Source organism: Lacerta agilis, chromosome 7 (assembly GCF_009819535.1).
Source record: "Lacerta agilis isolate rLacAgi1 chromosome 7, rLacAgi1.pri, whole genome shotgun sequence".
NCBI classification, from domain to species: domain Eukaryota; kingdom Metazoa; phylum Chordata; class Lepidosauria; order Squamata; family Lacertidae; genus Lacerta; species Lacerta agilis.
The window spans coordinates 77,859,744-77,996,680 of NC_046318.1; the positions used below are offsets into that span (position 1 = coordinate 77,859,744).

At 44.1% G+C, this 136,937-nt stretch overlaps 1 protein-coding gene across 1 annotated transcript; it reads left to right on the plus strand.

The window, feature by feature from the left end:
* The first annotated feature begins 12,982 nt into the window (after positions 1-12,982).
* On the plus strand, positions 12,983-120,292 carry KHDRBS3 (KH RNA binding domain containing, signal transduction associated 3). Its single transcript, XM_033155892.1, is given in 10 exon segments — positions 12,983-13,479; positions 13,482-13,526; positions 55,173-55,294; positions 67,939-68,055; positions 75,221-75,367; positions 80,003-80,142; positions 92,676-92,868; positions 96,702-96,784; positions 114,253-114,311; positions 120,087-120,292. Coding segments are annotated over 10 exon segments (1,038 nt in total). The 5' UTR covers positions 12,983-13,439; the 3' UTR covers positions 120,179-120,292.
* The last annotated feature ends 16,645 nt before the right edge of the window (positions 120,293-136,937 follow it).

Below are 136,937 nucleotides of genomic sequence, written 5' to 3' on the forward strand. Positions count from 1 at the left end.
TAGCCACAAAATGCTTTCCCTAAGAAATCTTGCCTCGTGTCTACATTGTTGCCCACCTGCTCCCTGGCTAAGAATTAACAGAGAGCTCAGTCAATACAGCATGAGACTTAACCTCAGGGCCATGTGTTTGAGCCCCACATTGGGCAAAAGATTTTGCATTGCAGGGGGTTGGACTAGATGACCCTCGTGATCCCTTCCAACACTACAATTTTGTCCTTCCAAGGGTGTGTTCTTTTATCCCTGTGGAATGGCTAGTAGGTTTAGCTCCTATATTTTCTGGTTGTTATTTAACTTCTGTGATTTGTATTTTATTGGGTTGGGTTTTATGCTTGTTTGGATTTCTAAGATTCATTGACTGGTCTTCAGCTAACTTCTACTCAAAGTAGAACTCGCTGAAATGAATGGACCTAACTTTTTAATAGTCATAGTCACTGATTTCAGCGGATCCACTAATTAGAGTAAAACTTAGTTGAACACCACCCATTGCCCATTTTTATTGTATGATTGCTATTTTGAAAACTGATTTTTGCACTATGGCAGACGCCTGAGGCCACATTCATTAGAAGGAGTGGGAGAGCCCCCAAACACCAGCTCAAAAACCCTCCCCTGTAAGACCATTAAATTCCACAGTCTAAAACTACCTAACTACACCATATTCTCCCCGTTCCAGCACACCTGAGGTGTCCACATGCTGCTCAGCTTTCATTTGTAGCTATAAAATTATGTTTGTGCTATTTGCGTAATACAAAACAGCTAAATAAATAGAGCCAAAATGGTATTTTTCAGCATTTGCTGGCAATTGTTTCATAATCCACAGCGGAAATTGTTCCTTCTAATACAGTGCATTAGAAAAGTGAATTGAATGACTATAAAATTATGATTCCCTCTCCATCTCAAAGGGAGGTTTCTCAAGTAATAGGAGCAGAAAACTAACATTAAAATGGCATAATGGGACGTGTCATTTATAGAGTCCTTATTGGCTTTACAGTATTGTCGGCATCAGAGTGCATTAGTGTGACACGTTCAAATTGCAGAGGAAGAAAAGCATGGGGGGGGGAGAGGGGGAGAGAGAGGAAGAATGTTAAGTGTTGCATTTTATCATGTGAACAGAACATTTATGGTAAAGCCCCAGACACCAGCTCTGGTAACGAATGCAAAAAGGGAGATGCAGAAAAAACTTGCAGCCAGGGACTCATTTTTATCCTTGGGATTGTTATGCTAATTTTGCAGACTTGCAGCAACAGCAAAGTTGAGATTTAGGAGGAATGCATCAATTACTAACTACTGATGCTATAAAGATATCCTTAGCTCCTTCAGCTAATTTAAAAGGCTCATTTATATCCTATTTTTCAAGCGCTGCACTTCTGCCGACATTACGTGAAAGGTAAACTGTTCAAAAGTCAATACAGAGGATGGCTTTTTTTTTTTTTTTTGCTAGGAAGCCTCAAGCCTGAGAAGTTTCATTTTCTAATTTGTTACTAATGTTAAGGAAAGGTGACTAATGGTTTATCAATAGGGCTAAGGATTTGAGGTATTAACTTCTTTCCCTTACAGTTGCTGCAGGAAATGTCCACTTGGCTGGCGTTCATGAGGCAGAGGGCTTGGAGAGAGTCACAGTCAGTTATGTGATTCTTGGTCTGTATGTTTTATATTCACCTAGCTTTCCAGACTACTTTGCCCTAGAGATCCAGAGAACAGAACAGAATTAAGATAATCACCGTCATCGGCAACTGCCTTAAAATATAACTGTAGGGATGCAATCCTTTCAACGCTTTATTTGGACCAAACTTAAAAGAGAAAGCCAGTTTGGTGTAGTGGTTAGAGCAGCCTTTCTCAACCTTGGGTCCTCAGGTGTTGTTGAACTACAACTCCCATCATCCCTAGCTCCTCACTCAGCCATGAAGCTCACTGGGTGAAACCTTGGGCTAGTCACTACCTCAAGGGGTTCCCGTGGGGATTAAATTACTGGGAGAACCACGTGTAGCACTTTGGGCTCCTTCTAGGAAAATGTGTTACATAAATGCAAACAAACAAACAAATAAATGTACAAGATGGAGCTGTTAAAGTAGTGAAGGGACACATAACTCATGCTTTGCGTACAGAAAAAGCCCTGCTGCAATTTTATTTTTGAGCTATTTATATACCACCTCTATCTTCCAAGGAGCTCAAGGTGGCATACAGGGTTCTCCTCCTCCCCGTTTCATCCTCACAACAGCCCTGCAAGGTAGGTTAGGCTAAGAGATGATGACTGGCCCAGTGAGCTTCGTGGCTGAGTGATGATGGCAAATTGTCTGACTGGCTGTAAAACAGCTATACAGTTTTGTACCTCCAGATGTGTTGGACTACAACAACCATCAGCTATTGCACTTCAATAATACCTAATAATAATAATATGAATGATGGCAATAACAATAAAGCCATTCTTTTTACAATAAAGAAAGCATGTTAAATTGAGCTCCTTTCCCCTTCAAAGGCTCTCATATTAGGGAGAGGACATGGCCAAGGATTTTAAAACAGGAAGGAAGCTCTCCCTAGGCTTGCCATCTCTTGGCCACATCATTTCCACTAACCTTGGAGGACCTCAGATGCAAGAGTGGTTTCTGGGTGGAGATAGATAGTCATTAGCCCAACAGTGCTGGCAAGTGCAGGGGTGAATGGTTCTCAGGGCAGAATCTGTCTGTCCACTTAAGAAAGGTTAAGGTGTGGGAGAGTGTGCCAAAAAAGAAAACACCTATCTTGCCCCCTTTGTCAGGTGACAGCCCTCAGCTCTGCTGTTCCCACTTGGCCCAGGGTGCCATCACCTGCAGATGCTTGGATTCCTGCTGCTTATATTCCGTGATCTGACAGCGCTTTTACTCAGTCTGATCCCATGGTGAGATTTCACAGGCAAGAAGTGGTTTTATTTTCGACGGCGCAGGTAAGACCTGGGAAATGAATATTGCAAGCCCTGAATCCCACGACTCTAAATTTAAAACTTAAATCAGGTCAGGGCTACACAAAGAAGTATCTTATCTCTGCTGCTTACTTTTCATATGAGGACCTGGCTTTTCTTTCTTCTGGCTCCCTTCTGAGCATTAAAGTGCACATTCCCTTGCTCTGACCTTCCTTGCTTTTTCATCTTCACCTTCACTTTTTCAAGTTCCAGAACTACTTCTAGACTTCTTCTTTTTGCAGCACTCCAGCTCTGTGCCCCCTCAGTCTATCTCCTCACTTTGCATGCGGCCAGCCAAGCCGTAAGCAGTAGCTGGAGGCTGCAGCGGCAGCAGGTGATGGCAGAGGAGGCAGGCAGGTAGGTGCAGAGGTGACCATAGCAGCAGGTACGCATGGAGGCAGAGTCGGGTGGGGATGGCATTTTCTGTTTTGCCTGCAGTGGTGAAATGCCCCATGCCAGCCTTGATTAGGAGACTCCTAAAAAAAAAAAAAAGGTAAAGGACCCCTGACAGTTAAGTCCAGTCGCAAACGACTCTGGGGTTGTAGTGCTCATCTCGCTTTACTGGCCTAAAATTTCCAGAGTTCCCTGTGAAGAGGAATCGATTGTTAAATCCCCCTGGAAATTGTAGCTCTGGGAGGGGAATAGTGGGGACTCCTAACAACTCTTCACAAACTACAGCTCCCAGAATTCTTTGGGGGAATCCATAACTCTTTAAAGTGCTACCATAGTGTTTTAAGTCAAGTGTGATCTAGGGACGTGGGTGGCGCTGTGGTCTAAACCACCAAGCCTCTTGGGCTTGCCACTCATAAGGTCGGCAGGTCAAATCCTGATGCTCTTCTGCCCCAGCTTACGCCAACCTAGCAGTTCAAAAGCATACTAGTGCGAGTAGATAAATAGGTACCGCTGTGGCGGGAAGCCATTTTCACGCACTCTGGCACTCGTCACATTGTTCTGTGTGCCAGAAGTTTTTTTTTTCATGCTGGCCACATGACCCAGGAAAGTTGCAGACAAATGCTAGCTCCCTTGGCCTGAAAGTGGAGATGAGCGCTGTACCCCATAGTTGAATTTTACTGGACTTGACCAGTCCAGGGGTCCTTTACTTTTACCTTTAAGTGTGTGTGGCCATTACCAGTGTTAGGGCGCCAACAAGTTGGCGTGCTGAAGTGCAGCAGTCAGTCAGATAAGCCGAGGTCGAACAGTCCGGGTCAGAAGCCAGCTGAAGTCAGGTATCAGTACGGGGTCAGGAGAAGCCGGAAACAGTCCAAGTCAGGAACCAGCCAAGTCAGTCAGGAACAAGCCAGGAGTCAGGAACAGAACGAGCCAGAGCAACCATGCACTCAGCATAGCAGTTGCAGGTGCTAGCGAAGGGAGCAGCCAGCCTTTCTTAAGTAGCTGGCCTGTAACCACGTCTCTTACGAGTTGCAGCTGCCTCTAATTGTTCCCTGCGTCTCTCAGCTCTACGCTCTACAGCTGAGAAGGGAGGAGGGGAAGGGCCCTGCCTGTTTCTCTCCTCACAAGGGCCTGATTCTGGCTCGACTTCCTCCTCCTCCTGTTCTGGTCTTTCCCCCTCTCCATCTGACTCTTCCTCTTCCGAGGAGTGCCACCACCAGTCTTCTCCAGGTACGAACTCCTCCATTTCCCCAGGTTCTTCTGTGGGTGCAGCCTCGCCAGGGGGGGCTTGCCACCACTCCTCCTCATCTGGCTCAACCCTGACAGCCAGCCTCTCTCTGCTCATGGTCTTTCGGCCTTCTTGTCCCTGATACCTAATTGCTTTCCAGCTTGCTTGCATTATGGATTCAGACTCCCTTGGATTTCTTAATTTTTGTAATAAGCCTGGAAACTCCCCCTCCCCGCCTTATTTTTGCAACTCTGCTTCCTAAATTCGGATGAGGGTTCTTGCCGTGCTGTTGGGATTCTTCTGAGAATCGTACTTGGATGCTAGCAGCCTTCAAAGGATCCCCTCCCCCCCCACCAAGTCATAAATAATGTAGAGAAGCCTTTGAGGCTGCCTGTACCCAGTAAAATTGATTGGCAATAAGTACAAAACAGGTAAAAGGAAGCACACAGTGAATACTTAATATGTGGGATTTGTTACAAGGTGCTGTGGTGACAAAAATGGGTTAGACAAATTCGTGTTCAGGATAGGTTTGTCAGCAGCCGCTAACCATGATAGTTAATTGGAACCTCCAGGAGCAACATATCCCTGAGGGTCATAGAATCATAGAGTTGGAAGAGACCACAAGGGCCACCCAGTCCAACCCCCTGCCAAGCAGGAAACACCATCAAAGCATTCCTGACAGATGGCTGTCAAGCCTCTGCTTAAAGACCTCCAAAGAAGGAGACTCCACCACACTCCTTGGTAGCAAATTTCACTGCCGAACAGCTCTCACTGTTAGGAAGTTCTTCCTAATGTTTAGGTGGAATCCTAATGTTTAGGTGGAATCAAATGCCAAACTCCATGTGGCATTTATGTCCTGACTGCTGCTCAGACCATGACAACAGAGCCTTCATTCATGCAGGAAAAGGCTATCAATGGCTCCTAGTCATGGTGACTATGTTCTGCCTTCATGGTAATACTTCTTTGTGCCAGTTGCTGGAAACTGCAGAAGAGGTCCTGTTGGCGGGTTTCCCAGAAGAGTTTGGGCAGCCCACTGTGAGACCAGGATGCTGGACTAGGTGGGCCATTGGCCTGATCCAGCACACTCTTAGAATCATTGAACTGTAGATTTGGAAGGGACCCTATGGATCATCCAGTCCAACCCCCTGCAATGCAGGAATATGCAGCTGTCCCATATGGGGATCGAACCTGCAACTTTGGCAATATCATCAGCACCACGCTCCAACCAACTGAGCTATCTTCTTATGTTCCAGTTTACACACTGGGCCAAGAGGTGTGGATCAATCCATTTCACGTTGGAATTCACAGATACCCAATTCCTTAAGCATCTCTTGTTATAACTCAAAACCAGCAGTTTTTAAATTATGCCGAGAAAACGCAATGGGGAGCTTGGTGCTGGGGCACTGGTGGAATGCCTTCTCCAGCAGCCATTCCAGCAAAGCGGCAGGTTGAGAGTGTTAGGAAGCCCAAGTGCCACCTTTGGTAAAGTGCTTGCCCTGGAGTCCAGGGCAGGAATGTGGGGATCTTAGGCATGGGCAGGAGGAGGAAATGTGGCTATACAGTACTCTCTGTCTGATGCTTTCAAATCTCTTTCATAGGCCATACCCCTCTTCAGCAGCACCCTCTCTCCCTAGGTCACATCTCTTACCATCTCTGCTTTGTCCTCTCCTTAAGTGACCTTGTCCGGCTGGAATGTGTCCTTTGAAACTGATAATGTTTCTTGCTTGCCTGGATGCAAAATAGAGAGGGATGAGTGAGTGAGTGTTTGTAGAAATAAGCCAACTGTGTTGAGGCAAAATCAGCATTTGCTACTCTATTGCCTCTGGCCCTGCCCACCACTGACATGTGCCCGCTCGCCTCCCAAAGTTACCTAGAAGGGGATATAGCTCTTGGGCCAGTGGTGGCCAAACTTGGTCCTCCAGCTGTTTTTGGACTACAACTCCCATCATCCCCAGCTAACAGGACCAGGCTGAGAAAGGCTCCCCAACGTTGCTAGGACCTAGAATTTATGCCTTCATTTACTGCCACCATCAGTTGGTAGGGCAGGAGACTCTTAATCTCAGGGTTGTGGGTTCAAGCCCCACATTGGGCAAAAGATTCTTGCTTTGCAGGGGGTTGGACTAGATGACCCTCAGGGTCCCTTCCAACTGTACAATTCTATGGTTCTAGGTGCTGGTGGGCACTGAAGGGAGCTGTAGTCCAGAACATATGGAGCGTAGCAGGTTAGGGAAGGCTAGCTGGTCATCTCCGTCTTCACTATAACCTATGTCTGCACGGCTTTTCACGAGCTACAAAAAGCTACTGCAAAAGGACGAGAACAGCTGATCCTGAAGCTTCAAATACTTTGCAACAGAAGGCATTACTATTCCAAAGATTGCTGCATATAACATATCTGTGCCCGTGTATTGTTGATAAACCCTCAGATAAATGTTAAAACACATGCTTTTCATAAGCTTTCTTACCGCTTATGGATTACTTTTGGTGTTTATCCTTTGCAGCAGACCACTTAATCTTACCAGAGTACTTTACAATTTAGGCCCTCAGCCTGACCTATTTAAACAACGTTGGATACTGTCAGGAAAGCTGCATGTTTCACGCAGGCAGACAGGTATTTATAACTGCTCAGCAGCAGACAGTGATAGCTATGGCATCATCTACGCCATAGAAACACCATCAATGTCTTTTATAGCAAGAAATGATGAAGAAGTCTGAAAGTGGCTGAGGAACTAAGATGTGATCAGTTAAATGTTCCAATGTATTGCTATATTAATCTAACATCATACACAAATTTGAGCTACAAATGCAGTATAACCATCTACTTAGGAGTTGCAACAAATAGAAACTCAGAAGGGGAAAGGGAAGCCAGCAAACAAGCCTATTTCTTCAGTGTGTAGGTGGAGGGGGGGGGACCCAAGAACTAGGTTAGTGTGTGTAGACACTTGATTACGACTCACGAGTAAGCCCCATTGAGTTCTGTGGTCCTTATTCCTAGCATTGGACAGCTAAATGTAAATCAAAGGATAGAAGGCTACTTCATGTGACCTATTTATTGAACATTTATTCTGATTTGCTTAGTTAAACCTTACACAGAAGTTAGTTGCATCTGGTCATTACTGACCATTGGTTCTGATTTGTTTGCAGGGAGGTCATATGAGAATTCATCCTGTAGTCATCCCAATTTCCTTGTGTGTTCATACATCTTCCTGTTAGTTATTCCTTCCACACTTTTCAATGCATTCCCCTATCACTTTCCAAACTGCAAACAGGCTGCTTCTTTTTTTAAATCAATTTGTTTCTAGGGTGACAGAGGGCTTTGATCCACATTAATTGTGCAAACCTAAATCTCCTGCCTGATATGAATGCCTTCTTTAAACACGCTGACTGTCTGGAGATGCCCTGATTCTCTTGCTGAAGGTTTGTTCTGTGTGGGGCCAATGTGGACTTCAAAAGGAAGGTGTTTTAAGATTGGAGTGTAAGACTCATCTAAATTCTGAAATTTTGGCACCGTGCTTCTTAGCAGTTCCAAACAGATTTGGCACTGTGGGAGTAGAGCTCTGTCAGTCAGTTCTGAATTTTGCTGCCCTCACTCTCTGAAGCACGAGAGTTGAGGAACATGCCAGGAACAGCATGCAATGCTCGATCCTCCAGTCCCAGCATGTGCGTCAGGAAAAGGTGGAGTAACTGGACGATCAAGTCTTAACTCCATCCTCCGCTTCTGTACTTAATGCACAGTAAGGACAGGAATAACCTTTGCGTGCAAGTTTTATCTTTACTAGAAAGGTATGTGCATGGATTTAAAGGAAAAGTCACCACCTGCCTTTGTGTTGAAGAGGATATGCACGTTCTGAGGATTCCTTCCTGTGTTAATAGCAAGGTTCTGATTTTAAACACTCAGAACTTTGATTTTTCCATTTCCCAGCGTAGATTAATTGAGTTGCATGCACTGTGCACACTTGAGACTAAAGCTCAGTTTGTTCAACAAGGACATTACAGATGGCATTGCTGTTATTATACAAGGCGTGTTTGTTCTTGTGCCCTTGGCTGAATATTATTTCCATCTGCTATTTTTTATTTTATTTTTTGGTGTGGTGTGGCATCCCAAAAGATGGCTAACTTGCAGAGAGCTGAGTGTGTTAAAGTATATGTGTTAATTATTTTTGTTAGGTATGATTCAGGGATTAAAATATACCGGTATGTATTTGCCATCTGTTCCTACCACTGCATGATTTATTTTATTTTAAAAGGCATAGATACTCTGTTTTTCTATAGAGAACACTCAAAACAGTTAACTAGTTCGAACAATCAGTCACATAGCACACAACATTATTTAAAATAATCAAAAAATATACATGGTTCGGTCCTAACACTGAAAACAGATTGTGAGGCTGGGCCTGGCTCAGATTGAATCCAATGGTTTTATAGCAACTTACTTTGGGACAGTCAATGGGAGAGAGAGGAGAAAGGGACCTGTTGCTACATTTATAGAGCATGCAGGGAAGCCACTTGTGAGCAGGATTTCAACAGAAGTCTATAGGACATCTCAGCATTTCCACAACCATTTTTTATTTTTATTTTGCAAAAGCTATGTGCTTCAAGGGTATATAAATGTGTTTTCACTTTGGTGATGCTGGTTGATTGAACCCAGAGTTCCAGAATTTTGCTTAACACTTGGTTTACACAGTAACCCTTGACCTGATGTTTGCAAAGGTCTTAATGAGAGTTTGTTAAGAGTTAGCTTTGCAAAACGTTTTTCAGTAGTCTATTGGTTGTTCCAGTTTTGCTAAAGAGATTATAGGAGGCTGGTTTTTCTATGTGAAAGCATACCGACAGGCCCTTTAAAACTTTTTTCCTCCTAGAAGCGTACTTGCATTTTACCTCATGAACAAGTATTTTCTTTCTCATCATCAAGTACAATAGCTGTGTTTACTTTGCAAACGTACTTGAAAGTCAGAATTATCATAAGCAATACATTTTTTTCTTGCTCTGTTCGTAGATCACCCAGAGCACATATATACAATGCAGTGGCTCTGTTTTTGGTTTATAACCATTCACCCAAGTATTTTAACATGCACGAGCATGGTAACAATAATTTAAATATATACATACAGGGAGCAAAGTGACTTCTGAACACCCAGCACATTGCGCTCGTGGAAGTTTCCAGTGCCTTTTCCTTGAGTACCGGTATTTTTCTCCAGCATTAATGCTGTTCCATAGTGTGTAGATATGTCACACAAATTGTTAATTTTTGCAAATCAGGTAAAACTTATAGTGCTTGTATCTGCTCTTACTGACCACTTTATTTAACGTTGTTTACAACTTGCATTGCTGTTCCAGAAATGTTACAAAGACGTTTGTTTTTAGTTTTCTTTCTCTCTTTGGAGCACAGGAAACAGTGATTCATTGATAGAACTCACAAAGGCCAAGGAGAAAGTTATCCAAGGTCTTAAGTAAAAATAGTGCCATAATCTATCAAGTACCGGATGGGTTTGGTGGAAGCAATGGGGTGCAGATTCCATTTTGGCCACCTCAGAGAGTTCAATCTCATTGTAAACTTAAGTACCTGATAACAGCAGCATCTTGTTTCTTAATTGCAATTGTATCTCTCCTTTCCCCAAATGAACCCACTGTGGCCTGTATGGGGTAAGGTTATCTTAAGTCAGTGTTTTTCAACCTTTTTTGGGCAAGGCACACTTGTTTCATGAAAAAAAATCACGAGGCACACCACCATTAGAAAATGTTAAAAATTTTAACATCTGTGCCTATATTGACTATATATAAAGTAATTCTCTTGAATAGGAATCAAATAACAATTTTCCCCACGGCACACCAGGCAACATCTCGCGGCACACTAGTGTGCCGCGGACAGTGGTTGAAAAAGACTGTCTTAGGTTATATTATTTCCAGTGGCGTACTTTTGCTGCATATAAGCAGGACAAACTACTCTTTAGGATCACTTAATTAACAGATGTGTTCTGATGGTCTGTCCCTTAAAAAAGAAAAATATATATTCTGCTTTTGGAGAGTTGATCAAGATCAGAAGTGAGAAACGAGGGAGAGAACAGAAGAAGCCTGGGCTTTTTCCTTTGACACCATTTTCCTATTCAAGTTGCCTCTGAAGTGGCCAATGACCTGGTTCACACATAACATTAAACCTTGGTTTATTAAACTATGGCTTAGCGTTGCGTGTGATATCTGAAGAGCTGTCACATGGAAGAACGAGCAAGCTTGTTTCTCCTGCTGTGTAGGGTAGGGACCTGAACCAACATCTTCAAATTGCAAGAATGGAGATTCTGACTAAACACCAGGAGAAATTTCTGACAGTAAGAGCTGCTTGACTGTGGAACGGTGTCCCTTGGGAGGTTGTGGACTCCTTTTAAGCAGAGGTTGGGTGCTTTAGCTGAGATTCCTGCATTGCAGGCGGTTGGACTAGATGAGTCTTGGGATGCCTTCCAACTCTATGATTTCATGATTCCTCTTGGAACTTTCTCTTCCTACATATTTTACACCTGTAACTTCCATTGAATTTACTAATGTAGACCCAAAATGATTGTCCTCCTCCTTTACTCCTCCTCTACTACGGCTACATGTGGAAAATATAATAAAGAATGGGCTGTGAATGGCATCAGATCTCTTAATCCATGCTCTATAGAGACCTTCAAAGCCCTTAAAGACTTTGGCTTTATATAGGAGTATGTCCACCCCTATCACTGAGTTCCACCTCCAAGGGTCTTCTGCTGGTTCCCTCACTGTGAGAAGTGAGGTTACAGGGCCTTCTCGGTAGTGGCACCCACTCTGTGGAGAGCCCCCCCTTCAGATATCAAGGGGATATTGTGATTTTAAAAAGACATCGGAAGGCAAACCCTGTCCAGGGAAGTTTTTAGTGTGTGATGCTGTATTGTGTTTTTACTATTTTTTTTGGTTGGGAGCCACCAGGAGTGCCTGAAGCAACCCAGCCAGGTGGCAGCATATAAACAACAATTTTTTATAACATATTATCATAGTCATATGGAGAAGGGATGATGCAACTGAGAGACAGAATTTTTTTTGGTCTCCTTTATGTTTCCAGGTCAGCTGGCTTCTAGAACTAAGTTTCCTTTTCCCCTCTTCTCTTCCAATCCATCTTCCTTTGTATCATTTCTTCTTCTTCCAAGCCTGACTGGTTTTTGTGTGTGTGTTACTGCTCTAAAGCTTTTTTTTTTTTTTTTAATCTAAATAAATTTGAGGCAGGGCACTTATTTGGCTTTATCATGAGGTATATGCAATTTTAACCCTTTTCATATGCGTAGCTGATTAAAAACAACAGGTGCCTAGCAAAGACTTTGGTTTTGTTACTTAAATTGGCTTGCATTCATTCTTTTGGTTTAGATTTAATAATTCTTCTTGGGTTTTACTTTATATGGCATTGCATGTCACTAACTAGTGTGATTTATACTGTTTCCATTTATTGCACTTATGGCTTCATTATTGTGATATATTTGTGTGTGTGTATATATATATATATATATATATATATATATATATATATATTATATATATGTGTGTGGTGTGTGTGTGGTGTAGTATTTGGAAGGTGTTTATTGTCCTGAGGTGCTTTGAGCTCGGCTCGGGATGTTGGAAAAAGCAGCATATAAGTATAAAAACAGAATATGCAATAATGTAGTGCATTTTATTATAGTCTTGATGACCTTTATTTTGTATCTTTGCTTCAGGGATGCTTTTCCATAATAAGGAAGGGAAGCACTCTGAAAACATTCCTGTTTAGACAACCTTAGAAAGCTGAGGTGATTTTAACCTGCTTTAGCGTTTTTTGTTTTAAAAGAGACTCAGACTTTCCCCTCAGTTTTACTGTTTTATTTTTCTGTAAACCGCTTCGAGGTTGCTTTAAAAAACAATAATGAAGCGGCGTATAAATTCTGTGAACTAAATAAATGAGGGAGCGAGCGAGCAAGGCGTTTAATGCGCCCTGAAGCGGATTTGAACGGCTCCACCCAATGTCAATTGGCACGAGCGCGCCGCTTCAATGCATGACAGCAGCCACGCGCGCTATGCCCGCCCCTCGCTTCTCTCCGCCCAATCCCCGCAGCGGGAAACGCTCGCACCCAAGCTCCCTTCCCGCCCTTTTGCCGTTGACTTTGGCGCGCGAGTCTCAAACACCAGCGAGGAGCGGGGGGGAGACGCCCCGTTGTCCTCCAAACCGAACGCAGGGGGTTGGGGTGAGGGGGAAAATCAACCAATCGGAGAGCGAGTTACGCTTTCTTTCGTAGACAAGCGCGAATCCTACCCAGTAGGAAACAAAGGTGGGCGGGCGGGCTCGAGCCGCTCCTCCTCCTCCTGGTTCCGAGTTGCCTGAGAGGGAGAGGCAGGGGGGCGTGGCTTCCTGACAGCCGGGGGCGTGGCGTGCAGGGGGCTATTTAAAGAGGACTGCGCCGGCGTTCGAAGGCTCAGTCCGCGGCTCGTAGCCGGTGCGGGCGGCTGCGTCTGGAAAAGGAAGCGGCGCTGCTGCGCTGCTGGTTTGGATAAGCAGGATTTGGTGGGGAAAGCAGAGGCGCGCGTGGCTTTTCCTGGATGCGCCTGGCTTGGAGGGCGTAACAAGTGTCGCTTCCTCCTCGTTTCCTCCCCTTTTTTTCGTATTTTTGCTGCTTTCCCCTTACCTTGCTCCTTAATATTTTTTGTTTCCGTTTTTCTCCGTGCCGAGGCTGCATTGCAAGCGAGGATTTATTTGCTGCGCGGCTGCCGCTGCACCGACGTTCGTGCGCGCGTGTTTTTCTCTCTTTTTTTTCCCTCTGCCTCCTTCCCGCTTTTCCTCCCTCTCCTCTTTTTGTTTTCTTCTGCCTGGCGTGTTAGGCGAGCCCGGGTCCCCCACCTTCCCTCGGGCAGGCGGGGCGGGCCATGGAGGAGAAGTACCTGCCGGAGCTGATGGCGGAGAAGGACTCCTGGATCCGTCTTCACCCCACGCGCTGAGACTGGTTAACCAAGGTGCGGACATAGAAAGCCTGCAACTTGCATTGAGGAGGGTAATGGGGCGTTGCAAAGCAAAACGGGGGTTGGGGTGCCTTGATTTTGGGGGTGCGGGAAAAAAACAAAATGCAAGCTTATTTTCTGGACGGAGCAATGCAAGTCGGGTGCAACGTCCTCTCGGAATTAAATGAGTCGTACGGAAGTAGGATTGCACCACCCTAAACCTTTTGTTTTTGTTGTGTTGCATTACTGTGCGTGAATAATGGGAAGGTAGACAATAGGCACTTGGTAAGAAAGATAGGGGGCGGTGCCAGGGTAACGGCTGCCCACCCTGGAAAGGTGCTGGTTTTGTGTTTGCGGTGTCGTTCCTTGCAAGTGCAGGAGATCCCTTTAAACTGGCTGCCCGCAGACTTTGGGAAGCAACTCCGAAGCGTGAACTAGGTAGGGGCTTCTGGGTAAGTCTGCATTGGATGAGTAGTTCATGAGCTGCAAAGGCAATTGCATCTTTCGGAGTGTGTGTGTAAGCTTGCATTTCTCTAGCGTTAACGTGGCACCCGGGGTGCTCAAAAGTGCTTTTTGTTGGGTGTCCTCTCGGTAATCCTAGCAGCATCTCCTGCAAGGTAGCTCTGTGCTGCTTATCCCTACATATTGCAAAGAGAGAGAGAGAAAGAATGGTTGCAACTATGGCTATGCACCCAATGAGTAACAACTAAAATTGAGATTTGGAATCAGGGTCTTGCACCTGGTTGTCGCTTTCAGCTGGGCTCTTCCTGCTTGTAGAGTTAAGCAAAGTAGGATATTGGCTGTTAGTCCTTTGCATCCAGTGGCGGCATGCCTTCAAACACCAGCTGCTGATGGCAACAAGGGAGTGTAGCCTTCCTTGTAAGCTTCCTGTAGGCACCTGTGAAAGTGGTGCTGGGCTTCCATCTGAGCCTTCTGGGTGATTTGGCAAGGCTGGCTTTGTTATATTTTGAAATGGACGCAGGAAGCATGCTAGAATGGCTTGGGATTTTGTAAAGAGAAAAGCTGCTTGGGTGACTGCTCTCCCAGTGTGAAACAAAAGCGGAGATGGTGTGTTTGGGTTTTGAGTGATAGGCAGCCTCATTCAGGTGCAAGGAGTCCGTATTGCCTGGGATTGGAGGGCTTCTTAAAAAGTACCTGTGGGAAATGGGGGCCATGTCGTGAGGGTCCTTAAGGGACAGCAGCACACCCTCCTGTTGACAAGTGCCCTTTAGCAGAAGTAATGGAGCTGTAGGTTCCTGAAGCGTCTGGGAGTTCTCAGACAAAAGTTCCCTCTGTGGAAACTTCATTTACAGGCTTGACCAGATGGATCTTATCAGACAACTGTTCTTAACAAGCATTTTAGAAATGTGCTACATGAGGGTGATCTTCGGGGAAGCAGCCCTTGGTAAAAAAAATGGATGTTTATTGCTGAAATTTTGTGTTTCTGGGCTCGACATGTATTTACAGGGTGTTGGGCAGGGAATGGATTTTGGAAGTGAGGATGAACGAGCGAGCGCACTATGGGAACAAAAGATTTGTAGGGGTCTCTCAAGGGGCAGGGCAAGCAAGCTTATGTTCCAGAAAGTCCTTTAGGTGGGGGTAGCAGTGGGTAAAAATCTGGTTTCCCCCATCCACACTAGAGAAAATGGGGTTGTGCTCTCTGGGGAGTTGAATGAACATGTGATGCAATAGGATTTTGTGGGGAGCAAACATAACCATAACCTTTTTTCTTCACCCAAAGCTCTTGTGGTTAATTGGTAAGAGGGAGTACAGTGCCATGAAGTTTGGGAGTGGTCATTAGAGTTGTGTTCTAGAAACTGGTGTGCACGGAAACACAATAAGCCTGCAGCAGGGTGATGATACCTTGCCCCCCCCAAAAAAAAACTAGGGCCTGTGCGAGTTGTTCACTCACTTGAATAGGCTGAGATACCAGTGATCCACACACCTTCCCTCTTTGCTAGCATGGGCAGGTGCTTTCATATTTCCTGCCTTTGATCTCACATCTGCTTAGGAGAATTTGTCATGCTGGAAATCAAGTAGCATACTCCAGAGCTTGCCCCCCCCCTTGGTACTGGCTAATTTCCTGGGGGGAGGGAAGCCACTGTGTGCCTGTGACCCTCAAGTGTGTCTCTCCCTCAGTGGACCTGGTCCCAGAGGGATGTTCCTGCTGCCTTGGGTATTTTCCCCTCTCTGGATTGTCCAATTTCTTTGGAGTGGAACCAAACACCCCAACCCTATTTTTCCATAGCATCTCGGAATATGAGGTGCTTTGGCAAACGATGCAGCTGTGAGATTGGTATATTTTTCTATAGTCGGTGTCACCTTTACATTAAAAGGTAATCTGACATCTTGTGGTCAGTAGCTTTTTTCATTTTGGTGAAGAGGGCATCTTCACAGTGTCTTTATGTTTACATTGCAATGTAGCCGAAACAAATTCCAAGTATGTTGGAAAATGTACTTGGCCAATAATAAATTATTCCTATTCCTATTCCTAAATATCACATATTACCGACGTACTTGAACTGCACAACTAAGTATCTCTTTTGACATTTGCTCTTTTGAGGCATCTTGTATATATACCAAGAAAGGGGTTTTATTGACATTAGAAAGGTGGTTTTTTTTGGGGTGGTGGACATGGAAGTGCTTCCGTTTACTAAAGTCTTGGTTCTCTCCCAACCCCCCCCCACTTAAAAAAATAGCAATTTCAGTTGGATGATTTCTTCCTGACCTTGCTGTTTTCATGTTGCTGTTGGGCTGTGTGTGCATGGGAGAAGCATGATGGATGTCTTGATCACCAGCAAAGTGGCCTTCATTAGCTAGGAAGCTGAGAATAGCAGATGGGACTTGCAATAACAATAGGGTTGCCTGCACCTGCCAAAGTTTGAAGTGATGCTTTCCTATTGACATCGTTCTCATATTAAAACTAATCCAGCAAATCCGGCAAGTGGTTCTTGTTTCTGAGCTTCCTAGTTTTAAGACAAGGCTCTAAAAATAGGGAAAGGGCTGTAGCTCAGTGGTAGAACATTGTTGTGCAGGCAGAAGGTCCCAAGTTTCAATCCCATACATCTATAGATAGAGACTCTGGTCTTCAAGAGTGTAGATACTGAGTTAGATGGCCCCACGGATCTGACTTGGTATAAGCAGTTTCTTCTATGTTCCTAAAAGGGTGCTTTATAACAGTTGGAAGGGCGGGGTATAAATAATAAAATTATGTGTAATAAGGCTGAAAAAGGGGCTGTTGAGCATTCCAGACAAACCTTGCGGCCCCTTGAGTCCAATGGGGGATTGCTTGCTAGCATCTTTAGGATGGTTGCAACCTGTAGGACAGGTTAGCATCTCTGAAGTCAAATGATGGGACAATGGCAATATGTTCTGATGGCTCACACAACTTGGGATTTGCATATTTTTCTGACGCCTCTCAGTAGGAACTGTCAGAAGAGAGGTGCTGCTTCATTGCGTGTGATCTGTCTGGGACATGCTTGGACAGACAGACCAGTTATTTAAGGTCCGTAATGATGTGTGGCTAATACCTGGACATAGTTTGCAAAAACTTGGGAAATAGGTCTAGCAGCTGGTGTGATAGCCTCTTCAGAGGTGGCAAGCCACTGATACTCATTGCTGGGGAGCAACAGTTGCCAATGTCGTTTTTGCCATTGTGCCCTACTTGTGGGCTTTCCTGAAGCGTTTAGCTAGCTGGTGTTGTGGAAATGGGAGCTGATTACATATTGTGGGTTGTATCCTGTGCTTGTCTTACTCCAAGTAGGCCCACTGATGAACTTAAGCCATTAATTTTCAGAGCACCTATTCCAAGTAAACTGAGTTGGATACTAGGCTACACTTCATTTTCAATTGGCATTGTTTTGACTTCTTTTGTGATTGCTCCCCTGTGCTCCTTGGGGATGGAGGGAACGGCTGTAGCTCGCTGGTAGAGCATCTGCTTCACGTACAGAAGGTCTCAGGTTTAATCCCCAGCGTCTCCTGGTAGGGCTGGGAAAGACTTCCGTCTGAGATCCTGGAGTCTGAAGAAACAGTTGGTCAATCAGGTAGATAATACTGAGGTTAGATGGTCCGATGGTCTGACCTGGTATAAGGTAGTTTCCTGTGTCCCTGTGAAGGGCAGGATATACATTTAATTAATAAACAATAAACCTTTGCATGGTCTAGTAGGGCTTCTGTGTTAGACTGATGCCAAAATCTGCTCAGTTATGGGATAGTTCATTCTGATGCAGGCTATTAAAACCGCACAAAGCAGTGTATTTGCGTCACACAAGACGTCATATCATTCCCTTCTGCACAGTGCTAGAACCCTTACTCTTCATTGATAACATTTGCTATTTAAATTGAACAGTTGGAGAGTTGAATTGTTGTTGTTCAGTCATCAGATCGTGTCCGACTCTTCATGACCCCATGGACCAGAGCACACCAGGCACGCCTATCCTTCACTGCCTCTCACAGTTTGGCCAAACTCATGTTAGTAGCTTTGAGAACACTGTTGAATATAGTTGAATATAGCACCGTAAAAAGGAAGTAACTGTGTATCTCCCCCCCCCCCCCGACAAACTAATTCAGGTGTAGCTGCTCAGGAAATTAAATCTGCATCTTTTGAAATTACCTTTGCAAGAGTGAGTAACTTGCAGCAGGTATCCTGTCACAACAGGTAACCTGAGTGGTAGGTTAGTACTGTACATTACTACTGCTTCAGTATGACTTGGGCACCAGTAAAAACTGCCGTTTTGGTTCTGCTGGAATCTAACCTTAAAGCAACATTGGGTGGAAAAAAAATGTGATTTTTAACACTGTTAACCTGTCTCTACGCACCTTAGAATTTGAGGTTACCCAGTAAAGTTCACTGCATGTAGCTTCAGGGTGGATAGAAGCAAGGACCCTGCACAACACACACTTTAATTTGTGACACTGCTTTTTTAAAGCAAATGGTGGACTAGGAAGATAACTTAGCAAATCAAGTTTATCAAGTTGCTTGTGATACTAGGTTAACCTCTGACTATTTTTGCCAACAGTGAACCAAAATGGAATGAAGAGTACGTGTTTTTTGAATGCAGGCTTCTGCAACTCAGTTTGCACATTGACTGTAAGACATGCCAATAGAACCTAAAAAGTATGTTGATTCAGTTGTAGGAGCAATAGGAAATTAAGAATGGGAAAGAAAGATTTAGAGCTGGCAATAACTGGTTACCTTTATCTTTTGGGGGATTAATGCAAATCTGAAAAGGTCTTTAAAAAGTGTTGGACAGAATTTCCACATCCAAGCAGCTGAGCCAGAGCCACATGCACTTGCATCTCTATTAATAATATCAGAATGGCACTTCTAATGCCCTCGTTGAGGCATGCAGAGTGTGGAGAGCTCTGTTTGTGCATCTGTCTAGGATTCTGCAAGAGCAGTTTTGCAGTGATGAATCGCTGAAGATTTCCACCTAGTATGTCCTGAGCAAAGCACTGTAGCCACAAATGTACTGTCTCAATTAAAAGGCAGGCTTATGTAACCTTTATAACTGCCTGGCTGCGAGCTGACCCAGTGTACATGTTTCAAATTTAAGAGTGTGAAGCAGCTACTGGGTGAAAAGAAATGACAAGCAACTCCTTGCGTGGCATGTTTTTTCTTCTTTTTGCACAGAAGAGGATGAGCTCTTCCTAAGAACAGCATAGCAGTAACATAAAATGCTTGTTTACATTTACAAGCTGTTGGAATAATTGTTGTACATGTATTGTGTTTTGTTGAGGCTTTCACTCCACTGAAGTATCTCAGTCTTGGAGTGGCAATCAGCTTTGCAGCTCCAGGTTTTTACCAGTATACCCAAGTGGCAGTTGCAACTAGACGTGCATTTTATTTATCCTAGATATTATATCCAATTTTTACATTAAACAGAAGTAACTCAAAACTGTTTGCAAAGTAAACAGGCAGGCAACAACAACAAAAGATAACAATCACACCCATTAAAAACAAGTTAACAGGACCAGCGTGGTTAAGAGCAGTAGACTCGTAATATGGTGAACCGGGTTCGTGTCTCCACTCCTCCACATGTAGCTGCTGGGTGACCTTGGGCTAGTCACACTTCTCTGAAGTCTCTCAGCCCCACTCACCTCACAGAGTGTTTGTTGTGGGGCGAGGAAGGGAAAGGAGATTGTGAGCCTCTTTGAGACTCCCTAGGCTAGTGATAAAGCAGGATATCAAATCCAAACTCCTCCTCCTCCTCCTCCTCCTCCTCCTCCTTCAAAGAAGCAGGACCAAAATAGTACCAATAAAACAAAGAGCCAGAACTAACAGTAGACTAAATTAGCTTATGTAGTAACAGGCTCAAGGCTTGTTTCAGACCAAAATGCATTCAAAAACACTGGTGGCACGTGAAGACGGAGATGGCTTAGCTTTTTGGGGCCACACTGCCACAGTTAAACCCCAGGATAGATTTTAAGGGTTTGGGGAAGTGTAAATCATTGCGCTGGTTACTTAACACTGCATGCGATACAAGCCAGAGCCAGGAGCAGGTGCAACTGGCACAGCAGCCAAGACTGGGCATAAGTTCTCCTGGCCAGATGTGACACCTGGCCATCTGATGACAAGACTGGGCTCAGAATTTCTCTAGCTACAACACTGATCTTTCAAGGGTTGTGTGCAACCCTTTCTGGAACAGACTGACATCCTATACCTGCACCAGTAGGTGAAATGACGAAGAGCACCTTTTGCCTTGTTTTGATAGAATTTCAGTAGGTTAAACCCTCATTCAGCCTATCACTGACTCAGCTTCAGAGCTTCCCTGGAGTGAGATGACAAGGAGATGCAGAAAACCCACAACAACCCATCTGAACGCCATGGGAGGAATGAAGGAGGGAGAGAAGCAGGCGGTGACGAAGAGGCGCTGAGAAGGAAAGGCAGGAGGAAAACGTAGCAGCAGCTGGCGTCACACGCCCCCTTCACAACGCTGCCCTGCTGAGGTGGGCAGGTGGGCGAGGCAACTCCCGCTGCTGACGGTGCCCATCGTGGGACAAGATTGCTCCGTCTCTGAGAAGAAAAGTGCTGCCGTGTGAGGGAGAGGGAAAGAACGCATGCGTGTTGGCAATCCATGTGGTGATTCCTGGACCGTCTGCGGGCCAGATGTAGAAGGCAATTGGGCCTGATCCAGCCCGCGGGCCTTAATTGGCCAACCCGTGCTCAAGCACCGTTCATTGGCATGTGGGCAATCCCAGCGCCAGTCCTTGACATCTTCTAAAAGGATCAGCTGATAGGAAAAACTTCTGCCTGAGACCCTGCCATTTGGGAGGAGGCAGAACTGAACTGTGTAAGACCTGGTGCGAGGCAGCCTGCTTTATGCAATTGTTACGTATTATTATTACTTTGTGTAGTCTTCCATGTGTCTGCCAAGGTGAGCTTTGTATCTTTTAACAGTAAATAACATGTTTAATGATTTATTACGTAGAATTCAAAGAGCAGCAGGTTGGATGAAATATTGATTCATTTCAGTAGCCAGCTTCGGAATGCATTGGTTTGAGGGGTTAAAAGGAAAATTGGGCAGTTTATCTGATGAGGAATATTGAATTAGTTGTTCTGGTGTGTTGTGAATAAACTAGATTGCCCCCCCCCCCCATGAACTCTGTACAATCTTAATGGTTGCATGCACGTATTATGTCAACAAGCAATACAGTGGTACCTCGGGTTACGAACTTAATTCGTTCTGGAGGTCCGTTCTTAACCTGAGGTACCACTTTAGGTAATGGGGCCTTCTGCTGCCACCGCACGATTTTCGTTCTCATCCTGGGGCAAAGTTCTCAACTCGAGGTACTGCTTGCAGGTTAGCAGAGTTTGTAACTCGGAAGTGTTTGTAACCCGAGGTAACACTGTATTTGCTAGAGTAGTCTCTGGGGCATCACAAATGTCTATGCATATCCAGGACTGGCTTTTAGAAGCCTCATCTGCCATAGAGTATACTAGAAAACCCTGTCTCTTCTGTGGTGTATTTAGAAGGTCACTTCTGATAATTCACTGGCTTCTCAACTGCAGGGAGACAAAACAGAATTAAAAGATTCACAGAGTTACATAGTTTAAAGTGCATGCACAAGATCTGGGATTCCAGCATCCCTGTCTCTTCAGAGAAACTACTTTTTGATGCTTAACGGATCTGAAACTTTCCCTGCTAGGGTATAAAGTGAGCCTATTTCAGCCACAATTGGGCATCTGGGTCCTATTGATTTCTTCTTGAATTATACATTTCATTAAACTGCTCCCATTGAAATCAGTGGCACTCAAGAAAACCCAACACCACCTAACTTTAGTGTAGTTGTGTTCCATGTTCACCTCCAGGAGGTGTGAACGATGGTCTTTGTTCCACGCATCACATTAAACAATAGTTTGAAACAGTTTTCAGCACCAAGAAAATGTTTACTTCTCATGGTTTATTAAGAGCAGGGAATTGGTGCCTCTCCAGGTGGTGTTGGACTGCAGTTTCCATTGGCCCCCACCAGTGTGGCTGAAGGTCAAGCATTACAGGAGATCCACAGATTCTCCACCTTTAAGTAAACAAGTCTAGGTTTGGACGATAAAGCAAACCAGATTCTACCTTGTTACACATTGTTGGCAGTACCTGGCGAGGAGCACAGCAGGAACCTTTGAGCCATGTATACCAGTACATTACATGTTCACATTAATCCGTGATTTGTTTTAAACTATAGTTTAACTGGTCCTTTGTTTAAAACCTGGATTGAACAGAAATTCATGCATGTATGCAAAAGATTTTCTGAGGCATTGTTAAACACTTGAAACCTGCTGCTGTTAACTTTTTGTAGAACAGTAGGGGTCCAGCAGGAGATAATGAGAAGAGAATAATACACTTTTAAGTTGGATACCTTGCTTTTCCTTGAAGAAAAAAAGAATCCCTTTCAAAAGAAAAAGGGGAAAAACCACCCTAATTTTATTCAGCTAACTAGCATAGAAATCACAAAAGGTGCAAACACTGGAGTCTTCAGATCTGGCATGCAGTTGCTTTTAAGTAGCAGAAATCAGGGGATTAGTTAAAAGCAAGTATTGTCACGGTGCTGAAGAAGAATGCCTGCCTAGCATTCTGGAAAGTTAACTGCCAAGAACTTGGTGCAAGTTCAGTTTGAAATGGCTGATTTAATTCAGTTTAAAGTATTAAGAATCAGGTTCTCACTAAAATTAGTCTCTGCTTCATTGTTCTAATCCTGTGCACCTAATCCTTGATAGTAACTTAGACTTCCCTCTACATAAATCATGCAACAGCTCTGTGGTACCTGCACACCGTGTCCTGTTACTTTGAATAAGCCTTTTGAACTGCTCTAACTCTATTCCTAATGGTAGAAGAGTAATTCAAGGCAGCTAGGATGGGTTTTTATGCATACATGCTTACTTACAGTGGGTGATTTTGGCAAAGGGGTTTGAAGAATCGCACTGCTTGCTTTCTGCATACATGGCTACAGAAGATATGTGAAGAGTGATTCGATCATATGTTCATGAAGGACATCTGAAGATATTTGCCAAATACTTGGCTGTTTCGTTGGTTTTAGGTCGTGCTTTTGGTTTTCATTACATGGTTTGTTGCACTCTGCTTTAGAGATTTAAACAAAAATTAAGCAGTTTATAATTTTTTTGTGAGTAATAAAGCTGGGAGAAGAAATGGCGTTATCCACTGGATGTGTGGAGAAATTCAAGTGGTGGTAAACGTCAGGCAAAGCTGGTTGGGAAACCTGATGACAAGCAGGTGATGTGCGATTAGAGCTTCTGTCCAGGGAAACAGAAACTACAGGCAACAAGGACAGAGGGGAAGGAACAAGCATCTTTGAGCACAAATGAAGGTTACTAGTTCTTTTTTCATTGTGTGCAACAAGTACATGCCTGTGCAGTCATTTCATGCTATTTGTGTGCTCATCTGTGGCATAAGTGCCCTGCTCTTCTGAGGAGCCCAGATAACCATGAGGCTTCTGAGGTTACGTAGGAATAGAACGGTGCCTTTTGACCATTATTCATAAGTGCAAATAAGCCCGCAGTACCCCTTTTTGTTACGGCTTTATGACATTTTGGGGCTACTTCTGGGTTCGGCGCCATTCGGATGTGCCTAAATTGGTCGTTGCCTGTAAATTGAAATATTTTGCAGTCCTGTCCCAAGTTCACTGGGTCTGTTCATTTAAAACAGGGGTGGCCAACTCCCAAGATACTGCGATCTACTCAGAGTTAAAAACTGGCAGTGATCTACCCCCTTTTTGGGGGTTCAAGTCAAAGTTGTTGGGCTTTTTTTTAGGGAGGAGGAAAGCAAGGCTAAAATCATGAGCTTTTGGGGGGGCAATGTTGAGCTTGGGGGGATCACGAGCTACCTGTTGGACATGCCTGATTTGAAACATGGTTTTGATTTGCTGGTGGAAGGTGATTTTTCCAATCACAAACTTCCTCCTGAGTAAGCCTACTTAGTGTTTTCCTGAGCAAGAGTTGTATCAGTACATATTGGCTGGAGCTAAATAAATATTATATTTCTGAGGAAAAGAATAAATAGTGTCTGATCATTCAGCCCATGTACCTTTTTTGTATTAGTTACATTTGCTTAGACAAGTGGCCCTTGAAAACTAATTAAAATACAGCCATAGATTTGTAATTTAAGTGCCTGAAATATGTCCAGAACTTTCAAGCAGGAAAGTCAGTTTTTTTCCTACAAAGCAAAGTGCCCATATTGTCTTGTTGATATGTCAAATATTCACCATGGTCTACAATAATTGTGTATCATACTTGAATATTTCAACTTGGTTACTGCCTGTGACTTTTCTTTAAAGGAGCATAGAATGTAATTCATTTGTACTAAAGAATTGTGGTGGCAGTCATGAAAAATGAGTATAAAAAACTAACACTTTTGTATTCATTTCATACTTGATTTTAAAACCATTAACACTTAAAAGTGGCATCTTCAAAATTATTAAGCTTTTTAAAATCATTGTTATCCATCATGGCCTTGAACTTGTTTGTGGAATTGCATAACTGTGTTTTTCTGAATTTCTTCCACAATGAACTGGAAGTTTATCAGCTGGCATAGGCTGACTCTCGAGCAGCTTGTGCTGAGGAGAAAGTTGCCAGAGAAGAAAAGTTGTTTTCCTGAAATTCAATCCTCAGATCTGGAATCTATGCACATTTTTTAATAATAGTAATAATAATAATAAATAATAAATAATTTTTATTTCAGAAGTTAGGAAGGAGGCTTAAGTGGGTAGCCTGTTCATTCGGTAAATAGTTCAGAGTAAAGACTGTGCAACATTTTTGGAAAAGCTGGGGAGGAGGGCAGTTGGAACTGGAGGCTTCACACAGTTGGTTATGATGGGTCACATTTATCTGAATCAAGCTTTTGGCGCAGAATGTTTCCCAGAGACAACTTGTTTATCCAGCATTGGCTGGAAGGCTTTTCAGATGAGAATTCCACCCCATAAGTACATTAAAAAAAAAGAGTAAAGTCAGAATCTTCACTTCACTTCCCGAAGTAATGATCTGTTTCAAGGGGTATTAGTTAAATATTAGGAGAACTCTTAACTTCAGCATTGGGGCAAGCCACTATAGGAGAATGTAGTACCTGAACAATGTTTTTGAACATTCTGGTGGTGGTTAGAATTCATTCATTGGTGCACTTGGGGGGTGAGTATGGCAGGAATAGAGACAAAACAGGGCTGTAGAGCAACAAGCAACTCCTGAAAAATAGAGCACCAGAAATAATTCTGCACCTTTTTAGCCCAGCAAGGGAAGGTCTTTGGAAAGGGAATGTGGGCCACTCCATCCTTTGACAGGCTGCTAGACCTTTGATGCCTGGAGCACCCCTCTTGGGGGTTGGGGATACACAGCAGCATTTTGTTGGACAACTGTATTCACTGGACAACTTCGTAGATACATCAGAACCCCTCAACTTTCTATCCATGTACTTCAGAGCATTTCTATAAAGTGGAGTCCTGTCCCTGTTTTATGGATGGAATCATGCCTTTGAGCAGGGGTTAGCAAACTTTGTCAGCAGGGGGCCGGTCCACTGTCCCTCGGACCTTGTGGGGGGCTGGACTATATTTTGAAGAAAAAAAACAAAACAAATTCCTGTGCCCTACAAATAACCCAGTGATGCATTTTAAATAAAAACACATATTCTACTCATGTAAAAACACCAGGCTGGCCCCACAAATAACCCAGAGATGCATTTTAAATAAAAGGACACATTCTACTCATGTAAAAACGTGCTGATTCCTGGACTGTCCGTGGGGCCGGATTTAGAAGGCGATCGGGCCGGATCCGGTCCCCGGGCCTTTGTTTGCCTACCCATGCCTTTGACCATGCAGGCATTTTCCAGAAAAGTAACTAGTATGTGCAGATAGAAAACACTTCAGATTCCTTTGGTAAGCTTAGCTCTGCGTGCTAAAAATCCTAGGTCTTTCTCTCTCTCCCGTGAACAAGCTTTTAATCTTAATCCTGTGAGTCATCTAAGCTTGTCTTCATAGGGAGTCCCTGAATACCTGTCCACATTCATTTATGAATAAATCTAGCTGTCTTGAAATGGAATAACGTGGGCAAGAGACTGTCCCATTAAGAGCTTTATGTAAGGGTAGATTAGTTAGCAGATGTTACAGGCTAAAGTGTAATAGAAAAGTAATACGAATGGACCTGGTTTCCAGATCTCTCTAGAAGTAAATACAGGTACTTGTTTCCTCCCCTGTAGGCTGCAAAAATGCATGGCTGGTGACGGTAAACACCAAAACCACGACTCTAGTAAAGGTGCTCCTTCATGCTCGTGCACCTGTACAACTTAGCTCTGTTTTTTCCCCTTCAAATTTCCTTCATAGAGCTTTTTCTACATGGATTGTCTGCCTAGATATGCCAGAATGTCTGACATAGCACTTTTGTGCAGTGATGAAGTTTTGGGGTTACTCTGACTGGTGACAGTAATATGCATTTACACATGGGTCTATTGCTCTTTACCTTTTTTTTAACCTATTGCATAGAGAGAGGGTGCCTCCTCAATAGGCCATAGTGACAAGAGGCTCTGCGAGGGGACTACCTTTGAAGGTGACCTGGAAACTACAGCTAATCCAGAATGTGGCAGCTAGACTGGTGACTGGGAGTGGTTGCTTGGGACCATATAACACCGGTCCTGAAAGACCTACATTGGCTCTCAGTATGTTTCCTTTTTAAAGACAGTAGTAATTTATGGAAGTGAGAGCTGGACCATAAAGAAGGCTGATCGCCAAAAAATTGATGCTTTTGAATTATGGTGCTGGAGGAGACTCTTGAGAGTCCCATGGACTGCAAGAAGATCAAACCTATCCATCCCTAAAGAAATCAGCCCTGAGTGCTCACTGGAAGGGCAGATCCTGAAGTTGAGGCTCCAATACTTTGGCCACCTCATGAGAAGAGAAGACTCCCTGGAAAAGACGCTGATGTTGGGAAAGATGGAGGGCACAAGGAGAAGGGGACGACACAGGATGAGATGGTTGTATAGTGTTCTCGAAGCGACTGGCATGAGTTTGGCCAAACTGCGGGAGGCAGTGAAGGATAGGCGTGCCTGGCGTGCTCTGGTCCATGGGATCACGAAGAGTCGGACACGACTGAACAACAACAATGTTTCCGAGCATGGTTCAAAGTGTTGGTTCTGACTGTTAAAAGCCCTAAAGGGCCTCAGCCCTATATACCTGAAGGAGCGTCTCCACCTCCGTGGTCCAGTTCTGAGGGCCTTCTGGCGGCTCCCTCGCTGCGAGACGTGAAGCTACAGGAAACCAGGCTGATCACATTCTTGGCAGTGGCACCCTCCCTGTGGAATGCCCCCCACCAGATGTCAAGGAGATGAGCCTTTAGAAGACATCTGAAGGCAGCCCTGTATAGGGAAGCTTTTTAAGGTGTACTGTTTTATGTTTTTATATATGTTGGAAGCTACCCAGAGTGGCTGGGGCAACCCAGTCAGATGTGAGCGGGTTACAAATAAATTATTATTATTTCACTAAAGATGCAGCCAATAACAGTTTGTGTCACCAATGTTAAAACCAGTGCTAACTGATTGTGCCAAATTGCGAGAGGCGGTGAAGGATAGGCGTGCCTGGCGTGCTCTGGTCCATGGGGTCACGAAGAGTCGGACACGACTGAACGACTGAACAACAACAACTGATTGTGGGAGGTCTTTTAAATATTTAGGTGTTTAATTTATAAAAATGTTTTTGAGGTTCTTAATTGTTGTGAAATATTCAAATGTTTAAGGTTTATTACGTTTTATTGCTAATGTGTTTGCTGCCTTGTGCTTCTTTGGGTGGAAGGGCAGGGTATGTATTCCATAAGTTTAATGCAAATTAATTAATGAGAGGGAAGGATCACATGGAGCATTTGAACCTATAAGGAGCATGGGGTTGTTGGCCTGAAGAGGGGCTTTATATTCCTGTTCTTTGTGGTGGCAATGGGGAGTGCAGGAGAAAAGACTTGCGTCCAGCTCTATTCCTTACCTGTGGCTATTGGTCTTCACCACCAACTCAACACTGGAAGCAAAGCCTCCCCTGCAGCTGAGGGGATTATGTCTCAGATTAATGAATGAGTGGTGTGTGGCATCATAGCTTTAGTTCTTGTCGCATTCACATAGACTTTTTGAATGCCTGGAGTACAGAAATGCTGAAGTGTGAAATGCGCTGCTTTAAGGCTTGAGGAGCAGAATGCTGACATAGAAATGTTCATCGGGATGCTGATGCACATGGCTTAAACTCGCAGGATCTCCTTCTCCTTGCTCTGATGCATGAAGCCGTAGCTCATGAACAGCCTAAGCAGGCAGAGTCTCAGTTGAAGTGCATGCCTTCTCGGTCATGTAATGCGTGATTCTAAAATTAAAGCATTCCAATAATCTTGAAAAGGAAGTGCTTCTAGTCAGTTTTGCAATTGGTGGTGGCGAGGCAAACATCTAAAACCCACACTGGGACGACAGTGATCATGCACTGTTTGCTTCCATTCAGTGGCGGAGCTTCATGCTCCGGCACCCGGGGGGCGGGGGCGGAGTCGACAGCCGTGATGGCACCCTGCCGGGATTGCTGCGCTCCCCCTGCATTCCTCTTCCTCTGCCAGTACTTCCATTCAATTCTCACCCATCTCCCAGTTTGGTTGTTGCTGTTAGGAGTAGCTCATCATTGACCAGTCTGCAGCATTAGGAATACATTTCCAGAACATAAAGCACTGCTGCCACCAGGCCAGAGCATGGCTGTGACAAAACTAGACTTTAATTCTATTTCTCCTGTTACCTGTTTTGAATAGAGGCAAACTGGATCTGTCAGTTTTTGCTTCTTGGCTTTTGATTTTTCCAAACTTGAGTTCTCCACCAGTTTGCAAATATTTTATAAAAGTGTACACAACATTTCACATTTGTATGTGCGTTTCACTCAGTGTATGCACTGTTGTGCAGTTGCGCCTAATTTATTTTTGTACATTTTCAGTAATTTTCAAAGAGGCTAGAAATACTTTTGAAGTCTTCTAAAAAGCAAGAGCAACCTGCTTAAACTGTAAACCAAATGGAATGCACAAGATCAGTACAACCCATATTTAACAATTGCCAGATCATTGTTCCTTATGTATGTAGGTCTGTCCGGCTTGGTCTCCTGCTTTAAAAAATAAAATAAAATTCAATTTTTAATTTTACATCTCAAAACAAACATTTTACATACTGTTATGTATCCAATGACTTACCCCCTACTTCTTCCAAGGTTCATTCCACTTACCCTTCATTCCTGCGTATTTTACTATAATCTTTTCCATCAGTTTTCCACTCTTGCATCACTAAAACATCAATTACCCTGTTGTATTTATCTTAGTGCTGCCAGAGTTTCCAGCTGTGTACAATTATTTTCCATATACTTATTAAACATTTCCCACTCTTCTTTGAATATATGTTCTTCTTGCTCTCTTATTCTATGTGTTAAACCTGCAAGTTCTACATATTCTAACATCTTAAGTTGGCAGTCCTCTTTGCCTGGGACCTCCCTCACTTTCCATTTTTTGGGCTAACAAAATTCAAGTTGTTGTTGCATACTTAAATAAGTTTTTCTGACACCTAGGAATTTATGACTGGGTTATTTCCAATATGGACTCTGTTCTTTTGGGGAAAGTTATTTTAAACAATTTTTTCAGCTCATAGATCATTTTCCAATATTTTACGTTTGTACACAATCCACCACACATGAAAAAAGGTTCCCTCCGTTTCTTTACATTTCCAACACATATCTGACTGCTTTATATATGTAAGCCAACTTACTAGAGTTAAATACCATCTGTGAATCATTTTCATATAATTCTTTTCAATGAGTAACTTGTGGTAAATTTCAAATCATTCTTCCAAAGTTTCTCCCAGAGGTTTAAATCTGTGTCCTGTATCTATTGCCCAGTGTGTCGTTGAAGCTTCTGTTGCCCATTCTAATAAAAAGTTATACATTTTAGACAATAGTTTATCCTCAAAAGGTAAAGGGACCCCTGACCATTAGGTCCAGTCATGGCCAACTCTGGGGTTGCAGCGCTCATCTTGCGTTACTGGCCGAGGAAGCCGGCGTAAAGCTTCCGGGTCATGTGGCCAGCATGACTAAGCCGCTTCTGGTGAACTAGAGCAGTGCACAGAAACGCTGTTTACCTTCCCGCTGGAGTGGTACCTATTTATCTACTTGCACTTTGATGTGCTTTCGAACTGCTAGGTTGGCAGGAGCAGGGACCGAGCAACGGGAGCTCACCCTGTCGCAGGGATTCGAACCGCCGACCTTCTGATCGGCAAGCCCTAGGCTCTGTGGTTTAACCCACAGCGCCACCCGCGTCCTTATTTATCCTTACTCTGTAATAATTCTTTCAAATTGTGAGCTTTGGTCCAAAAATCCATTTTAAAAATCTAATTTAAACATGTCATGTAACTGGTGGTACTTTAACCAATCTGTAACAAGGCTCCTTAAGTCTTCCATTGGTTTTAATCTGGATTCACTCCCTGTAAAATCCAACAAGTCCCTAGAAGTTTGGTCTCCTGGTTCCATTCCTCGTCTTCAGTCTCTCCAGTTCAGAATTTCAAGCAAATCCCTCCCCTCTCCCATCTGTTTGGCTCTCTCATTCAGCTAATTAGCTGCATTTTCTGCAGCTAATTCTTGGATTTAAAAATGTAAAGCAGCGCTAAAGCAACAGGAGTGATTTGTGCAGAAGAACAGTATCCCAGGAAAGCTTTTTTGTGTTGCTGTATAAAAGGCGCTACAGTGTATCCCAGAAAGTCAACTCATGTAGTTTTGCCTCAATCTACATTTCCTCTCTTCAAATAAGGAGAAATATGTGGGGCAATGCATTCATGGTGCATGGGAGCTCCTATGGTTGGTAAGTTCCCCATATCCAGCTAAGTGTGGTTTTTCATTTAAATAGTTTAAAGCTTAGCTAGGTATCATGGGGGTTGTAGGCCAAAACACCTGGAGGGCCGCAGGTTGGGGATGCCTGGATTAGACAGTAATGCAAATTCATATGTTCCCTTTTGATATCAGACTAAATGTTGCCTCTACCTCACTTAACCTTAGCCCACAGAAATATGCTAGAGTGGCTTAACAGGCACTGCAGATCTTTACAAATGTGTGGGTGCCTTATCTCAGTGAAATACGTATCTGGACTTATCTCCATGCTTTAACAGTTGAAACGTTTTCTTTACGGAGGATGTAACACATTATTTCCCTCTCTTAGACCACTTTCGAAACCACTGCCTCTTGTGAGCTTGGCTTCTAAATGCTGGCTGGCAGGAGGCCCAAGCTGTCAAATTAGTCTGAATTTAAGCCTACACTTAAGTTGCAAAGATGGGCATCAACAGATAATAACACTTGGCAGCCCCTTGTTTTCTTGTATTCTATAGTTGACTTTTGGAATTCTCTCTGGCCTCACTGTGTGACCTTACTTCCACGAGTGGTAGGCAGAATCATCAAGTTGGAAGGGACTCTGAGGATAATCTAGCCCAGGGGTAGTCGACCTTTTTATACCTACCGCCCACTAATGCATGTTTCTTGATGGTAAAAATGTCTTTACCGCCCACCAGTGCTTGATAGGAGGATTCAGCTTGTGCCGTAGAACCCCCTACCACCCATCTAGAATCCTGAAAAGTCCACTAGTGGGCGGTAGGGACCAGGTTGACAACCCCTGATGTAGTCCAACCCCTAGCAATGCAGGAATATGCAGCTGTCCCATGTGGGTATCGAACCTGCAACCTTGGCGTTATTAGCCCCTGAGCTATCCAGCTAGCATTGTTAGTGCCCCTGCCTTTCTCAGTGGGCTGCTTGATACTTGAAGAGCCCATGGTTTTGCATAGGAGTTCCTTCATCTGCCTTCACTGATGCTGGGAGTCTTAAAAAGAGAGAGTGACCGCATTGAGTTGTAATGGATGTCGGGCTGCAGAGCATAATAAAGTGTAACTGGGGGATTTTGTTTCAGTTTTATTGAAAACTAATTAGCCATTTGAGCTGTGGGAAGGTTTAATGCATCAGGTTTCAGTAATAAAATTTTACCTTGCATCAGTCAGGGCAGCTATCCTATGATGGAAATGTTTTTTTTTTTTTTTTTTTTTTTTTAAAAAAACGTAATTGAAATATGCCAGGATAGTGAATGTAATCTAGAGTGTGGGGAAATGTGGAGTGGGGGGGGGAATTAAGAGAGTGGACCAGATGGCCCCTTTAGAAAAATAGATTAGAGAATAGATCCTCCTGGCTGTCAACTAAGTCTGCCAATTGCCTGTGATCATGAGAAATACTAAAAGCATAGCTCGCCATTTGAAAATAATGAAGGGGGTTAGAAGTAGAAAAGAATAAATGATGGAAATTTTCCGCCCTTGTACTTTATGAAGAAACTCAAGGTGGTTAGGTGTTGTCCTTAACACTTAAAGTTGTATTAAAATGAAGCAAATAGTCTATAAAATTGCTTTTCCAGAGAGATGGAGAAAAAGACACTTGGTTTTTGCAAGCAGCAGGCAACAGGAATATGAGAGACCCGAGGATACAGCTTTAAATGTACAGTAATGGAGAATCCTTTTTTTTTTACAGATGCCACTTATGTTAATAGCTTGTATAGCAAACATTCAACATTAGTGCCTTTGGGGAGTCTTTATTTGCTGTAATTATGGAGTGATTTTTAAAAAGACCGTGGCTGCTGGCCAAAATGACTTTCATCAATCTGTAACCTTCCAGAGGAAGTCGGGGGTAAGGTTGCTCTCAAGCAAAGTGCATTGTGTCAGTGTGCTGCTTAAGTGCAGCAAAGAAGCATAGGGGAATGCTACAGATCTTTCCTACAGAATCTGTGTGCGTCCTCAGTTAAGTAGTAAAATATTTTCATGTAGACGTTGGACCACGTGATTTGCAGTGGTGGGACAGGAACGTCTGGGTGGAGCTTTGCCCATTGAATGGCATGGAAACACATAGTTATTGCTGTGTACGCACGTGTGGCCACACACAACACTGCTGAACGTAGTGTGTGTGTGTGTGTGGTGATGGGTGGTTTGTCAGTATCTGAAGCTGAGTGTAGCTGTCTGCAGGTGCCTTGCTATCTTTGGACCCTCCTGTTTTGGGCAAACTGTATAGGATAATCAATATGTGTGCTCTTGTTGTTGTTCAGTCGTGTCCGACTTTTCGTGACCCCATGGACCAGAGCGCGCCAGGCACGCCTATCTTTCACTGCTTTCCGCAGTTTGGCCAAACTCATGCTAGTTGCTTCAAGAACACTGTCCAACCATCTCATCCTCTGTCCCCTTCTCCTTGTGCCCTCCATCTTTCCCAACATCAGGGTCTTTTCTAGGGAGTCTTCTCTTCTCGTGAGGTGGCCAAAGTACTGGAGCCTCAACTTCAGGATCTGTCCTTCCAGTGAGCACTCAGGGCTGAGTCCATGGGACTCTCAAGAGTCTCCTCCAGCACCATAATTCAAAAGCATCAATTCTTCGGCGATCAGTTCTTCCAACCTGGTGACCTCCAAATGCTGTTGGAGTAAAACATCATTCTTGACAATTGGCCTTTGTGGTTGGGTTTTAAGGGGAGTTGTAGTTCAAAACATCTAGAGAGGAGCAGCTTGGGGAAGGCTGGCAATAAGGCAACTTGGAGGAACCTTGCAAACACAGTACAACCTACCTGCCCAGCTGACTCTTGCAGTTCAATGCACATGTTTACTCTTTAATAGGAAAGGGAGGAAGCTGTGCTCTCTCCCTCCCTCCAGCAGACCTGCTTGTGTAGTCACCTCGGTGAAGATGCAGAGGTTTGCATCCAAATTACAGGTAGTGTATAGGAATGCTGCCAATAAAATTGACTATCCGCATTATAAACATAAGCTTGATCTTAATCATGCTGCCTTAGAAGCCCATTTCACCTATTTCTATACACCTGCTTTCCAGTCACCTTAGTTGCAATGAGCAATTGCCAGTAATGAGGCTGTTCGACCATTCCAGTTAATTGAACTAGTTCCAGAGGAATAGGACCTACTCTCAATGCTTAGCGATAGCTCAAACCTCCAGGTTTGTTTCATTATAATTTCTTTTAACTCCCCACTCTGCCAGTTCATTGTTTGGAAGGGCACATGACTGAGCAAGACAATGCATTTTGCCTGGTACCGTGTGCATGAGTCAGCAACAGTCCCCAGGCCCTTAGACCTCATGCAATTTGCTTGCTGTACCTCCCGACTGTGAGCACGTAGAATTTGTGCAGTGCAAGTCATGCCCGGTTCTTTCGGTGGCCTTCTGCTACATGCAGTTCCAGAATAACCTCAGCCAGCTTCCTACCATAGAACCCTGCGATAGGTTAGGATGAAGATTTTTCAAAACCTGTTTGTGTGCGTACGCACTAAGATGATAACATCTAATCAAGCAAGTTCTGAAGGGAATAAGCAAATAGATGCAACAGGGTTTGAGACAGCTTGGTTTGGTTGACACAAGCACTGCTTCAAAGACATGCAGTTTGAAGCAAGAATCTGTTTGAGAAGATAGATTATCTCCTCCTTCCCAGATAGGTCAATTTTGGAATAGATTCACATGCACTTTCCTCTCTCTGAACTAATTATTTGCTGGGTATGGAAATATAGTTCAAAATATGACAAAGTTGTGGCAATAGAAAAAATGGTACCCATTTCCTTTCCCCTTTTAAAGGGAAAATATTTGCATGCCGGAAGAGAAGATAGATGTGATAATGCTTCAGGCATGCTAACCTGATACAGTCCTATACTGAAATCAGTATTTGCTTTATGTAAAACATGGGTAGGATTTGGCTTTTCTGATAGGATGGCACTAGAGTACAGCAGTTAGAAATAATAATAATAATAATAATAATAATAATAATAATAATAATAATAATTATACCCCGCCCATCTGTCTGGACTTCCCCAGCCACTCTGGGCGGCTTCCAACAAAATATTAAAAAACAATAATTAATCAAACATTAAAAGCTTCCCTAAACAGGGCTGCCTTCAGATGTCTTCTAAAAGTCTGGTAGTTGTTTTTCTCTTTGACATCTGGTGGGAGGGGCGTTCCAGAGGGCGGGTGCCACTACCGAGAAGGCCCTCTGCCTGGTTCCCTGTAACTTGACTTCTCGTAGTGAGGGAACTGCCAGAAGACCCTCGGCGCTGGACCTCAGTGTCCGGGCAGAACAATGGGGGAGGAGACGCTCCTTCAGATATACTGGACCGAGGCCGTTTAAAGCTTTAAAGGTCAGCACCGACACTTTGAATTGTGCTCAGAAACGTACTGGGAGCCAATGTAGATCTCTCAGGAACGGTGTTAATGTGGTTTCGGTGGCCACTCCCAGTCACCAGTGTAGCTGCCGCATTCTGGATTAGTTGTAGTTTCTGGATCACCTTCAAAGGTAGCCCCACATAGAGCGCATTGCAGCAATCCAAACGAGATAACCAGAGCTTGCACCACTCTGGCGAGACAGTCCGCAGGCAGGTAGGGTCTCAGCCTGCATACCAGATGGAGCTGATAAACAGCTGCCCTGGACACAGAACTAACCTCCGCCTCTATGGACAGCTGTGAGTCCAAAATGACTCCCAGGCTGCGCACCTGGTCCTTTAGGGGCACAGTTACCCCATTCAGGACCACAGAGTCCTCCACACCTACCTGCCTCCTGTCCCCCAAAAACAGTACTTCTGTCTTGTCAGGATTCAACCTCAATCTGAGACTGATTCTTTTGGACAAATGAGCACGCCACCCGCTTTTATTTAATTCTGTTCATATAAATGACCTTTAGCAATGCATAGCTGCATGGAAAGCAGGGAGGCGTTTTGTAAGCAAGGAAACAAAAGAGGATCGACACTTGTAACTTACTATAGACACAAAAGAGACAGCTGCAGGGATTGGTAAGCTCCCACATGTTTTGGCACTATCCTTTTCACTGAAAAACAACCCGTATTACTCCTTCATGAAAATAGCTCAACAATTCAATGCTCGTACTGTGTTCAAAGTTATTTCAGAGTGTAGTTTTTGATGGAACTTTAAAAAAAGGAGTAATATGAATGTTTTTGCTTCATAAAGATACTAATTGAAACACATTGAGACTTTACCAATTATTACAGCTGTCTTTTGTGTGTGCATTTTAGGGCAAATAACCAAAGGGCCTTGAAGATGGATCTTAAACTGCAGCTAGCAGAGGTGGCTTCTGTTAAGAGTGCTGGGTGCATTTTGGTGCAGAGCTGTTTTGCAGCATCTGCCCTGGCTACATATATAGGTTTTTGATGGTCGTGTTTTCCCCTGTTGACAGCTAACCTGGATTCTCAGATTCGCAGAGCCAGCCCTTCTCATCTCGCTGGCGAATATTGCTGTCTGGGAGGATGCAAGGCAAAATGCAATCACTAAGAGGACCCTAACTCTGGAATTCCCCTCTCCTTGCCCAGGAAAATATTGATGGTTACACCTTTGATGATCTGCTGCTGCCTGATTAAAGCGTATCTGTTCCCAGGCTTCCTCAAACTTGGCCCTCCAGATGTTTTTGGCCTACAACTCCCATGATCCTTAGCTAGCAGGACCAGTGGTCAGGGATGATGGGAATTATAGTCTCAAAACATCTGCAGGGCCGAGTTTGAGGAAGCCTGTCTCAGGCCAAGTCTGTGCTGCTATCCTGTTAACTGCTGCCTGCAGATCTTCGTTGTGTTCAGTTTTAATTGTCCTGGTTTTATTGTATTTGATTGGAAGCTGTTTGGGGACCACATTATGGTGAAAAAGCATTCTGTGCACTTCATAAATCGGAAAAAATACACTTTGCTAAATTACTTTCATTAGTGCAGTTTTTATTAGAATCTCCCCAACTTCACTCCTCCTCGATTTATGGTTTATCACTCAGCTTTGAGATCGTGGATATAGGGTTCACTTTATGGCATTTGAAGCAGCAAGGTAACTTGAAGTATGGGGCCATGGGTAAAATGGGCATAATGACTCATGAAGCATCTCTCATCTGTATGTATATGCATGCCTATGTACACGCATACTCTAATAAACCAGGCCTTTGGTTGATTTGATTAACATCCTATGCTCTTTTAAAATGTGGGGGGGGGGGGGTTGGGGGGGTTACTAGGTTGTTTTAATTTGATTATGGATTTTGTGGCCATGAGACCTGTGGGTAAAGGGTGGTATATGAAATCAAACAATAATATAGCCATAAGTGAACTTGCATTTATTAGAAGGGGGGTATCTTCAACCCAAGGGTCACAGGTTGCACTCTGCCTAATTTCTTGCAGATGAAGAGAGTCATGAAGTGAGGAGGAAATGGAGGGAGGTCATCAAAAATTGATGTAGACATGGGAGGAGGGGGGAAGAGGCACCTGCAAGTGATCAGTTCATTTATCGGGGGGGGGGGGGGGAGGAAACAGTAAGATGGGGATGTGGTGGCCACATCCACCACTGGCTTCATCCTCACCCATTAAAAGCATGCAGCTACCAGCATATTTCGTAGAATCATAGGCTTGTAGAGTTGGAAGGGACCACAAGGGTCATCTAGGCAACCTCTTGCAATGCAGGAATCTTTTGCCCAGTGTGGGGCACAAACCCATGACTTTGAGATTAAGAGTTTCATGCTCCTACTGACTGAGCTATCCCAGTACTCCACCTCTGGAGGAATTACACTGCGGTGGCTGGGTCAACCCAGTCAGATGGGTGACTAATAATAATTTAACAGAATCCCTACTCCACCACTGGATGGTTTGCCTTTCTGTCTGCCCTGAGACTTCCGGGTATAGGGCGGTATATATTCAATAAATAATACCCCTTTCCCGCAGGCGATTTCCCCAGGTAATGGAGTAAAGAGATTTAGGGAGGGCAATTTTTCGCTAATAGCTTGTGGCAGTGTGTCTGCCCCTCTCCTGCTGTTTCAATCCACTTTGGAACTCATAAGGTCTGTAATAAGGTGTTGTTTTAAAAAAGAGAGAAAGAGACCTACTCCTGCTCACATCTAGCTTGACCCTCAGAAACAAACTACATTTCGCTGCCTTTTCCAGTGTCGCTTCATGTTAGGGCTTTGCTTCCCCCGTCTCGATTGCTAGCAAATCAAGGCACCACTTCAAAACACCATGGAACGTACAATTTCTGTCCAGCCTTTTCTGTCTCAGTTCTTTTAAGGCTCGTGTGCACTTGGAGTCGCTCCTGTCCAAATATAGTTGATTGCAGATGCGAAACTCCCTGAAGGATCATAGACCAGTGATAGGTCAACGTGTCTCAAGCAATATAACAAGGTAGAAACAAGCTGCCTCTTGCTCTAGGTTTCAAAGCGGAAAACAGATACCTATCTTCTTTGCTCAGAAGACAGCTACTTATATGGCTATAAAAAGAACATACATGATAGGCTGAAATTCAGTGTCACCTGGGATTTAATTCATTGTCAGGCTGTTTGCTCCCAGCTGCAGCTAAACTAGATAATCTTTACTGTATGATATTAAATTGCAGTTGAAGTTCTTTTAACGCCTTAAAGTGCAGAAAAGGTTAATTTTATCCGTATATCAACATGAGTTTTAACACTTTCTTGCAATTCATTTAATTGAGTTTGACCTCTTGCTCATGTATGTTCTTAGTTTGCTGATGGTGTTGAGTCCTTCGTATTCTGCTGTTGTTTTATGTTTGTCATTCCTACTGGGGGTGACAGAAGCCTTCCTCAGGTGACCTCTTTATTAACACTGAAAACTACAGCATAAGAGCACACAAGCTGTGTAAGTTAATGAGGGCAATTGGTTTGTGAAGAGCAAACCACATAAGTTGAGAAGGCCACACTTACCTTTAAAAGGGCGGAAGACTTTATTGACCTTCCGTGCACCATGTTGATTACCCCTGTGTTGTGCAATACTTCTAAAAGAGGGGAAGAACTCTTTACTGAATGTTTTGCTTTTTCTTGCAATCACCAGGTGCACAGAAAGAGATGCTTGGACTGCAGTCCTGTACATTTCCCTTTGAGCATGTTTAAATAAATACAAAATGAAAATAAAATAAAATAAAATAAAAATTCTTCCAGTAGCACCTTAGAGACCAACTAAGTTTGTTCTTGGTATGAGCTTTCGTATCTGAAGAAGTGTGCATGCACACGAAAGCTCATACCTAGAACAAACTTAGTTGGTCTCTAAGGTGCTACTGGAAGAATTTTGTTTTTGTTTTTGTTTTGACTATGGCAGACCAACATGGCTACCTACCTGTAAATACAGTTGTGCTTACTTTTGAGTAAGCATTTGCAGGATTGAGTTATCAGTCACTCAAGCAGATTGGTAGCAACTGTCTTTTGCCCTTTATAATTCTTTTCTGTCACTCTCAGAAGTGAATTTCCTTTGCCCCCAGAGTTGGAAACGGGAATTCAATTTTCAGCTCTGCGACTGCAAAACAACCCTGGAGAGCCTCTCTTCTCCCCCTCGTGTGTTCAGATGAGCATGCATTTCTGAGCAGTGAAAAAGGAGAGGGTAGAGAAAACGAAAATTGAGTACGAAGAAACAAAGGATGTTGTGCTGTGCCCATTGATCTAATCCAGGGGTCAGCAAACTTTTTCAGCAGGGGGCCGGTCCACTGTCCCTCAGACCTTGTGGGGGGCCGGACTATATTTTGGGGAAAAAAATATGAATGAATCACGTGCCCCACAAATAACCTAAAGATGCATTTTAAATAAAAGCACACATTCTACTCATGTAAAAACACGCTGATTCCCAGACCGTCTGCAGGCTGGATTTAGAAGGCAATTGGGCCGGATCCGGCCCCCGGGCCTTAGTTTGCCTACCCATGATCTGTTGCCTACCCAACAGGGATCTTAATATAAGATCTTAATTTCCTTATGCGGATCTCCCTGTCTGAATTAGGACCCAGTAAGTCTGACTGGTATTTGGTTACAGATGTTTATCAGCACAAATAACCATTTCTACTGCTGAGTTTCCTCCCTGCGAGTGGGGCGTCTACTGGAAGAGGGGCCTGTAGGATGCGATACGCAAAATGGATATATTTTTCCAGTAACGACACAAGAGCAAAAGTTACTCGGAAATGTTTTTCCTCCCCCTCGTCCATCCCATAGTAACACAAATATATTACTGTATTTTTTTGTTGGCACCCAACCTTGAAATCTGGGTTTAAAAGAGGAATGTTTTCAGGAATGTTAAGTGTGTTGTTGGAGTTTAGCATTTGGTGCCTATCCTGGGCAAGTCAAGGATTGTTAATGGTGCCAGAAAAATAATATTTCAAGGCCAGAAGAATCTGCATTCATTTATTTTGCCTAACAAGCTAGACTCATCAGTGCATTTAGGTGCTCAAGGTAACATATAAAAGTACTGACAAATTAAATGCTAAAACAGAGCGGAAATGAAAAATACAAAAGACCAAACAAGGTTGATGATGGTTTGCAGTGCCCTTGGCATCACCTTGGGGCGCAAGTGCCTTTTAAGTATCTCTGAGAAGATGTGGGGTAGGGGGCTGAGTTCTGACTCTTGTGGTCTCCCCAGGGGCTGCTGTTTTGAGCTCCCTCACCTGCTCCTCTCAATGTGTTAGATGCCCTGCAGATTTATTCTGACTATATTTCGGAAGCTCTGGCCATCTGACTTGACCCTGAGCCCCTCTCATTCATCACCACTAGAAGAACAATGAGCCATGCCTACAGTTCAGAGTGTCTCCCCCCCCAACACACACACCGCTGCCAGCCATGCCCACATCCCTGGTTAGAAAGAAATAGTGAAATTCAAAGGCTTTTCTCTCGCATCCAGCAATATCTGAATGCCCTCCTGTGCCTCCTCTAGACGACATCCACGCAATTGTACTTCTGTCCCATAGTGAGATAACGCCAGGAGGATAAACAAGACATTGAATCTTCACACAAAGGAAATGGTTTTTATAATGAGTGCAGGCTGAACAGAACTAATCTCTTTTTTGGATCATTACTTCACCTAATCGCAAAGCCTTCTTTTTAATTCCAATCCTTGCAGGGTTCTAATTGGTGACCTCTGGAGTCTGATAATTGTAGAAGATAGCTGGTCTCACACAGTATACCTAAATGGTCTGTGCAATTAAAAGTGAGAAATGTAGCTTAACCCTTATCCTGATCTTGCTAGGAGGAGTTGACTTGGGCCGTAGCATTAATCATCTGTATGCTGTCCTTGGCAATCAGATCATTACGATCGAAAGAGATGGAGCTCTTCCCTTCAGTAACAGCTCGGACTTGAAAACGTTGAGAATATTTCGAGCTTTTGAACTATTGTTGGTACGCCGGGGAACATAACAAGAGCACAATATAATTTCCCACTTTCATGGTGCAATGACAGTCTGATCTCAAGAGACCTGTTATCACACTTGCTTGGGACGTGCGTGTGGCCCTGTACACATCTGAAACATTTCCATCTTGAGGAAATACACCGTTCCAGAATATGAATGGAAGTGGGTGGGATTCTCTAGTGCCAGTGGACTCTGTGGTCTGGCTCTGTTCTGCTAGAGGACAGGTTGCTGTGGGTCTGGTTGAGCTGGTTCTTAAACTAGCACATGTATTGAGTACAACATCTTTTGCATCTGTCTCCTGCTTTTGTGGTTTCCTATAGGCATTTGGTTGACCACTATGAAAGCAATGTTGGATTAGATAGACCTTTGGTCTTTTCCACCACAGCTATTCTTCATGCCTTCTGTTGGTTTTTGTGGAGAGCCCTGGGCTTCAAAGCTCATTGTCTTGCTTCCTAAGGTGGTTCTTACTAGGAAAGATCCTGAGTACCCATTCTAATGGGGCGCCTTGCCTCTTGTCTCATAAACCAGCCCTTCTCAGTGTTGTGTGCCTAGATGTTATAAAGCCTGCCTCTGTAAGCATGAACTGCTAAAAATAATACCTTCAGTCTGTCTCACAATATTGCTACTGGCCACCCCAATCTCTGCCGACCGCCCGGCACAATATTCCAAGCCATTTGGCACTCAGTCAGGGCCTGTGTTCCTTTGGGGAAAATGAGGCACGGTGGAGTCTGCAGAGTCTCTGAAATATGATTTATTTACACCAAATGTTTTAAGTAGAGAGAAATTTCACAGCATTCACATCTCAGGAGGACCCCATCCTTCACAGCAACCCAGCATCTGGTTCCCAGACATCTCCATGCCTCTCTCTCAGCTTCAGCCAGCCTGCCAAGACAGTTCTGGCCTTCTCAGCAGCTGATTGAGTCTCTCCCCCCCCCCAAACCCCTCTAAATTCCAAAAGGACACATTTTTTCCTGTGTGACAACTTGGCAATCTCCTCCCCTCACCGGCAGAGCCCCCTGCCTGGTTGATGGTTTCCATTGATGGGTTAATGACTAGCTTCCAGCACCTTTTCTTTCTTACAAAAGTACTTTACTTTCTTACAAAAGTAATTGTATTTCTTACAAGTTTGAGTCCCTGACCTGGAAAAAAAGCGTAGCCTGTGGTTTTTTTTTGACTGGCCTGGCGTTTCCCCTTCAATACTCCGAATATTATCTCAATTCTACCATTTATTAATTTCAAACATTCACTAACTCTAGCAGTTAAGGTGCCCTTGCAACCCCCAAACTCTGTTACCCCAAATCTGTAGCAATATATTTGGTCAGCTCTACAGGAGAGATTTTTTCACAATTTTATTTAGCTTCTGTTGAAGTAAGCCTGTGGGCACCATCAAAATACACCTTTCTTTTTTGTGTTTTTGAAAATATTCATTAAGTACAGTATTCAAATTTCTGAAATGGTGGCATTTCTTTTTTTTTTTAGTTAAAAGGGTTTAGTGTGTCAAGCCTACTCAAACCATGGCACCTGCTGTGTTTCTAAAAGGCAGCTAAGTAGAAAGCTGTTCCTTTTATTATCGTTTCTTCAGTAATGGTCCATCTTTTACTATTATAATTACAGAAAGAATCAATTACATTTCTCATAGCTATTTTTCATGTATCGGAAAATGAGTTCTTTGTGTTGAGCGTGGGAGGCAGGAGACTTCGGAATGGATTCTCTCTGGAACTTGGGCCCTGTTTGGGCATTTAAATCCCCCGCACAAGTAAGGGAGATCATAGCCAAGGGCAGTAGCTCTGCTCTTTCCATCGCTTAAGAGGTTTGCATTCCCAAGGCCCAGATGTTTTCCTGCATTCGGTGTCAGTTGGCATCTGTCTGTCTCGGGAGACAGTAGAAGAGTGTGCCTTCAGGGGGGAAGTCAAACCATTGGAGAGTTACAGTGCCTGGTCAATACTGTGAATACACAACCTGGTGCCGGGGTCATCTGCATGGTTGATGTTGCCGGCGTGCATGGCGTGTTTGGTGCATGAGGTCATGATCTCTTGTTCTGGCAATATTTTGATCTGAGCAGTAGTTTCGGCTCCTGGCATGTGGTCATTGTCGGTTGAGCATAGGTTGGGCTTCTTTAAAACAATCAAATCATTGAGAATAAACTGGATGGAAATGGAGTGTAGGGGCCATGTTTGGGTGTGTGCTTGCATAGTCCAGGGGATGTCTAGATTTAGGAAATCCAAAGAATAATGCGCAACATTATCTCAGTTCATATATTACAGGCCCCTGCCCTAGACCAGGCATAGGCAAACTCGGCTCCCCAGATGTTTTGGGACTACAACTCCCATCATCCCTAGCTAACAGGACCACTGGTCAGGGATGATGGGATTTGTAGTCCCAAAACAGCTGGAGGGCAGAGTTTGCCAATGCCTGCCGTAGACCATCTCCAGATGCAGAAACACAAACTCTCTCCTAATCACCCACCTTTTCTTTTAAGAAGTACATATTTATCTGCACAGATGAACAAACCTTTGAGGTGAAACTTAAGTAATTATTGGACTGCATCAAAATGCTGATTCAAAACATCCACTGCTTGTAGTTGGGTTATGCTGAGTTTGTAGTAGCAGTGCAGGGCAAACTGTGCTGATCTAGCTAATTTACAGAACCTAAACTCTCTCGCTGCCTTGATTTTAGAGGGGGGCGGGGAGCTAATGTCTAGCCTTGATTACTGCATGTCAAAATAACTAACAAAGATGGAACAGAAACAGACGGGAGCAGGGAAAACATAGTTGTGGGGGAGTAGAAGAGTGTCTGCATGAGTATAGCAAGCCGTTCCATTTTTCTGATACTTTTTATTTTGCTGTGTTCTCGTACAGTGGTACCCCTGGAGACAAACGGGATCCGTTATGGAGCCCCGTTCACATCATGAGCAGAACGCATCATGAAGTGCCGCGTCTGTGCATGTGTGCGACGCGATTCGGCGCTTCTGCGCATGTGCAAAGCGCGATTCGGCGCTTCTGCGCATACGCGAACTGCCGAACCCGGAAGTAACCCATTGCAGTACTTCTGGGTTCGGCACGTTCGTAACCCGCGCTGAATGCAACCCGCAGTGAGCGCAACATGAGGTATGACTGTACTGTTTATTCCTGGTATGTCTGTCTTGGGGGAAATGGAAAAAAAAACTATTCTACTAGGAGAAACTTGAGGAATTCACATTCTGTTAAAAGAATCGAATTTTGCCTATATTTTCTAATGACACTTGTTTTGTCAGTATTACCGGTATGTTACTCTTATTCGGTTTTGTATATAAATACAGAAAAGTAGAGTGTGTCAACAGGAGGCAAAAAAACTGGCTGTGGTTTGATGATCAATGCTTAGACATGAACAAGCCCCTTTTGCCCCCGTTGAGTGAGGCCCGATAAAAGCAGGAAATCCTCAACCATTGTTTCTGACTTCCTCTGAACTGGAAAGCTGGCTAGGAGCTTCCGAACAAGTCAGGATGTTAAACCACAGTCTGAAGTTTGTTTAGAAATGTCGCTTATTCCAAAGCAGATAACTAATTTGTCGGTTCAGATGAGTTGGGAAGCTACGATTAATTAGTGACGGACTGCATTAATTGTGGTTCACACAGAGGGAAGTTATGAGGAACGGCTTAGGGAGCTGGGTATGTTTAGCCTGGAGAAGAGAAGGTTAAGGGGTGATATGATAGCCATGTTCAAATATATCAAAGGATGTCATATAGAGGAGGGTGAAAGGTTGTTTTCTGCTGCTCCAGAGAAGCTGACACGGGGCAATGGATTCAAACTACAAGAAAGAAGATTCCACCTAAACATTAGGAAGAACTTCCTGACAGTGAGAGCTGTTTGACAGTGGAATTTGCTGCCAAGGAGTGTGGTGGAGTCTCCTTCTCTGGAGGCTTGACAGCCATCTGTCAGGAGTGCTTTGATGGTGTTTCCTGCTTGGCAGGGGGTTGCACTGGATGGCCCTCGTGGTCTCTTCCAACTCTATGATTCTAGGATTCTATAAGCAGTTTTGTTGAATCGGGTTAATGCCGAGAGAAATCCTCCTCTCCATGTATTAGTTATTTTGGGTGTATTATTTTTGGTTGGATTTTTTTAGTTGCATCTGTATGGGTATGGTTTGTTTGTTTGTTTTTTTGTTTTTGGGTGGGCATGCACACACAATATCCTACATGTATCTTGCACAACGATGGTGAAAAGACAGCAAAAGCTTCAGTGTAATCTGTATTGTATTCAGTGGGACTGTTCCTGAATAAGGAGTGTTCAGCAGCGCTAGAAATTTATGAAATCATGAGAAATATGGAGAAAAATGGATAGACATTTCCCCCTCCTTGCAAATAACACTGGAGCCTCTTCCAGAAGCGCTGATTATGCATTATTGCAGGGGTGGTCAACCTTTTTATACCTACCGCCCACTAATGCATCTTTCTTGATGGTAAAATTTCCTTAACGCCCACCAGTGCTCGGTGGAAGGAGGATTCAACTTGTGCCGTAGAACCCCCTACCGCCCACCTAGAATCCTGAAACGCCCACTAGTGGGCGGTAGGGAGCAGGTTGACAACCCCTGCATTATTGTGTGCACACACAGGGAGTAAGGATGCCCCCCAAAAGCTGGGTCTATCCCCACCCCAATGTTGCACGCTCTGGTTTGAGCACCAGCATCTCCAGTGAGGAAGCCTTCTTTCATGTACAGCTGTATGCATGAAGGCTTTTCCGATGTGGACATTTGCACTGTGTGCGTGGATGCTTGGGGATACTAATCACCTTCCCACTCAGTGTGGGAGCAATACTTTTGAAGGGGGCAAAAGACTTGGTGCAGCCCCCTGAAATGGAGCAGTAGAGTCAGCCAGTCAAAACGTGCTCCTTCACATGTACCGGTAGCAGGTTTTGCTTCCACATGTCGTCATGAGGGCTGCTGAGTTAAATATTTTGCAAAGGGGTGCAGACAAACGGCTAGAGAAGTCTATTGCATTGGCTGCGATAGCTGAGCATCCATGCTTGTGTGCCTCTAGATGCCTGTTTCTGGGTGTGGGTGTAAAATAAGAGTCATCTCTTTGCCCTGATTGTGAGCTTTCAGAGGCATATTTCATGTTGGAAATGGAATGGTAGACAAGATGGGTCCTCTTCTGACCCAGCAGAGCTGCAAAGTATGTTTCTGTGTCTTGATTTAACTGTCAGATAGTATCCATCCTTTGTGGAATTCTATGTCTTGAACAGCTCGAATAATTTGAAGTATATTGACAGTACTTTTAAAAAGAAATGTGTTACAAAACCTGCTTGCAATTGGTGAAATTCTTGATTTAAATCAAATACATCTGATATTAGCAATGCCTGTGTTTTAGAAATTGGGCAATAAACTTCGGCTGTCTTACAAAATACTTGCAGATATGGGCATATATTCCCCTGAGTCCATGATTGTTTTAGGCCTTGCTTACTCCAGTTTCCATCGCAAAGAGTTTTTAGAATTGTTCAGTTTATTAATGGCCTTTAGCAGAATTCTGTAGTAGCTGCCAATGTGCTCCTTAAACCTGTACAGTTTGGAACTTGGATTCCTAAGAGAGCAGTTTATCCTGTTTCAGATCTGTTGAGGAGGATTATTATTTTTTGGGGGGGCTTTGGTGCCTTTAGTTGGTATCTTCTGCACAGCACAGTGGGTGAGAGTCTTTTTGGAAGTAGCACATAACTTTGAAAATCTTCCTCCTCTGAGAAATGGCTGACACCTACTCTTATTTGAGTATTTTGCACCAGTTGAATACCTGGTTATTCATCCAGGCCTTGGTTGGACTTTAGTGGTAAGTTGGAATTGTAAATGCAAAGAAGAGAAGGGAAGGAATCTGCCTTTCTTTGAAAATGTTCAGTTACCTACTGAAGGACAAGAAATTTGACCTGGTAAAGAAGCACGCCAGGTGTGCATAGGAGAGACTTGAAGGTTGTGTACCATTTTGGGGGGGGGGGAAGGAAGAGAGTCCCATCAATGACTTGAGCTTTCTGGGGGAAGAACAGGTTATAAAATAAAAGATTCCTTGAGAAGTTAGTGGAATCCTGTTGAGGGGAAATGGCGCTGAATGTGAAAAGAAGCATAACCAAAAGGGTAGGGAAATAAATGTCTCTGAATTGTGGAAGAGATGAAAGCGGGACATGCTGATAGCCATAAAACGAAGAGAATATAGCTAGAAGCTGTTATATAAACCAGCAAGGAAGACTTTAGATACCTAAATTTGGTGGGCTCTTCAAAGGTTGGAGAGAAGAAAGACATGAAAGTGATGGCTTTAGGTGTATATCAGACATCTAAAGAGCAGGCATTATGAAGCAGCAAGGAGAACCAGTAATGCCAAATCAGTTTGCTGCTGCATCTACAAAAAGGGAGTATATAACTTGGAACAGGTCACAAATATAGACATGACTTGTTTGTTACATACATGAGATTTCTTCCAGCATACCAGTCCAGTGTTCTTGGCTAACTTGCCCAGATGCTTATTATCTCATTAATTTACCTTCGACACACATTAAATCCTATATCAAGTAAGTTGTGTCGTTACGAGTTTTCTGCCCATGTTTGTCATGTAAGTTACAGCCACTTCATACTTGCATGTGAACGGATTTGGCTTGGATACCCACTTTCCACACTTGCATGCAGGAATTTAATAGTGTAAATATGTCCTTAGTTGGAGTGTCCGAGAGTTGCAAAGCCATCTGATCTGATTTTGTTAGTTTTTGCTTGCTAGTCCCAAATTTGACTTGCAGAATATTGATTTATTCATGAAAGCAGCCATGGGAAGGATCTACTCTTTCTGCAGATGCAGTAGACAGAATTCCTAGACCTGGGCAGCAAAAGAAACTGCTTTTGAAACTGATAATGGCACGAGCCACGGGGGTTTCTTATACATTTAAATATAGATTTTGTTTCTTTTTAATCATCCACTGAATTAGTACAAAGCCTGTTGTGTGGGCCCTAAGCAGTGATTTGAATCCTGCCTGGTAACTTGCCCTGAATTACCTTTATAGCAGTCAGCTCTATAAACAGCATCTTGCTGGAAGTGGATTTCTGCAGTCTTCCTATGGTGTGTAGATCTTGTTTGGAACTGCAGGCATAGCTCGTTTTATTGTGCTTTGCTTTTTGAACTTCACAGACATTGCTCCTTACAAGGGCACAGCCACCGCCACCACTGTTTGAAATTAGCCGGGTGCCAGGCGCATTTTTCACCTGGCTATTACCACTTGTGACCAGTTGAAGATGTATGGGTTCCCACATGGCAACTGACATCTCCACCATCTGGAGGTGCATGCCTGAGGATCATTGGATCTGGACTGTTTTCACACACTAATACCACATCCTGTAGAATTCAATCAGTTATATTTTATCTGCACAATCAGAATTAATATCATGAACCAAAATGCTTTTTCGGAATAGGAGCAGTCACCATTAAGAAAAAGTGATATTCCAATAAGTATGTGTATGTGTTTGTGTGTGTGTGTGTGTGTGTGTGGACTGTCGCTGAATCAGGTGATTTTTCTTCTTTAAGTTCTCAAAGTTCTTAACTGAGCTCAAAGTTGTCATCTGAACTAGCCAGATGTTTAACTGGGAATCAATCACGGTCAGTGCATCATTTGAAAAATAAGACTTTAGAGCGGTCTTACCCCAAAATGGCAACTAGACACTCTGTTTTGGCAACTTTAACCTTGGTTTAAGGAGCCATTTGGTGTCTTGTTTATGTTTCTGAGTTTCTGACACAGACCCACCCCTCTTCTTGCCATAGGGGTAGACCTGGCAAGGGCTGGAGCTGGGGTTTTGCCCTCCCACCCCTGCACTGGGTGGGGCAGGGCTGGCTGGCTTAATAGACTACAGTATAGTGTGAACATAACTTTTATATGCACCGGTAAACAAAAAAAAAAAGTGTGATTGGCTTTATTGTGGCAGTTTGGAACTGAACTTACAGTATCTCCAAGGTATGCCTGTAGTTGTATGTAGAAACCAGCCCATTACAATTGCAGCCCATCACAGGTTAAACTTTAAGATCAAGCTGTAGAGCTTACTGTTGTGATTTAAAGCACCATTATGAACCCCATTAAAGATTTATTTTGTGATAATAACCTGGATAATGTACTAGGCAAAACGAATGTCTTAAGCAGAGGTTAAGCTACTCCTTGGGACAGCTTCGTTTTCAAACAGAGAGACATCTCATAACTCTCCACTTGCATTTGCCATGCTAAGATAAAAATGAAATAAATAAAACCCCAATGGCAGAGTCCTGAGAAGAGTCTTTGTATGCTGTCAGAACGAAAGGGCGATAAATATTTATTTATATTACATTTCTGTCCCAGCTTTCCCCCCAAAGGAGGAACCCAGGGTGACAAACATGTAAGTGGTAGAATGAATAATAATAATAATAATAAATACTTGAAATGTCTAAAGAGATGTAAAACAACCACATTGCCTTCACAGCTAATCATTTCAAGATTGCTGGGAAGTTATCTTTCAGCCATCAAATGCCAGGGTCAGCAGGAATGTTTTCAAAGTCCTCCTGAAAGTTAGTGATGGAGACTGGCACACATCACCAGGGAGGGGACTTCCACAAGTAGGGGGCTGCCACTGCTAAGGCTCTGTTGTGGGTTGGCGTCACCCAGGAAGACCCGACCACAGTGGCACCACCAGTTAGAATATTTTGAATGTGGAGCTCATTTTCGCGGAAATTGTATTTGATGAATCAGAAGGACTCCTGGTTTTGCAGAAGTGTCTACGTAGATCCAAGTGTTTCCTGTTTGGCCTTGGCTGCTGATGGAAGTCTGTAGAGCAGGAAGTACGTGCAGCAGGGAAAAAACAGCAGCACATCACTTTAATGAGGCCCTAAATTCTTTTGCACACAACTTTAATAGAAGTAACATAGCTAGTCCTCTCAGAGGAAGATTTAATTCTATCTTTGAGATTAAAGTGAAACAAGTCTACTTTTCCATTATCTAATGCACTCAATTATATTACGGTCTGCCATGTGGCTTCAGTGGGAAGCAATCCTTGCTTAGCTTACTCTGCTCTGAACAAAATCCAGTAATTCCTCCACTGACATGAATTTCTGGACTACAATAAACATTTGGGTCCATGGTTTGGGAACACGGGATTTTAATCCTTAGCATTATCAGAAACCTTAATCACATGTTCATCTATTATATTTGAGCTAGGAGACGCACAAAGCCTACTAGTAGTACAGAATGTAATCTAGGGATTAAGGGAAGGCAAATCCTCCTGCTCATTCGACCTTGAAAATCTGATTGGATTTCCTCATTGCTCTTGCTTGGCTATCCACTATTAATTTAGCATGCTATATACTGGAAACAATCCTGCAGTGAGTTTTGGGGCTGCTTTGATAGCACCTGGGTTTCATGCTTCCTCAAAACAGAAGTGGAAATGAGAATGGACAAGGTCACATTTGACACTTATTTTGTGGTGACAAGAAACCGGTCAAAGTGACAGTAGGAAGCTTGCAACTTCTGGTTCTACCATTGTATCATAGATGACCCTTGGGTCCCTTCCAACTCTTAATATTCTATTATTCTGTGCTACTTTGCCCTCAATTAATAATAAATAAAAGTAAAAATAATAATATTAAAAATAAAAACAAAATTAATTACAAAAGTTTCCGTATTTTCCCGTGTATAAGACGCCCCCATGTATAAGACAACCCTTATTTTTTCAAAACCCCAAATTACAAAAAAGGCACTGTGCACTATCCGCGTATAAGATGACCCCTTATTTTAAACTTCAGAAATTTAGGAAAAAATAACGTCTTATACACAGAAAAAAAATGGTAATCTTGATAGCCCTCTATGGCTGCATAGAAGAATGCTGCTGAGTAGCGTAAAATGGGAATGGCAAATTTTCTGTGAATTCCCCCCCCCCCGACCCCTGGCGCTCCATATATCCATGGAAAGTTTTCCATTTTTAAAGGTTGACTCCGTAAAACTCCTTAGCCATAATCAATGAATGCTGATGCAATTGGACCAGTGGGCGGATGCCAATACAGTGTTAGGTAAGCTTGGTAGTTTTTTTTAAAATTACATTCGTTCATCCAGGTTATCATCCCTAGGAAATATAGGAGAGCCCGAAGAGCACAGAACAAAGCAACAGATGCGCAGAACCATCCAAATCAAAGCCTTGATTCACTGAACTGGTTGTATGTGCAGCTCACATATTAAAAACCCAAGCTGAAATACTTGCTTCATATCAAACTTGCATGTGGAACCCAAACTTAAACTAAGCATATTCATTTTTTGTTTCACTCTAGCAAATATAAAAAGTTGTGCATCATATCCTTTCTCAAGCTGATAGAAATGGGGATGTTTGCATAAGCTGTGTTGCTTTTTAAGTGTTTTGAGATACAGTGGTGCCCCGTTAGACGAAAATAATTCGTTCTACAAATGTATTTGTAGAGCGAATTTTTCGTCTATCGAAGCGGCAATGGATCGCAGAGGTTTTCGCGCAAAAAAAAAAATTGTCTTGCGAGGCAGCCCCATTGACATTTTTGTCTTGCGGGGCAGCCTTCCGCTAGCAAATGCCTTTCGTCTAGCGAGGCATTCGTCTAGCGAGGCACCACTGTACTTCGAAGGAGCCGCCATAGTGCCTAAGCCTTGGGCAGGGGCTATGCAGTGTGTGGCATTGTAGTCAAAACAAGATTCGGACCAACTCTACCTAGGCTAGCCTTCCCCAACCTGATGCCTTCCAGATATTTTGTCTCCTATTGACCATGCCGGCTGTGACTGACCGGAACAGTAGCCCAAAATGTATGGAAAGGGTGTTGGGTTGGGAAAAACTGACCTAGGCTAAGCCAGCCATAACTTAGGCTGTGTACACATCGCACCTTGGAAGCGCATTCTTCCCCTCAAAGAATTCTGGGACTGTAGGTCACCCTCCTTCACAGTGCTACAATGTTCGAAACTCCCATTGTTCTAGGTGCATTTTGCGACAGGGAATTTCATTAGCGCGAGCAGTTTCTGAGCTCTGGGCGCAGTACTGCGCCTAAGATTTCAGATTAAAACTGCAGAGTGGAAGGAAAGGAGGACCTTTTTTCTGCTTCCTCACTTCCAGCTACTCTCTGAAGAAGAGCCCAGGGGTCAGCAAACTTTTTCAGCAGGGGGCCGGTCTACTGTCCCTCAGACCTTGTGGGGGGCCGGACTATTTTTTTTGGGGGGGGGGAGAACGAATTCCTATGCTCCACAAATAACCCAGAAATGCATTTTAAAGAAAAGGACACATTCTGTTCATGTAAAAACACGCTGATTCCCGGGACCGTCCATGGGTCGAATTTAGAAGGCGATTGGGCCGGATCCAACCCCCGGGCCTTAGTTTGCCTACCCATGGAAGAGACCCTCTTAAGAATATGAGGGGGGTGAGCAGGGGAAGGAGTAGACCATGTGAAAAATGAATATAACATTTTAGTTGCAGTTCGTTCATTTTTCAGCTTTGCATTCTTGTTATGAGAAAAGCGTGCCTTGACATCCCGTTGTTGCGGCCATAACTTAGATTTAAGGTACCATTTAACTCCTAGCTTTCGTATCTGTTTCTAACACTGCAGAGTTACAGTTTCCAGCATCCCTTTTACTACAGTACCCAGAATTCTTTGAGGGGGGAATGTACTTTGAATGTGCTTTAAAGAAATGGTTTGTATGCAGCCTTAGTCTAACCTGGCTCTTAATCACTCGTGAACAGGTTCTATAGCAGCTGTTCATAGCAGCTCCCAGTATTGTTTATTCCTTATAGTATTTTTTTTTTTTTTACTGCAGTTTAACACTGTTCTCTCTTTAGTATCCGTAGGTCTGTCTCAACTTTAGGATTGCTCTTCTTCCAAGGAAATGCCAGCTCCCCCAGTTTTCCATCATATTCTTGATTTGAAAACATTTTCCTGCTTCCTTTTTTTGGTGGTGGTGGTGGGGGGAAAAATGCTGATCTGATACGATTTGGTTTTTTAAAGTTTAATTGCATACCTGCAGTTGTTTCATCCTTAACGTATTTAGGAACTGGTTTCGGCTGAAGAATTCCGGAGGGGGGGGAATAGCTTGATAATGAAGCAAAACAGCAGATGTTTGCACTTTTGCTTATTGCATGGCTTTTGTGTGTGTGTGTGTGTGTGTGTGTGTGTGTGTCTATTTCGGTCCTGTTTCCAAAATAATGTTTTCTGGCAAATACAGTTACATTGGCAGTTGCGGAGGTTGGCAGTCCTAACTTCATTTTAGGATAGCAGCATCGCCCACAAGTTTGACAGTGGGGTTCCAAACGGAAGTTAAAATTCCTAACTAAAATAAAGTAGCCTATAAAAACTTTGTGGCCATTTACTCTGCCTCGTCTGTTTTGAGGGGAAATGCTGAATATGTGTGCTGCTGTCAGCTGTGTACTTACTTCATTGCCCCGAGGCAGGTTAGCAGTGTCTAACCCTCAGTTTGCAATACGGGGATAATAACACCCATCTGTCTTACAGAGCAGTTGCAGAGATTACTGCATGTGTCACGCTTTGATCACGACTATGTGCCTTATGAATGCTAAGTACTGTCATCGTGAATGTGCCTCCACAGGTACAGAATGGGTTTATTTTAAGGCTGCCCTCTTCACATGGGGCATTTTACGTTCTAGATAAGATACCAAAGCCTCAACAGAGGCCTTTTTGTGTTTAATGAAGAGTTTGGGAGAAAGCGGAACAAATGATGGCTAAATATACTTCTCCGTGATAATGAATATTCATTGTATCGGCATCATTAATGAGGTACTTAGGAATACTGCGTTCAGGTTTAGCCCTTGTTAAATGGCGAAAGAAAAAAAAAACTATTTGAGAATAATTGAAGAGTTGTGTAGGATTAATTCCTTCCTTTCTCAAATCCGCCTGCTTCTAATTTGGAACTGCAAAGTTCTGAACGTGCTGACAACTTTCCTTGCCTCTTTCAGGGGGTATGAAGTCCTAAATGTCTTTAGGCAGCAGCTGATTAAGGCCCAGGAATAGAACACTTTCCTCTTAGGAGGATGAAGAGCGTATGGAAGGAAGTAGTTTTGCACAGCGTGCGTTAAACCTAAAAGAAAGGAACTGTCCCAGAATTTCTTTGTTGGGCTTAACCCAAAGGTTCCCTTCCCATGACAGAAGACTACTTTCAGATCCGCCCCAGCGCTTTGCAGGGAGTAACTACACCACATTTATAACCTAAGCGGACAAACCCTTCCAAGAGCCCAGTGAGATCCTGACATTTTTTAGGAGCCATGGGATGTTGAGGGTCATTTGGAAAAGAACAGATATTGGGGGGTGGGGAGCCGGAGATTGGAAGGCCCTGGTTTTGAGCCCTTTACAGCATATGGTATTCTCGAACCCCTAACTGGAACAATGCATTGCAATGCTTCATTGTAGGTTCCACTTGGCAGCTGCTAGATTAGATGACTTCTTAAAAAGGAAAAAGAGAGGATTCGTTTCCCTGACTGATGAATTGTGTGAGTTTGAGCAGCAGTGAAGAAACCAACCAGATAAAGGCATATTTCTGCTTCCTTTTATATATATATATATATATATATATAACCTCAAATCTTTGGCCCATGTGATTTCCAAGTGTACCTGGAACCATGAGGACAGACAGACAGCCATAAATTGCAGTGAAATCTGGGATTCAGCAGCTGTACTTTGCTCTCCATTGCTTAAATCAGGGCATAGTACGTATGCAGAAGGAGCATAGCAATGTGCTAGGGTGCATCCATGCAGACAGATTACATCCACGGCACCCCCTGTTAAAGCGACCAAGTATTTAAATGATTTCTGAAGGTGCTGCTGTCGGCCACAGAAGAGAGTACTTGACTTGATAGGGAAAAAAAAAATAGACCGGATTCCCGTGTTGCGTACTGTGAGATTATTATTATATTTTTTTTTCAAAATTGCCCTGAAGAAAAACTTTTATGTAAATCAGAAGATGAGTTCAAAGCAATTAGGGGAAATTAACGCTAAAAACAAATGGTGTTCTCTCTGTTGCAGAAATTGAAAAATTCCAAAAAGGGGAGGAAGGCAAGGAAGAAGAAAAGTACATTGATGTGGTGATTAACAAAAATATGAAATTGGGACAGAAAGTATTAATTCCAGTAAAACAGTTTCCCAAGGTAAGTTCCGTGTCATAAGCTACCACCTGTTTTGCTTCTGATCACTTTGGATGTTTGTTTGCTTATTTATTTATTAATTTATTTAAAGCAGCAGCATCCAAGTGGACCGTACAGCATTTTCTTTATTTGGCCAGAAACTTGTGCAAACGTTCAACTTTTGCTGAACTGTTGTGGGGTGTGTGTGTGTGTGAGAGAGAGAGGGGGGGGGGAAACAGAGCGAGAAAGAGAAAACATGATTTGCTGATAGTGAAACCCTCTCTTGTCTGCGTCTTATTTAATAAGATGGTGTGAGAAAGAAAGCAGTGTCAGGTTCAGCTCAAGTGTCAGGTTGCACTGAGGCCTCTTGGGATCCACAAAACTACAATGGCTGCACCTGGATCTTTGCAAATACAAAAGCCGGCCATCAGACAGCTCTGTCCTCGTCCAAAACGCACAGGTTCCTTTCTAGGCCCCTCAGAACTGTGGGAGAAATCCTCAAGTTTTGTAGGCGCGAGGAAAAGGCGAACCTGATTTTGCTTGTCTAAAAACTTGCAACGTACAGGTGAAACTCGAAAAATTAGAATATCGTGGAAAAGTCCATTTATGTAAGCAATTGTTTTCATTAGCTACTGGAGTTTAATATGTGAGATAGACTCATGACATGCAAAGCGAGATATGTCAAGCCTTTGCTTGTTATAATTGTGATTATTATGGCACACAGCTGATAAAAACCCCAAAGTTGAAATTGTTAATTTGGGATTCTCATCAGCTGTACGCCATAATCATCACAATTATAACAAATAAAGGCTTGACATATCTCGCTTTGTATGTCATGAGTATCTCATATATTAGTTTCACCTTTTAAGTTGAATTACTGAAAGAAATGAACATTTCCACGATATTCAAATTTTTCGAGTTTCACCTGTAAGATTCAGCTCACTACGTTATTATGGAAGTTCTGTAATCTAAACCCAAGAGTGGGGAACCTCCTTATGTTGAGGCCCACCCATCTTTCTCTCTACCACTCCCTGCTGGGAAGGTCTGAACTGTTCGCTTGAAAAGAGCTTTTCCACCCCCCAGCCACTTCCTTTTTGGCTTTTTATGCCACCCCCCCCCCCAAAAAAAAAACCCAACAACACACATTTCTCCACTCTTAATGACATTAGGCAAAGGGCTGAATGAATCAATTTGGTAGAGTAAACTTGTAAGGCCACATGTATTCTTTTGCTACTACCTCATTAAAATATTGTTATTATTACTATTTAAATGCCTTATACCACCCTTTATCCAAGAATCACAGGGCAGTTTACAATAAAAATAAAATTAAGGTGAAATTATAACATGTACATCTTGATACAACAAAATGAGACTATTTTATCTTGTACAACCTGATAGGTAACCTTTTTCTTTACAGGGCTATTTTGTTGTATCGAGCTGTTTAAAGCGTAATGATTCCTTTGTAACAAATAATTTTTTGCGTGAATACTAGTTTTTTAAAAAAAACAAGCCAGCCTTTAGGACCCTTTTTGCGGACAGTGACTCTGCTTCAGAAATGAGTTTTGTTGAAGCTCCAGTGCCAGGCTGTTTGCAAGCTCACTTCTGTTGATGAGCGAACACTGCAGATGAATTATGCAGTTGGAATTATTATGAGAGCAGTCCTGTAGCAAGGTCAGCAAGGACCAGCAGGTTAGGATCCAGCAGACCTAAGAGTTGTTAGATCAGAGAGTGGTTTGTACCTAAACCGGCCTTAGAAATTCTCTTTCCCCATCATTAAATGAAACTCATGCATCCCATTTGTAGCCTACGTTTCCTCCCAGGAACTCCAGGTGGCACACATAATTCTCCTCCCCATTTTATCCTCATAACAACCTTGTGAGGTAGGCTAGGTTGAGAGTGAGTGGCTTGGCCCAAGGTCACCCAGTGAGGTTCATGCCTGAATGGGTATTTGAACCCTGCTCTCCCAGGTTCTCGTCCAACACTCTAACCAATGCACCACACTGATTCTTCTGCATGGCAGTAGAGTTTCCTGATTTGTATGTTCTTGCCTGGTGATTGAGTATATGAGTTGGGAGGCCTGTCCCTTGACTCTTCTTGGTTCAGGGAATAGATCTCTCAAGAGAATCTCTCATAATGAGGAAGCAACCTCCCCATTCTCTGAAGAATTATTTGGGAGCAATTCTCCTGCTAACTAAGGGGCTCCCTCAATTTCCTTAAGTGATTCATGTCATTCCTCGTGTCTTGCATTTTTAGTCTCTCTTGAGGATGCTGGAATAAATTGATGGTTTTCACAGTAGAGGAAAGCAAAGAACTGGGGTGTCCCAAGGATCTGTAACACATTTTTATAATAGCAATATGGGACGTACATTAAATATTGAGACCGGAGACTATTTACTTATTCATTAACGAACTGGAGTCAGTACTAAGCAGCGAGGCAGGCCAGTAACTGAAACATCTATGCTGAAAAGTTACATCCTTTTTATCCTGGTTTTAACTATTTGGGTTTTCTGCAAAGTAACCTAGCATTCACAGTTTGGTGAGGACCCATAGAATATTCTCTGCTGGGGATGCTTAGCCAGCATCACAGAACTGCAGTTCCCAGAGTTCACATTAAACCAGTTTTAAGTCTTGGCAGAAGGCTGATCGCCGAAGAATTGATGCTTTTGAATTATGGTGCTGGAGGAGACTCTTGAGTGTCCCATGGACTGCAAGAAGATCAAACCTATCCATTCTCAAAGAAATCAGCCCTGAGTGCTCACTAGAAGGACAGATCCTGAAGTTGAGGCTCCAGTACTTTGGCCACCTCATGAGAAGAGAAGACTCCCTAGAAAAGACCCTGATGTTGGGAAAGATGGAGGGCACAAGGAGAAGGGGACGACAGAGGATGAGATGGTTGGACAGTGTTCTCGAAGCTACTAACATGAGTTTGGCCAAACTGCGAGAGGCAGTGAAGGATAGGCGTGCCTGGCGTGCTCTGGTCCATGGGGTCACGAAGAGTCGGACACGACTGAACGACTGAACAACAACAACAAGTCTTGGCAGACTTCTCAAACCTGGCTCTTCCAGATGTTTTGGGCTCCACTTCCTTCAGCCCTGAGCCAGCATTACCAAATGATAAGAGAGTACTGTATGGGAGTTGGAAGTTCAAAACATTTACAGGGCATCAGGTGGGGAAGCTTGGTCTATGGTGCAGATACACCCTAAGAGTTGTTAGGTCTTTAGACATGTTGTAATTGAGCCACTCCAGAAGCTTATTTCAGGTTTCCTTTGTGCCAGTTATTTCTTAGGAATATTGCTGACACCTGAAGAGATGAGTACACAACATGACGGTTGTTCTTTGTTTGAGTGTTACGTGTTCTGTGGCTCTCCATCATTCTTTGATGAAGAGTTCTAGCTTCTGTAGCATCTGATGCATCCCAGTAATAAGAATCAAGTGAGCAACATGAACAGGATATCTCTATTGATATCAAAGGGAATGCAAGTTCAACAACTGCAATTAATTATGCATTGAAATCTATATTTTAGATTGTAAACACTATTCACAGGGCTGTGGTTATGTGGGAAGACTGCAAAGAGCAGCATCATTATTGCTGTGTATCTTCAAAAAAGAAAAAGAAAAAGAAAAAATCTTGGCTTTCCAAATTGCTTGCATCAGTAACAGAGCTGAAGTTTAATATTTCCTAATTGATATTTTGGGTCCGTATGAATGTTCTGCCTTCAGATTTATATCTTAAAGTAGCTACTTGACATTGTGATATAGATTTCTTGCATGGTTTACTGTAAATGAATAATTCCTCATTTAGGAATGCATTGAAGATTTATTTATATTGCTTTCCCTTAATAGCATACCTGGCTGTGTATTTCAGACGGCTCTATTACTGCAAAAGAAGCCTTGTAATCATTAAATCATGACAGGGTTTGAAATATATTGACCACTGTTCCATTAAACTAAAAAGCAGATCTTTATGTAAGTTAACTATGGAGCACCATTTTAAGCTATGATTGTTTTCTAATAAAATGAGGGAATTGTCGACAAGGCATTACTGATGTCTGGAGGGTCCCTCCCCCCCCCCTTCGGTGCTTTTACTAATTGTTTGAGGCTACATCTACCAAAAATAAAAACCAACAACGGCTGCCCTCGCCAAATTGTCATTACTTTCCTCAAAGAATCCTAGACATGAGGCTTGCTAATCTTGAAGTTTTGTTGGCTCCCCTGTAATTCCTAAAATTCCATGGAGAGGTCATGATAGTTAAGAGCCTCTGCAAATGCCAGTTTAGCTATTAACTAGAATTCTGTGATAAGGAGTCACTGTGGGATTGGGCCATTCCCTCCCCTATCTGATCCTTGCTCACTTACTGGGCATGTTCCCACACCATGGTAGGCCGTGGTTAATGGTTTATCGTGATCATTCAGATCGTTCCCTCATCACTCCCCCTGAAGGACCAGGTGAGCAGGCTGGGAGTCATTTTGGACTCACAGCTGTACATGGAGGCGCAGGTCAATTCTGTGTCCAGGGCAGCTGTCTACCAGCTCCATCTGATATACCAGCTGAGTGTCCTGCCTGCAGACTGTCCTGCCAGAGTGCTGCATACTCTAGTTATCTCCCACTTGGACTACTGCAACGCACTGTCTGTGGAGCTACCTTTGAAGGTGGCTCAGAAACTACAAGTAATCCAGAATGCGACAGCTAGACTGATGACTGGGTCTGGTCGCCGGGACCATATAACACCAGTTCTAAAATATCTTCTTCTACGTTTCTGAGCACAATTCAAAGTGTTGGTGCTGACCTTTAAAGCCCTAAATGGCCTTGGTCCAGTATACCTAAAGGAACACCTCCACCCCAAACGCTCAGCCCAGACACTGAGGTCCTCCTCCAAGGGTCTTCTGCTGGTTCTTTCACTGCAAGAAGCAAAGTTACAGGGAACCAGGCAGAGGGCCTTCTCAGTAGTGGCGCCCAGATGTCAAGGAGATAAAATAACTACACAACTTTTAGAAGACATCTGAAGGTGCCCTGTATCAGGGAGTTTTTAATGCTTCATGTTTTACTATGTTTTTATATATGCGGTAAGCTGCCCAGAAACCCAGCCAAATGGGTGAGGTATAATAATTATTAGCTCCTCATGAGAAGCGGACAGGAGCAAGCAAACCACAATCCTTGGCTTAAAGTTGGATTCAAACCAGGGGTCGTGGTTTGTTTTGCTCCAAAAAAACACTTGAAGTCAAGGCTGGGTCTTGGCTAAACAAAGGATTTTGTTTGCTCTTGCTTGCTAGCAGGGAAGAGGAATGTGGGAGTGATGCAGGACAATCTGCAGCCCTAATGCCTTCTCCCCTTTACCCTGTGTCAGTAGGGTATCTGGTTTAATGTCAAAACTTTTTTTTTTTTAAAGAAGCTAGCATTGAGTGACCCTGTAGTTTCATTGGCCAAGGATTAATGTTGGACACATGCAGTACTGATGAAACCGGAAGAGGGGGAACTTGTGAGTGAGCAGGAAGGAGTTAGGGGAAGGAGCCCATGATCCTGCAACCTATTCATGATCACTTAATGGCTATGCTAGAATTACATCTGCGTCAGCCTCGCATGAGCTTAAAACTAATTTAGGTTTATATTATAAAAGTGGCTGAAAAGTAAGTTCCGTGGGTCCTTTTTGCCATAGTAAAACTATCCTGGCGAGCCTTTCTTACAGCTTGTTCCCACATCGTTTCCCCATGCCATGAAATCTCAAAAGAGGGGTTCCTATGCAGCCTGCAGTTGGATGTGGTTCTTTACATAACAATGGGTGCTAGTTCATTGTGTTGATGGATAATACTCAGTCTGGGTTCCTCAAGAAGCTTGGATACAAGGTGACTTCCTATCGATCTTCCATAATGTTTACTGATTAGAAGAGCTTAGTAAGAAGATAAAGGTCCTTCTGGATTCAACTGAAGATCCACAAAGTCTAGTGTTCCGTTTCCTGAATCAGGCATTTCCCCTCTGAATCTGGGTGTTCATTCAGCTGTCTCAGCTAATGGCCATCAAAGATTCCCCCTCTTGCCACCTGTGAATTTTGTCCCATTCTTCTTGAAACGTGGCATTATCCCGTGGAAGGGTCAAGAATCCATAGGGTGAATAAAATATTTTCCTTTTGTCTGTTCTGAAGACACATCTAATCAACTTCATTCTAATTTCAAGTATTACATAAGAAGGGGATTCCCTCGCACCAGCTCTCTTCAAGCAATTGTTATTTTTATACAGTACCTTCATTATGTCACCCCAACAGTCATATCTTCTTCTAACTTTTATCCTTTATAGGGAAAGTTCTCTAGCCCTTTGATTTTGTTGCTTGTTTCTATATATCTTCTGGTGCCGTCATCCTCCCTTGGAGGTTTATTCATTTAAAATATTTCTTACCCAACCTTCACTGTAAGGTCCCAAGGCAAGCGACAGCAATAGAATATACAATTATGAAAACCAGCTAAAACCATTGCAATAATTAAACCGACCCTGAATGGAACAGGACAGTAAGAGAGCGGGTGGCCAGAGCCATATATTGTATTCCAAATGCAGTCACACTGTAGATATGAAATCTGTAGAGTAAAAAACCTGTTTCATTACATCTTTCACTGCTGGATCGCTGTTGGAGTCAACACTTTCATTGCTCTCTCTCCTGTGCCTCAAAGATCATCTTAGGTAGTCACAGCCAGTTTAGATAACATCATTACATCCATAAAGTTCAATTTCCCCCACCCCCACTATGCATCATTTTACACTTGTTGAACCTCATTTCTCCTCTTCTTGCATCTTCACCCACTTTGAAGACACACTTTTGGAGTCTTGCAGGCTGCTTTGGATTTCATGATTTATTTGCTGGCGTCAGAAAATTTGGCTGTTCTACCACTCGCCCCTGACTTCACATTCTTTATATCAGGGGTGGCCAACTCCCAAGAGACTGTGATCTACTTTCAGAATTAAAATCTGGCAGTGATCTACCCCCATTTTTGGGGGTTCAGCTCAAAGTTGTTGACCTTTTTTGGGATGAGGATTGGAATGCCCTGTTTTTTAGGGGGTTCGGCTCAAAGTTGTTGAGCTTTTTTTTAGGGAGGAAAGGGGGGGTGACCAGATTTGGTAACCTTTTAGGGGGGAGCTCTGCCCATATACTTTTCTTACGGGGACAACAAAAACGTTTACAGATTTCTTTGGGGAGAGTTACATAAAAGCACTCACAAATCTGTACGCCGCACAAACTCCTTTACCCACTCCTTTAACCTGCCTATCAAGAGTTCTTTAAAAATACATGCCTTCATCCTTTGTTAGTGTGACACCTGCATCACCATTTCAGTAACCAACTGTTCAATATCAGGCGAGTACTGTGTCAGGGCCAGCTTCAGGGAATCCTTAAGGTGCTCATCTGTCAAGTTTGAACGTTGCTTACTCTCCGTCATTTTTAAATATGAAAATGCAGATTCACACAAAAGTAGAACCAAAACATGAGTGTAAAATTTCACTGCATCTTCTCAAATTTGGAAATTTCTGTCTAGGCACAAACTTCCAAAATGATGATTATTCTGCACGGGCCCTCAGAAAAATGTCATTTTTCAGAGTTAATATCTCATTTTCAAGAGATGTTTTGCACAATGAGTAATTTGTACTGATAATGACTACAATTTTTTAAATGTCCAAATCAGATTTTAATGGAAATGACATGTACTTTACAATTAATTCAATTTTTTGGAAGTTGCCAAATCTTTTTTCTAACTCCAGAATACCAGAATCAATTTTGGCCACATACAATATTTTTCGCTCCATAAGGTGCACCTGACCGTAAGACGCAACAAGTTTTTAGAGGAGGAAAACAAGAAAAAAAAATATTCTGAATCAAATGTTGTACTAACTAAACTATTTAATAAACTACCAGTATATCAGAATAATATTTCAACAATGTAAAGTGAACAGCAGTCAGTGGTGGCATTAAGAACCACCATTACTGTCATTAACAAATAAGGAGAGACTTTATCCCCTAGTAAGGGGGGGGCAGGCAATGGAAATATATGAGCTTCCCACATCGAGTCCTTTAGCTCTAAGGACTGTATGGTTTGGACCTACACAATTGTTTTAATAAAGGCAAAAGAAGTGGGACTTTCTTCTTTTTTGTTCATTGCAGAGAGCTCTGGGGGCTTTCATATGAGGGAGGAATGAGGGAGAAATCTGAGAGAGAGAGAGAGAGAGAGAGAAGGGAGGGAGGGAGGGAGAGAGAGAGAAGGGAGGGAGGAAGGAAGGAAGGGTGAGAGATAGAGAGAAGGAAGGAAGGTAGGAAGGAAGGGTGAGAGAGAGAGAGAAGGAAGGAAGGAAGGGTGAGAGAGAAGGAAGGAAGGAAGGAAGGAAGGAAGGGTGAGAGAGAGAAGGAAGGAAGGAAGGAAGGAAGGAAGAAGGGTGAGAGGGAGAGAGAAGGAGGGAAGGAAGGGAGGGAGGGAGGGAGAGAGAGAGAGAGAAGGAAGGAAGGAAGGAAGGGTGAGAGATAGAGAGAAGGAAGGAAGGTAGGAAGGAAGGGTGAGAGAGAGAGAGAAGGAAGGAAGGAAGGAAGGAAGAAGGGTGAGAGAGAGAGAGAGAGAGAAGGAAGGAAGGGTGAGAAGGAAGGAAGGAAGGAAGGGTGAGAGAGAGAAGGAAGGAAGGAAGGAAGGAAGGAAGGAAGGAAGGAAGGAAGAAGGGTGAGAGGGAGAGAGAAGGAAGGAAGGAAGGAAGGGTGAGAGAGAAGGAAGGAAGGAAGGGAGAGGGAGGGAGAGAGAGAGAGAGAAGGAAGGAAGGGTGAGAGAGAGAGAAGGAAGGAAGGAAGGAAGGAAGGAAGGAAGGAAGGGTGAGAGAGAGAAGGAAGGAAGGAAGGAAGAAGGGTGAGAGAGAGAGAGAGAAGGAAGGGAGGGAGAGAGAGAGAGAGGGGGAAGGAAGGAAGGAAGGGTGAGAGAGAGAGAAGGAAGGAAGGAAGGAAGAGGTGAGAGAGAGAGAGAGAGAGAAGGAAGGAGGGAGGGAGGGAGGGAAGAGAGAAGGAAGGGGTGAGAGGGAAAGAGGGGGAAGGGATGAGAGGGAGAAAGAAAGAAAGAGAGACAAGGAAGGAAGGGGTGAAAGAGAGGGAGGAGTGAGGGAAGGAGGGAGGGAAGAGAGGGGGGGGAAGGAAGTCTGCTCTTGCGAGAGGTGGTGGCAGGATGAGCGCCCCAAAAGGAGAGAAGCCCTTTTGAAAAAAGAAAAGGCAATGCAAGCAGGCTGCTTGGCTTTGGCTTTTCTTTTTTTAAAGGACTTTTCTCATCGCTGCAGGGGCGGCCAGCGAGGAGGAGGAGTGTCACAAGGGTGACACCCCTCCCATCCTCGCTCCCCCCCCCCGCAGGCGGCTCCGCCCGGCAGCGAGGAGAGAAGCTCTTTTTAAAAAAAGAAAAGGCAATGCAAGCAGGCTGCTTGGCTTTGGCTTTTCTTTTTTTAAAGGACTTTTCTCATCGCTGTAGGGGCGGCCAGCAAGGAGGAGGAGTGTCACAAGGGTGACACACCCCCCCATCCTCGCTCCCCCCCCGCAGGCGGCTCCAATGGGAGGTGCCAGTCAGCCATCTGGCACACACACACACACACACACACACACACAGAGAGAGAGGCCAGTTGTGTTTCAGCAAGAGGAAGGAGCTCTCCCTGGAGAGCTTTTTCCCCCTTTTAGGCTGCCGATCGCTAAGCAATCCAAGATCTACCTGCGATCGACCAGGAACTTGCTCACGATCGACAGGTAGATCGCGATCGACCTGTTGGCCACTCCTGCTTTATATCATTGGCCCCAGTACAGAATCTTGGGTGGATTCCTTTGATTACCACTGTGAGAACTGTTTGTCCTCCCCTCTGTCCCTTAACCAGTTACAAACCTACAAGGCCAGCTTTTTTTTCTTTTTCTTTTTAATAGTCTGCTTAAAATGGAAAATAGGGTGTGGGTGGAGAGGCTGCAGAGAATATCCTAGAACTGCACACAGAAGAGAGTTCTTCCATATGCATAGAGTCTTAACAGGGATGCATGTTTCTTAACAGAAATGCACAGATGCGTTTCTCGCCATAACGATAATCAGACTTATATTGACACAATTTCAAGTAAACGTTTCTGTTAAGAGGTATTGTGTTACTCAGGTGACGTCTTGTAAATCTTTCCCCTCACTTAACTGCTTGTTGGTATGTTGTGATAGGTCATGAGAATACTGTTTTGGCATCGATTTTACACCACTATTTCTGTTTACACTCCATCCTGTTTCAGTTTACCTTAGTTGAGCGTTCCCCCTATTCATTAGCTGCTGAGTGACGGGCTTTCTGAACAACTACTTTCAAAGTCCAAGTATATAGTGTCTACCAGGTCACCACTGTCCAAATGCTTTTTGATACTCTGAAAAGCAAAACAACAAAACAACCCATCCTTCTAAAAACAACTCTTAAAACGTTGGTGAGATGGCATTGACCTTTGCAGAAACTATGCAAATTCTTATTCAACAAGCTCTGTTTTTCTATATGTTGGATATTCCCTTTTCTGCAATACATTTTGAGCCTGTTTCAGACTATTTACACCCAGATGGGTATATATTTTCACTGTTTTGTCTTGAAGGATGGTTTAAAATATTCTCAATTTGGGGGGGGGGCAAAAGTCCTCCAGTGTGAAGATCATGTACTTGCTGTTACCTTATTTGGATTGAGAGAGGAGGTAAGGTGGGCAAATACCACACCAGCTCAACCACCCTGTGTCAGAAGCTTATGCACTGCAAGTGCAACGCAGTATAAACTGGTTGATACTTGTCTTGACAGAGATGATCTCCCATTTTAATAATGTTCTTTCCACAGTAATTTGGTTACCAGTTAATGTTGCTACCAACCATTGCCTGTGTCTGCAGTTAAGGGACGTTTCCCCTTAATTTTGCATGCCTAAATTGGCCTGATGTGTTAAGAGAGCAGAGCTAGCCTTTTCCAGCCTGCTTCCTCTAGGAGGCCTCCAGGGATTAAGTGTATAGTATCTGCAGAGATCTCTTTACTGACTTCTATTATCCACAGAGGCTTTTCCTCTTCCAATCTACTCAGATATTGAAAGGAGTTGAACTCAATCAGTCACTCTTAAAGGCTTGGTGTACAAAAACGGCAGAGTAGCTTCATTGCAAGATATCTCCTAATCTTTTAAACCTGATGGAGCGCTTCCTGCAGCTGCGCTTGGATGTGGGGAACAATTTGAAGAGGCTAGTGCTAATCCTGTATCAGTTGTTAAGAAGTTTCGGGGCTGGATTTCTTGCCAGTGACAAAGGAGTGGGGGACTAACACAAAAGTTACTCTGGTCCCCTTAGTGGTCAAGTTATGTGCTAACCTTTTACAAGCTTAAGGGAAGGACAAGATTAAGTTTTGGAAGCAGGGAGGGCTGTGGTTAAGATTGCTTCCTTATAGTGATTGCACCAACCTCCAAAGCTTCATGCTTTTGTGTTTTGAGCATGCAGACATGTACCCACCCTGAGTTGGGCATTTTTGAATTACGCTTAGCACTGCTGCAGTTCACAGTTGAGCATGTGTGCATCGATTTGGTGGGGAAAAATGTCATGTGTCAGAATGGGTTGGAACAAGTGCCACAGCTTCCATTCAGTTCCAATCTCCTTGAATTTAGCACACTACTTTGAGAGTAATCTAAGCTGTTTGGGGCTGCTGTAAACACAGGTACTTCAGCCCCAGTGTGAACTCTTACAAACTGTTCTGCAAGCTTCCCTTGGAATGAGGAAGAGACTTCTGTGAAAGGTATTTCTTGGTTCACGCTGTGGTGCCCACAGCCTGTTCCTCCCACAGCTCCTTCCGGTCCCTCGAGAAGCTTCACAAACTTGCTTAACTTTTTTTGTGTTGTTTTGTTTCTTAATTTAAAAACCTAAGAACAGAAACGCACACGTTGCTTTTGCCAAACAAATGCAGGCGCACTTGATAGCCGCATTGTTGGTTTCACACTTCAAAGAATGAGCGCAGGAGCAAGGCTGACTGCTGAGCCAGTTTTAAGTTTACTGCTTCGTACGTTTGCCAAGCAAAGTTCAAAGCTGGAAGGAAGCCGGGTTCACACAGCTGGAGAAGAACATGATGGTTTGGAGCCTTAACCACAAGTAGAAGGGAGCTCATGGAACTTTCCCACATCAGCTGGAGGCACCTTGCGAAAGCAAAGCCCACCTGTGAGCTGCATCAGCAGCCCTGCACGTTCCAGATCACCTGTTCTCATGATCCCGACTACGTCTGTCCAACTTCCATAGAAATCCACGAAGCAAAGGGGTGTGAATTGACTAATGCTGTCTGGATTGGGGGCTGTGGTCTTGTATGGATGCTGCTGCTTTCATGTTCCTGTATTTTTCTTCTTCTTGCCTCTGTCAACTGTACAGCCTTCTCCTCTCCCAAAACTTTTTAACACAGTTACTGCTCAGCATGGAATAACCACAGAAATGATGGTAGCTTTGTTTTCTGTGTCTAGTCCCCCCCTCCCCTCCCCTTTTCTCTTTTTCCAGTGGCTCTAAAATTTACAACCCAATGCCCTTCTTTATTTTGCAGAAACAGCCAAATGCTGTTTTCAGCAACATTTTTCATACCTGGCATGAATCTTAAGTCACTCTTACACCTCCTCAGCACTGTGGGTAGTTTTTTATTGCCTTTTTTGTTGTTGCTTATTTTGTCTTTCAGTTCAACTTTGTGGGGAAACTTTTGGGCCCACGTGGCAATTCTCTGAAGCGCTTGCAAGAAGAGACATTGACAAAAATGTCAATATTGGGAAAAGGATCCATGAGGGACAAGGCAAAGGTAAAATTGCTAGCTGAAGATCATTAGTGTGCACTGTACTGCTGTGTGTGCCTTTCTTCACGGTTTCTAGTATAGTCTGGGGAGATTCAAAGCAAACACAAATCAAGGTGTATATTATAACCCCTTCTCTCGAGTTCTGCCTACATGCTGGTCCTCTGTTCTATGGTATATATTCCTCACTTCAGAGGAAATCCCCCGTGGCAATACCATCTTTATGGATGCAGGCAGCTGTATCGCTGGAGTATAAGGGCAGGCTCATGGTGGTCTCTGAAACCAGCAGCTGCCCTCTTCGCCCTCTTTACCTGATCGTACATGGCAATGAAGTGGGTGATGTGATGTCACTGTGCTGCATGCTTTCCTGTCTACTCCACTTCGAGGTCTGCCACTTGCGAAGGGGTGGAGACCGCTGCGTTGCAGCGATGCCGCATCACACGCGTTGTATTAGCAAGCTTTACCAAGGGGGTGAGTGGGGTTGGGAGAGAGGAAATGTTGGGCTGTTATTCTCAGAGTGAGGCACGTTACTCCTTACTGTATCCATGAGCGAGGAGGCCAGTAAGTTTATTCTGTGGAGTATTGGGGATAAGAGTTGGAGGGTCCATGGAGGCCATTCTCGTCCAGCCCCCCTGCACAGTTCAAGAAATCCAGAGCTAGAGCTTGTAGCAAAATACAGATGTCCAGCAGATGTGAAAACACCACTACTATTCCGTAGCATAAAGTGTTAGAAGGGGAAGGTCTATAGCTTAATAGTAGAGCAACATTTTCATATGCATGTGGTCCCAGGTTCAATCCCCAGCATCTAAAGTAGAAGTAGGACTGTCCTCTGTCTAAAACCTTGGGGAGCTGCTAGCTAGATGGATCAGTGGTCTGACTCTGTATAAGGCAGCTTCCTACGTTCCTACATCATCCACTCTGTTCATCTCAATCTCACCCACCCACTACCATTTTGTACCATAAAATGGGCATTCTTGATTGCTTGTGATTGTCCTAAGAAGAAGAAGAAGAAGAAGAAGAGTTTGGATTTGATATCCCGCTTTTTACTACCCGAAGGAGTCTCAAAGCGGCTAACATTCTCCTTTCCCTTCCTCCCCCACAACAAACACTCTGTGAGGTGAGTGGGGCTGAGAGACTTCAGAGAAGTGTGACTAGCCCAAGGTCACCCAGCAGCTGCATGTGGAGGAGTGCAGACACGAACCCGGTTCCCCAGATTACGAGTCTGCTGCTCTTAACCACTACACCAAACTGGCTCTCAGGTGTGTAAGACGCTCTCAGGTGTGTTGAAAGCATTTACACCCCACCCTTCAGCCAAAAGGGATCTTAAGAGTGGCTTATCAGGCTTACAGTCTACAGCCAGGAGCGAAATTATGCACCATCTATACAAGTTTGCTTAATTTGAATAATTGTTCAATAACTTCTGAGATCTGCCTAGTAAGTGTTCATACTATGTGTCCATTCTATGTGCACTTCACAAATTGTTGGATATCTCTGATTCAAATTGTAGAGGCTCCGTGCTCGCAGAAGTATATATCAGAAGTATAGTGAATTGCCATTATGATTATTAGAGTGTGAGAGTGTCTTAAGCTCTACTTACTACTACTCATTTGCTTCTCATGGATGAGCTCCCCGTTGGATTGGTTGAAAATCCCACGTAGAGCAATGCTTGGAAAGTTCTCTCTTGTATATATTACTGGTTTGCCGCAATTATAGAACTGGATGTCTAAATCCCACTTCATTGGCTGGACATTTCAAATACAATGCTTTTCAGCGATTGTTACGCTTATCCTTCGTATGAATAAGCCAAGTGTCTTTGCAAAAAAACAAACAAACAAAATCACGCTTTTCAATTTACTTGGCCTATGCACATTACCAAGACTTTATTATCTTTTTAATGTGCAGTTTTGTTTTGAATTCTGAATGCTGCTTTCGGATAATATTGGGACATGCAGGATCGTTCACTAGACTTATCTTTTTCCAGTGCTTTGTTTAGCCTTAAATTATTCAGGAGATCGGAGCTTGTACAGCTTCCCAAGGGAGATTATTAGAGTCTAACAGATCTCACCGTTAAGAAGGATTTTGTGATAGCTGGCTTAGATTTCTCAATTTTAAATTTCTTCCTGCTGGCCTTACCCCTTCTGCCTCCGGACGTCCCTAAATTACTCATAAGCAAAGAATTATCTTCATCTTTCAAAAGCTTACGTCATTATATGCGAGGAAGACAACCTGCTGCTAAAACTGTTGAATACAAGTATTGAGCCTGAAGACTTTCCAACTTTATGCTATAAACAGGAGTGGGGAGCAGTAAAAAAAGGGTAATATTGAGGGAGGCTTTCATTTATATATGTTTTGCTTTTCCTTTTATTACCAGCTTTGACAAGTTTCAGACAGCTAATTATGGCGTGTTAATTCCCCCTGCTCTGAATTTGCTAATCAACTAATCAGATTGCTTTGCTTTTCCATCCAATTTAGGCAGCCTGAATGCTCTAAATTTTACAACAAAAAGATTAGTGGCAATAAGCTGGTGCTGATTGTCATTTCTAAGTAACTCATAATTACGACACACCGAGAGCAAACACAAGAGCTTTTTTAAAAGTCAATCAGTCAAAACTTCTATTTGTGGGCCTATTCAAAGCGAGAGATGCCAGCTCAAGAGTATTTTTAACACTTCCTAAATAGAACAAGGGATACTGTTATGATACCTTAACATGGCACAGACAAACATGCCATTTCTTTGTAAGTTGGAGAGCCACAGTGCATAGTGAAATACGCTCTGCTTAGTAGGTCTGGAGTTGTACATGGTTTTATGCACAGGGCTGCCAGCCTTGACCCCACTCTGGAACGGTGTCCAATACCCCTTCCCACTTCTCTCAGTTTTATTTCTTAAAATCGATATCCATTTTTGTTAGTGTTGAAAGGAAAAATCTACAGGCAGTATGTCACGCCGCTCCCAGTAAAGAAATACAGTAAACGCTATTGTTGCCTTACCTTGTTCTGACCCAGTGTTTCCCAAACTTTGGTCTCTAGCTGCTTTTGGACTACAATTCCCATCATCCCTGACCACTGGTCTTGCTAGCTAGGGGTGATGGGAGTTGTAGTCCAAAAACAGCTGGAGACCCAAGTTTGAGAAACACTGTTCTGACCAATGCGTGCAGCAAGATAAGACACTTGATTGTAAAAAGATGGACCAGCCCATCTAACTGCAGTTACCTGATAGTGATTTCTAGGACCATGGGAGCATCCCCCCGCCCCCAGTTCTGAGGTTACTTATTTTGCCTCTCTTCCCTTCTTGCGTAAAAGTGTGGAACAGACAGGGACATAGGACCCTAACAGACTTAATCTTGCCGTGGTGGCCTCCCTTTCAGTTCTCCATGCTTCACTTTTGCTTAACCAGACTCAGGAGCATCTCCAAAGCATCTGTGAATCTCCGTTGCCAAGCAACAGAGGCAAAGATGAAGCAGAGCGGAAGTAAGGTACCTGGCAAAATGGAAAGTGGAAGAAAAAAGTTGGAGCAGAAAGAAAGCTGCTGGGTGGGGAGTCGTCGTCAGCCCAGGAGAAAAATAGGAAAAAGACTCCCCCAGAGTTGCCGGCTTCCGGTTTCAAAAGCTCCATTCCTTGTGGATGAAGCAGAGGGCAGAACCTGGTGCATCAGCGGGTGGAGTTAGCAGCAGAGCCAAGATACAACCTGACAGGTCATGGGTGAAGTCTGCCTGTATTTCATTCTAGTTGAACTGCCAGAAGAGTAAAACACTTGGCTGGTTGGCAACTTTATTGGGCAGTAGCAGGGCAGAAGAGAAATGATGTTTAACTTCCATTTCTAATTTCAAGAACAACAGAATTACTGGTGTTAAAAGTAGAGTTTTTATATATCTAAAGTATAGAATGTGTCGGGTTATTCCCCTTACAGTGCTAAATACTGTACCTCTTTACTAGAAAGCTGTACTTCTTTACTAGAAAGCTTCCATCAAAACAGAATCCAGTCTTAATTTTATTGGTTTAGCACATGGTTGGCTACCATCTAACATACTTCTAGAGGAGTATGACGAAGGGTTAATACAAAATTTCCCTTAATTCTACACAGTGAGAGAGAGTCTATGTCTGATCACTTATTGGGGTTGGATAACGTTAATCTACCATTGTTTTTCAATGCCTTAGGGGTTTTGCACATATGAGATGGAAGTGATGACCATACCTTGTATTTTGGTCCCAAATTCTACTATTCAGAGGCATACACTGAATTTCCATTTAACTATCATGTTCCATAACCATTGACAAATATGTCTTCTATGAATTCATCTAATCCTGCTTTAAAGTCATCATCCCTGACTATTTGCTATGCTGTCTGGGGCCAATAGCTTGAATTCAATAAATTGATTCTGCCCAAAATGGAGAAAATCACACATAATTTGAGATATGGACCAGGACTAGAACCTCCAGATACTTTTAATATGATTTGACATTCCTTTATACAGAGGAACCATCATTTTCAAGACCACCCTCGTCACAAGCCTGGCAAATCTAGAACTATACTTGGTGATCTGATAAGGTTGATAGCATTTAATAGGACTTCATTATTTTTACTCATTTCAGCTACTCATTCTTTTTTAGTTTTATTTTATAGTTTTCTTTTTCATATTTTAATTTTTGTCTGTTACAATTGTTCCCTTTGTTTTATATGCATTATAAAATGAAATGATAATAAACTTTAACCCCCCCCCCCAAAAAAAAACCCCCACTTGATTCTGAGCTCAGAAATTTTCAAGGTTGAACATTTTCCTTTTACCCATGCAGTCCCATGTGGTTCTGCTCCTTCTTATGCTTTCCTTTTTGATTCTCACTGGTGGAGGGTTCCAAGTGTTTTAGGGAACTTCCTTGCTGTTTTCCTGTGTGCATCTGGGAAGTAGCGAGCCATTGCCTTTTGGTTTAGGGCAGCTCACTGCGAAGGCCAAGTCCTGCTGAGAGAAGGCTTTTGGGAAAGTTAGGCTCCTTTCCCTTGGGATATCCCTTCAGTGAGCTTGAAAAAAATTATGCATGACTACCAATGTAATCTGCTCTAGTCTCAATTAGTCATGTGGACTGAAGTGGTGTAGAAGTTCCAAAATATTTCCCTGCTCTGTAGGAACGGGTGGTCCTGAAGGATCTCTGTGGGTAGTTCATACGTTTTGGTCTAAACCAGGAGTCAGCAAACTTTTCCAGCAGGGGGCCGGTCCACTGTCCCTAAGACCTTGTGGGGGGCCGGACTATATTTTGAAAAAAGAAAGAAAGAAAGAATTCCTATGCCCCACAAATAATCCAGAGATGCATTTGAAATAAAAGCACACATTCTACTCATGTAGAAACATGCTGATTCCCTGACCGCCTGCGGGCCGGATTTAGAAGACGATTGGACCAGATCCTGCCCCCGGGCCTTAGTTTGCCTACCCACGGTCTAAACCCTAATCCTTGGTTGCTTCTGGAGTGTATTGATTCCAGTTGTTCTGATTGATTTGTTGTATGTACCACCCCTTACGTTTCAGAGCTGGGATGGCTAAGCTATATCCCTCTAGATGTAGGTGAACTACATCTTCCATCATCTCTGATTATTTGCCATGCTGGTTGGGTCTGATGGGAGTTGGAGGGCCAGCAGCAACTTGAGGGCAACAAGATATCCATCATTGATTTAGACTAGAGGAAGCCTTCATAAGGCAGCTTGCATTGATATGGGGAAAAACAAACAACACAGCTTTAGAAAAACCCAGTAACTCGCATTTGCACATAATTTAAGTCGGTTTTCGCTAACCCCGTGCTCCTCCAGAAGCTTTGGGCTACAACTGCCATCAGCTGTAGCCAGCACAACCATGCTGACTGTGGCTGATTGGCATTGCAGTCCATAACATTGGGAAGGTACCAGGTTGGCAAAGGCTGAAGTTAGTCTAATGTTGTTGTTGTTTTTTCTCATTGAGCTGGAGTGTAAGCAGTTAAAATAGTTCCCAAACAAGGGAATCTTCATGCTGACCCATTGTCCTTGTATTTAATCAAAGCCTTCCACCTTGTCAAATGGTTATTTTCCAAGAAAACTGCTTGGAAATAGGGGAACCCACAGTTGATGTAATAAATACCGTAGCTCAATGTATACTCAATGATTTTCATTAGCCAGCTTGAGCAAATAAATGCAGGATTGTGCTTGTTCGGGGCCTGTTGTTTTGCTTTAGAGATCAAGGAGGTGGCTCAATATTTATTTTTTAATGTCCTGCTGCATGTTGGTCGAAAGTCATTGTAGACTCACCACATTGGACTTGATCTGAGAGATTAGCTGAAGCTCCTTGCTTCACATATTGTGGATTAGAGTGTCTTGGCTCTGGTTCCCACTAGATGTACATACAGTGGTACCTTGGTTTACGAACTTAATCCGTTCCGGAAATCGGTTCTTAAACGGAAGCATTCTTAAACCAAGGCGTGCTTTCCCATAGCAGCGGGGGACTCAATTTACAAATGGAACACACTCAACAGGAAGCGGAACACGTTCTGCTTCCAAGGCAAAGTTCACAAACCAAAACACCTACTTCCAGGTTTGCAGCGTTCTTAATCCAAGTTGTTCATAAACTAAGCTGTTCTTGAACCAAGGTACCACTGTACTTAGGGGAAGACAGGTATGTTTGGTTGCATCAGTCATGCAGATGCATGCACTGTAATGTATAATGTGTGACCGTGTATGGCGATAGACAGACTTCAAACAGTCAATGCAGAACTGAATTAGAAGAGTCATATACAATTAATATGGTAGATAAACTGTAGTGCTGAAATGCCTCTTCTGATATTTGTTGTGTTAGGATCAAATGGAATTTCCACACTGCCTTATACTAAGTCAGACCACTTGACCATATAGCTCAGTATAGTCTGTACTGACAAGGTTTCAAATGTTTTCGAAAATAGTTTTTCACATGTGCCCTTCCCTTTGTCTTGAATAAAACAGATCATTAACAGGCCCAGGAACAATCCTTTGATTAAACCATAAGGTGCCAATCCATACCGTAAATTTATTTCCAGCCTCGTTTCGGTTGTACGTTTACAATAAATAAAAAATGAACTGTCTTGAAAATGGAAACCATTAATGAAAGGTTTGCTCTTTTATTTTCTCTTTTTGCTTTCTTTCCCCCACATGATGAGTTTATTTGTAAGTTTTCTGTCTTCCCAGGAAGAAGAGTTGAGAAAAAGCGGAGAAGCAAAATACTTCCACCTAAACGATGACCTGCATGTGTTAATTGAAGTGTTTGCCCCACCAGCAGAAGCATATGCCAGAATGGGGCATGCGCTGGAAGAAATCAAGAAGTTCCTCATCCCCGTTAGTACATATTGGAACCTCTTTTATGTCAATATTTACTGCGCATGAAGAATCACCTTAGCTTTCATGAATTTTTCCTCCCCCGCCCACCCCGTAAAATTTTCTGGTTGGAATGTAAATTTCAATTTGAAGGACTCCCTTGGCCAAAACTTGCGCGAACATCTTGGACGTTGTGATTTCCTTCCATCGCAACAGCATAACAAATGTTTTCCCCACCAAACCCATAAAGCCCTAAGCTGTCACTAGGAAGAATTCAGGCATGTGTGTTGTGCACCATCTGCTCATGGCTAGAAACATATTAGAGCTGTTCTGCCATCATGGAAGACTAAGAGCAGAAGATACTGCCCTGTGCGAAATCAAAAGCATCCCTTGAAATTTCTGCATGTGCTTTTCCCCCCCTCCAGTAGACAATGTGCCTCATCTCATTGCAGTTTTGGGGGACTTAGCATCCACATGTGCTCCATCTATGTCCTTGTCTGTTCAGTGATGGAACATACTAGTGGGGGTTCCGTGGATTTTGGTTAATAATGTCTTCCCACATTGGGTAGAATTTCCTGCTCATAAAAAGATTGCATCAGGACTTTAGCATCAATGCGTCAGCTTCCAGATAAGAAATTTATTTGCTCCTTAGCAGTATTTCCTGCTAGGCTTACAGTCTTGTTGGAGCTACCCACTTTGTTGGAATAGGATTTGTGTTTCACCAGACTTTGTCTTTCTGATTTTGAAATGATTGATAGGTTAACCAGTTTTTCATTAGGAAATTCCTGTAAGCTGCCTTGATGATGATGTTCTCAACAAAATATTAAAAACACATTAAAATAATGATTTGGGAAAGCAAAATATAACTTTTTTTAAAAAATGAACCTAAGCAAACCTGCTACCAAACATGGACCAGCTGTAGCCCCAAGCCTCTACCTAAAGAAAATTCACAGAAATTTTGCTCATTGGGTATTTGTTATGTGGCATCCTTAAGAGCTTTGTTCCCCTTTAAAATTCATACTCCTAGGTACTATTGGGCAATGCTTATTAATAGCCAACATGTGTGCATCAGTATTTTTGGGCAAGCAATAGCTGTGCTCCAATACTTGATGTTGTATTAATGCAATTAGTGTGTTGTTGTGGTTTGTGTTTGTGATATATGAGTGTCTACTTCGAGCCATTTTAACACCTGGTGCGTATAGCTAAGAGCTTACGATGGGGTCGGCACAGTTATAACCCCTCCTCCAGTGCATTCAGTGAATACAGTATTGAAGGTGTGAAAATGTTTTTGTTTTTTTAAAAATTATTATTAGACTAGGACGGGGGTCAGCAACCTGCGGCTCCGGAGCCGCATGCGGCTCTTTTACACGGCTGCCGCGGCTCCGGGACTCAGGGGCGGATACACCTGCCCACTTCTCCAGCTGGCAGCGACCGCCCTCCAGCTGGCCGGCGGCCCGCCCTCCGGAGGCTGAGGGCGCTGCTCAGGGGCGTACCCAGGATCACCTGGCCTTGAACAGCGGGGCAGCGGGGCTCGGAGGCGGTGGCGCAGCTCAGCCGAGGGCTCTGGCGGGGAGCGCGCCTGAGGCGCGCACGCTCCTTCGGGAAGAGATGGAGCTGGGCGAGCAGGAGGGGGAACTTTGAAGACCCCGCCTCTGCCTCCGAAGCAGGCGCCCATGGGAGAGGCCGCCCCCCGAGCCTGCCTGGCGGGACCAACCCTGCCCAGCTCCGGGAGTCTTCCTAGTGTGGGAGGTGGCCTTGGGGCAGACAGGGGAGCTCCGGGGTCGGCGGGTATGTGGGACCCCGCGGCATCCAGAGGCAGCTGGGAGGCGGGACGGGATGGGGGCAGGAAGGGGGCCTTCAGACGCGTCCCTGCACGGGCACTGGAGGCCAGGACTCCTCGGCTGGGTCGTGGGACCGCGGGGGAGGGCTGGCCATGGTTCCTCTCGGAAGGCTGCTGGCTGCTGCGTCGAGGCGACGAGGTAGGCAGCTGCGGGCTGGGCCAGGGGCGGCGGGTGGTGGGCGAGGGGGGAAGCCCTCTTTTTAAAAATGGTCGAGGAAGCGGCGCCTGTTTCCCTGCCACTGCCTCCTTTGCTCCTGGTTCCGCTCGCAGCCTCAGACCGCGCTCTCGCGGGCGCGCGTCTCTCTCCGCCCTGGAGCAAGGCCGGGACGTTTTGCAGTTTTTCCTCTGTCCTGATTGTGTGTTAGGGGAGCCTTGACAAAGCACCTGTTGGCATGGAAGAGAGGAGTCCTAACTTGGATCTGTGTTCATGTGCGAAATCTATCGCCATTGTCATTAAGGGGGCAGGGAACTCCCCTAAAAAGGTTTGAACACTACGAACTACTACAGCCACCTGTATGCAAGTCAGCACAAACATCACAGGCTTCTCTGGCGCAATTCTGTGCTTTATTTAGCAAGAGAGGAGGTTGGAAGAGGTGAACATAGCCTCTGGTCTGGAAGACACTTAGTGTAAAAGACAGCAGTCTTCAATAAGACATGGGACAAACATTTAACACAAGTGCGCAGTTGAGGACTCATTTTTTTAAAAAAACAACAACAAATCAAATATTTGTATGCTGTTGCAACCCACCTTGGATCAGGCTGTGACCTGGTAGTGGTCCCCAGGGTGGATAAAAATGAATGATTTTTTTTAAAAAATGGATTTTTTAAAATTTAAATCGTATTTTTTTAATTTAAATCGTATTTTTTTTAAATTTAAATTGTATTTTTTAAATTTAAATTGTATTTTTTTAAATTTAAATTGGATTTTTAAAAATAAAATGCAGTGTTATATTTGTTTTAAATGTTGCAATGGTTTTGCGGCTCCCAGTTTTTTTTTTCCCTTCGGAAACGGGTCCAAGTGGCTCTTTTGGTCTTAAAGGTTGCAGACCCCTGGACTAGGATGTGCTGATGAGGTTGTTCATAGGAGATTTGTGTTAGGTCAGGAACCCATCACCAGAATTTCTGGTAATTATCTTGTGTAGAGCCTTCAGCTGCAGTTCAGATATTCCATTTGGTAGCAAGTAAAGAGCAGGTTCACACAGACTTGCGTTTGCTCATATATATTTTTTAAAAAAATGCACAGTAAACAATGTGTATGCTGCCATACATAGGAAACTAGGGAGATTATTTTAGATCTCTGCATTGCCTTCTCTCTCAGCTTCACACAATATTCTTTGAAGACATTTGTTTTAAGAAGAAGGAAAAAATCCAGTCTGTTCCAGTTGTTTGGTTAATGAACTGTTTAAAACCCTAAATTCTGCCAGGATTACTAGCATTTTGAATAAATCTCTTCAGTGGGAAAGGAAACCCACACAGAGCAAGGATTGGAGTAAGATGAAAGGAGCTATATTGGACTCTGTCATCCCTGTTACTCCTTCACACAGCGCTATCTAACTCAATTATAGAATCCCCTGGAATAGAAATTGAACTCTGAAGTGCTAACATTAGCTCGCTTATCTTTTTTTGTGTCCTGGGCAAGGAAGAGTGTGTCCTCTTTGAACATGGAGGAGTGCTCACTGCTTTGAAGTCCTCCATACGGTTGAGAGGAATCCTGTGAACTATGAAATAACTTTGTTTTGAATTTTGTAATACTCTTTGAAAAAGGAACTCCATGGAGAGTAGGAAAGTTTACTGCCAGGATCTTATTTATGACTTAGTGCTCCCGGCTGGGAATCTTTTGAGTATTGGGTATTTTAAAGTCAAACCACTCTCAAACTGACAGTTCAGAGGCTAAATATAATTTAGGAATTCAGGCAGGTTATCCATCTGGAAAGAAGAAGAAGAAGAAGAAGAAGAAGAAGAAGAAGAAGAAGAAGAAGAAGAAGAAGAAGAAGAAGAAGAAGAAACAACTTGTACCTCATCCATCTCACTGGGTTCTCCCAGCCACTCTGGGCGGCTTCCAACAGAATATTTAACCTTATGCTAAACATGACTACCACCATATTATATCTTCTTTTGGGTAGATTTGTGCTACAGTTTGGGACTTCTTTTAACTTCGTCTGCATGTGTGCATGTTTATTTTGCAAATCCATTGATGCATAGACATTATGTCAAACCCATAGATTCATGATGGTTCCAGATTCTGTTGACATCACTGTGCTTTTTCTCATACAAGGGTATTTTTTTTCTTAGGGTGTTTGTGTGTGTATGTGTAGGGGTATTGAAATTAACGATTCCATCAATGGCAATAGGCGATGACTAATTGGAGAATCCGTTGGTAGAAGCAGTAGACTTCTGCAAAAAAGGAGAAACCCGTCTCTGTCACGCCTTGCCTGTGAATTCTCAAAGGCATATGGAAAATACAATGTTGTGCTGGATAGACTTTGATTTGATTCATCAACACATTTATGTTCTTGACACTTGCCTCAGCTCCCTGACCAAGATTCAAGAGAAGATAGTGTGTCTCAATCTTGGCATCAGCTTAATAAGGCCAGAGATAAAATAATTTAAGTGATTTCTTGAATCCTACGAGGAATGTATTTCAAACATTCCCATTGAATCAGCTCAGTAAAAGCAAGTCTGTGCCAATCCTGTGCCCCTGTCTTTAAGACTGTGTATGGAAAATTTGTAGCAGGAACAAATATAAAATGTTTTAGGTATGTAGTATAAGTATCTGCAGACATGACTGAATACCATGTTTTTTCTTTCCTGTCTAGGACTACAATGATGAAATCAGACAGGCACAATTACAGGAATTAACTTATTTGAATGGTGGCTCTGAAAATGCAGATGTTCCAGTAGTTCGCGGAAAGCCTCCTTTACGAGCACGGGGAGTGCCAGCTCCTACATTGGCAAGGTAAGGTAAAGGTAAAGGGACCCCTGACCATTAGGTCCAGTCGTGTCCAACTCTGGGGTTGCGGCGCTCATCTTGCGTTACTGGCCGAGGGAGCCGGCGTACAGCTTCCGGGTCAGGTGGCCAGCATGACTAAGCCGCTTCTGGTGATCCAGAGCAGTGTCGTTTACCTTCCCACCAGAGCGGTACCTATTTATCTACTTGCACTTTGACGTGCTTTCGAACTGCTAGGTTGGCAGGAGCAGGGACCGAGCAACGGGAGCTCACCCCGTCATGGGTATTCAAACCGCCGACCTTCTGATCAGCAACCCTTAGGCTCTGGTAGCGGGTGTTTAATTTCTGCACTTTTTTGCTTTTGCAGAAATGCTTAAGCAGCTCCATTTTTCAAGTCTCCTCATGCCACTCACTCAAGCCACACATCCAGGCATATTTACATTCTTACAGATGGGGAACTGTGGCTGTGTGACCTTGTTTTTAATGCATTGCTACTTGGTGAGTTTGGGGTAGATGCAGGATTGAACCCATAAGTCATCAGTTTTTGTATTTGTATTTGTTTAAAGAAACAATTTAAAATTGTCTTTAAAAAAGAAGTCACCGGTAACCGACATGGGGATCTTCCAAAATTCGCATCATCCAAAAACTCTTGGAAGACATGTGGTTGCCTGCTCCTGCCCTACACGTTTAGCCACACATGTGAAACAGTTATCTGTGGGACTCTACAGCCTCTCTGTAAGGCTTTTGCAGAAAGAAGCCTGGTTGGCTGGTTTATATATACTAGAAAAAAGCATGGAATGAATGGTGTCATACCTTCTCTACAAAGTGTTTTCCTCTTTACCAGCACTTTGAGTATGTTAATTTTAGGAGGAAGTGCCAGCTGTCGGGGGTGGAGGGGGGAAATGGACAGTTCTCACAATGGAGGAATGTAAGAAGTAGAGTCTTCCAAAGATCTGTATTGGGACCTGTGTTCTTACTGTTCGTAAATGATATAGAGCAGGGTTTCCCAAACTTGGGTCTCCAGCTGTTTTTGGACTACAATTCCCATTATCCATGGCCACTGGTCCAGCAAGTGAGGGATGATGGGAATTGAAGTCCAAAAACAGCTGGAGAGAGACCTGAATTTGGTAAACTCTGATATAGAGTTAGAGATGAGCGCTGAGATGCCCAAGTTTTCAGATAACCCCAAAGTATTCAGGGTGGTGAATATAAAAAGAGAGCGGAAGAGCTCTGAAAGGATTTCTCCGAAGTGGCGAATGAGGATTAAAATTGCAAATGTCACTGGTTTGTGAGTGGTGCAGGGAGGGAGGGTCTGGGCTAGTGGTAACTGACCATCTGAAGGAGATTTGGGATTTGTGGTGGAAATATCAAGCCAGGTTGCAACAGCTGTGAGAAATGCAAAGTTCGTGCCAGGAATCATTAGGAAAGGGATTGTAAAAGAAACTACCTGTGTCACAATGCCTGTATACAAATCTGTGGGGCAACTATACTTGGAATCTTGTGTTTCTCTAGTTCTTGTTGCTGCATTCCAAAAAGGATACTGCAGAGCTGGTAAAACGTGCAGAAAAAGGGCAGCTGGAATAAACGGAGCAACATCTTTTACAACAGAAGGTTGCAACTATGTTTGGGGCTGTTTAGGGGGAAAGGACACAATTCGGTTGTACAGTATTATGCAGGGTGTACAGAAAATGGAGGTAGAGAAGCCCCCCTAGTAATACTTTGAACAACTTCAGATGGCACACAGATAAACGATGAAATTCGCTCTCATAAAATATAGCTATGGTTGCCAACTTAGATCCCTTTCAAGCAGGATTAGACAAACTCATTGGGGATCAGGGGATTAGTGGCTATTGGTCCCGATTCTTAATGCTGCCTTCAGGATCAGAGGCATCGTGCTCCTGAATATTGTTTGCTGGAGCAGCATTGAGAACATGCTCTCGTTCTGCTTGTGTTCTTGTTGACCCCATAGGAAAGGAACATCTGGTTTGCCCACATAGGAAAGAGAATGCTGGATTTAGGCCTTTCATCTGACCCATTTTTATGTCCACCCATGGACCGTAATTCCTAGACCCATTGATTTCCGTGAGTTTAAGCATGCTTATTTGAAAGTGGCCAATTGGCACAGCACACAATGCCAAAAAAAGGCTGCCCAAAGTAACATTCTGTATAGGCAGTTTCAGATTCTTTAAAAAAGACATATCTGCAGTACTTTGAGTAGCAGTAAATAAATAGTGCAGACAACTCCTCATTTACATACAGTCATCGCAGTGAACCTGGAAGTGGCATGGAAAGGGGGCAGGGATGGGGCTGGTTTATGCGCATCCTTAATGCTTCGAAACGCAACCCTCGAGTGTGTGTGTGTGTGTGTGTGTGTGGTTCAGTCGTGTCCAACTCTTCGTGACCCCATGAACCAGAGCACGCCAGGCACGCCTATCCTTCACTGCCTTCCGCAGTTTGGCCAAACTCATGCTAGTCACTTCAAGAACACTGTCCAACCATCTCATCCTCTGTTGTCCCCTTCTCCTTGTGCCCTCCATCTTTTCCAACATCAGGGTCTTTTCTAGGGAGTCTTCTCTTCTCATGAGGTGGCCAAAGTACTGGAGCCTCAACTTCAGGATCTGTCCTTCCAGTGAGCACTCCAGGCTGATTTCTTTAAGGATGGATGAATTTGATCTTCTTGCAGTCCATGGGACTCTCAAGAGTCTCCTCCAGCACCATATATGACCTAAGATATCTTCCCAATTTACCATAGACCTTACAATTGTCAACTCCACAAGCTGAAGAAGCAGGCTGACTTTTTCATTCTGACTTCTCCTCCTGGTGTACTGTCAGCATCTTGTCATGGTCTGTGACTGCCCTAGTTTACCATTCAGTATGGCCCCATCTGGTGTGGACGTCACTCATTGGAACATGAGGTTTTAGCTGAAATAATCCGAGTTCCAATCTTAGCTTTGCCACAACCTTTTAAAATTTCCTTAGGAAACTCAGTGTCTTTTCCTTCTATGACATGGGGATAATGCTAACCTACTGATGTTTGGTATCTGAAGAAGTGTGCATGCACACGAAAGCTCATACCAAGAACAAACTCAGTTGGTCTCTAAAGTGCTACTGGAAAGAATTTTGTTTTGTTTTGTTTCGACTATGGCAGACCAACATGGCTACCCACCTGTAACTGGAACTACTGATGTAGGTTGCTGCCCAACTCCCATGGGACTCTTGAGTCCCCTAAGTCCATGTTCGGTCAGAGAAAAATGGATGGAGACTGGAAAGCAAGAAAGATGTTTATTTTTTTCTGTTGCAACAGAGTTCCCTCCCCTGCTTCCAAGGAGGGAGAGACCCTGAACAAAGGTGTGCAGGAACTTTTAAAGACTTTTGACATTGCCCAACCTCTTTAGCCAAAGACCACCCCAAAGTCATTATACAAACATCATAGGAGGTGGTCCACAGCAGAAATCCTGTCTGCCAGGATACCCTGATAATGGTCGTTGATTGCATTACTTGGGCAGCCTGGCTATTATTTTGTGATGGTTAATAATTTAGTTCCTGAATCCAGGTCACAGGCTCACCCTATTCATACACAAATACACATTTAAGACAGGATTTGTACAGTGGTACCTTGGGTTACAGACGCTTCAGGTTACAGACTCTGCTAACCCAGAAATAGTACCTCAAGTTAAGAACTTTGCTTCAGGATGAGAACAGAAATCGCGCGGCGGCGGCGGGAGGCCCCGTTAGCTAAAGTGGTACCTCGGGTTAAGAACAGTTTCAGGTTAAGAACGGACCTCCAGAATGAATTAAGTTCTTAACCCGAGGTACCACTGTAATGGAAAAGACAACGGGAAGGTTTTCTCCATTTGCCTCCCATTCTGCAGAGGAATATTTGAGGTCGTTGGGTGAGTCAGAATGGCTTCAGGATTGCTCTCCTGTACTATTTCAGAAACATGGTCTGTATATTTAGATATGTGTGCATTTACGAATATTCTGTATTTGACACCTTACAATTCTTATAACACCTACCATACAAGGTTGCTCTAAATTGCGCTCTCTCTCTCTATATATATATGCGCTATATCTTGCATTGAAGGCATTTAGGCTTCCTTCGTTAAATGAATGTCAGGGTTGTCAAAATTGTTGATGCTGGACTAGACCAGATGATTCTTTGCCTGATGTATCAGGGTTTGTTTGTTTGTTTGTTTTGCACATGTGCTTCTGCAAGAGGAAGAAATTTGGAAATTCAGTATGCTCGGACGTGTGTGTATGTGCGTGTGTATTCAAATTGGCTTACTGGAGAAGGAAAACCAGTTTTCTTTTAACACCTTCTCTGTTTAAATTGCTAATCGGAAATGGCTCTCTGAAACAAAAGATTGCAGCTTTCCCCCGTTGCATTTCATCATGCGAAACACACGTCAGTCAGCATGCATGCAGCTCCTGGCTTTGCCTTTATTGGAACTTCTTATGCTGAACTCTCTACCTTTTCTTACCCCCACCCCCACCCCAGCTTCCCAGCAAGAACCCAGAAACAGACTATAGCCTCACTGTTTATGCAGAGGTTTGCATGATGAAATAAAGTGGGAAGGGCTGCAATTGGGCATTTGAGATTAGAAGCGTCGTCAACACCTGTTGAGAACGCAGGGCTCTCTCTGCACTGTGTGCCTGATTATATCTGCTCCTCGGCTCCGAGATACTCCTCTGCTAACTTGTTTAGAACTCTTGGGCAGACGTAATGCTTCTCTCCTAATGATGGCTGCGTAATCGGGAGCACAATTCACACAGCATGTTCTGCCCCTCTTTCAGTTTCACACTTTATTGTTGATTAGCATTACATCACACAAGGAGTTTCGCTAACCGTAGTCAAGTCGTGATTTGCAACCATTTTCATAACCTTGTGCATCAGTGACACCCGCATTAGCTGTAGCTCTGAGAGCCAGTGTGGTGTAGTGGTTAAGAGCGGTAGACTCGTTATCTGGGGAACCGGGTTCGCGTCTCCGCTCCTCCACATGCAGCTGCTGGGTGACCTTGGGCTAGTCACACTTCTCTGAAGTCTCTCAGCCCCACTCACCTCACAGAGTGTTTGTTGTGGGGGGGGGGAGAGGAAGGGAAAGGAGAATGTGAGCTGCTTTGAGACTCCTTCGGGTAGTGAAAAGCGGGATATCAAATCCAAACTCCTCCTCCTCCTCCTCTTCTTCTTCTTCTTCTTCTTCTTCTTCTTCTTCTTCTTCTTCTTCTGTAAGAAGACAGGACGCACTCTGCTAAGTTTGATCAAATGCCCATCTCGTCTAGCATCCTTGTCTATCAGATGCCTATGAAAAAACCACAAGCAGCCCTCATTCAGTGATAGAGCATCTGCTTTGAAAAGAAAAGTCTCTGGTCCTATCTCTAGTTAGATAAGGTAGGGAATGTCTCCAGGCTGCTGCCAGTCAGTGCGGACCGTACTGAGCCTCATGGACCAATGGTTTGACTCAATACATTCCTCTGAGCACAATAGCACTTCCTTGCTTGTGTCCATTATGGTGCATGATTTTTGTTTGATTCTGTAGTGTGTGTGTGTGTGTGTGTACCTAGCATGCTCACCTTGAAAAGTGTATTGCCTGTTTGCAAAGGCTTAACAGCTGTTTACGAGGTGAGAGGTATAAGCTTTGCAGCACAATTAATACCGTTTCCAAAATGGTAGAGAAAACTTGACATGCTCGTAATATATTCCTATTCCTTATCCAGTCATACTGCATTTTAGGGCCGGGGACAGAGCGAAGGGGGAGGGTATCTTCCATTTGTTGAATTTGAGGGAAACATGGACTTAAAACATGGCCATCAAAAAGTGTTAAAACATACTCCCCTCCCCAACAAACACACAAAACCTTCCCTTAGATAATACAAACGTTCTCTTAATACTTCAGCTGCCTTTGCAACCTCGGGGGTGGTGGTAATATGTGAGGAAACTTAATTATTTTCCTGTTGCTTTAACAAATTAGAATTTGTAAGATCTTTTAAATTTAGTGTAAGAAATGTGTGGCAGATAATCTCTCTTAACAGGTTTCCATTATTGGTTTTAGTTTCTCTTCAACTTTTGGTACCTTTTAAAATTTGGGTTATATGTCTTGGCTTTATTGTTCATGGCTACATCTATATATGCTTTCCCAGATAGCGTAGTTATATTGAGAAGAGCTTTGCTGCATTTTAGCAGTAGGGATGTGAATGGAGGTGGACACAATTCTTTAATGGGTCTAAGTTTTATTACCGCAGGAGCTGCGTTGGGGGGGGGGGGAGAGAAACACCATAGATTCCTAGAGGAATATGTCATATTTGAGGAACCCATCTTGGGTGATAGATCTAAAACCGAGATTTTTCCAGCACTTGCAAGTGTTTTGAGTTTGGCAGAACCCTTCGTTAGGTATGATGAATAGATGTACTTGCTACTTGGACTTCCGTGAGGCAATCTGAGCTTCTCATTTTGGAACCATTCATATATTCCCTGCTTTTATTATTCCCCACTAATGCCCTTAGGGCAGTGGTGGCGAACCTATGGCACGCGTGCCCAAGCGGGCACGCAGAGCCCTCTCTGTGGGCACGCGCGCCATCGCCCCATCAGGTTCGTTTTTTTGTGGTTTGCAGAGGTGACAGCCTCTCCCCCCCCCCCAAATGCCGCAGCGGGCGGGAAACGTTCCCTATAGTGCGTGCCAGCCGCAGCGGCAGTGTGTGTGTGTTGGGTGTCCCCCCACACCGCTATGAGCTGGAAACGCTCCCCAGAGTTTCGCGCCCGCCAACCAGCTGGTTGGCTGCTGCTGCAATAGGACGCTCGTTTTGTGGCTGGTCCCCGCGCGGAGCAGCCTGCAAAGACACAGAGCGAGCCCTCTTCTTTTCCCGCCCACCGAGGGCTGGCTTGCAGGGAGAGAAAGTGACGCTGCCCGCACAGTTGCTGGGAGACAAAGTTTTGTGTAGGGAAGAGGGAGAGAAAAGGGGCCAGTTGTTCCTTTCCCGAGAAGGTGGAACCTGAGATGAGAGTGTGTGGGGTGGCTGCGCCCCTCTCTCGCCCCCGGAGGAAAACGAAGCAGCCAACAGGGCGGGGAGAGTGGAAAAGGCGCCTTCAAAGTGCCCGGCGGTGCTTTCACTCGTTTCTCTGGGGATGTTTCTGCACAAAGTTGCGCAGGGTTGCGCTGCGCGAGGCATGGAAGCGCACGCGCGCTTCAATTCCGCGCAGCTCACCTCCTCCCGAGCAAACCTTTCCTGGGGCAGCACTAAGCAGCCTATGCTTCAGGAAGGTGATAAGCCCTCCTGTCTTTCCACCCGGAAAGTACTCTAAAGCAACGACGACAAGCCAGGTGGTGGCTTGAGTCCCAGCAGTCACTTTCCTTTGGTTCCTGTTGCGAAACTCCCTGCAGGTGGTGAGCGGTGGCGCTTTCCCCCTCCAGGCTTGGTGGGGTTTGAACTCCCCTTTTTCTGCTGCTCAGCCAAGCGCCCAACCAGGTTGCTGTTGTGACTGTGTAAGCCTTCGTTTAATCCCTCCTTTCTTGGTAACACACAAGAAACAGCAGTGGTTCCACAAGACCATATTCCTCACTCCCCCGCAACCACCCAATAATGCAAATATAGGATTCTTCCTTTCAGCACTAGGGCAGAGAGCAAAGACCACTTTTTAAAACCTCTCCAAAGTTTCCGAAAGTTATTCAAGCCTTTGAATTGCCTCTTAAGTAACATGTATATAATTCTACATTTTCTGGAGGCAATTTGTGTTTTCTTGAATTTTAGTAAATCAGTAATTTAAGAAAGGCAACTATTTATTTTGAAAATATTATACATAAAGTGCAGATATAAGTTCAACAACTCCTCCCAAAAAAAGCTCAACAGCTCTCCCCCATTATCCCCCGGATTGGCACTTGTGATAAATCATTGGGTTTTGGGTTGCAGTTTGGGCACTCGGTCTCTAAAAGGTTCGCCACCACTGAGATATAAGTTCAACAACTCCTCCCAAAAAAAGCTCAACAGCTCTCCCCCATTATCCCCCGGATTGGCACTTGTGATAAATCATTGGGTTTTGGGTTGCAGTTTGGGCACTCGGTCTCTAAAAGGTTCGCCACCACTGCCTTAGGGCATCGTTTGAGGATTTGATTGATAGAGAGTGTGGTATTGGGCCACTTGACAGCTGCTTCATAAAATCACCATGCTCCCTTGCATTCTTATAAATCAGCAGGCCATGAATCCTAGTCCCCTCAATCCATTTTAGAGCTACAGGAACCAGGAACCATCACAGAAGGGAACTTGGGCATTTATTTATTTTTAATCCCAGTGCCCATCACTTTATGCTTGCTTGCACTGATTCACGTTACCATTTCGTTCACCCAGTTTGGAGAGACCATTTTGGAGTTCTTTACGATCCCTTTTTGTTCACACCAGCCTGAACAGCAGGCATATAGGAAGCTGCCCGAGTGTCAGACCGTTGTTCCATCTAGTTCAGTATCGTTTACCGTGACTGATAGCAGCTCTCGGGGGTTTCACGCAGGAGGCCTTCCCACCCCTGCGTGGAAATGCTAGAGATTGAATCTGGGACCTGAATGCGAAGCAGATAGATTTGCATGTCTTCAGGGGTTCATGGACACCTTTGTTGTTGCTGCTGCTGCTACAAATCAGCCAGGCTCTGTGACCTCATCCTGTTGTTCAGCTTGGTTCTTGAAAACACAGTCTTCAGAACAAAGGACCGCCCTGAACAGATGGGGCACAGCTTGCCTGGCAACCCTGACAGCAAACTTGAACGCAGACAAAAGTTCCAAGAGCACCTAGGAAAAACAATACAAGAGCCTCGGGGGACGTCAAATGAGTCACAAACTCGAGAGAGCGTCAAGAGCTCTCTCATTGACCCAAGCCACTTTTGCAAGGTGCCAACATTCACTTAAAGTTTGTGGGGCCAGAAACACCCTGCTTGCGTACTTGCAGCCTTTGCCAGCCTGGTGACCCTGATCTGGTACCCTGGACCACAACTCACATCAGCTCCAGCCAGCTGTTTTGGCTGGGACTTGTATTACTTGCACTCCAAAAAAAACCAGAGGGATGATTAGGCCTCTAGTGCAAGTTGAGCACTCTAGCTGCATCACTGCATGATAAAGGTCACTCAGAAGCATTACAAATGCCTTTTTAATGGTACATTGATGTCAAAATATGTTGGTCAAGTGGTTTGTCTGTGGTTGTATGTCCCTTGAGCCTAAACGAGGGAGAGCAGGGTTAGGTCAGGGTCTATAACAATGAAGAAGACCCTTTACCCTTGCAGGAAAAGAATGGTGGAGCAAGGCCCCATGTGTATGGCCAACTGCTCTCAGCCAGTCAGTTCTGGGCGTTTGGGTAGGCAAACATAAACAAGTAACCTGCCGCTTGCCTCCATTTTGCTAGGCCCAAAGCCCCGTGATGACACCCAAAACTACAAAAAGAGTGAGTGAGCTTTCTCCTCTCCACTTCAGTCCTGAAGCTGTTGCCAAGGAAGTGGAGCTTCCTTCCCTTCCCAAAGATCCTCAGGGCAGCGGCTGGGCCCCTCTCATTTCACCATTTCAAAGATGTTGGGGAGGTTGTCTGATTTTTCCTCTGTGTCCAAACAATACACACACACACACACACACACACACACACACACGTGAATTGTCAGGAGTACCTATTTGTTTATCTCGGTTTTGATAGTTATGCAAGCAGTGATCGGTAGTAATAAGTAGAACATAAAATGAATGTTAGGTTGCTGTTGTTGTTTTTTTGTAATCCTGATGCATTCACAGGAGTGAAAGGATAATATCACAGATGTTAACGTCGCAGGATTTTAGTATGTGCAGCTGGAGGCCAATGCTGTTGCGTAAAGGAAAGCTTAAATGTTCAAGGCAGTGGAACACCAGACTGCAGAGGATGCTAAATCTATATAGATATTCCCCCACCCTCAAAATTGTATGTCTGTGAAAATTTAGAATGTGGAGGAGGGAATTATGCCACAGATGCTATACAAAATCCTGACCATGTCATTTCAGCCATCCGAGCCTTCGCCAGGTCCACTTCATCTTTCTTTTTGTCACTGTGAGATCTAGGAACTTGTTTTGTTTTGTTTGGGAAGAGAGTGGCGAATTTGCAGAATATAATAACAATGATAACAAGACTCCATACTGGCCCTGTGAATCTTTCTGGAATGCATCCAAAACGAAGGAAATTTTGAACAGCTGTATCATAACTTGCATAAGCATGCATCAGAAACCTTGAACAAAATGTAAGATTACAGGTAACTGGAAGTTGGATTTGAACATCAAAGAAAACAATATAAAAATAGAACAGATAATGCTGATGCGCATATTAATTAGGGCAAATTGTTTAGGTTCAGTTCGGTTTGGGGTCCGTCCGTTCGTCCCTGCTGCATTTATTTACAACCAAAAACAAAAAGGGCAGATTTTCTTTCTGGTTAAAGGATAACGAGGGAGAAAATAGGAGGGGGAATGAAAGAGGCATCAGCAATTGATCCAGTCAGCTGAAGTGGTTGAAACAAATTGGATTGGTTCCTAAAGTTGTCTACACCTATTAGAGTTAGAGCCATCTAAGAAGCTGAGCAAAGAGCAGAGTGTGCTATAGACCAGCAAACCAGGGCATTTTCACACACAAGGTTCAAATCCTCATGCATGCTATTTTTTAATATCTGGTTGTTGCTCATGGAGAAGTGGCATTTGTGATATAGTGAAGTAGTCCTCTGGCCAATGCCATTGTCTAGATTGATGCAAGGATAGGGAACTGGATCTCCTTCAGCCCCTCCGTAGGCCAATCCATCTACCTGCAGTTCTCCTGGTGTCATAATGATGTTCAGGGGGTTTGAACCTGTCAAAAGTTAAAAGAAGGTAACCACAACTGCTGCTGATCTGCTGTTCCAACATTCTCCTTCAGAAACACGCTCGATAAGGTGGAAATGCTTAAATCTCAAACTAGAATTAAAATTAACTCTTGGTCATCTGTACCATTGCGCTCAAGAGAGGGAACCATATGGTTGCAAGTGGCACACACATAAAACATTATTTGAAATCTGCGAAACATCTTGTATTCATATTGATGTACGTTGCATGCTTGAGGGCTGATGAAGCTGGAGGCTTTCAACTCCCCAAAAGGGGTTTTGATGATGATTGCTTATTGAGATTAGGGGGACATTTCACGAGCCCATCACTGGCGTATTTGCATATTAATTCCAAGCAGCAGCATTATAAAGTGGCCGATTTATCTGCTGGACACTTGCGTCTGTTTTACAAATGAGGTTAGCAGTCAAAACGGGGGAAATGGCCATACAGATGAGTACCTCTGGCTGACTTAACATAATTGCTGCTGTTGTTTATTTATTTGTATACCGACCTTCATCCGAAGATTTCAGGGAGGTTCACAACAAAAAAACACAAAATGAGAACACAAAATACATCATAAACCCTCCCCCCCCCAAAAAAAACCAATTAACTCCCCCTCCCACAAACACCCTTAATATTATGCTGGTTTGAATTAGAACACATAGCAGATACTTGGGTGTGACTGAATATACTCTGTAGTGGGAGGAACGAGAACAAGCAATTGAAGACAAGGAAAGAACATGAAGGTTGGCTCCCTGCCATTAAATCTATCCGTGTCTTGCTTGTTGAGCAGTTTCACAGGTCACCACTTGTGTGGCTTCCCTGTTGGAGGAATGTCTGTTCTGTATCTGAATATATGTACTACCCTTCGTTTGCATTTTGAATTCCTAAGTGGGAAGAAACTTTGTGTGGAAAAATAATACATAATTTCCCTGTGGGCATGCACATCACACCTAAGTGTGTTTTTGTGGGTGGGTGTACACATTGCAGAAACCAAAAACAATGACTGTGACTTCTGTTCCATGCATGGCATGGAAAGGGGGATCTCTGCTGCTACAGTAAGCCCATAACTTACGTGCATTCAGCTGTTGTGCATTCAACTTGTGCATTCAACTTGCATCCAGATTTGCGCACGTGGCAAAAATTAAAAAGGCAGGGTTTTGGGGGAAATGACTTTGGCAGTCCCACCCACCATTGAACCCAATGAGTCTTGACTACACGATTTTGGTTTTAGGCGCAGTCCCCGGAACGTAACCTCCATGTAACTTGCGGGCATACTTTACTTCATTGCTGGCTAGTAGGATTCACGGGGGGAGGAAGCTACAGAATGTGCCCATCCTAGCTACAGGATGTACCCAAGTCTCTGGAAACAGCCTACGGAGAACTTCATGATGATGAGCAATTCTCAAACAGAGGCATCGGCTACCTAAAAGCAGACCTATTTACCATATCCCTAGTGGCACCTTCACTTGATTGCAACATGGGCACAAGCTTGCCCACTTAGCACCATTCATTTATTTCTCCTTTCACATAAGTATTGAATTTACTCTTGTTTCCTGCTTTAAATTTCATCGCCAGAAAAGCTCTTTAAGCTGGCTCCCAGTTTAGGGGGCTTTGTCTGGTTATGATAGTCACTTAATGTTTTTGTGTTTTATGATGGGGAAGAATTGGAATGTGCCATTTTAATATGAGTTACTCTCTTGTTCTTAGAACTCGCGGAGGTGTGCCACCCCCACCTGCAGGCATCCCAAGAGGGGCACCCGCACCCAGAGGAATACCCCCTGGCAGAGGTCCCATCACTCGTGGCCGGGGTCTTCTAACTCCCAGAGCAAGAGGGGTTCCACCGTCTGCAGGCTACCGACCCCTTCCTCCTCCTCCAGCACAAGATACCTATGGAGAATACGTAAGTAGAACCCACCTTAAACTGCAGGAAGTTGTCCTATACTGAAATAGACCCTTGGTCCATCTAACTGGTCTCCGTTTCCGTTTCCTGGCCCAATTCAAGGTGCTCACATTGAGGTTTAAAGCCCTAAATTGTTTCCTGCTGCTCCAGAGAAGCGGACACAGGGCAATGGATTCAAAGTAGAAGAAAGAAGATTCCACCTAAACATTAGGAAGAACTTCCTGACAGTAAGAGCTGTTTGACAGTGGAATTTGCTGCCAAGGAGTGTGGTTTAGTCTCCTTTTTTGGAGGTCTTTAAGTGGAGGCTTGACAGCCATCTGTCAGGAATGCTTTGATGGTGTTTCCTGCTTTGCAGGGGGTTGGACTGGATGGCCCTTGTGGTCTCTTCCAACTCTATGATTCTAAATGGCTAAATATCTGAAAGACAACTTCTTTCCTTCCAGACCCCCTTGGATGTTACAGTCAGCGGAAGGGGTCCTCTTAGTAGTTCCCCTTCCCTAAGAAGTTTGTTAGGGGCAACTTTTCCATGGGATTATATCGTAGTAACCCCCTTACCTACTCTGCTAGAAGACTTTGGGGAAGCATGATGTTTCAGGGAAGCCCATGGCTGTTCTCCGCAGGGAAGTGGTTTTCAAGATATATCCCCATACCATAAATCTAACCTGCCTTAACATACTGTCTCAAGGTGATCGATGAATATATTTGGATGTTTATTAATGATGCTCAAACCAACTGTTTCTCATTGGATCCATTTTTTACAAAGTGCTCCCATGGCACACTCTGCCTCACCGTTAGCAACATCTGTTGGAAAACAAACCTGTTAGGACTGAACATTAAGACTGAGCATATACCTCACTTCGTTATTAGCCAAATTAAGACTTTCTTAGATGCATAAAGGAAATCACCTGACACAAGAGAGCCTTTGCAAAACAATGACACACACAGATCCTGTTACCACCCTCCTTGTCGGGCCCCAGCACAGCTTTTTTTGGGGGGGGGGGGGGTTGGTTCCCCCCTCCAGTGTATGGAATCATTTTTGAATGGGAAACAAGCATAGGCATTGCATTTGGGGCAAATTAAAATGGTGGGCAGTTCCAGGAATGGCTCCTATTAGAAAATGCCACAGCCACCTGTAGTTTACAGAAGTAAATTGACTAATAAGAAAGCATGATTAATTATTACAATAGATATGATTATTTTACAGTAGCTAATGAGGATCCAATGTAGCAAAGATATATATATATATATGGACACTATAGAAAAAATGCAGCAATGGTGTTCTGGTCCTCAAGTAGATCTGTTCAGGCCAGTTCAGCTCTCCGGTAGTTGGTGGGAACCTGGTCTGATGACTCATAGAAACCTGAGCATCTATGCAACAGGAACATGGGTCACCAGTGTGGTGTAGTGGTTAAGAGTGGTAGACTCGTAATCTGGGGAACTGGGTTCGTGTCTCCACTCCTCCACATGCAGCTGCTGGGTGGCCTTGGGCTAGTCACACTTCTTTGAAGTCTCTCAGCCCCACTCACCTCACAGAGTGTTTGTTGTGGGGGAGGAAGGGAAAGGAGAATGTTAGCCGCTTTGAGACTCCTTTGGGTAGTGAAAAGCAGGATATCAAATCCAAACTCTTCTTCTTCTAGTTGTAGTTAATAAGAGAAAGGAGCCGACCACCACATATTCTGATTGGAGGGCTGGTTTCTTCTGTTTATAGCTCTCCATCAGCTGAGACACATGGGTGGTGGTGGTGGTTGCTATCTATATTTATCACATACAAAGTGGCTAACATTTTCTGAGTGCTGCACAGAGGCCAAACGTACACAGTCAACTAGACATGATGCAAATGCAACAGGGTAAGGAAGTAGAAAGCAAGCGTAGGGATAGCGTTCTTTCTAGCAGGGAAGAGGAAAGCCAATTCCCTGCTCCTCTGACCAACAGATGGGATCATGCCGGACTTCCTCTGGTCATGACATTCTTCTTGCAACAATGGGGAAGTAGCCCTCAAGTGGCCTTAGGTCCCCTAGCCCGGTGGCAGAAGCCCAAGTATGCTTCCCTTCACTTCTGCAAGCCCAGGCAGTCGTTAGGGGTTGCTAACGTGCAATTTCCAGGGCTGTTGTTACACATCTTGCAGCATTAAACCTGGGTTTCCTGTATACAGTGGCGTAATGCATTTCTCAGCACCTGCTTATCACCATCACACTTTACATTAAGTGTATGTTTAAAAATGGAATGTGTGAAGTGGCCGTCCCACAGGAGGCTTTCTAAGGAACCTGAAAACCTGTTTTCCCCATAGCTCCACTAACTCAGCTAAAAACAGAAAGAAATTTCCTCTTGAGAGCAGCAGCAGGATAGGAGGGAACCAGTGTGGTACTCCATAAACACAGAATTCCAGCTTCACTGCTGTTAGGTGACCATTCGTAACACAGCCAAACATTTTCGCTTCAGTTTCTCTAAGGCATCACAGCAACAGAGTTATACGGCGGACTTCGCTCTCCCTTCTTCCAACACAAACACCTAACCAGACATAATTCTCTAGGACTGCAGGTGGTTTTGCATTTCAGAAACCCAATGGCGGGTCTAATTTCTCCTCAGATTCATATCTCTGGGATACATTAAAAAAAAATCAAAGTATATCAATTTATATGCAGAACTGGCCAAATAGGAATAAACGTGCTGCACTTGAAACCTCAAACATAAAAAACATTAACAGGAAGATGTCAAATCTAATTAAGGGCAAACTTGAAAGCATCCTTGAGCTCTGCTTGATTGCTGTTTAAAGGGAGTCTGTGAGTTGCAAGATAACGTGAGAGATGAGTTTCTTACATTCTGTTTTGATGCTGTGTTCAAGAATACCATTAAGTTAAATCACCCTCTTATAGAGATGGTTACTTACTGTTCTTGCAGTAAATCCTCTGATAATCCCCAACCCCAAAGTTTAGTGTAACCACCTCAGTTTGGCCCTTTCCTCTAAAGGATTGAGCAGGACACTTCACTGCTCTTGACTGAGATCAGCTACAGTGACTTCAATGTCCCCATTAAAAGGTGTTTTCAGGGAGAGCAGTAAGTACGTGTCTTCAGCATCCCACCGGTCAGATAAGAATGCCAGTGGGATAGAGAAAAGTCCTTGCACACTTCTCATTTACTGGGGCAGAATATGCACCCCCAACACCACTAGGGGTGCCAGCTCTTGTTCTACCCTGTTGTTGGCTTTGCTAAGACAGGAAGCAGAGGTCCAGTCACATGTTCCTGCAGCACATGTGGACCTCTTCAGGGTTACAGGGTTGGGAGAGAACATGCATAGGATCTTGAACGGGGAGCAGGTGCCATGGCCAAGGATTATTTCTCTCATGGTTTCCAGGGTGGGAGGAAGAGGAAGAGGTGGACAGTGTGTGGCAACGCCCTGTTTCTTGCTGGACTGAAACACTGATTACTCACCAGATTAAACAGGAGGGTTGCCCATGGTGAGAAAGTTTGTGGTCCACTATCTTCTCAAGAGCCTTCCATTGTTGAGCCAAAGAGCTATTTGGCTTGCCCGGACAAGTTCATGTTGTCTTTTTCTTGGAATGGAAATTCATGCCACCAACTTATCTATTTACCATGTTGCATGATGGATTGCTGTTAAAGAAACAGAAGTCCAGAGATGACTCTGGTACACAGAACCAGTTGTGGACCTACTTGTGCTCAGGGCCTATTTAACTAAGGTCCAGAACACCTTCAGTAAATGTACGGTATATTCCTGGAGATGTCATTTTGATTGGGGAAAAAATAGATGGCGCTTTTAGTTCCGTAGTGGTTCCTTGAATTGTAATGCCGCCTTTGTATTGAAATTGTTTTCCCAGGACTATGACGATGGATATGGCACTTCATACGATGAACAGAGCTACGATTCCTATGATAACAGCTATAGTACTTCAGCACAAAGGTAAGGAAGATGGCTTAATTCATTTAGAATGGTTGCATGAGTCACCACATATTACTGCGGTAAGTGGTTTTGATTTAGGATTGGTCTTGAAATACCCAGCTTTGATAACGGGCAGAAGATACATCCCTGGTGTAGGAGTGGAACAGCTGTTTAAGCCACTCAAGACTGTCCATTCAGTACTATATCATAGCCTAATAATGTCTGCTGCCACTGACAGTGGATGTTCAGGATTTCATGTCTTCCCCTTCGGCAGCTACGGATGGAGGAGAATTTTATTTGGCCCACATTTTAAAGCAAACAGATCCAATTTGTAGTCCCCACACTTAAACACTGATTGGAATGCAGTTGTTAGCTGGACTAACTACACAGTTCTCATAATTTTATGGTGCAGTTCAAGCTCAAAAAATGTTTACATTTTAATGGGGGGGATGCATCTGAAAGCATTAAAAAAAACTTATTTTTTAGAAAGATGCACACAATGTGAATATTTATGGGTCCCCCCTTTCCATGCCAACACATGCAAAACTGAAATGAAGTGGAAATCAGCTGATCTGTCCATCCCTCTCACCTGCTACCTGGCCCTTTCAGCAGGAGATGTGAAGAACTGAATCTAGATCCTTTTCCACACAAGAGATGCTGTAAGGTTTCTGTAGTGGCTTCTCACGAGTAAAGAGTCCTGACTCCGGATCCTCTTATTTACAGGATTTATTGTACAACTATATACATTGCAGAGCTCAAAAGTCTGTGACCGTCTTAGTCGCTCTCAGATCCTGGAAGTGGCGCTTTTCGAGAGCACCCCCAACAAAAGAACTTGAGCACCCCAAGTCTCCTCATCCCTGTGTTTCACCCCTCTACGCAATTGGGGCAACGGAACTGCCGTTGCCCCCTCCTCCACTGAGCCGCTTGGTCAGTGTTGGGAACCTGGAGCATTCCACAGCCCCTTCCCCACGGCGCTCTCTTCCTGCCTGTCGCTCCCGCAGGATGTCTCCCTGCTGCTCCGGTGGTGTTGGGAACCTTTAGCCTTGCAGAGCCCTTCCACCACCCTGCTGGGCTCTGACGGTTTCCTGACAGATGCTGTGATACCTCCATGAGATGAAGTGATTCCTCCCTAGGTCACATTCTGCCCACCTCTGCATGGTCTTGATTGCCATTTGTTTTTGACAGGGTTAGGTGTAATGCGCAACAGAAGCAAATACTCCACTTCCAACATACCTCTACCACAGGTTGATATGAGCAGAGCATATTGAAGAGCAGATGGCCGCGGGGGGGGGTGAGGGTGCGTGGCACTCACTTGACCTCTGTTTGCCCACAGCACCGATGCACACTGGGAGGGGCAAGGCGGCAGGGAAGTCAGCAAGATGAAAAGGCACCAATGGAGCCAATTCAGAGCTCTCACAAGTGCATTTGCCCCATGTCAGGCTTGCCCCTGCCTCACCTCTCTCTCTGTTGCGGCATGCAGGAGTGGTGCAGGTGACTGGATGTCAGGTGGGAGCCCCCATCCCCACAGCCACTAGTGACCATACCTTTGGACAGAAATGTGATAGCAGACACCCTATTACGTAACTACATCAGCCCTCATGCGGTTTATTTTCAGCAAAAGCAAAAGTTTTATACTATTTTAGAGTGAACTAAATAAATAGATGTGATACCTTATTATACGCGGATCTTCAACCTTGCATAGCTTTTGTGCTAATGGATAGCTGTTAAATTCGGGGTAGTCTCTGGATTTTCACTGAGAAGTTTATCACACGCTTCCTTGTACAACTCAGCTGAAAGATTCTTTTGTTAAAAATCCATTGTGTATTTTTAGCTACGGAGATCCCACATTTGGTTGGATTGGGATGGCTTGAAAAGTAAGCATCATTTTGGATTCCTGCAGTCTAGCTATCGGTATTCCTTTTCACTGGCCCTAAGGAAGTAGATTCCCAGCAACATAACTCATGGCAATGTAGTGGACTTCTAAAGGAATTACTTTTGGCAGCTGATTAGAATGCAGATTGGGCCTGCTGTGATTTGTGCTGGCTGTAGTCACTCAGCTCCATTGACTAAAGTGAGAAAGATGACGTAACCCTTTAATGTTGAGGGATAACGTTCAGTGGAAATTAGCCGCAACAATTTACACATGTTTAATGAGACAAGCCGGTGCTAAGCCAGTCCAGTGTGCCACAATGAAAGAGGAGAGAACAACAATATTGGTGTAGATTTCGAAGGCTGTACACTACCAGGCACTTGTTTATATTGCTCTCTGGTGATTTGGGACAAGCTGTTTGATTTCCAGACTGTCGAAAGCTATGTTTTCAATACCAGGTTAAGAAAAGCAAAACGGCCAGATGGCTGTATGAGCGATTGGCAGTTAGGTTTTGTGTGATGGGTTGAGCAAGTCTCATCTTAAACTGTTGTATATAGATGGGTGACTTGGTTTTCTGCAAAATTTAGCTGGCCATTGAACTAGAGAAGTTTAAACGCCCTGTAAACCCTAGCCTCGTCCCCGTGTTGATGCACGCATCCCAAATGCCTTTATGCTGGCTTTGTTCACTTCCCTGTGCTCAGTACGGTATATTTATTGGGACACCGTAATACTCCTTGATCCCAGTAATGTTACTCAGATTTAGAGTCACAAGAATTCTGTTCTTCAGTTGGTCTAGTAACCGTACTAGAGCAATGTAATCACAAAATCCCTCCTAGAACCAAATGGAAAGTCTGGGTCTCTTTGTATATATGCCTGCAATTTAGCACCTTGCAAAGACAAATTGTGCTGAAACGTGAAATCTGTTTAGAAACATTACATTACACAAAACGAGGCCAGCGGACTATGTGCCTTGAGGGCTTCCCACGTTTTCCACACAAGTGTTTGCAAAGACTGGCAACGGGGCAAATGCAGACTGCTGCTAATAAATCAATTGCCTATGTCTGCTCACTATTTAATGTTCTCCAGAATACATAAGATTTATCACAGAGGAATTGTGGGATAATGGTAGACTATGGAAACAAAGTCCACCGGGGAGATGTACTACATCATTTGGGTTTAGCACTGCCATCTGCTTAATAGCACTGAGATGACTACCGAGGTACTTATGATCAACCATTCATAGCAGTGACAGATGCTGCAGAGAGTTAACATGGCAGAGAATGAGCTTTGTTACTCAAATTTGGATTATGTGACAAGGTTACAGAAAGAGGGAGGGGAAGGAGTGGTTACATACCTGCCCATTGCCACTGAAATGCTTCCTTTTCACTGCATTATCACCTGATGGTTGGCTGCCCTCCAGGTTCTCAATCTGATCCGATATGAAAAAAGGCTTAATAGATTTTACAAAACTGATTGATATTGAGTTAGTCATTTTGCACAAATGCTTACCGATCTAAACGAATGTACAGACAACGTTGTCTTCGAGGTTGATTTGTATTCACACTAGCTGCCTGAGTAAACTCAACATGGTAGGATTGTGCTAACACTGTCGCGTCAGGCCAGGTCAGTTACTGATGGAGCAACAGCTAGCTGGCTTTGTAGAGTCTGGGATCTCAACTCATGGTTGCAGGATACTAGGGCAACTTTGGAACCATTTTAAGGTCTGGTCCAAATGACTGGGTGGCACTGTCTCCAAGGAACAATTTTGGACCTCATGGTATTGCTGGAATTAATATTTGTGTGTGATTAGTGTAGCTTTTCCCCTTCATGGATCACTGCCTTGTCGTGGTGAAGGGGCTTGAATTACTCAGGGAAGCGATGGACAGGTCATAGTGGAGAGTTTGGACCAAACGTGATCCACCTGGAGAAGGAACTGGCAAGCCGCTCCAGTATCCCTGCCAAGAAAACTCCATGGACAAAGACAACAGGCATATAAAAGATATGACGCTGGAAGATGAGCCCCTCAGGTCGGAAGGCATCCAACATGCTACTAGGGAAAAGCGGAGGACAAATACAAGTAGATCCAGAGCTGATGAAGCGGCTGGGCCAAAGCCGAAAGGACGCTCAGTTGCGGATATGCCTGGAAGTGAAAGGAAAGTCCAATGCTGTAAAGAAAAGTACTGCATAGGAACCTGGAATGTAAGAACCATGAACCTTGGTAAGCTGGATGTGGTAAAAAATGAGATGGCAAGAATAAACATTGACATCCTAGGCATTAGTGAACTAAAATGGACAGGAATGGGCGAATTCAGTTCGGATATGGTGCTGGAGGAGACTTGAGAGTCCCATGGACTGCAAAAAGATCAAACTTATCCATCCTTAGAGAAATCAGCCCTGAGTGCTCACTAGAAGGACAGATCCTGAAGTTGAGGCTCCAGTACTTTGGCCACCTCATGAGAAGTGAAGACTCCCTGGAAAAGACCTTGATGTTGGGAAAGATGGAGGGCACAAGGAGAAGGGGACGACAGAGGAGGAGATGGCTGGACAGTGTTCTCGAAGCTACCAACATGAGTTTGGCCAAACTGCGAGAGGCAGTGAAGGATAGGCGTGCCTGGCGTGCTCTGGTCCACGGGGTCACGAAGAGTCGGACACGACTGAACGACTGAACAACAACAACAACAACAAAGTGTAGCTTTAGGGATGGTTGCTGTTCCTTAACTGTAAATGGAAACCTGGCATTTGGCTAGAATGCATATCACCCAAGTGGCGAGGGCGAAAGGGTGCCTACAGAGGCCAGCACTGTTTTCTCCAGCACACTATCCCAAAGCAATTTGCCCAAAGGAGACCAACCAACAGGCCACACTCCCAGCCAGGGCACAAAATGCTCCCCCTCTCCTTTCCTCTCTCTGGTCCAGAGTTTGTCCTGCTCTGGAGTTCAGACGGGCATTGAGGATTCCTTCAAGGGAGTCCAGGTGACTCTGATGCAGAGGCAAGGTTGAGCCGGGAGAAAGAGAGTGACTGGGGCAAACTCACAGCATGGTGCTGAATATCACAAGGCTTCTGCACCTTCCTGTTGTGTGGGAAGGGAACTTCCAGTAAGAGACACATTTACAGTAGGGAAAACTGGGGCCTTGCCACCGCCTCCTCATATTTGCTGCCCTGAGCAAGTGCACACACACACACATATCACAAAATTTGGTCTCAACAGCTTCCTTGGTGACATACGGCCAATGCCGTAGGGTATAAAGCCCTTCTCTTAATTATCACACACTCTTCGCAAATGGCAAGTAGGGCTGTGGTTTTTATTCGCTTGTTTGTGGTAGGAGGAATGTGTACAGAATTGTCTTTTTCTGCAAATGCACCTATAAGCAAATGGTGTGATTCTGGAGAAGTTTCGAAGCCACGGTGGCTCATACAGTTGAAGGCTAAATTAAGCACCCGAGACCAATAAAGAATGACGGTAGTCTAAAGCAAAACAAGTGTGTTGCGGAGAAATGATTTCACACATGAAAGCCGTAGTACCTTGCTGAGAGCACCAAAGCTGTGGTGTACCACGCTGCAGTTATCAATCACAGGCTGAATGGCCTCGTGCTGCTGCAGAGGCAACCTGCAACCTTCTTCTTGTTTTTGTTTTATTTTGTTTTACTCTGTGTTTAATTAGAAAATTCAAGTTTGGAGATGCTCATTGGAGGCAGATGTTTAGAAGCGGTAGTGCTGAGATTTAAAAGTTGTACTAAAATTTAATTGCTAGCATTGTGCTTCCAATGCGCTGAATTATATTTAAGTCGACATTGCACCTTCAGGGCATACCCAAATACTTCCTGCACTAAAGCTGCAATCTTGCATGCAGTTACAAGTCCCAGAGGCTTGGTTGCCTAAGAAGAGAGATGTTGAGGCTCAATCCTATCAGAAGAAACTAAGTTATCTGGCCCAAAGGATCTAATCTCCAATCCCAGATCTGTGTAATGATGAAAGGGCCCATTGGACATGCCTAGATATATGGTGCTGGAGGAGACTCTTGAGAGTCCCATGGACTGCAAAAAGATCAAACTTATCCATCCTTAAAGAAATCAGCCCTGAGTGCTCACTGAAAGGACAGATCCTGAAGTTGAGGCTCCAGTACTTTGGCCACCTCATGTGTAGAGAAGACTCCCTAGAAAAGACCCTGATGTTGGGAAAGATGGAGGGCACAAGGAGAAGGGGACGACAGAGGATGAGATGGTTGGACAGTGTTCTCGAAGCGACTATCATGAGTTTGGCCAAACTGCGGGAGGCAGTGGAGGATAGGCGTGCCTGCCGTGCTCTGGTCCATGGGGTCATGAAGAGTCGGACACGACTGAACAACAAGAAAAAGATATATTGCTTTCATTCTAGGGCTGAATCCTAGTTCTGACTTCAATGAGACTCAGGCACATCTTAACTATGCATAGAACTGTAGCCTTGCATGACCCAGTTGTGGTGCTGAACTGAGAAACAAGGCATGCCATTATACCATGATTTGTAAAATAGCATTGATGAAGTGCACTGGCTGATTTGTACCACACAGATAAGCAGGGGCAATAATGTCATGCAAGCAACAACATCCCACACCAATTCCTTAAGCCATTAGCCATTTCAGCAGTGACTTTTGAGCAATTCCTGCTCCTCTTGCTTGCTATCACATCCAAAATTATAGTTGATGGCCTCCAACTGAGCAGAATGTACTGTAGAATTGGTTGTAAAGCAAAAAGTACTGGGACTGAAACTTGACACAACACACAGGCGTTTTGTAAGCATTCTGTTCATCACAAATCTGTACGCATCACTCCTGATACGCCTGGTACTTGGAAATAATAAACATCTAAGATTGTTCCTGAGACACAATATAAATGATGTGATGACCAAGCACCTGATTCAGTATACACCTGTATGAATGAGAGAGCTTTCTGGATGTAGGTATTTGATTTGGATGCTGCCAGCCAGACGAGTTTGCTGCTGAAAGAGCCACTTCCCTGTGGGCAGTCAGCATAGCAAACAGTTAAGACTACCAAGGCCTGCCATAGTTGTGGTAGCTGTTGGAATGTACAGAAGACTAGGGAATTGATGGTGTTTCTTCTCTGGCTTTGTACTGAGTTTTGGAACAAGAAACGGCAAAAAGTTTGGTTGCCTGAAACCAGTATGAGACCTCCAGCCATCTGATCTATTCCACACACTCCTTTCTCACCCACTCAACATGAAATGGAAGACTCTTCCCTACCTCCTCTGATTTCCCTCTGTCAGGAATAGCTGGTGGCCTAGGTCCTAGCTATCTGTATAATAATAAATGACACAGTGTCATATGTCATGCGTTGTTCACCCGAGGTTGCATTTTCCTAATTTTAAGACCTGCTAAGGAACAGATTGTTGTTATTATGTTCTGGTATGTAAAACCACAACATTCAAAGAGGATGTACTTTCTTTTTCCCATGTATGAATTTAGGTGTTTGCGAGATGGGGCCGTAAAGATTTAGTTGACATGTGTATGCAAACAGGTGTAGACGTGCCTTTAAAAATCTAGTTTTGGGACATAGTTTATTGGTTGCTTTTTTCTTTTTACCAGAAAAGTAAGTAATGGAGGTAAGAGCTGGCCTCATTGAGCCATCTGCCTTCTCTATCCTTTGAAAATGTTCTGTTCCCAATAAAGCAGTGCTATATTAAAAGCAAAATATGCATTTTGACTTCCTCAGCTCCACACGGCAGATGCTGTCCTGTGGATATAAGCTGAATCTGGAAGGCTTGAGTCACAAGAAGTACGCTTGGGCTTCTTCTTTCATGATCACAGGAGGCTCAGGGGAGCATTGCAGGTCTTCACATGTCCTTGCTAGCTAGGCATGCGAGGAAGAAAGACTGGAGATCTAATCCCCTTCTGACACCCGAAAGGCTGATGCTTACAAGACTTACTTTCTTAGAAACATTGTGCATGAGATGCAACAACATTCACACAAAATGGAAGCTTTCCTTTCAATGGTCAAATAAGATTCCAGCCTCTACGATAGTGAGGGAGAAGTCTGGGAATTGCAGACTCACTTTCTCTCACCAGAAACTTGGTTTGATGTAGTGGTCCAAGTAAGAGCATCTCCTCTGTTGCCGTATCAATAGGTGTCTCTTAGCAAGCCACTGTTCACTATTTTAGCCTTATTCTCTCTCCCTCTCAATGTAATACAGTGGTACCTTGGGGTACAAACACTTCAGGTTAGAAACACTTCTGGTTACAAACTCCGCTAACCCAGAAGTAGTACCTCGGGTTGGGAACTTTGCCCTAGGATGAGAACGGAAATTGTGCGCCGGCGGCGGCAGCGGGAGGCCCCATTAACAAAAGCACGCCTCAGGTTAAGAACGGTTTCAGGTTAAGAATGGACTTCCAGAACGAATTAAGTTCGTAACCCGAGGTACCGCTGTATAGTGATAACAAAACTGATACTACATCACATGGTCTTTGCAGAAACCATTACGGTAATGTTTGTGAAGCATTTTGATCATTTAAAAAGCAATATATAAATACTGTTGCATGTCATATAAGGGAGTATTTCAACTTATTAGTAGAATCGTAGAGTTGAAAGGGACTGTGAGGGTCATCTAGTCGAACCGCCTGTAATGCAGGAATCTTTTTGTCTGACATGGTGTTTGAATTAAGAGTCTTGTGACTGAGGCTGGGAAGCCTGTGCCGCCCCCCCCCCCCCAAATACAGCAGAGATGGGTACATTAGGACAACTGAGGAACTGCCCTACCATTCTCATGCAGCCCTCACCTTCCCCTTGTAGAATTCAGCAGGGAAGAGGACAAGTGTCATAACTAGAATTAGGTGCCACTGACTTCATCTGCTGTTGTCCTCTTTGCCTTCCATCCTACCCGTTCCAATGAGTTACCACCCACCACCGCCTCCAGGTTTTACTGGTCTCCAACTCCCATCAAACAAAGATAGCATGGCCACTTGTTGGGGATGATGGGAGTTGGGAGTCTGACAACATCTCCAGGACCGCAAGTTCCCCACCACTGCAATAGAGAAACCAGCCTTTCTCCAGACAACAGAACTCGAGCCAATGGCGTCAAGTTACAAGGAATGAGATTCCAACTGAACATCAGGAATAACTTTCTCACAGTCAGAGCTGTTCGATAGTGGAATAGACTCCCTCGGGAAGGGGTGGGCTCTTCTTCCTTGGGGGTTTTTAAGCAGAGGTTGGACCTGCCACGGATGCTTGAGTTGAGATTCCTGCATTGCAAGGGGTCACACTGGATGACCCTTGGGGCCCCTTCCAACTCAACGATTCTATGATTCTCACACGTTCTAGATTGAAGAAGTGTGTGAGATTCTGCTTTTCGGGAGAGAACAACTTTCCAGTTGCCAGTGTGGTATAGTGGTTGAAGTGTCTGATTAAGATACGGGAGACAAGAGTTCAAATCCTGACTCAGACATGAGGCTCATTGGTCTCTCAGCCTAGGGCTGTCACTGTCTCTCAGCCTAACCTACCTCCCAGGGTCAATGTGGGGATAAAATGGGGAAAGGAAAGAATCATGTACGCTGCCTTTAGTTCCTTAGAGGAAAGGTGGAATAGAAACATATTAAAAATAAAGAAAAAATCACTGCCCATCAAGACCTACAGCCTCTCACTCTTGCTGTACCTTGGCACCAATCCGCAGTAATTAATTCAGAATAAAGCACGCAATTGGAGCAGAATTTTGTCATTTCATTGTGTCGTATTCAAGCCTCACAGGTGTACTGTACAGTGTATTCAAGCCCACTTACTCACACTTGATATAGACAGAGCATTTTTGGTGTTTAGCTAAAATAAGAGTTAGAACGAACAATCCAAAGAATTATCCACGTTGATGAAACGGTATCACGGAGGGGACCGAGGCTTGCCGTTCTCAGAGGAAAAAGTGTGGGGGGGGGGGAAGAGTAGAATACTCAGTTGGCGGCTGTCCTAATCGCATTCATGTTCATAGCTTATAGAAGAACCATGGGGAATTGGGGATTGGTAGAACTGCCAACACAGAGAAGAATCGAAGATCAAGGTTGATGTTATCTCTGGTGCCAGACAAGAGCATCATTAATACTACACAAGCATAAAAGGCAGCAAGCTGAATTAATGGGAAGGTCTCTGTGACTGTTAGATGGAAGTTGCCATGTTTAAAGGCAGAGGAGACTGAAATATCTCTTCTTTTGAACAACTTAGGCTGCCTTGTGCATCACTTTTATTTAGGTGTATACCTAAAATATTGTAAGCGCGTACTTGAAAAAGATGCAAAATTCTGGTGAAGACAGACTTGTCTTTGTAGAAGTGCAGTGGATTGTTGAATATTACTTTATCTGATATAAAGTTGCTTCTTTAAAAGTCGTATTTTATTTATTACGACTTAATTTGTACTGGATCAGATTGTTACAAGAACTTTGCTGTATATTTTTGTTGGTCCTTCAGCTTGTTGTAGAGACCGCCTAGAGATTTGGAAAGGCGGCATACAGATTAAAAGTAGAATGCGATTAAACGAAAAAAGCCCTTTGGTTGTATTAGAAAAAAACGTGCGTTTTCAAGTTTAGCAGAATTCCATTGGGCAGCCAAGCTTCTCCAGCACTATTCCTGGTTTGCATCTCAGTGGCTCTTGATGTAACGTGAATAGGCAGCTCTCTTTCTATGTGACTGGATGCTTTGGACTTGAGGCTGTATTCAGCCAGAACTCTGAATACTTTTACCTTGAGCATCCCAGTAGTTCCACACAAGCGCTCATGTTAAGCACTGCATGGGGGCCTTTGCAAAGGTCAAGCAGATCCACAGTAGCTTAACGGCTAGAGCAGTCGACCCAAGGAACTGAACTTGGTATAATAGCAAGGCGGTGGGTGCTGGGCACTTTTACCAACAGCTGGATTAGCAGATGTACGGAAGATGCAGGCCGTTTCCTTTCTGATAATACGTAAGCCGTGTTGCATTGTCCTCACTTAGCATATTATAAAATCACTGCAGCACAGCTTGCTTCCCACCCACCCCGGGATAATGGTTTTTGTTCCTCTCCAGAGGAAAAGTGCTTTAAGTGTCGAACTGCAACTCCCGTGCTCCCCAGCTGGCGCAATCAGTAGTCAGGGATAGGAATAATAATTTTATTATTTATACCCTGACATCTGTCTGGGTTGCCCTAGCCACTCTTTGTGGCTTCCAACATATACAAAAACATTACACATTAAATACAGGGCTGCTTTCAGATGTCTTCTTGACACCTGATGAGAGGGTGTTCCATAGGGAGGGCACCAGTGCCAAGAAGGCCCTCTGCCTGGTTCCCTGCAGCATCACTTCTCACAGTGAGGGAACTGCCAGAAGGCCCTCGGAGCTGGACCTCAGTGTGTGGGATGAACAATGAGGGTGGAGACGCTCCTTCAGGTATACTGGGCTGAGGCCACTTAGGGCTTTAAAGGTCAGCACCAACACTTTGAATTGTACTTGGAAACATAGTGGGAGCCAATGTAGAACTTTTAAGACCAGTGTTAATATGGTCCCGGCGGCCACTCCCAATCACCAGTCTAGCTGCCGCATTCTGGATTAGTTCTAGTTTCCGAGTCACCTTCAAAGGTAGCCCCACAGAGAGTGCATTGCAGTAGTCCAAGCGAAAGATAGCAGTCCAAAGCCTTTAATCAACCTTTCCCATTCCGGTGTTCTCCAGATCTTTTTGACCACAACTCCCAGCAGCCCCTGTCGCCATGGCTGTATGATGCTGGGACTGATGGAAGATGCAGGCCTGGAAGGCACAAGGTTGAGAAGGCTGCCTTAGCAAGAGTTAAGCATGTGCAGTATGGGTACACAGCCCATTTTGCTGCTGCCTTAACCAAGCAGGAACCAAGCCACAGAGTATGTCTGAACCCAGAGCTTGTGGTTTGCCTGGAGAGAAACTTTGCGTGCATCTTAATGCATAAGGCCTAAGCCCAGCCATTCTGCGATTCAAGGTCAGCACCAATACTTTGAATTGTGCTTGGAAAGGTACTGAGAGACAATGTAGGTCTTTCAGGACCAGTGTTATATGGTCTCAGTGGCCATTCCCAGTCACCAGTGTAGCTGCTGTATTCTGGATTAGTTGTAGTTTCTGGTTCACCTTCAAAGGTAGCCCCATGTAGAGCGCGTTGCAGTAGTCCAAGTGGGAGATAACCACTCTGGTGAGACAGTGCTCAGGCAGGCAGGGTCTCAGCTGGCATACCAGATGGAGGTGGCAGACGGGCACCCTGGACACAGAATTAACTTGCACCTCCATGGACAGCTGTGAGTCCAAAATAACTCCCAGGCTTCACACCTTGTCCTGAACATTGTGGGATGATGGACACTGTAGTGTGAAAGATCAGGGGAGTGCCACACTGGGACAGGTGCCTTAGAGCATGCCTCTCTTGATGGGTGCAATCTCTGGTTGGAATGTATTTGCCTAGTGTTGGGTTGGATAGCCATCACAGCCCTTCCATAGTTAAGGCAACCAATCTGTGCTCCCAGTGCTCATATTTTCTAAGTATTGTCATTCAACTGTTCCTGTGGATTAATTGAGGGGAGAACGTTGACTGATCCATGAAGAAAACCAGCCCATTCCAGCCCTGTAGCATTGCACTCTCCTCTAAAGCTTTGCCTTCAACTTCGAGGTGGCTTTGCTTTTTGCGGCAGTGTTTTTATTTTGAATTGTCTGCCACCCTGGGCAATGTGTTGGAAAGGCAGAACACGAGGAGCACGAACAAATAAAATCTTATCGATTCTGACAGCTTGTTTCCAAAGTGGTTTTTAGCATATTTATTGTTTTTTATACAGAGGCTTCTGATTAGGATGGACGCATTCTGAATTCCCGTACTTCACCGCTATTTCTGCTCAGGCACTTTCTCCGAGGCTGAAACCCTATATGTTATTTAAATAAACAAATGAGCCCTGGATTGCAAAATTCAACACCAAGCAAGTACACAGCTAGTGGGGTATGTTCAGCTTGGCAGGTTGCAAGTTGTTTAGGCCCGTGCAGTTGTTGTTTTTTTAACACGCAATCATTCTTCCTCTTTGGCTCATGAGTGAACTTGGTTTTTCTTCCCTGCCTAATAGCTTTTCCTCAGTGTAGAAAACTTGCTGTTATTTCTTGAGGTCCAAGGACCAGGAACTTGTTGTGGGGTAGAAGGGAACCGGTGAAGGTCCCTTGTTCTCTTAAGCAAGTCTCTGGCGCCCAGAAAGTGTGGCTGAGAGCTGGCTACAGGTCACAGTGCACTCTCTTCCCATTGAATGTTTCCTGGCAGGTTAGCTAGGGATAGATGATAATTCAGTGCCCGATGTCTAGAATGCATGGTGTCTGCATGCTTTCAGCAAAACCTGGAGCTTGTCCTCAGTCCAGCACAATTCCCATTGTGCAAGTGCAACACATTGTGTGACTCTCAAGATTGGCAGCCTACACAACAAGTTTTCCTGAAGCTGCCCACTTCTGTTTTCTGGGGCCGTGCCTCTTAGCATGTGCAGAGTGCCAGCAATGTTAGAAATTAGCCAGGCGCATTTTGCAACTGGCGTGGGTCCAATTGCGACCGTGTGGAGATCTCTGGATGCCAGGCTGGCGGCTGGGGAAAGCGGAATATCCCTTAGAGAAGGATCTGTAATATTTTCCTTGGAAGCTTGAATTCGTTTTATTCTGGGTGTTTTTATTTGAGGTGCCGGCATTTGAGATTTGTTCTTTAAAATATAAAGCAGCATAGAAATGAAATTAACTACAACAACCATACAAACCTCAGTGTAAAAAGAAAAAGGTGGCTAGACATTCCATTGTGGCAACCATAACCTATGTTTTAAGGTGCCATTTAGTGATTAGATTATATACCTGAGTTTCTAACACTGAGTGCCGGGTGTTTTTTAAGGGACCTAATGTCAGCTTGTGCAGTGTTCCCCCCCCCCCTTCTGACAGAAGGCTTAAAAAAAAAAACTTTTATAGCACCTACATTTGCTATTAATGTATTTCAAAGTGCAATGCAGAATGTCTTTCCTTGTGATAAACGCCATCTTGAAAACATACCTCAGGAGAATAATAGACTCATTGAACATCCATTTTTTTCCCCTACGCCTGGTAGGTGAACTCCTGGCCAGGGTACACCCCTTAAAACAGGGTTCAGCAACCTTTTTCAGCTGTGGGCTGGTCCACCATCCCTCAGACCATGTGGTGGGCCGGACTATATTTTTGAAAAAAAACCCAAAAAACCACATGAACGAATTCCTTATGCCCCACAAATAACCCAGAGATGCATTATAAATAAAAGCACACATTCTACTCATGTGAAAACACCAGGCCGGCCCCACAAATAACCCAGAGATGCATTTGAAATAAAAGCACACATTCTACTCATGTAAAAACACGCCGATTCCTGGACCGTCCGCGGGCCGGATTTAGAAGGCGATTGGGCCGCATCCAGCCCACGGGCCTTAGGTTGCCTACCCCTGCCTTAAACCTTCCCTGTGGCCAGCTAGGTATATTTTGGTTGTGCCTCACTTTCTCTTGCCACCTTCTGTAAAGTTTCCATATTTAAGAAGTAGCCAGGTTCATTTCAGTGTTCCTGCAAAATGAAGGCTTACAGGAGCACAATTCAATTACATGTTGGGTGGGCTGAGAAGGGTACACAGAAATGCAGGCCGCCCTCGAGCAAACAGCTCCAGCCACCTCGCGTTATAACTTTATGAAGTGGTTATTGGCGCTGAAGGGTCTGCGTGCTAATAAAGTTTTGAGGATTCCCCCCCCCCTCCAGATACCTTCAATGCAAATAAGTGAATTTTCCCTTCCCACCAAGGATTATTGGTTTTGCTGTTTACACGCCATGAAAGGCGAGTCACTCTCGCTTTAACAGGCACTTAGGTTTGTAAAATGAAGCCCAGCCAAAGTAATTCTGACAGGATTGACAGGTAGGAGGACAGGGGCTCAGCTGCTTTCAGGCCTGCAGACTTGATGAATCGCACAATAAGTAATCGGATACTGTATGGAACGACAGCAAATGTCAGTATAAAATTTTCCTATCAAATATGAGTTTGCATTGGGCGGGGGGTTGCTTTCGTGGAATTAAAAAGTGGTGCTGCTACTTGCCCCCCTGTAAAGACTCGTAAGCTGGTGAACCGGGTTCGCACCTCCGCTCCTCCACATGCAGCTGCTGGGTGACCTTGGGCTAGTCACACTTCTCTGAAGTCTCTCAGCCCCACTCACCTCACAGAGTGTTTGTTGTGGGGGAGGAAGGGAAAGGAGAATGTGAGCCGCTTTGAGACTCCTTCGGGTAGTAAAAAGCGGGATATCAAATCCAAACTCTTCTTCTTCTTCTTCTTTTGGTGGTCCTTTTGATCTGACTATGTTCCTGGAAACCTCCTTTGGGTTTCCTCGGTGAGCAGATGGCTTGGAGGAAAGATTGTCCACAATTTATCAATCACCCTCCATTTAATGTGCATCCTCTAGAGCAGGCATGTCCAACTTTCAAGAGACTGAGATCTACTCCCCCACTATTAAAACAAAAACCTGGCAGTGATCTAAGTAGCACCTTAGAGACCAACTGAGTTTGTTCTTGGTATGAGCTTTCGTGTGCATGCACACTTCTTCAGATGTGTTTTTTAGGGAAAAAATTTAGGAAGTCAACATTGTTGAGCTTTTCATGGGGAGGGGGGAGGAGAAGGGTCCTGCGATGTACCAGTACATCACAATCTACCTGTTGGATGGCCCTGCTCTAGGGGAAGTTTGGAGCGGGGGGCACACAGTTGGCATGCTGCAGGATTACAGCGAAGCCCAAAATGCCTTGCCAGCATCCCACACAAACTGAACGTTTCCCCTGAAAAATGGTCCTCTCTGCTGCGTACAGGAGTTCTGCGGGCAAATTGGTTAAATGGGTTTTCTGGCAGGAGACTTGGAACATCTTCTACACTATCAAACTACCGTTTGAACATCCGAGCATTGTCTTGACTTGGGAGCTCTTGGAATTCTGTTGAGCTTATAGAGAAGGAGTGGTATAAGTTCAAACTCAGGGCAGACCCATTGAAATTAATGAATGTGGCTGAGTTAGGTCCATTAATTTCAGTGGGTCTGCTCTGAGCAAAACCTAGATGAATACCACCCAAGGTCTGGAGCTTGATGGTAGGAATATGAGATTCCAAAGTTTCATTTCTGCACCTCTGCTTAAGTCAGGCATGGCCAAACTTCGCCCTCCAGCTGTTTTGGGACTACAATTCCCGGGAGACTGCAAACATGTGCTAATACAAATAACGTTATTAGACACATATATCCATACACTGTATACAATAATGTTTTTAAAGTAGTACAAGCTTTAAAAAAGTGCGGAGGGGAGAGAAGCCTCAAGGACTTTTTTATCATCAGGGTTTCCCAAACTTGGGTCTCCAGCTCTTTTTTTGGACTACAACTCCCATGATTCTTAGGTAGCAGGACCAGTGGTCAGGGATGATGGGAGTTGTAGTCCCAAAACAGCTGGAGGGTCAAGTTTGGCCATGCCTGGCTTAAGTGGTCTCTTATCTCAATTAGCTGGGTGAAGAGACAGAAAATGTTGCCAGTCAAGGCCAAGTCATAATAGACTAGTTAGCCTTTGACCCAACAGCATGCAAGAGCCCCTCTGTTTCTTTCTAATGTGCTTGAAACAACTTGCCTTTGTGAACCAATTTGTCCACTAATTGCAGGATAATTCAGATCAGCAAAGCAGGTATAAAAAGGCCTTTGTCTTTCCCTAGTTAGAGGCCAGAGATGGAGGACTTTTATGCTGTGACAACCCATCAATGCCACCACCCTCCCACCCTTCAGCTGACCTGGCTTTGTGTAAAACATGTTGAATCCCTTATGAGCATAATAGAGCTATTTTACACTGAGCCACATGATCGCTCCACCCAGCCCAGAACTGTCTGTTCAGCTGGGAAATGGATCTCAAAGGGTAAAATATCCCCAAGCCCTGTTCATTGAGACCCCCACTTGGGGCTGGAACCTGGGATTTTCTGCATACAAGACAGTGGCCCTTATCCCTGAGCGGTGGCCCAAGTTTGGGCTAAAGAACATCCCAAACTTTTTTTTAAAAAAATGTGTGGCTAGTAATATAATTCAAGAGACCCAGGGCAATGTATATTTTAGTTGCATAAATAATTTCTATGCCAGTTTACAATTCTGCAGGCGAAGTGGAGGTTGGGGGGCGGGGAGAAGGATCTAAGCAATTATTTAAAAAAAAAAATGGTGATAGGGAAGGGAAGATGTCCCAGGGTGGGAGAGGAAAGGAAAGATCCCAGGTGAGAGCTAGGATGGTCCACCGCTCTCTGTGCGAGATAAGGCTTAAGAGCGTTCTGGTTTTATTTAGATTAGTTCGTTTTTAATTGTATTATGAAAAGCGTTAATAAAATTTTATTGTTTTTTTTTAATCAGTCGCCTCTGTGCAGGGATAGCCAACATGGTGCCTTGCAGATAGCCATTGGTCAGTGGTGATGGGAGTTGTAGTCCGTCCACATATGGAGGGCACCACATAGGTGACCCCTGCCCAGGTAGCAGGTTCGGCATTGGTTTCTGAGTGGGCAGGGGGAACCCGGCTACAGAAAGCACATTCTCACACGCTCTTGTATCGCAATTCTTTTATTAACAGCTGGATTGTTTTTCTCTTTCCAAACAGTGGTGGCGATTACTATGATTACGCCCATGGCCTGAGTGACGACACATATGATTCTTACAGTGAGTAACTTTAATGTTCTGGGAGAAGTTATTTCATGTAAAAAGGCATTTTGAATTTGCCACCTTGCATGAAAAAGAAAAATCTGCTCTCACATCTGCACACTACAAGACACTATTTCCACTGAAGCGGCAGATTTCATTGTGCGTGCCATGGAGGAAGTGGGTAGACAGATGTTTTCCTCCTTCTTTCATAATACTAGAACCCATCCCAGGATTGTCCAAAGAAGCTGAACATTCACAATCGCAAGCAGCACATCTGGGAGTATGAGCGAGAGAGGTCTTTTGCCTTCTCCTTTTAGTGCTTCTTGTCATCATCTGGTCGGTCAGTGTGACAACAGAATGCAGGACCAGATAGATAGGGCCTTGGTCTGATCCAGCAGGGCATTTTTACGTTCTTGCTGTCTGGATTTCTCCTGTCTTGCAAATGCTTCTCTCACCTTTCCCTTGTTGCTATTTGCCGGCTCCCCCCCCCCCCCAACAACATGGTAGTTTCCCATTCATGCATGAACACACACACTCACAAAAATGTGGCAAACAGTCTGGCCTGTGCACAACATCGGCTGCACAAACTTTAGCATAGCCAACAGGTGCCTCCCAGTTTACGGTGCTGTGTTTCGTTACACAAGTAGCACTGAGCCAAGTCAGGTATCCCCGAACGTCCCCAATGAAGAGTTTAATGGAGCTCAGCTCATTGGTTTCTCCTTTTGTGCTGCTGCTACTATTCGCCCCCTTTTGATCTCCCCGGGAGACTGCAAACATGTGCTAATACAAATAATGTTATTAATACCCACGTATATATCCATACGCTGTATATAAAAATGTTTTTAAAGTAGTACAAGCTTTTTAAAAAGTGCAGAGGGGAGAGAAGCCTCAGGGACTTTTTTATCATCAGGGTTTGCCAAACTTGGGTCTCCTGCTCTTTTTTGTACTACAACTCCCATGATTCTTAGGTAGCAGGACCCAGTGGTCAGGGATGATGGGAGTTGAAGTTCAAAAACAGCTGGAGACCCAAGTTTGGCAAACCCTGATGATAAAAAAGTCCCTGAGGCTTCTCTCCCCTCCGCACTTTTTTAAAGCTTGTACTACTTTAAAAACATTTTTATATACAGCGTATGGATATATATGTGGGTATTAATAACATTATTTGTATTAGCACATGTTCTAAATCCTGATAGAGGGCAAAGCGTTAAGGAGAGATGAAAATGTGCAAATTCAGTTTCACATATTTACGCTTCATTTCATTTCATAGAGGAGGACCAAGGGTATTAAGCTAAAGGGTACATGTAAGAGGAGCCATTTGAGGTAGGGATTAACAAACAGAGATTGCCGCCGAATTCTCCCAAGTTGTGGAATGAGTTGGCCATGCCCATAGAACAGGTGTGCCATGATGTCTGAGAACCTGCCCTCTAGCTTCTGGGTATACCAGGCTGCTGCCTGCGTCTCGTTGGCTCGAGCTGGTGTGTCTGGATATATGAAAGCGCCCTTGACCTCATTCTTCACTCAAGTTCCTTGCTGAATATTTTTAACGCTTCACACTTGGCCTGCAGGGTTTCTCTCCCCCCCCCCCATGCTTTAGATTTGCTTTTCTGCGCCACTTGAACGAATTCGAGGAGGTAGGTCATTAAACAGAGGTTATTTTTTTAAAAAAAAGGTGCTTTAGGTAGGCAGAAGGAAAAAAAGAGGAGCTGGGGTTCTTGTTGATAAAGAATAATTTCCAGAGCAGAATCCACATGATACTCGACGGAGATTAATTAAAAAACACACACGCACCAAAGTGCAGAGGTGACAGGTTTAATTAAAGAAATCTGTGTCGGATTAGACACACAAAGCATGTTAAGAGACACCTTTGCTTTGGGGATAATGCTAAACCTTTGGCTGGAGATCAGAGGGGCTCAGGATCCGACCTGTCATGAGGCTGAGCACCCCTCCCTGTCTTGCCACGAATACACCCTCACGACTTGCCTGCTGTCAGAGCAGGTGTCTCGCAATTTCCCCGCTAATGGATGTTGCGACACTTTTTCAGCGACAAGTCTGGAAACCATTTCTGGGGACACCTTTGAAGTATGCTTAATGCTTAAAATAAATAAATAAATACATACATACATACATACATACATACATACATACATACATAATATCCACCGCATCTCCCACCTGAAGCAACCGGGGGCCCCCGCTTGGGTTTGTTTGTCATAATAAATCGTTCTACCACACAGGCTGTCTGCGTGTCACAGGCTTAAATGTCCGCAAGTCACCTTGAGGGGGAGCAGCCGATTACACGATATTATCAAAAGGGAAAGGCTGCTTTAAGCCTCCTTTTTACCCCCCTCGCAACATGCTAAATTGGTCTCCACGGACTTGCATAGCTTTGATCGTTTTCATGCTTCGGCATTAAAATGAGCTGCCTGGCAGCAGGGGGCCTGGGCTTCGGCTTGCCTCGTGATGGCGAAACGTTTCAGCAAAGAGGCCTGCAATGGGCTTAATGCAAACACAGAAAGCAAAAATTGCCGTCTTTCCTTGCTTCTGGGGTGATAGCTATATAAACGGAACAGGATAGTCTGGAAGCTCCCATTGGTTCAGAATGGCTGCATTCAGATGTAATAATAATAATAATAATAATAATAATAATAATAATAATAATAATAATAAATTATTATTTAGACCCTGCCCATCTGGCTGGGCTGCCGGAGAAACTCTTCCAACACATATAAAAACAACACCAAATGTTAAGAGCCTCCTGACACAGGGCTGCCTTCAGATGTCTTCTAAAAGTTGTATAGTTATTTATCTCCTTGACATCTGATGGGAGGGCATTCCACAGCGTGGGTGCCACCGCCAAGAAGGCCCTCTGCCTGGTTCCCTGTAGCTTCGCTTCTTGCAGTGAGGGAACCGCCAGAAGACCCTCGGAGCTGGATCTCAGTGTCCGGGCAGAACAATGGGGGGTGGAGACGCTCCTTCAGGTATACTGGGCCAAGGCCACTTAGGGCTTTAAAGGTCAGCACCAACACTTTGAATTGTACTTGGGAACGTAGTGGGAGCCAATGTAGAACTTTTAAGACCAGTGTTAATATGGTCCCGGCTGCCACTCCCAATCACCAGTCTAGCTGGCGCATTCTGGATTAGTTCTAGTTTCCGAGTCACCTTCAAAGGTAGCCCCACAGAGAGTGCATTGAAGTAGTCCAAGCGAAAGATAGCAGTCCAGAGCATCTAATCAAAAGCCTTTAACCAACTTTTCCCATTCCGGTGTCCTCCAGATCTTTTTGACCACAACTCCCAGCAGCCCCTGTCGCCATGGCTGTATGATGCTGGGACTGATGGAAGATGCAGGGCTGGAAGGCACAAGGTTGAGAAGGCTGCCTTAGCCAGAGTTAAGCATGTGCAGTATGGGCACACAGCCCATTTTGCTGCTGCCTTAACCAAGCAGGAACCAAGCCACAGAGTACGTCTGAACCCAGAGCTTGTGGTTTGCCTGGAGAGAAACTTTGCGTGCATCGTAATGCATAAGGCTAAGCCCAGCCATGCGGCGATTCATTTCCCTTTTTCAATAATGGAGGAGTGAAGAGGGAAAGCTCAGGCTATGTGCATAGGATGTTTTTGTTTAATTATAGTGACTGTCTCTTTGTTAATGCAGTCATCGTAGCTGCCAGCTTTGATCTGAGGCTGATAGAATGGATCTTGGTACGCTCATTAATCCTCCACCAGTTTCATTAGTTGCCAGTTCGTCTCCGGGCTCAATTCAAAGTGATGGTTTTGACCTTTAAATGGTCTGGGACCAGAGAATCTCAAGAAACGCACACACGAACACACACACCAAAAACAACCCGCCTGAAAGCTGCACGCTATCTCTGAGGTTTTTATGTGGCTCCCCAAAGGCTCAAGGGCACATTCAATACAGGAAAAAACACTGGAGGTGTGATGCAGTGGAGTTGGAAGGTGTCCAAGGGTCATCTAGTCCAACCCCCTGCAATGGTGAGGGGCGTGTGCTGAGGAGGGTTTGAAGGCCTGGAAGGCTATATTTCAACCCCTAGAGCTGAGGTCCCAAAGCCCTCACCTACTCCTGCACACTGAATAGAACAGGAAATTGCCTTACAAAAATAGTCTCCCCTGCTGTGCTTTCTGGAAACTGGTATTCAGAAGCCAACTGGCCTCAGTCGTGGACACAGATTATAGCCAAGGCTAGTAACCATTGGTAGCCTTTTCTTCCACGAGTCTGTCTAATCGTCCTTTAAATCCCATCCAAGTTGGTGGCCATCACTTCCTCTTGGGGGGTGGGGGTGAATGTGTGAAGTACTTTCTTTCATCTGTCCCTGAATCCTTCGACTTCCTTGGATGCCTAGAAGTTCCACTGTTACGAGAGAGGAAGGAAAACTTTTCTCTGCCTGCATCCTCCATGTCACGCATAATTTTGTAAAATTCCATTATTCAGCTTTTCTCAAAACTACAAAGTCCCCAGTGCTGCAAACTCTTTGGGGGAGGCACTCCACCCCCTCGGATCATTTGGGCTGCCCTTTTCCGAACCCTTCTCCCACTCTGCAATAACCTTTCTGAGGTGAAGCAACCAGAACCTTACACAGCATTCCCAATGTGAGCGCCCCTTGGATTTGTGTAATGTTCGCTGTTTTGCTGCCCGTTTGCACAGTTTGGATAGGTCCTTTTGTTTCAGCGAGGCTAAGCAGTTTAGTATCATTAGCAAACATGGCCAGCTCACTGATGACCCCTAACTCTAGACTAGAGTCTCCCAAACTTGGGAGTCTCCAGCTTTTTTTGCACTACAACTCCCATCATCCGTAGCTAGCAGGACCAGTGGTCAGGGACGATGGGAATCGTAGTGCAAAAACAGCTGGAGACTCCAAGTTTGGGAAACCCTAGTCTAGAAGTAAAAAAAATTCCTTCCAGTAGCATCTTGGCAACCAACTAAGTTTGTTCTTGGTATGAGCTTTCGTGTGCATGCACACTTCTTCAGAAGAAGTGTGCATGCACACGAAAGCTCATACCAAGAACAAACATGTTGTTGTCGTTCAGTCGTGTCCGACTCTTCGTGACCCCATGGACCAGAGCACGCCTATCCTTCACTGCCTCCCACAGTTTGGCCAAACTCATGTTAGTAGCTTTGAGAACACTGTCCAACCATCTCATCCTCTGTCGTCCCCTTCTCCTTGTGCCCTCCATCTTTCCCAACATCAGGGTCTTTTCTAGGGAGTCTTCTCTTCTCATGAGGTGGCCAAAGTACTGGAGCCTCAACTTCAGGATCTGTCCTTCTAGTGAGCACTCAGGGCTGATTTCTTTAAGAATGGATAGGTTTGATCTTCTTGCATTCCATGGGACTCTCAGGAGTCTCCTCCAGCACCATAGCATCAGCACAAAAGCATCAATTCTTCGGCGATCAGCCTTCTTTATGGTCCAGCTCTCACTTCCGTACATTACTAGAACAAACTTAGTTGGTCTCTAAGGTGCTACTGGAAGGATTTGTTTTGTTTTGTTTTGTTTTGACTATGGCAGACCAACACAGCTACCCACCTGTAACTAGTCTAGAAGGTTTATGAACAACTTAAAAAGCACAGGTCCCAATACTGGGTTTTGGGGGGGGGGCAGGAGCTCTACTTTCTGCACCCCTCCTTCTTGAGATCTGTCTGTTTATTCCTCCTCTCTGCCCGCTCCCCTATCTAGAGTTGTGCCGATGTGCCATGCCCCTTTGCCACCCTTTCCCTTCAAAAAGAAAAAGCCGCAGATCTATTTAGGAGATGCCTTAACCATGTTTGCGCTTCCTTATTTCAGGACAGGAAGAATGGACCAGTTCAAGACACAAGGCACCTTCAGCAAGGACAACAAAAGGAGGCTACAGAGAGCAGCCATATGCCAGATACTGATTACACTGTCTGATGTTGTGAAATACCCAATCTCCACCAGTCCTGTATACTGTTCAAAGTAATTTTTTTCTATGAACAATCCCTTTTTATTAAAATCAAAGTGCTTAATCTGAATGGACGGACTGAGCTTAATCTATTTTTTGCTGAATGAAAAGCCTGGACAGGAAGACACGTTGAAACGCGGAACTTTGTTATTTCCAGATTGTATTTGGGCGGGCGGGAAGGGGTTGGGGTTGGGGAGAGACATCCGATAGGCGATCAAAACAAACAAAAAAGAGAGAGAGAGAGAGAAATATAACCTTTGATTAACTAGTGTTAAAAACGGCTAGGTTTATTAAATATGTTAATCCATTATTTTAACCTAAGCGTAACCTTTTATTTCAAAGGTTTTCGACAGTTTAGTTCTTCTAGTTTTTATCTTTCAACCATTTTGCTAGTCTTTCTCTTTGCAAACATACGTAAAAAGGGAGGCAGATCACAGATGCAAATAATGTGGTATTTTGTAACTTGAGTCTTGAAATGTTCTGTAGTGTTAAGCAAAGATTACTCTTGCTTGATACTAAATAAACTTTTGAAAGAAAAATCAGTGTGTGTGAGAGTATGCATTATTTATTTAAAAACCTTCATAAATAGTAGTAAACAGGGAGGGAGTGATTTTTTTTTTAACAACGATCAACAATCAATATTAAATTGCTCCTACTAAAAAAACACTGTTACAACTATTATGCTTTTTTTAATAAAATGGTATAAACCTAAAGGTGCATTTCATTATATTATATTATAGATATATAGATATATTTATTCACCTATACACACAATATAGACTTAAAGGCTTTTAAAGGAGTTATCCAAATGGTATCGATCTGCTGGATTTCCACATTTTTTAAAAAACAACAACAACAAATTATTGGTTTAAAATAGTTAATGCTTTTTCTGAAACAAAAAAAAATTAAAAACAAAACAAAACACCTGTGACTTAGTTTTCATCTTGTTGAGCGTTTCTTCACTTAGTGCAACTTCGGAATTTTTGTTTGTTTTTTGAGAATTTTGGTACCTTAATGACCACCTCACTCCGTGCTGGAAGCAATAAACACAAAGCTTTTAAAGACTTTCTGACTTGACTAATTGAGGTCGCTTTCGTCAGAGGCAGAGGATGTGTAACCCTTAAAACGGTCTTCATTTGCAAAGGTAAATAAATCAAATAAGATTTTAATCTCACTTAATTTATCTTAATATAACCAATAAAAGCAGGGAAGGGTACAAATTAGCAAGTTCTATTTTAGATTATAGAAAAGGGAGGCATTAAGACCACCACCTAAAATTTCATATTAAAAAGCTTAATTTGTTCTAGTCATCTAAAAAGCCTTAGTTCGGTCAGTTTAATTGGAGGAAATTATTCCCTATTAAACAAATGTAAAACCTCATAACTAGTAACTTGAGTAATCCTAGAATTTATGGACAACTAATGTAACTAAGAACTTAAAACGTTACAAATGTGTGTATTTCCCCCCCTAAAGCTTTTTTCGTAATTGTTGGTTTGATGTCTTTTAATAATGATAACTATGAACTGCTACCTATTTTAGATTTTAGAATTGTGGGGTGTTTTAGTTAGTAAAAAGAAATCTTTTCTCTTGTCAGGAAACACTGAATGCCAGGGGAAGCCAAGAAGATTAAAAACATATTTCTGTTGACGCATTGGTAGGTACCTGTGCTTATTTTAAAACTTGATTAATGGTATGCTGGGGGGGGGGGGGATATCTGTAACTAGTAAATGGCATTTCAGTCCATTTTGCCTCTTTTTACCCACCCTTGCAATGGAGATGGAATTAAGCCTACATACCAAATTCTGTTCCTCGGGGCTCGGGTGAGATACTGCGTTGGTATCCTGTTTTCGGATAACATGCCAAACTGTCGTTCTTCACCCTGAGTCTATTGTAAGCCATGGTTTGGGAGGGAACACCAAACAAAAATACCACATGACATTTTAGAGCTGGTTTGCAAACCGTACTTAACAGTGATTGCTCCGCCTCCGAAATTTGTGCAAGTGGGAACTGAATTTGTGAAGTTCTCTCTCTCTTTTTTTTTTTTTTTGCTTTATTGTCGTTATAAATATCCATCATTTTACAATCATTTACATAGCTTAACACATTCCACATATTTGTGAAGTTCTCTGTACAGATGGAACTGTTTTTTAATTTGTGTTTACACTTGTTTTATGGTTTTAGCTGTTTTTTTAAAAAAATCTTTGATTTTTCCTATCCACCCTGCGGCCTTTTGGGGAAGGGAGGGTAAGAAAGCTAACAAAAGTGTATTATTTGATGCCCGGCGTGGGGCAAGTAATGACCTGAGTCAGGCAAAATGGGGGTTTTAGGCACCTCCGATCCACTGCTCAGCAGTGCCCACATAGCCCTGTGCAAGGCAGAACCACCAGCTGGTTGTTGGGTCTTGTCCAGGCTTCTGCAATGCACCCCGCAAGATAGCACTCTGCAGAAAAGGTACCCCCCAGCGTGTCAAACTTGCCCCCCAACAGGTAGGGGAGATAACAGTCTGGATCACTGGCCAGACAAATTTGCCAACCCCTATTTTGGGCAATCATCTAGCCAAGCATACTTGGTAGAAATGCACTCGTCTCATTCCATAAAAATAGGTTGCTGTTAACCAGCTAGCCAAGCCATCTAACTACCTATTTTCACATCCTATCTCTGTGTTTGTGCTGTGCTTTAAAAATTTACGCACCAAGGAGAAGCTCAGTTCTGTGACTTCTATCAATTCTGCTACCTCTCCTTTTACGTATGCCGCTTCTTCCTTGGGTATCTGCGGGGAAGGAGCTATTTGCTTCCCGCCCTTCATCCTAGAGTTGGGTTACAACCTTAAAAGCGCGCTATTAAAAGAACAGTTCAAAACGGAAATAATAATAAAATGGGTCCCGGCTTCAGGTGTCGAAAGCCAGGCTAAATATGTGCAGAAGTCAAAATTAAAGAGTCCAAGAACTCTGGCCAGGTGGGAGATCAGTTTTTAAGTCTTCAAACAGTTTTATTATTATAGTATTGAAACAAATTCCAGTTGGTTCTTATGGTTAGTTCTATGTCGTAGTGTATCTTTAAATTATATCTTGGTACTGTATCTTTAAACCGACACTGCATGAGTCAGCTCTATAGATGTAGTACTGCTCTTTGATTCATTAAATGGACCACACCTTTAATTATCCTTTAAATGCTACAAACAATGTGCAAAAGGTAGGCACACAGAGAATTGGTACACCTTGACCATGAAAATCTAGGTAAGCTGTCTTTGTCAGCTATATACTATGTAATTTATGGATATAGTGGTTTTACGAAAGGGTATAATGTATATAAGCATTTATAAATACTATACGATTTGTTTCTAACGTAGGATTTCTTAATATTCCAGCTGACGAAGAATTATCGAAACAGGGCCTTGTCCTGGAATTTATTTCAACGGGAATTTGTTTCAATACTATAATAATAAAACTGTTTGAAGACTTAAAAACCAATCTCCCGCCTGGCCAGAGTTCTTGGACTCTTTAATGTTGACTTCTGGAATATCACCAAGAACTCCAATTTCTATAGGCTAAATACGTGCGTCATCAAAATTTCTCTGGAAGCTGTAGGTTGAAAGGCAAGCGTTACCATCGACACTTTGGGAGAGACAGCTGCAGTGCTAACCGTTGCTAGTGCATTTTGAACCGGCAGCAGTTGGCACAGCCCAATATATGTGGCGTTTGCCCAAACACCCTGGATCGGTGTTAGTCTAATAGTCAAAGCAGACTAATCCCCAGGGACCATGGCTGTGTGGAAACATCCTAAGAAGCTGATTCGGGAGAGCACGAAACTCTTTGATCTCAGAGTTGTGGGTTCGAGCCCCACGTTGGGCAAAAGATTCCGTCATTGCAGGGGTTTGGGCTGGATCTTACAATTCTACGATTCTAAGCCAAGGTTCAGATCTCACTTGGGAGACTTGTGGGTCCTTTGAATAATAATGGATTTGCCCATGCATGCCTACCTTCCTCATTGCAGTAGAACATGTGAACTGTCTCTGTTTCTGTTCAAGAATCATAGAATTGTAGTATCTAGTCCGACCCCCTGCAATGCAGGAATCTCAACTAGATCATACATGACAGGTGGATATCCACCCTCTGCTTAAGAACATTTAGGCAGGGAGAGGAGTCCTCTTCGGGGAGTCCGTTCCACTGTCAAACAGCTCTTACTGTCAGAAAGTTCTTCCTGGTGTTTAGTCAGAATCTCCTTTCTTGCAACTTGAAGCCATTGGTCTCCGGAGCCTCTGGAGCCAGGGGACAAGAAGTTTGCTCCATCCTCCTTGTGACAGCCCTGTAGATATTTAAAGAAGAAGCAAAATGATAAGAAAACTTGGCATTTGCTGTTTCACCTGGGATGGTTGTTTGCACATGAAAGCCATCACTTGAGGTTGAAGGCATAAAATAATGCAAGCGTGTGATAACTGCTGGCAATCACTTGAACCAGACATTGCTCCCCAACCTAAGAAAAGTTTTTTTTTTTAGTCTTGCAGGGTTTGATCTGTTTCTGAATTCTTAAGAAAGAGTTCCATATAAGCAAACTCTCTTGTGGGAAAAAGTCTAGCATTAAAGAAAGCAGGTTTCTTTTCCTTCTTCATTGAAAAATATTTTTTGTGTGTGTATTTGTACACCCCAAACAAGATCTTACACTCAGAAGATCAGACTCGGTGTTCAACAAATCTCCATTTCCTCAAAACAGGAATAGAGCAACTCTTCGAGACTTAAGAGTTTGAAAGGAGCATGTGAAAACAATTACTCTGTTTCCGCACAACAGAAAGCCAATCCAGGTCTAAATTTAATGCTGCAGGACTTTGTTCAGTCAACACGTAATTGCTAGAACACAATAATTGCCTTGCCCACCCAGATTCAGGTCTAGCACCGTATTTTCTAGCAATGACAAACCTCTAGAAGAGCTATGGGCTGTTCTGTGGCCCTCCAGATGTTGCTAGAGTGAATCTGCCATCATCCATTGGTGACGCTGGGACTTGGGGCTGATGGGAGCTGGAGTTTAGCAACATCTGGAGATGCTCAGGTTTTTATCCGTCCAGTTACAGGTTCCCAAGCAGGGCCCGGTCATTGCAGTCTTTCCCCCCAAAGCCTGGGTCTTTAATTCCCTGGTGTCTGTGTCTCAAAGGCATTAACACTGCTTCTTGAACATTCATAAGATTTGCTTTTCCCCAAAGCACTCTGACGCTTCCTGTACACAGAGCAGAATGATGTCTCACTGCAAGTAGAAAACTTGCACATCTCAAACCCCGCTGAGCTTTCTTCCTGAGCTGCTAGGCCTTTGTTTTTCTTATGTGTCCAGGGAATTAGTTTACACGAGGAGGCAAGGAGAAATGTCACCTCCCACCTGCAACCCAGAGTGAAAGGTTCCCCTCTGCTGCTTCATCCTGTTGCATATGCAGGTCAGGCCTGAGCTGATGGCTGTTAAAAGCCTCTCGCAGCATTTGTAGGTTTTCGCATTTGCTGATTTATGCCACAGCTGAACGTGCGACAGCTGGAGCAAAGATAGGCCTGTCGGTGGGATATCGCTGCTGGTTTTCATCTCCCAAGCAAGCGGGGTGTGAAAAGGGTGTGTTGTTCTTCTCGAAATTTATCTTTAGCCTGCCCTTTGCGATTGGTCATCTCTGCTTAACAGGACACCCACTCAGTTGTTTTGTTCTCGGATATAAAAGGTTTTCCCCGCATAAATCAGTAACATTTCTAATTTGTGCTTTCCACCACCTGCAACGTGATTGTCCCCAGAGCGTCACCAATAATTATTGGTTCCAAGAATATATACATATGTGTGTCTTTTGTTCTGCTGTTTTCCAGGGACTTTGCACGCTCTTACGGACAGATTCGAAACACCCCCCTCACCGATGTGCCTCGGAAACAATAGCCAGCAGCTCCGTTTTGACTTCCTTTTTATGCTACCTGTTGTACCCTAGACTTGACAAGATGTATAGTTTTTCAGACCTCAGTTTTAACTCTATAATAATGTTTATTCATTTACCGCTGTAACTTTGTGAAGACATTAATAAAAGATTTTTCCGTTTCATTGTCCCGCGCAAAGGAATATTGATTCTTTATCAGACTCTTGTAAGTTTTTGCACAGCGTGAGAGTAAGCTTGAGGGAGTCTCTTTCAAACTAGCCCGTTACTGAAAAGGGCTTATCAGCTGTGTGTGTGTGTTCACGCAGCAGCTGCTGCTAAGACAAGTAAACCGAAGAGTGTTGCAGAAACACTTGTCTAAATGTAAACATACATGCCCAGAGCACAAGCTGGCTAAGGGAGAAGGATTTTGGAATGGGAGGGGGAGCCACACCTGTTGGATGAGCAGTCAGGCAACCTAAAATGCTTCTGATTTCCGCATTATGCATGCAAAATGTGCTTGACATATGAGTGCATGCTGCCCCCTGCAAAACATAAGCACATGACTCAAGGTGAGCAGTTTGCAAGAAGTCTCTGACACACGCTAAGCCTGCATAACTGCAGTTCATGTGCATAGGCTTTCTTCCTGCTCTCCCATTCAGCAGCAGACCTCAATAACACTGTAACATGCATTACTTTTACTGCAAGTTACAGGTAGATAGCCGTGTTGGTCTGCCATAGTCAAAACAAAATAAAAAAATTCCTTCCAGTAGCACCTTAGAGACCAACTAAGTTTGTTCTTGGTATGAGCTTTCCTGTGCATGCACACTTCTTCACATACACTGATACAGAAGAAGTATGTGTGCACACGAAAGCTCCTACCAATAACAAACTTAGTTGGTCTCTAAGGTGCTGCTGGAAGGAATTTTTTATTTTGTTCTTCCTGCAAGCTCTGTCATCTCCCTTTGCCAAACTCCTCCGCCAACCTTCTCGTTCCAACCTCTCTCCACATCAGCAAAGTTGCCTAGTTTCACTATGGCTCCTCCACTGCCCATTTCGCTTTTCATTCTCTGAAGCCAGTTCCGATATTTCTCTTCCCCGTAAAGCAGACTTTCTCGGCAGGCCCTTTGCTATCTTTGGCACAGCAGACAACATGTCAGCGTTAATTTCTTAAATCTGAAAAGCTGAAGGGTGTATTGCAACTTCTACACAACGTACTACTCATAGTTGGACTCCATGGGTGCAGAGTAGTCTTTGCAACAGTCCGCCTTCCTGCATCAGATTCTTGAGCGATCTACCCCTTTGACTTTTGAGTCAGCCACCACGCCACCCTTCTCCCCTCCGTGTTGTAAAGGGGACACAAACACACGCACACCCCAATCCACTTGGTTGTGCTAAGCTACTTCAGGGCAGCCAAAACGAAAGCACAGTGTCGTAGCAGAGAGTGATAATTATTTGACGCCGTTAATCCAGTGGGTGCAAGCAATCTTGAGGATTTTCCAGCCCTCGGGAACAGCTTTCTGGAGAAGATGCTGCAGCGGGAAGAAGGAAGTATGGGAACTGCCCGTGCCTCTTGCTAATTTTAGCATCTCACTATTCGTAGGGGTGATATTTCCAGTGTCAGAATCGTGTCTCCAGGTGTAGCTTTGCATTGGTGTTTTGAAGCTAGGCTTAAGTGTGTTTAACTTGAATTGGATACACATTACCCTACTATTTGCCCTTAGCTCAGCCGTCTTCACTTTTTTGAATGTCCTCTCCAGCGTTTGAATTTTAAATTGTAAGCTCTTTGGGGCAGATACATCCCCCCCCCCCCGTTGCTCTAAATAGCATGCACCTTGATGGTACAATTTAAATAATAATTACTAGGCCTGTAACATTTAATTGATTTCTTTAAAAAGGGGGGGGGATCAACCAACTGGTTCCTCGATTACTCGGGCTGCAACAACGTGCATGTATTTTTAATGCAAGCAGTTATTAAAAGAGTCCTTTACTCTTTTCTCACATAGAAGGGGGAAACACACCTCCTATAATGTGTCGGCTGCAACACACACATGCATCATCCAGACTCGAAAAATAATTAGAATGATTATTTTAATCATGGAAATGTGTGCAATTGGGTGACAGCCCTAATGATTGCGACCTCCTAGTGGCTCACAAATCTCAAGTTTTAAGAACCACTTTAGATGTTAGTCTGCAGTCTTTCCTCATACAGGGTATCCATGTAACAGGGAATGTTTTAGCAGCGTGGTCTACTCATAAGTACGTCCCGTTGAGTTCAATGGGGCTTAGGCCCCAGGTAAACATACACAGGATTGGAGCCCCACATCTCCTGTGTGAACCATTCTAAGGTCATAGACCAGACAGGAGGAACCTGTGGTTCTCCAGGTCTTGTTGGGAAGCCAATTTCCATCAGCCCAAACTGCATGTCCTACGATCAGGGGTGATGGAGGTTGGCAACAGCAATGACATCTGATGGACCACAGGTTCCCTGGCCCCATCATACAACCTTAGTACACCAGCACCAATAGAGCTTTGACCCGTGCGGTTTTGGTGGTTGACCGTTCCACATGTTTAGACCACAACTCAACCTACGTCAGTAGCTTTTATTAAACTACGTGGGAAGCAACGCTTCAGCCAGTCCTAATTCTCTGAAGGGATATAAGCTGATTTACTGCGGCACTTCAACATACGCAAAGCAGTTACAGGCTGCACAAAAATGATTGTATATATGGCAGCCGTGCACACATCCGTAGCACATGAAGACACGCATCCTTAGCACATCCAAGTAGGTGCACAAGGGAGCCAATAAACATGAGTGTTTAAGCCCGTATGCCTTCATTTGCACTGTTTGCTGTTGGTCCCCTACAGTTTCCCAAAAGCAATCACAAATGTTGTGTGCACCTCCTTTGAATGCAACAAGCAATCAGGTGGGCAAGAATGGCTGGGATATGTTTTCTCTGACACCCGTAAAAAATGCACATGCTCTTTTTTTCATTTGTACAATGTTTGGGGGAAAGGTTACAGCAGGCCAGCAACTTATTGGCAGGCTATTAACCAGAGTAGCTAAATAAAGCTTACGTGTTCAGTGACTGTGTACCAGACCACAAAATATGTACACATTTGGTTTTTCTAGAATGGCAATCGGGAGAAGGCAAGGCTCAGGAGTAAAATCCAGAGTGGAGTCCCTAAGACAGTTGGGTGGCACCTTGTACATTTTCTTACAGCAACTCTTGCAGCCAAGCTGGTGCCAAACATATTGCTTTGCTTTCTTTTGGAGCACATCAGCAAAGCAAAGAGGCAGGTCTTGTTACCTGGGCAGCCCAGGACCTTCAGATACAAATGCCGGCCAGCTTATGCCCCAGAGAAGGTCTCTTTGGTGTTGAAAACGCAGCCTTTTATATTTTTATTGGTGGGCAAGCTGGGAAGATTTGTGCTGCTCCTTCTCCACAGTTCAGCAAGGCATGCCTAGCAGTTTGTTCTCTGCTATCCACCCCAAAGTAGAAAATGCAAAGTGAGAAAAGACCCCTGGGGAGAACAGATCGGAAATAGGTTTTTCCTTTAAAGCACTGTTAAGGAATTTGTTAAGTTGAAATAACTTGTGTCTGCAAGCACAGCCCTATAGAGATCTATGGAGGCACTGTGTTCAGAAATACGTCCAGCTGTCTCTTATTATCATCACTGGATTCATGATACTCTGGAATAAAGAAGTTCTTAAAAGGCAGCTTGTCAAGCCTGAGGATCTTGTCCTCAGCTGGGCCTCCCAAGTGCCTGCAGTAAGGCTAGTTAAGGAACTCAAGCCATTTTTCCTTCAGGCAAACGCTTCTAATCTGGCTCAGAGAGGATTATAGAACCCTTGCCTTCTAAAGCCATTAGTCCCTGATGGTGCAGTCTGATGTCAAAAAAGACTGGAAGTTTTCTTTGGGTCCAGTGTAGATTGGCCTGAAAAAGTAGGCTTACTCTGGTTGTAACCTGGTATAAGGCAACTTAGAATCATAGAATCATAGAGTTGGAAGAGACCACAAGGGCCATCCAGTCCAACCCCCTGCCAAGCAGGAAACACCATCAAAGCATTCCTGACAGATGGCTGTCAAGCCTCTGCTTAAAGACCTCCAAAGAAGGAGACTCCACCACACTCCTTGGCAGCAAATTCCACTGTCAAACAGCTCTCATGGTCAGGAAGTTCTTCCTAATGTTTAGGTGGAATCTTCTTTCTTGTAGTTTGAATCCATTGCCCCGTGTCTGCTTCTCTGGAGCAGCAGAAAACAACCTTTCTCCCTCCTCTATATGACATCCTTTTATATATTTGAACATGGCTATCATATCACCCCTTAACCTTCTCTTCTCCAGACTTCCCTAGGTTTCTTCTATCCTTCTTACGGACTTCCCTAGGTTTCTTCTATCCCTCCTTCAACGTGGATTGTTCTGCCTAGCCTGGCTTCTCCCACTGCCTAGAATCCCAGTCATGTCTACTCAGAAGAGCTTAAGTTCAGTGGCTGACCATCTGCTCTGCATGCCAAAGGTCCCCGGTTCAAGCCCTGCCATCTCCCAAGGATCGCTGGGAATGTCCCCTTTCTGAAACCCTGGAAAGCTTCCGATCAACGTGGACAATTCTGAACTTAGAACCTCCAATAGTCTGACAGTATAAGGCTGTTTACTATGCTCCACCCTTGTTTGTTTAAAAGAGGGTGCCACCACTAAAACTAAAGGATGAATTTCATGGTTTTGTACCAGGCTCTGTGTGCAATTCCATAAAGCGTTTCCCATACTGAACAACTAGGTCTTAAGTACAGAATGAATGAATAGGCCTTTGAATTAAATTAAAACTTAACCAAAAAAAAAAAAAAATCACTTAATCTTCCAAGTGTTTTAATGATTAGACATCTGGGTTCTGGCTTGTTTTGAGGCAGATTTATCAAAGCCAATTATAGTTCTTTTTAGAACTTACAAAGGAACACGGGAGATCAGGCTCAAATTAAAAAGAAGTGTATCTTTGTTGTTTTCCCCCCAAATCCCTTTCAAAACTGTTCTTTGCTTTCATGTTTTCAAAGGTTGCCATTCACTCATGCCCACAATCTCAAAGTCTTTAACCAACGGAGGGGAAGGCATTTGCAAAAATCACAGGTTACTTGCTCCTTTCTTGGCCTGTCACACATGCAGATGAGTCAAAAGATAAAACACGCTTGCTTTTCCAAGCAATGGTATTGCTTATTATTAAAAGACCCACAAATATCCTGTGGTTTGTATTGATCCCCTAGTTCTCTGAAAAGCAGACCTGGAGACTTTGGGAGTGTGTTTGTTTACTTTATTTATTTCCAATATTTATTGGTTGCTTTTGACTATCAATGATCACAAGGAAGATTCCAGGGCAATCAATAAAGTAATGCATCTGTCAAATAATACGGTGTTTAAAACAATAAAAGCTAAAGTTAACAACATAAAGCAGGCCTAAGAGAACTTAGAAAGACCTTCTCTGGGTGCCTGAAATTCAGTGGGGAAGGAGTGCCTGTCTGATCTCAGCTGGGAGAACCCACAAAACTGGGCCCACGGCGCAAATAATTGGGAGAAAAGGCAAGTAAGAGGGGACATGATAGAAGTTTCTAAAAACCATGCAAGGCATGGAGGAAGTGGAGGGGGGGATTTTTTCTCCCTCTTTCACAACCTCCAACGAAGTTGAACGTTGGAATATTTGGGACACGTGAAAAGAACATACTTCTTCAAGTAGTGCAAAGCCATGCTATGAAACTCACAGGAGGCAGTGGTGGTCACCAACTTGGATGGATTTAAAAGAAGATTGGACAAATTCATGGAGGAGGAGAGGGCTGCCGATGGCCATTAGCCACAATGGCTATGCTCTGACTCCACAGTTGGAGGCAGCAATGCTTCTGAAAAGCAGTTGCTGGAAGCCACAGGAGGGGAGAGGGCTCTGGTGCTCATGCTCTGCTTGCTGGTTGGCCACAGGACGCTGGAATAGATAGTTCATTGGCCTGGTCAAGCAGGGTATTCTTATGAGTGCACACGGAAGACCACCAGCAAAGACTCCCTTGAAGATCTCAATGGTTTGGCAGGAGGTCCTTATAGTATCCTGGACCCAAGTTCTTAATGGCCTTGACCCTTGAACTTGGCCCAGTAACATGTGGCCAGTCTGTGCAAGCTTTCAAGCCCTTTTTAGATACCACAGGCAGGGTGGCTCTGTCTGTGTTCTGCACTGCAAAGGGCAAACCTGTATCTGAAGGGCTGGAGGTGACTGTACCACATGCCCTTCCTGAATGTATTGGATCCGTTCTCATTAAACATACTTTGTCTTTGTCCAAGACAAATGGGAGACCAGAGACTTTTAAAAATTTTTAAAAAGAAAAAGGGAAATTCATAATTGCCCTGCTTTGGATTCTTTCTAAAAGCAAACAGATTTAAAGTCGGAAGATGGAGAAACCACAAGTGGTACTGAAGCAAATGAGATGTATGGAGTCTCTATTTCCTGTTGGCAACATAATGGAGTCCTATTTAATGGGACCCCTGAGATTGAATTAATGGAGGTAGTCAGATTAGACATTCCGTCCACAAAGCTACTTCCATGTTGAGGTTATTTATAAGAAACCAGCACAACCATGAGATCATTAGCTTTCTGTTTTCTTCCTCAGTTTTACTCTTAATACAAAGCGCTCAAAGGCGACAAGCTTATTCCAGAGCGACTGGAGATGAAAAAACCCGAAGGAGCTGAATTTGCAAGGAGGAAATTTCCCTTTCAGCCGAGGCTCCTTTGCCCAATGTCAAACCTTGTTTCTTCATACGTGTGGAAGGATAATCTCCTTTGACTCGCCCTCATTGTTCGGCTCTTTAGAAGCCACTCCAAGAAACAGATTTAAAAAGCAATTGGAAACAACAGTCTCTTGAAGTTGCAACTTCATGATCTTAACATAAACAGCAGTTTGCCAGATTGGCAGGGCCACCTGACCTGTGTTTAAGTGCAGGTTAATGAAGAAGAGGTTTAGCCATCCGAGCTGTGATGCTGGAAAACTAGCAGGTAGGTAAAGGTAAAGGACCCCTGGACGGTTAAGTCCAGTCAAAGGCGACTATGGCATTGCGGTACTCATCTCCACTTTCAGGCAGAGGGAGCCAGCATTTGTCCACAGAAAGCTTTCCGGGTCATGTGGCCAGCATGACTAAACCACTTCTGGTACAATGGGAAACTGACAGAAACCAGAGCGCATGGAAACGCCGTTTACCTTCCCACCACAGCAGTATCTATTTATCTACTTGCGCTGGTGTGCTTTCGAACTGCTAGGTTGGCAGGAGCTGGGACAGAGCAATGGGAGCTCACCCCGTCGTGGGGATTCGAATCGCCAACCTTCCGACTGGCAAGCCCAAGAGGCTCAGTGGTTTAGACCACAACACCACCCGCACCAACTAGCATTAAGCAGAGAGCACTGGGGAGCATTTTTCTGCTGCTTGGGAAGGAGCCGAGGAGGGAGGCAGTGAAAGAGATTCCCGAAGTGCAACTTTTTAAGGAGGCAGCAGCAAACAATTGAGACTGATTGAGAAGTTCTGGTGTGTAACTTTACATTGCCAGAATCTGTGTCCCTCTCGCCTTCAGCGGGATGTCACAGTTGTGGCACCTGCTGTGGTGCCCCAGAAGCTCTGCTCCTGATGCAGCCAGACCAGCCTCGCTCACCTAGATCCGCCTTTGCCCAGGCTCAATGTGGATGTTGCATTTCCATTTCTCCTGAGCGTGCTATGCATGTTAGGCTGGGAAACAATCCACTCGGGCTGATGCACATCTGCTTTTGTCAACAAAGCCTGACTGGAGTGGACCACAATTCCCATCAGATCTAGGTCACATGGCCAATGGCCAGGGACAATGGGAGATGTGGTCCAACAGCATTGGCATGGCCACAGGTTCCTCAGCCTTGCTCTAGACTCATGGCTACCAGGGGAAGGGTTGTAGAACATCTGCATGCAGAAGGTCCTGGCATCTGCAAGCTGGGCTGGAAATACCACCAGCCTGAAACCCTAGAGAGCTTCTGCCAGTCAGTGTCAACATTATTGAGCTAGATGGACCAAGGGTCTGACCCAGTATAATGCAGCAGGCTGGCTTGTGATCTTCAGGAAATACGGGGCTGTACATGACTCCGAAGCAGTGGTGGTTGTGGCTGGCTAATGGCCTTGGCTTGCACCCCTTTTGTTCATAGCTTCCTTCCCAAATGAGGCCGAGAGCACTTCAAGGAAGGCTTCGCCCTGAGGCGGGTGCCAGACAGGCTGCTTAACCTGTGGCAGAAGAGAAGGCACTGATGTATCCTCTCCGCAGCTCCGTTGAGGCCCCGTCACTCTGTGACAGCCAGCTCTTATCGGAGGAGCGAACAAAGAGGTAGTCGTGCTGGCCTCGGGAAGCGAAGCACAGAGTCTCACAGACAGCTGCCTGCTTGGTATAATAGCTTTCTATTTTTACTCTGGTCCTGACCTGGTTTCGCGTGTAGTCGAAAGACGCTTTGCAGGGATGGATTGGCCAGGAACACGGGAGTCTCGAAGCACTGGGGCTTGTAGCGACTTGTACCAACACTGGTATGCTTGTCTCCAATGGCTTGGACCCTAAGATAAATTAGCTGTAGTTCACGGAAGGAAGTCTTGCCAGCAATCCCTGGGCTTGTTGCAGCAAGACCAGGAGGTGCAGGCTGGTTGGTCTGGGTGCAGAATTTTTAGGAGCACAAAAATTACAACACCCAGTGCTGCTTCAATGCAGCTGCACACTTCCATCGCTGGGCTCCATTGAAGGCGGCTTCTCCATGTGAACCAGGAAGTGACCTCTCCAGAAAATGGAATGACTCTTCTTTTCTTATACTGTATCGGCAGCTGCAATCTCCTGGGTGACATGGATCCCATTAGGTAGTTGAATGTGTATGCGTACTCCATCTGTTTCCCTCCACGTGACCCTGGGTGTTGGCAGCCCATGCTATGTCACTGCAATGCCCCATCTGCCCAACTGGACCAGCTTCCAACAGACTTCTGTTTTGTTTTGTGTTCAATGCCTCCAACAGACTTGAACCACAGGGGAAAGGGTGAATGAAGTTGTCTCTGTACGAAAGGAGATCCTTTCACAAGCATTCCTCCTCCTGTAGTGTTATCATGACTATTTACTTACTTACTTACTTATTGCTGTATTTCTATCCCACCTTTTATCCAAAAGGCTCTCCTTCTATTCCTCTCCATGTTATCCTTACAACAATCTTCTCTCGGGTTAGGCTGAGAGAGAGTGACCAGCCCAAAGTCAAAACAAAATAGAAAAATCTTTCCAGTAGCACCTTAGAGACCTGTGGCAGAAGAGAAGGCGCTGCTGTATCCTCTCCGTGCTGTATCCTTTCGTGTGCACCATGCACACGAAAGCTCATACCAAGAACAAACTTAGTTGGTCTCTAAGGTGCTACTGGAAAGAATTTTCTATTTTGTTTCGACTATGGCAGACCAACACGGCTACCCACCTGTAACCAGCCCAAAGTCAGGCAGTGGATTTGAACCCTGGTCTCCCAAGTCTTCATCCAACACTAGGCATTTCTTCACACTGACACTCGGTTAGTAGGTGTTTATTAGCAGCTGTCAATTAGGCTAGGTGTTCGCCTATAAATCTGTGCAGTTTGGATTTATGGGACCAGAACAAGGGTGCATTCAGACACGAGGAATATTGCATTCGTTTTCCTGGTTATAATGCTCAAGCTTCTACCCCTGTTTCCTAATGTTCCTTTCACATTGCAGTACCTGTTGCATTACGAAGCGATGGCTTTTTGCCCGATGTACCGCCATGTGAAGCCAAATTTCGCTCACACCGGTGGGTGTGGTGTGGCACAACAGCAAAGTTCATTGGACAACATCCCAGTCTTTCCACTTCCACCTTAATCCCCCATCGAACCAGCAAGAAAGAACTGGATGCTGGTGAACTGTCCCAGGTTTAATTGCTTTACCCGCCACAATTATGGGGGGTTAAGTAGATTCCACTAGGTTTTCAGTTAGGGAAATGGAATAAGCTACCATATAAACGCAGGCCATGTCTAGATTATAACGGCCACAAAAATCCTGGTTTTTCACAAGAGCCAACGATGGAGGAGAATCTTCGCTCACCCATAAAACAGGCTCTGAAAGAGGGTGTGGGGGTCCCTCCTTCCCATACGCTTTAACCACCTTCATTGGATGCACAAAGAAGTGTGAGTTAAGGGGTAGCTAATCTGCATTAAGTGATCTTGATTACGCCCCACAGATGGAGTGCCGTAGAAGTGAGCACGGCACTAATCAAACGGCTTCTTGGTAAATGGCAGCACTTATTAATCATCGCCGTTGGTCGTTGGCTCTCGTGCTGATCCATCTGAAGAGTTGGCAACGGTTTCAATTACACTCAGGAATTTATTTTTTCAACGAGGTTTTTAGTACTAAGGGAGGAAAATCTTTCCTGCCAAATGCAATTTGTTGTTTACTTTCTGTCGAGGACCTGCTGCATTTGGAATTCTGTGCTCAGAACATCCAGCTTATTTTATGTTGCTGTAGGCTTCTTCTTCTTCTTCTTCTTCTTCTTCTTCTTCTTCTTCTTCTTCTTCTTCTTCTTCTTCTTCTTCCTCCCCTCCTCCTCCTCCTCCCTACACCCAGTGTGGTGTAGTGGATAAGAGTGGTAGACTCATAATCTGGTGAACCGGGTTCGCATCTCCGCTCCTCCACATGCAGCAGTTGGGTGACCTTGGGCTAGTCACCCTTCTCTGAAGTCTCTGAGCCCCACTCACCTCAAAGAGTGTTTGTTGTGGGGGGGGGGAAGGGAAAGGAGAATGTTAGCTGCTTTGAGACTCCTTTGGGTAGTGATAAAGCGGGATATCAAATC